Source organism: Perognathus longimembris, chromosome 16 (assembly GCF_023159225.1).
Source record: "Perognathus longimembris pacificus isolate PPM17 chromosome 16, ASM2315922v1, whole genome shotgun sequence".
Taxonomy (NCBI): Eukaryota; Metazoa; Chordata; class Mammalia; order Rodentia; family Heteromyidae; genus Perognathus; species Perognathus longimembris.
The window spans coordinates 23,874,161-24,018,339 of NC_063176.1; the positions used below are offsets into that span (position 1 = coordinate 23,874,161).

General features: G+C 38.4%; 2 protein-coding genes, 1 long non-coding RNA gene and 1 pseudogene across 6 annotated transcripts; 2 read left to right on the forward strand and 2 right to left on the reverse strand.

The window, feature by feature from the left end:
- Positions 1 to 3,830: 3,830 nt before the first annotated feature.
- Cnot6l (CCR4-NOT transcription complex subunit 6 like) lies at positions 3,831 to 89,781 on the forward strand. 4 transcript variants are annotated; one of them, XM_048364901.1, is made up of 12 exons: positions 3,831 to 4,402; positions 33,936 to 34,057; positions 36,189 to 36,375; positions 39,654 to 39,739; positions 60,535 to 60,624; positions 64,657 to 64,725; positions 67,530 to 67,687; positions 71,320 to 71,474; positions 74,632 to 74,783; positions 77,916 to 78,143; positions 79,491 to 79,693; positions 82,788 to 89,781. In XM_048364901.1, the coding sequence occupies exons 2-12, from the start codon at positions 33,946 to 33,948 to the stop codon at positions 82,998 to 83,000; spliced, it is 1,653 nt and encodes a 550-aa protein (XP_048220858.1). In that variant the 5' UTR covers positions 3,831 to 4,402; positions 33,936 to 33,945; the 3' UTR covers positions 83,001 to 89,781. The 4 variants fall into 4 exon arrangements, with proteins under 4 accessions (XP_048220858.1, XP_048220855.1, XP_048220856.1 ...); XM_048364898.1 differs by lacking the exon at positions 3,831 to 4,402 and adding an exon at positions 4,506 to 4,669; XM_048364899.1 differs by lacking the exon at positions 3,831 to 4,402 and adding an exon at positions 11,845 to 12,005 and having other exon boundaries at positions 33,935 to 34,057.
- Positions 5,543 to 22,918, reverse strand: LOC125365044. Its single transcript, XR_007213616.1, has 3 exons — positions 22,908 to 22,918; positions 16,032 to 16,035; positions 5,543 to 5,881 (listed from the first exon to the last, which is right to left on the reverse strand). It is a non-coding gene; the product is annotated as an uncharacterized LOC125365044 (long non-coding RNA).
- Positions 13,360 to 13,535, forward strand: LOC125365060 (annotated as a pseudogene).
- Positions 89,782 to 131,606: 41,825 nt separating the features above from the next.
- Positions 131,607 to 132,112, reverse strand: LOC125364787 (PCNA-associated factor-like). The gene has a single exon (XM_048364475.1). It carries the CDS (start codon positions 132,050 to 132,052, stop codon positions 131,717 to 131,719), a length of 336 nt encoding a protein of 111 aa, XP_048220432.1. The 5' UTR covers positions 132,053 to 132,112; the 3' UTR covers positions 131,607 to 131,716.
- Positions 132,113 to 144,179: the final 12,067 nt, after the last annotated feature.

Sequence of the window (144,179 nt, forward strand, 5' to 3'; positions counted from 1 at the left end):
ATAATAATTTTCCTAAAAAATGATCAAAACCTTCTGAGTATGTTGTTCTGTATAATTTGGGAAAAGAGACAAAGAATCAAAGACATTTATAAAGATCTTACTGGACCTGGTATATATGCTACCAAAACAACAGGGGGAGACTGATCAAATATCACAAATTAATTGCTAATTTGGAAAATTCATGGGTAGTCTCTAAAAACATCAAGTATTCTTTTAAAATTAAGAACCATTCTGCAAGTAAGATATACAAAAATGTTTCAGAACAAATTGTACCTACATGCTGTTGCTATTAAATCAAATTGGTCAAAGGGCCTTACTAAAGGCAGACACTTTCAATTGGATAAAACACTTTTAAAAAGAGATTTTTCTTCTTTTCTTTTTCCATCTCCTCTTTCCTTCTCCTCCTCTGCACTCTTTCTGTATCTCTCTCTCTCTTTTTCTTTCTGTCTGTCTCTATTGCAGGGGTTCTAATCCATGGCCTTGTGTTTACTAGGCAAGTACTTTTATTACTTGAGATATAGCTTTAGCTTAACTTTATTTTCCATTGACACGTAATTGTACATTCTTATGGAATATATTTTTGATTACATATTTTGGTATTTGTATATGTTGTGTAACATCCATAACTTTAAATGTTGTCAGCAGGGAGATGAAAATTAAAACCACATGAAATACTACCTCACTCCAGTCAGAATGTCTATTCTCAAAAAGACAAAAGATAACACGTATTAGTAAGGATGTGGAGAAAGGAGATTTTTATACATTGTCCTTGGGATTGTAAATTAGTATGGCCACTTATGGAAAACAGTAAGAAGGTTCTCAAAAGAAATAAAAAATAGAACTATATGATTTGGCAATTCTAACTGTAGAACCTATCCAAAGGAAATGAAATCCATATGCTTAAGAAAGAGTCTCATTCTCATGTTTATTACAGCACCATTCACAGCAGACAACATAAATATTTTCTATTGCTCTAATTTATAATTTAAAATAAATCATAATCTCTGACAAGTTTGAAAGATCCAGAGAAATATCAAAATCAGGTTCCTATTCTGATGCAAAATATTCTGTTATGAAAGGATTTTCAAAAATGGCCAGGAAGCTGGGTGTGGTGGTACATAGCTGTAATTCCAGCACTTGGAAGTTAGGAGGATAAAATATTTCCTGCCAGCCTATACTATATAGTGAGATCCTCTCACAAACAAGCAAACAAAACCTTCAAACCTAAAACCAAATCAAAACAAATGGCCAGGATTGGGGATGTAGCACAGTAGTAGAGTGCAAGTTGTGTGAAGCAGGGAGTTCAATCCCTTTCCACACAAGAGGCTGTGTTGTTGTGCTTTGGAATGTCTTTGCAATTGGAATCTTAGGAGGAAAATTGGTCTTTTAAAATGATCACTGATGGCTTAATTATTTTGCATTTATTCAGTGACAACTATCTGAAAATGATTATTTTCTAACATCAATCTGATTGCAAGTGAGAAAATGAACAATCTATTTTTTGCATGAAGCAGTTATATTAATTAAAACTTAAATATCCCAAATCTGGAGATGTAGCTTAGTAGGAAGAATGATGGTTTACCACTACTAAGGCCCTACATTAAAGCCACAGTGTGGGCCAAAAACAGAAAATATGGCTTTCTAGTGAGTCAATCCGTTTGATTATCTGATATAGTATAGAAAACACAAACATTTCTGGGTAGAGAGTGCTTAAATTTAACCTGAATTCAATTGGCCCCTTAAGTAATAAGACAGATTGTTTGAAATTCTAAATGCGATAATCACCCTTTCCTTCAATGAATTGTGGTATATTTACTGTTAGCAAAAATGATCATGCATTTCATATAAGCTAAGCTTCAGGGCCAGTGAACCCCACCATTCTTTAGTACTTCTTCATCATCTGCAAATGCCTCCCTCCCCTTCCTGACAGCAGATATCAGATGGTTAAAAAAAATGCTAATGTTATCAGTCTATCCTAACATCATTGTGATTATGTTGTGTCACTGTTCATACTATATATGCTTGATTGTGTATCAGCAGTACTAAGTAGAGCCTGGAACATGATATAATCTCCACATATTGTACATCAGTGAAAAACTAGAAATCTATCTGCAGCTGTTTGAAGAAACAGGATTTTGAAGGTGTCACATTATCAAACTTACATTTTTGAGGCATTTGTTTCCCTCTTTCTTTCAACATCTGGTAGAATTTCTCCTTTAGGGAAGTGTTGATGTCCAGGAGAAATGCTATGTTAAACAAGGTGTCATGGATGCACACTCACTTGTTGCTTTTAGAGCCAAAAGAGATATTCATTCTGTCAACAGAGACTCTAGTTGGGAATTAGACTTCTTCCAGAATTAAGGTCATGTGGGCACCTTTTACAAAAACAGTGGGGTGAGGGTGGTGTTGCTAGGCAGGGAAATGGAAACTACCCCAGGTGGGGAAACTGAGGAGACCCAGCTCTCTAGTTCTTAAGTGCTTCTTCCCTCCCTCTCTGCCTCCCATTTTCGGATGCCAACTGGAAAGTGGTACAGTGCTGCAAAGGTAGACTCTTAATGCTATTCAGTTCTGGCTAAATGGTGATTTGTATTTTTTTCTCACTGTTTTTCCTCAATCCATAAAGGCATTGTACATTTGATAGCAGGACCCAAGATGAATTAATTGCAATCAACACAACATGTTTTATGCGCTAAAACACGTGGAGGGAAGACTTAGTCAACAGTGTTAATATGCTAATTTGCCCACTGGTAAATACACAAGCCTGGGTCAGGCTATGAGAATAAATAAATAAGCCACAGTGAGCGTTGAGGAAAGGGGGGGGGGAACTGAACACATTCAATAACAGTATTCTTCCTCTAGAGCCTGGTTATTTGCGTTTAGGGCTGCAGGTGGTAAAAGCTGAAGCTGGCTCACAAAAACAAAGTGAAACCTCCAAGCTTAAATACTACTTCTCACTCTAAATAGAAATATTTCTAGTTCACACCGGAATGTTTTCCTTCTGCAGCTGGCACAAATAAGGTGTGAAATGTAATTTTATCACGAGAAGGAAGAATTAGAAAATAGGACAGCGTTATCGCAGGTTCTTTCATTTACCATGCAATTTATAGATTTTTAACCCTTCAAAACCCACGGAAGCGGTCTGAAAGCAATTCCTGCGGTCACTTCGCCTCACCTGGCGTCTCATTAATCACCCACACCCGTCTTGGGCTTCGAAGTCAATCAGATCGCCTGCGTGCGTGCAATAAACAGCAACCGGTCCCCGCAAGAACAAGCGCAAGGCGGTTCCATCAAGTCTTCCCCATAGGCCTTAAAAGACGTGGGTTTCTGATAACCTTACAGATCTTCGCTCTGCCATTCGCTGAAGCAAATACAGAGAATTAGAAAACATCAGGGGTGCGAGGCGTGGTGGTGCCCGGTAATCCAAACTCGTGTGTGTGTGTGTGTGTGTGTGGTGGAGGCAGAGAGAACACGAGTTTGACGCTACCCTGGGCTATTATTATTGCAAGACCCGGGGTAGGGGGTGAGGAGGAGGGGAAAACACTAGCTTGGGTAAAAGAGAAAATGAGTAAGAACACTCGGCTCCGGCCCGCGCAAGCGCACTTGGACGTAGCGTGGAGCTCGAGGGGCGGAGCCAAGACGCAGTGCTGAAGCTCCTCCCCTCCTCCGCCCCGCCTCCTCCGCGTCACCCCACCCTCCGCGCCTGGGAGTGACTGACTCCCGCCAGCCCCTCCACGTCAATCAACTCTCCTCCTTCTTGCACTCTGCACCTTGTTATTAATCTCAATACCGATCCCGCCCGGACTCCTCTCCCCGGACCCTCTGGGGTGTGAACGTGTGTGAGCGAGAACGAAGGCATCGAAAGCTGGCTTCTTGGCTCGGCTTCGGCCTCGGCTGCACTCGGCTTAGCAACAACCCCCGCAGCGGCGGCAGCCCCAGTGCCAGGAGGCCAAGGCCAAGGCCAGGCTCCCGGAGGCTCTCGGAGCAATAGCCGAGGTTCCCGGCGGCTGCGGGGGCGCCGCTTCCTCCGGCCGAGGTTTTTGCGACAGCGGCCGCGAGGCCTCTTCTGCGCTCCCCGGGTCACCGTCTCCGAAGTCCAGCGGCGCGGCCCTCGTCCCCCTCCCCGCCCCCCCTCCACTCCGTTCTCCTTCTCGCTCCTTCTTTCCAGCCGCCCTCCGCGCCGTCGCCGCCAGTGTCGTTCTCCAGGCGGCCCGGCCCGGCCCGCCCGCCCCGCGTCCCCTCCGGCCGGTGCCTCTTCCCCCCCGGCGGGCTGCCTGCATGTCTTTGCTGCCCTCAGCCCCGCCGCCACCGCCGCCGCCACCTCCCCCGCCGCCGCAGCCCCAGCAGCAGCCGCCCCGCCGCCGCCGCCGTCGCCGCCGCCCGGACCCTGGCGCGCTGAATGCAGGTGAGGCCGGGGGACCCGGGCCTTCGGGCGCCCCGGGCCCGGCGCGTCCGCCCGCGAGCCCCGGCCCGGGCCCTGTGTGCCGCGCGGCTGGCTTCCCTTCGGGGCGGGCGGGCGGGCGTGGGTGTTTGTGTTTGCGTCTGCGGCCGCGGCTCCGGAGGGGGCGCGGGGTGCGCGCGCGCGCGTGTGCGTGTGTGTGCGAGTGTGTGTTTCCCCTGCCGCGGGGAAATGGCTGCTGTTGCTCCTTGTGGGCCAGGGGAGGAGAATGAGGTAGAGTGTCTCAGTGCCTCCGGGTAGGAGCCAGTGTTGGGAAAGGGAGCGCGGCTTTTCTTTCCGTTTTTCTTTTTGACGGGAGAATGGAGGGAGAGGGCCCGACGTGTGGGTGGGTGAGCGAGTTGGGACTTTGGCGGGCGGGAGGCGGCCCGAGGACCCACGGCGAGTGGGTGTGTGTCGGGGAAGGGCGGCGGACCGACCCGCGGCTCTCCGGAGGGGGCGAGGGCGCCGGGGTGGTGCGTGTGTGTGTTTATGTGTGTGCGGGGAGCGGAGCCGCGGCTCCGGGGGTGGCTTGCGTGTGTCCGGGACCCCCGAGTGGCGCGTCCCTCCCCCTTTGTGGCCCGGGCTCCGGAGCGTCTCAGGTGAGAACGGCTCGCGAGGAGCCGGGCCGCCGCGGGTGAGTGAGTGCGGCATCCCCCAGCCGCTGGCCTTCGCGGGGCTACGAAAGCCGCGGGTCGGTGCCGCGCTGCGATTCCCCGGGGCCGCCGTTCCCGGGCCCCGGCGGCGGCAGGAAGCGCGCTCGGCCTGCTGCGCGGCCTAACCGCCTCGGCGCCCGCCGGCCCGCCCGCCGGCCTCCCCGGACGCGCCTGGGACGCCCAGCTCGCGCTGACCCGGGGCGCTGCCTCCGCCTTGGGCAGGTGAGGGTCGGGGGCGGGGACCCGTGGATCGCCGTCTCCCTGGCCGCCTCCGCGTCTTCAAAGGAGAGGCGATGGCTTGCTTATTTTGGCGTTCCAACAACAAGCCTCCTCCTACTGGCGTTGGGGACCCAAGGGAAAGTGAATCAAAGCAGTAAATCTCGGATTCGAGGTGCTTGGATCCCCTTCTTTTCATCCTTCCCTGCAGGCTCAATGTGGAGAGACTGAGTAAATATTTTCAGGTTTTGTTGCAAGTACTTTGTCGTTGCTAAGATTATACCCCCCAGCCCCCCCCCCCCCCAGGGAAAAAAATCTCCTTGGACGGGAGGTGGAAGAAAGGGAAACGGGCTTCTTTGGCCGATGGTGTTTGTGGGATTGGAAGGATTTTTGCGTTTGAAATGTTTTACCCGGCGGGCGGGCGCGCGCGGGGGGGGGGAGGGCGGGGGGAGGCGTGCACACGCTTGAGCGGGGGAGGTTGGTGAGGAAGAGGAAGTTACTGGAGCTGTCATCTTCCTTAACTTGGCCAGCTTATTTAGCTTTGGCTGTTTAGGAGGATTGTGCTGGGGCTGTTTAGCTGAGCTGTTTGTACACATGGGAAGCTCGTTACCACACTTTAAAGAGAGGCCACCTTATTACTTGTTATCTTAATTGTCAATCAAGGTAGTCAAATGCATCCAACGTGTTTTCCTCACAGCCTTCCATATTCTGGATAGAGCAGCTAGTACAGTCTACTCAGGGCATACTCCTGGAAAGCTATTTTGAGAATAGGCTAAGCAAAAAGCGGTTATGAAGATAAATTTGTAGGCAGTAAGCATACCATACGTTTCAGAACCACATGCAAGTGGTAATTGCTGAGTTATCTCCTAACTAGAACCCTTCTATGCATGAAGTAGTTGGGGAATACAGGTTTGATGTTTTTAGGCCATGATCTGTGCAATGCAGACTGATCTCTGAACCTGGTCTTACAAAGGAAAATGTGTGTTCACTGTGAAGTGGGGGTAAGCGAAGGAGGAGTGAAAAGCTGTTTTCTGTTACCACGATTTGAAAAACAAGTTAACACATGTAGGTTCGTGGGAAAAGGACTTTGCTGATCTCAGTTGGAACCCTAGCTATGTCATTTTCTTAGATGTTTGGCTTTAGACAAAGTAGTTTTTTTAAAAAATATAAATCCATTTCTAAAATCTGTAATACTTGATAGCTTTTTAGGAAGACCATGAGAATAGAAACATGTTTGGCTCATAGTAAAGGCTTAGTTAATTTTACCTCTGTCATCTGTAATCCTGACTATAAGTATGGAAAAGCATTTATAAGTGCAAATAGTAACTACTTACAGTAATGTTGTGTAAATGTGAGATAAGTCAGGATAATAGAGCTAGGGATGTAGCTCAGTGGTTTAGTACTTGCCTAATAGTGCCCTGCTAGGAGTTTGGTCTCAAGCACTGAGGGGTGTGTGTGTCTGTGTATTTTGAAGCTCTTCCATATATATACAGTATGTGAAAAACATCTTTTAATGTGTATGAGAAGACTTTTAAGAAATAAAATCAATATGGCTTTATAGAGAAGTTTTCTGTATTTTGAAATAACCTATTTGAATTTCATTGTTTCTCTTTGCTTTGTGGTCTTAGAATTTTTTCAGCTCTATATATGTTCCAATATATTCAAATATTAAAATCAAAGAACCATAGTGTATGTATGTATTCACTAAGAGTAGGATCTACAAAATGCTACATGATTGTTTTAGTTCATGTTGACAGATTTTTTTTTTAAAGCAAAACTTCTGGGAGTATTGAGTAGAAGCAAAATCGCCAACCTCGGATGAAAAATTAGTTTTGTGTGGAGTAGTAAATATCCATTAAATTTCAACTTGTATAATGGATAAAGATAATCATATGGAATATAAGGTAAAAGACAATGGAAAGGCTATTCAAAAGACCCCCTCCCCTTTTTTTTTGTGAAGGTATGGCAAAGAATATGGTAGGAGTTTTAATGGTTTGTTCATATCTGTTTAAAAATGCCAGTTTTCCTAATTAGGCTTTATACCATTGTTATTTGTCTTAATAAATGAAACTCACTAGATTTTTCTGAAATTAAAATTTTAGCACATCCAGTGTAACTTTTTTTTTTTTTTTTTTTGCCAGTCCTGGGGTTTGAACTCAGGACCTGAGCACTGTCCCCAAGCTGCTTTTTGCTCAAGGGTATCCCACTACCATTTGATCCACAGTGCTACTTAAGGCTTTTTCTGTTTATATGGTGTTAAGGAATCAAACCCAGCTTCATGAATGCTAGGCAAGTACTACATTTCCAGCCCCCCCCCCAACTTTTTATATACAACAACTTCTATGAAGAATAGTAGGGAGTTTATTAGAACACAAAATATGGGACTTTTAGTGAGTTGTGTGTAATATTTAAAGTGAACAGAATCATCTGCCATATGGTTATATGTAAAGGAAGAATTTTTACCTTAATGTGTACAACACATCATTACTATTATTATTATGCCAGTTCTGGGGCTTGAACTCAGGACCTGCACACTGTCCCTGAGCTTTACTTCTGGCTTTCTTTTTTTTTTGTGATTAATTGGAGATGAGAATCTCATGGACTTACTTGAACCTTGAACTTCAGTTCTCAGCCTTTTGCTTTGGTCAGAGCCTGGGCGCTGTCCCGGAGCTCATTTTTTCCCCTCAAGACTAGCACTACCACTTTGAGTCACAGCTCCATTTCTAGTTTTTGAGTGGTTAATTGGAGATAAGAATCTCCCAGGGACTTTTTTTGCCTGGGTTGGCTTTCAACTGTGATCCATCTCAGCCTCCTGAGTAGCTAGGATTACAGGCATGAGCCACCAGCACTCAGCCTAAATATTTTTAAAGAGAATTGTAATACTTAGAAATTTCTATATGCATTCCTTTTTGTAACTCTAGTTAGGGTAATAAGTACATCTGAAAATTTCAGTGACTTAACTGTTTTTTACTTGACAGTTCAGTGCAGGTACTTCTTGGTTAGTAGGCCTATGGCTTTTATTCTATATGATAATTTAGATAGAACCAAGCTCCTTACATTTTGTGACTCCAACATTTCTAGGGGCTTGGAATCCTGCCTGTGCACATGGACTATTGCTTAAGAAACTTGAGGACTGAAAGCGACATCTTCCTAAGTTTCATTGGCAAGAATTTGTCATTAGAACTTTATTTGAATACAACAAGGGTAATGGGAAATGTAGTTCCCAGATAGTGGGTAGGTTGGTGTTATGATTCTTCACATTTAAGCTTGTGAGGAGTTTCTAGACAAATTTTCAAAAAAGTTACACTATTTATACATTCCAACCAGCAGTGTAGGGTTTGAGGGCCCTAGTTTCTCTTCCCTCTAGCCACCACCTATTAATAATTTTTTTCCTTTTGGATGTAATCTCTCCTAGTGGAAGTGAAGTGATAAACTCTTTTTTTCTTTTTTGCCAGTCCTGGGCCTTGGACTCAGGGCCTGAGTACTGCTCCTGGCTTCTTTTTGCTCAAGGCTAGCACTCTGCCACTTGAGCCACAGCGCCACTTCTGGCCGTTTTCTATATATGTGGTGCTGGGGAATTGAACCCTGAGCTTCATGTATAGGAGGCAAGCACTCTTGCCACTAGGCCATATTCCCAGCCTAAAGTCTTGGTTTTGATTTGTATTTTCTTGATGACTTAATCAAAACAGAAGTGGAGCTGTGGTTCAAGTGGTACAGCACTATCCTTGAGCAAACCTTCAGCAAAAAAAGCTTATCTATAGTGCCCAGGCCCTGAATTTAAGCCCTAGACTACATCACCAAAAAAAAAAAAAAAGACTTGAATATTTTTTTGGCCAGTCCTGGGCCTTGAACTCAGGGCCTGAGCACTGTCGCACTGTCCCTGGCTTCTTTTTGCTCAAGGCTAGCTAGCACTCTGCCACTTGAGTCACAGCGCCACTTCTGGCCGTTTTCTGTATATGTGGTGCTGGGGAATCGAACCCAGGGTTTCATGTATACGAGGTAAGCACTCTTTGCCCCTAGGCCATATCTCCAGCCCCTTGAATACTATTTTTTTTCTTTTTTTCTTTTGCCAGTCCTGGGCCTTGGACTCAGAGCCTGAGCACTGTCCTTGGCTTCTTTTTGCTCAAGGCTAGCACTCTGCCACTTGAGCCGCAGCGCCACTTCTGGCCATTTTCTGTATATATGGTGCTGGGGAATCGAACCGAGGGCTTCATGTATAAGAGGCAAGCGCTCTTGCCACTAGGCCATATCCCCAGCCCCCTGAATACTATTTTTAACAAACTGATTGGTCATGAATGTGTTCTTTGGAGAGATACGTGTAAGGACTTGCAAAGTTGTTATTAATTTTTATGTATGTATGTATATATGTATATGTTGGTCCTGAGGCTTGCAGTCAGGGGCCTGGGCACTGTCCTAGAGCTTTTGTGCCCAGGTTAGTGCTCTACCACATAAGCTCAACTTCCAGTTTTTTGTGATTAATTGGAGGTAAAAATCTCAAGACATTTCTATTTCTGTCTGGACTGGCTTCAAACCTATCCTTATATCTCAGCTTCCTGAGTAGTGAGGGATTACAGTATGAGACTGGCATCTGGTGCCTTATTGTTGTTGTTCTTCCTCCTTTTCCTCCTCCTTCACCCCCTCCTCCTCCTGTTGTAAGAGTCCTTGGTATAGACACATGTACCTTTTCACATATGTAATTGCAAATGTCTTCCTATATTCTGAATTGTCTCTTTCCTGATGGTATCCTTTGAAGCACAAAAGTTTTTAACTTGACAAAGTCAATTTCTTTTTTATTTTTGTTGGTGGTGATGCTGGAGATTGAACACGGGGTTCCATGCTTGTATGCTCAGTTTTACCCTGAGTTGTACTCCTAGCTTTTATGAAGTTGAATTTATTTTGTTGTTGCTTGAGGTTTTAATGTAACAGCTAAAAAAATAATTGCATGGTCTTACGTTACAAAGACTCATTACCTCTATATTTTGTCCTAAGAGTTTTTTAAGGTCTTGATTTCTTGAGTTTGTGGGGTGATACAGGGATCTAATATTCTCTTTGCATGTGGATGTCTATTTCTTTCAGTATTATTTATTAAAAAGACTATTCTTTACTCAATCGAGTTCTCATGTGTATTTGAGAGTCTTGTTCCTTGTCAATTTCAGGGTTAGCTTGTCAAATTCTTCAAAGAAGTGAGCTAGAATTTTGATGGGGAGTGCTAACTCTTTAAGTCTGAGCATTCCCACCCCAGCTATGAACAGGGGATGTCTTCCCATTTTTTTCATATCTTTAATGGCTTTTAACAGTGTTTCATAGTTTTCTGATGTTTTATAATTCTTTCTTTTCATTTATTCCTAAATATCTTATTATGGAATTGTCTTTTTAAATTTCCATTTTTAGGTTGTCCATTGTGTATAGAAATACAATTTACTTTAATGTATTGATCTTGTATCTGTAAGTATTATGTAGAAATATTTTCTATAAACAAAGAACATTTCACCTACAACCATGTGGTTGCATTATATTTTATTTTCTTGCTTAATTGCCCTGACTGGAACCTCCAGTGCGCTAATAAAAGGTATCAAGGGAAGTAACTAGCTAATCCTTGTTTTTTCTTTTTTTTTTTTTTCCTGAGCTTAAGAGGGAAAGATTTTGTTTTCCATTATTAAATTTCACGTTAGCTGTGGATTTTTCAGAGATATTTTTGATAATTTTGAGGGATATCACTTTTAATTCCTTGGGTTTTTTTTATGTGTGAAAACTTAAGTTTGAGTTAATTTAAAAAATTTTTTATATTACCTTAATTATACAGGGGAGGAGGTAATTGTTACATTTCCACATACGTTTATAGTATATTTAAATCTAAAGTTGACTTACCAGGGGGCTGGGGATACGATGCCTAGTGGCAAGAGTGTTTACCTCGTATACATGAAGCCCTGGGTTCTATTCCCCAGCACCACATATACAGAAAATGGCCAGAAGTGGCGCTGTGGCTCAAGTGGCAGAGTGCTAGCCTTGAGCAAAAAGAAGCCAGGGACAGTGCTCAGGCCCTGAGTCCAAGCTCCAGGACTGCCAAAAAAAAAAAAGTTGACTTACCAGGTATATGTGAAATATGGATTAGGAAAATGAAGGTAGCTAGTTCTAGAAATTACTGGTTTTTACTTTTCTTTTTATAGAAGGACTAGATTTTTTTCCCCCTTTATTCTCTCTCTTTTTTTTTTTTTTCCTGCTGTTTTAATTAATGCACCATTCACCCAGTAACCTGCACTGGGGCTTGAACTCAAGACCTCACACTTTTGCCCAGACACCAGTATGAGAGAAAGATTTAGACATGATAAATCTTTCCAGATCTTGCCCCTAGTAATCTCCTACCTCCAACGATGCCCTGTCTTCTAATTTGTCAGCTCCCAATAATGGCATTAAATTACAAATCTGCCTATGCATTAATCCTTTGATGAGGCAAAACCCCTCATGATTTAATCACTTTCCAAAACGGTATTGGCTTGCAACCAAGCCTTTAAGTGTATTGGGAACATTTCAGGGTATATATTTCAGGATCTATCCATCAGTAACCTTGAATCAGTATACAAATTTGAATTGCTAAGATCTAGCTGAATGTGGTGGTGCACATCTGTGATCCCAGCATTTGAGGCTGAGTCAGGAGGATTTTGAAGGGTACATAGTGAATAGAAGATTAGCCTGTACTCCATGCTGAGACCCTGTCTCAAAAGAAAAGTATACAGCTGACTGGTATTTCTTCTACTGGCTATAATAAAGTCTTGTGTTCAGGGTTCTGGGGGGGAATAAGAAGAAATTTAGAGCGGCATGTGAGTGTCTCTCACCCTTAATACCTACTACCCAGGATCCTGAGAGTGGAAGTATGAAGGTCTATGCTAGCCCAGTCAAAAAAGTTTTTGAGAACCTGTCTTGAAAATAACCAGCAAAAAAATCAGAGGCTGCATACTGAAGTGGTAGAGCACCAGCCTAACAAGAAAAAGGTCCTAAGTTTAAACTCCAGTATCACAAAAAACAAAAATGAAAAATTAATAATAGAGAAAAGGAAAGAAGGAAAGTCTTTTGTGTGGTGGTGTGTGTATTGCTGAGGATCAAACCTAGGTCTTTGAGGAAATGAATTATATGTTAGACTAATGAATTAGTGTGGTCTCTGTTGGCATGATTTGTGTTGTTGCCTGAATTCAGGTCCTGCTTACGACATGAATAATTAATTTGAATATATTTATCTTTATGATTGGCTTCTCTTCTTGCCTCCAATCTGGGGGCTTGAGCTCAGGGCTTCAAGCTGTCATTGACTTTTTTTTTTCTCCACTCAAGGATAGGGCTCTTCCACCTTCATTTCTGGCTTTTTGGTGGTTAATTAGAGATAGGAGTTTCTTTAGTTTTTCTATGTAGTCTATCTTTGAATTAAATTCTCAGATCTCAACCTTCTGAGTAGCTAAGATTACAAGTGTGAGACATAGGCTCCTTTTGCTTTTTAAAAATGACTTTGTTCTTTGCCTTATAGGTAGATACTATATTTTAAATATTTAATCTGTCATTCTTTACTGCTTTTTTAAAACCTCGGTTCTGCTTCTGTGCCATAAGACTAAAAAATTACTTTTGTTCATTATCTAAGAATATCTGAAATTATACTTGGCATGGTTTAGAAGCTTATGTGTGGTAGTTTGGACAGGACCTGTCTCAGTTGTAAAAGTTTTTTTTTTTTTTTTTTGCCAGTCCTGGGGCTTGAACTCAGGGCCTAAGCACTGTCCCTGACTTCTTTTTGCTCAAGGCTAGCACTCTACCAATTGAGCCACAGCGCCATCTCTGGCCATTTTCTATATATGTGGTGCTGAGGAATCAAACCCAGGGCTTCATGCATACCAGGCGAGCACTCTACCACTAGGCCACATTCCCAGCCCCTTTGTTTTGTTTTTAAATCATTCACCTTTTCATTTTATGATGTTCAGGGGCTTGTAAATGCTAGGTAAACAAACACTCTGCCACTAAAATTCATACCCAGTTTTTAACCTGTGTTAAGATTTCAGTCAGATTGCTTTTTTGTTTTTTACTTTTGTTTTTGGTTAAGATCCAATGTAGTATCTATTCTAATCAGTTTAACATTGGGTAATTCTCTATCCAGGGACAATACATTACATAGAATTTTGGATCAGGAATATGGAATAAGCATTCCATTGACTCGTGAACAGCGGTGTACCTTCCCTTTCCTTTGGGAACCTTTGAAAACACAAATCTAGTCACTTACTATCTGAGTCTTGTATTTCACAACTTCTCTGTACTTCATCTTTCTTATCTGTAAAATGGCAATTAATATGTAGTTCATAATTTTAGTGAAATTGAACATAATTACATGGAGGCTATTTAGCACACTGTCTAAACACATGAGCACTCAGTGCAGGTTTTCTCTTTTTTTAGTGTGTGTGTGTGTGTGTGTGTGTGTGTGTGTGTGTGTGTGCGTGCTTGGGGCTTGAACTCAGGACCTGGGCATTGTTTATTTTTTCCTCAAGACTAGTGCTTTACCACTTGAGTCACAGCTGTTTTTCTGTCTTTTGGTGGTTAATTGGAGATAACTCTCATAGACTTTCTTGCCCAGGCTGGCTGTAAACAACAATCTTGAGAATTTTACCTTGTTAAGTAGGATTACAGGTGAGAGACACTGTTAGTGAGCTTCATTCTTTTTCCATTGTTAAAATGTAACTATGAGAACAAATAGCAAAATTAACACATGATACATTTATATTGTGTATATAAATTGTATGCAATTTCAGGCATTTTATTTATTTTGGTTGTGGGGCTTGAAATCTGGGCCTCGGTGCTATCCCTGAGCTCTTCAGCTCAAGGCTAGTGCTCTACCACTTTGAGCCACAGCAACACTTCTGGTTTTCGGGTGGTTTATTGGAGATAAGAGTCTCACAGACTCTTATCTGTGAGGCTTATCTGTGTGCCTGGGCTGGCTTTGAACCACAATCCTCATATCTTAGCCTCCTGAGTAGATAGGATTACAGGCATGAGTCATGGGTGCCCAACCAGGCAATTTTTATTAATAGTTACAAATTATAGTATTTGTAGCATACTTCTTAATCATCCTGGCTAAGAACTACAAATTGTTTTCACTGATCTTTTAGGGAATTTATATGCATTCTTTGTTTAATTTCACTGATTTGTCAAGTGTTATTTTTCTTTACGAAAAAGTAACTTTATTAAAAGTTGTACATTCATTATGTTTTTAGGTTATAAGGTTTTTCAGGTAGAAGTAGCAGTTTTTATAATAGGTTTTGAAGAACTGTTTTAGAATTTTTTTTTTTTTTTTGCCAATCCTGGGCCTTAACTCAGAGCCTGAGCACTGTCCTTGGCTTCTTTTTGCTCAAAGGCTAGCACTCTGCCACTTGAGCCACAGTGCCACTTCCTGGCCGTTTTCTATATATGTGGTGCTGAGGAATCGAACCCAGGGTTTCATGTATATGAGGCTAGCACTCTTGCCACTAGGCCATATTCCCAGCTGGGTAACTGTTTTAAACATCATTTTTCTCTCCTTTTCTTTTGCCTTGGTAAGATAACTTCAAAATAAAGTGTATTTTTAGCCTTTTCTCTATTGTAGTAATATGAGTTACATGTAATTAGGTCTCAAGAACTGATACCAAATTTTCTTTTTACTGTAACTGCCGATTTTTCCAATTATGGGCCTTTTGTTTTTGTTTTCTTTAAAAAACCATTCTCATTTTGTCAGTTTCAAAACATGAAGTAAGAAGGTCCACACTGGGTAACTTAGGAGTTTGAAGTAACAAAACTGGATCTTTGAGTTTCTGACAATGATATTTTGACTGTAGGACTGAAATTTGCAAGATTTACTTGACCTGACATACATATTTTTTGTTAAGTATTTGTACTTAGTGTGCTTCATTGTTGTTTCTTCTCTTTGGTTGGTTGTAGGCCTTGAACTCAGGGTCTGGGTGATGTCCCTGAGCTTTTTTACTTTCAAGGTTGATAATTCTATCACTTTGAGCCATAGTTCCACTTTTGGCTTTTTTTGTGCTTAATTGAAGATGAGTCGTGTACTTTCCTTCCTGGCTTTGAACTGTGATCCTTGTGTACTTTCCTTCCTGGCTTTGAACTGTGATCCTCAGATCTCAGCCTCCTGGGTAGCTAGGATTACAGGCATGAGCCACCAGTGCCTGGCTGCTTTGTTGTTTGTATAATATCAACCTGTCAAGAAAACTTTTTTCTTCCTATAACAAAATCTAGACATTTGTATTTTTCACATAGGGCCAAAATAACCTTTCTCTGGACCCAGGGTTGACTCAAAACCTTTTTTAAATTATCATATTCTTTATCGTTTTAAGTGGCTATTTTAGGCACTATTTTAAAGTTGACACTTCCTCCCTTCAATCCTTTTTCATTTTGTTACAAAGCAAGCATCACCTTTGGCAGTCATTTGTCCAGGTATAAGTGATACTTCTGTTAGGAATTTGTGCCAGAAATTAAGGGGTTAGCTCTTTGTTTAATGTTAATCTGTTTGGGATCAATGTGAGTCTGCACTGGACTTACCTTTCTTTTGAACTCCTTGCTATTAAAAGGATGTTGGCATTCTGGAACTCTTTCTTAGATGGTGTTTTTCTTGGTGCTTGTCAAGTTTTATCCAACTTTAGTTACTAAGATTTTTCTGTCTTGTTTTAAATGAAGAAGTACAGATTTAGACAAGGCTTTTTCGCATTCTAAACAAACCTTGGTTCTCAGAACCATTACTAGTTTTAATAAAATTTATTGTGCTCACCTGATTCTGGATCATTGTATATTTTGGTTCAGGTCAAAGTATGAGACTGCTATTATGATTATTATATAGAGTTAAAATATTTTGAACTAGTTGCTGGTGGTTCACTCCTGTAATCGTACTTACACAGGAGGCTGAGATCTGAAGCTAGTGATTTGAAGCTAGCCTGGGCATGGCATGAATGTCCATGAGACTTAATCTCTAATCACCAGAAAGCTGGAGTGGATCTGTGGCTCAAGTGGTGGAGCTCTAACTAGCCTTAAGCACAAGACTGTGTCTAGGCCCTGAGTTTAAGCCCTACAAGAAGCAAAAAAACAAAACAAAAACCATTTGGAATAAAACAAAAATAACAAAGCTCGTTTGTAATGATAACCTAAAATAATTTCTTAAGGAAATGATAGAATTCAAGAAGTTACTCATGAAAAAACATTTGTTAATTAAACCTTTAGTTGTTTACCATTTTTATTTTTATTTTTTTGCCACTTCTTGGGCTTGAACTCAGGCCTTGAGCACTATCCCTGGCTCTTTTCCCTTCTGGCTTTTTTCTCTTTATGTGGTGCTGAGGGATCGAACCCAGAGCTTCATACGTGCTAGGCAAACACTCTACCATTAAGTTACCACATTCCCAGCCCTTAACATTTAAAAAAAAGGTGGTTCTTTACTATAATTGCATTATTTAGCGTTAGCAGTTTTTTCTTCTTTTTAGTGGTATTGGGGTTTGAACATAGACCTTTTACACTTGGTATGCAAGTATTTTTTAACACTATCAAACTTAATTTCCTAGCAGTTGACATAAAAAATATCTTGAATTGCTTTTTAGTTTTTTGATACCGAACAGTATTTTTGGTTTATATAGTGATTATTTATGTACCTAAACATATTTGTAAAATATTGCTCAAATTTTTTTATGCATCACTAGAGAGAATTTTGAACTTGGCAGGTGAGAGAAGGAAAAAGGTGAAGGATTTTGTATGAAATATTATAATGTTGTCAGGTTGTCTTCTGCTGCTCCATGTTGGACTAATCGAGTTTTTCTAGTACATTTGTTACTTTGAGTGACAGAACCTCACATCATTCACTTAACCAGACTTGCCTATTCATAATGTGGATCATCTAAATGGTTCTTCCAGATGCTTTTTACAGGTGTCCTTGTCTTTATAGCAGCAAAAATGTTTTCTTTTGAGAAATCACTCTGTGCCTTGGGATTGTTACCCGTCTTTGAGATAGTACAGCCAGTTGATTTTGCAGAACACTTTTCTTTAGGAAGAACTTGTTATCAACTACAAGTTTTAGGAGAGAACTTTCAATAAGCTTTCTACTTTTCCTTTTATTATTACAAAGGTGATGTACAGAGAGGGGTTACAGTTACATAAGTCAGATAATGAGATTTCTTTTTTGACAGTGTCATCCTTTCCCTCACAGTCTCCCCGTTTTTCCATCTGTCCTTACCTAAAAGTTGGATAATTCATTTTCATAAACTTTCTATGTGTAAAGTACCTTGTGAACAGAGTACTCTTTTTCTTTTTGCCTCACTTAATTTTATTCTTAACTATAATGGAAAGGGAAATTAAAGAACTTGCAGTAGTCAGGACAGTTATCTTTGATAACCAGTACCAGGACAGTGCCGGAGAACAAATGGCTTTGTATGAAGTAAACATCCTTGGACATATGCCTTTTTTTTTTTTTTTTTGGCCAGTCCTGGGGCTTGGACTCAGGGTCTGAGCACTGCCCTGGCCTCCTTTTGCTCAAGGCTAGCCCTCTGCCGCTTGAGCCACAGCGCCACTTCTGGACATTTTCTGTATATGTGGTGCTGGGGAATTGAACCCAGGGCCTCATGTATACGAGGCAAGCACTCTTGCCACTAGGCCATATCCCCAGCCCCCCCTTTTTTTTTTTTTTAAGCTAGTCCTGGGCCTTCAACTCAGGGCCTGAGTACTGCTTATTTTTGCTCAAGGCTAGCACTCTGCCACTTGAGCCACAGTGCAACTTCTGGCCGTTTTCTATATATGTGGTGCTGGGGAATTGAACCCAGGGCTTCCTGTATACGAGGCAAGCACTCTTGCCACTAGGCCATATTTCCAGCCTGACATATGCCATTTTTATTGGATAAATAGGTTTTGACTGTACAGTAACATCTTGAGTATGTAATATGGAAGAAATTTTGTTCTTCTATGATATCCATTTTCCTTACCTGTATTAATCTTGATAAGTGTCCTTCTAGAAAGTATGTGAGCTCTATTAGGGTTTTGCTGGCAAAATTTGGAAGACAAGAGTACAAAAAAAAATTAAAAAAAATTAAAACTCTTCACTTTTGTTTTCAGTGTGCGTTAGTGACTGAAGAATTGAAAGTAATTCTGCTAGTCACAGAATTCAGTAGGTTAATAGGAGGAACAGTGTGTGTGCGCGCACGCACACGTGTGTGTGCTGTCATTGAGTTTGTTAAATAGTATACTGTACTGTAATGGGTATATGATGTTTGGTCATGTGTCAGAACAATGAACTCCTTTGGAATCACCGTGTTTTGTATTACTTGCATTCAGGGTATGGAGCGTATGATAAGAAAAGGTTTTGGTGTTGCTAGGTCTCTAGCCATGTTATCTAACCTGACAATTGGGCTCTGTCTCTGAGATTTCTGAACTGTAGATGTGAAGAAGTGTGAGAGCTGAATTTCTAATTTATAACTAGGACTTAGGCTGGCTGTTTTACAGTAAAGGTCTCTTTAGAATCTTCCTACTCTAGCTGTCCTGCTTTCTAGATCAGCTTTTTGAAAATTATTTTTTGGAAAATAAAAAAATGTCTCTTTCATGCAGCAAAATTGTTTTGAAATGTCTCTGTTGTAATGTAAATGAATAATACATTCATTTTTACTGGTGAATTCATTGTGTGGACTGACAATTTTTGTTGTTGTTGGTCATTGATTGGACTTGAACTTGGGGCCTGGGAGCTATTTCTGAATGGTTTTGCTCAAGGCTAACTTTCTACTACTTTCACAGCTCTACTTCAGTTTTTGGAGGCCAGTCTCATGGACTTCTCTGCCTGGGCTGGCTCTGAGCTGTGTCATCCTTAGGTCTCAGCCTCCTGAGTAGTTAGGATTACAAGTGTGAGCCACCATCTCTTGGCAACTTACCCTAATTTATGTACAAGTCTATTGGGCTGTTTCTTTTTTTTCTTTTTTTTTTGCCAGTCCTGGGCCTTGGACTCAAGGCAGAGCACTGTCCCTGGCTTCTTTTTGCTCAAGGCTAGCACTCTGCCACTTAAGCCACAGCGCCACTTGGCCGTTTTCTAGATATGTGGTGCTGGGGAATCCATCCCAGGGCTTCATGTATATGAGGCAAGCACTCTTGCCACTAGGCCTTAGTCCCAGCCCCTCTTGCTCTGATTATTACAAATAAAGCTGTGAAGAATATTTAAGTTCAATTGAATCTGTATAGGACTTTCTTTTTGTTTTCTTCTCTCTCTTCCCTTTTACTTTCTCCTTTCCCATCCCTCTTTCTTCTTTTGGGTAGTGGTGGTGGTAGTAGTGGTAACTATTTAGGAGTGTGATGTCTAGGTCATACAATAGGTATGTTTCTTTAAAAAAAGAAAACAGATTGTTTTCCAAAGTGGTACTCATATTTTCCTCTATGGTGTATGAGAGCTCTATTTGGTCCATGTTCTGATTTGATCAGGTTTAGGTATTTTACCCATTATAATAGGTATGTAGTTGTATTTCAACATGGTTTACTTTTTATTTACTTAATTACATTGAACATCTTACAAATTTCATTACATATCTTCTTTGGCAAGATAGGTACTATTTCATACATTAAATATTTCATATTTAAGCAAAATATTACATTTTGCTTAAAAATTCATTTGAACATATTCTTCATAATCTGTAAGGTTTCTTTTTTTTTTCAGTCTGTAGGTTTTTTTCAATAATGTCTCAAAGAGTCCAAGGTATAGATTTGCTTTATGGACTTTTTGTTTTATTGTTTTAATATCTTTGTTAGAAACTTATTGACTAAGTGGGACTGCTTTAAGACTGTCGTCTTGATCTGTTTATTTTCTTGGTCTGTTTCTCTTTTTTCCAATAATTCATTACCATGATTATTGTTATGGTAATAACCTGAGCTTTGGTAGTGTAAGTGTTCCAGGATTTTTTTTTTTCCGTTTTACAGTTTTAGAGTTAGCTCTTTTAGGTCATTTGTATTTCCATATAAACTTTAGAAAAACTTGGCATTTCATTGAAAAATTTAATCTATATATAGACCAGTTTAAGAAGAATGAACATCTTAACAATATTGAGTCTTTTGATCCATGAATATAAGTGGTCATTTATTTTTTTTAAGTAGTGTGAGGTAGTTTTCAATGTACTATCCTTACATATTTTTATTCTAGTTTGTAAGTATACTTTTCGATGCCATTTTTTTTTGCCAGTCCTGGACCTTGGACTCAGGGCCTGAGCACTGTCCCTGGCTTCCTTTTGCTCAAGGCTAGCACTCTGCCACTTGAGCCACAGTGCCACTTCTGGCCATTTTCTATATATGTGGTACTGGGGAATCGAACCCAGGGCTTCATGTATACGAGGCAAGCGCTCTTGCCACTAGGCCATATTCCCAGCCCCTCGATGCCATTTAAAAACAATTATTATTACTATTTTTTTTGCCAATTCTGGGGCTTGAACTCAGGGCCTGAGCGCTCCCCTGACTTCCTTTTGTTCAAGGCTGGCTCTCTGCCACTTGAGCCACAGCACCACTTCTGGCCTTTTCTGTTGATATGGTGCTGAGGAATCGAATCCAGGGCCTCATGTATACGAGGCAAGCACTCTTGCCACTAGGCCATATTCCCAGCCTATTTCTTATTTATATATAAAGAAAAACTCATTTGGAGAAGAGATGTATCATTACCTTGTGTCCTACAGCCTTGTTAAACTTATTTGTTTTGGAGGCTTTTGTTTTGTTTTGTTTTGTTTTTTGCCATCCCTGGAGCTTGCCTCAGGGCCTGAGCACTGTCCCTGGCTTCGTTTTACTCAAGGCTAGCACTCTGCCACTTGAGCCACAGCGCCACTTCTGGCCGTTTTCTATATATGTGGTGCTGAGGAATTGAACCTGGGTCTTCATGTATACAAGGCAAGCACTCTTGCCACTAGGCCATATTCCCAGCCCTGTTTTGGAGGCTTTTAAAAATAGATTTTGTAGTATTTTCTACATGTGTATATTACGGTGTTGGTTATTCTAGTCACAGTAGCTTTTATGTGTTTTCTTGTTTGTTAGTATGTATACAACTTCTACTGAAAGGTTGAATAGGAGATAGAGCAGACTTTTCCTCCTACCTTTCTGATCTGAAGAGGAAAGCACTGAAAATTGTGTCATTAAATATAGTTAGCTACAGGATTTTTATATTTCATGAAGGACACTGCATTTATTATGTGGGAATATTTGTACCATAGGAATTGGTAAATATCTTAAATAGGACTTAAGATAGTTATCTGGTCTTCAGAAAGGGATGAACAAAATGTTAAATTCTGGTATTCAGGGCCAAGGCATTCTCTTTTAGCTTTATTTAAGGCTGATGTTATATCACTTAAGCCACACTTCCAGTTCTGGCTTTTTTGGGGGGGAGGGGGGCAGGGGGGCTTTTCCACACAAGGCTAGTCACAGCTCCACTTCTGGATTTTTGGTGATTAATTGGAGGTAAGGTTCTCAGACTTTCCTGCTGGAGCTGCTTTTTTTTTGGTCCTGGGTCCCAGTTGAATTTAGGGCCTGGGCACTGTCCCTGAGTTTTTTTTTTTTTTTTTTTTAATGGCTAGAGCTTTACCACTTGAGCCACAGATCTCCACTTGAGGCTTTTTTGGTAATGGATTGGAAATGTGGTTCATGGACCTTCCTGCCCAGTCTGGCTTCGAACTCTGATCCTCAGATCTGAGACTCCTGAATAGCTAGGATTAGAGATGTTATAGTAATATTCCTCAGCTGAGACAGGGAGATGAGATAACAGTGATTATTTTGAATCAGCCTGGGATATATAGCAGGACCTTGTCTCAAACATCTGACAATATTGATTCCCCCCCCCCCCAAAAAAAAAACAAAACCCCACAACTGAGGGTGTGGCTCAAATGGTAGATATTTACCTAGAAAGCATGATGTCCTGAGTTCACACCCCAGTACCACCAAAAACAAAAGAGGCCAAAATACCAATAAAATATATTACTAGGCATTTCCTCCTAGTTTCTCACTCATTGGAATTGCCTTGATAATTTGAAATCTGCAATTTATTTTTATCAGTAATAGGGCTTGAACTCTGGGCCTGAGCACTGCCCCCGAGCCATTCAACTCAAGGCTAGTGCTCTACCATTTTGAGCCACAGCACCACTCTGAATTTTCTGGTGGTTAGTTGGAGATAAGTCTCCTAGACTTTCCTGCCCAGGCTGGCTTTGAACTTCGATCCTCAGATCTCAGCCTCCTGCGTAGCTAGGATTATAAGCTTGAGCCACCAGTGCCTGGCTTGTTTAGGAGATCTTGGAGTTTATTTTTGGCAGTGCTGGGATTGAATGCAGGGCCTAATTTTATTTATGAGCATGTGTGACATAACACTGAACTTCTAGGCTGTGTACTTTGTATAAACACAGATGCATATGAGAGTTTGCAGCATAGAAATAGGTAAATATTTCATATAGAATTTAATGTTATCCAGATTTTAGAAGGTGAAGAAGAAAATGTTAACATAGCAAGCAGCCATTTTCATGGACTTATTACACAGTTTTGACTAAGTATGGCCAAAATGAAATAATAGATTAAAAAATAAATTTCAAAAAAACCTACAAATTTCCATGAGCACGTGGTACAGCTCACCTAATACAAACAAGCTTTGTCATGTCATTGATAGTTCTGTGATCTTCTCTGTATTTCTCTGCCTTTAATTTTGTAGTGATCTTCCAATAAACAAATGGTACCCAATAAAAAAGTGGTACCCCAAAAGTTACGTTAACTCTCCCCTAATGAAAAAGGACATAAACTTGATTTAAGCAGTGAAGTGAATATATTTCTTGAAAGGCACATGCTTTTAAGATGAAATTGGATGACTATGGGAAAAAACATGAAGACCCATAGTTGTTGAGATAAATAGCATGAAAAAAGTCCTTGCTTTTGGTTATTTTCTCTTAAAATTTGTACCTTTGTTGAAAATCTGTTAGCTGCACATGTCATTGTGTTCATAGTGTCTAAGTTCTGTTTCATTGAACTGTTGGTTTCTGTTCTTTCAACAATGAATTGTATAATTACTGTAGTCTCTAGTTAATCTTGAAATAAAGAAAATATGCATATCTAATCTTATCCTTCTTACAAAAGCAAACTTTTTTTTTCTTTTTTGTCAGTGATGGCCTTGAACTCAGTACCTGGACACTGTCCCTGAGCTTTTTTTTTTGCTCAAGGCTAGCACTTCACCCCATAGCTTCACTCTGGGTTTTTGAGTGGCTAATTGGAGATAAGAGTCTCATGGGGGCTTTTCTGCCTGGGCTAGCTTTGACTATGATCCTCAGATCTCAGACTTCTAGTAACTAGGATTAGAGGTGCAAGCCACTGGCACTTGGCAAAAACAAACATTTTAAAAGGTTTTGATTGCTGGGAATATGGCCTAGTGGCAAGAGTGCTTCCCTCACATACATGAAGCCCTGGGTTCGATTCCCCAGCACCACATATATAGAAAACGGCCAGAAGTGGCGCTGTGGCTCAAGTGGCAGAGTGCTAGCCTTGAGCAAAAAGAAGCCAGGGACAGTGCTTAGGCAGGCCCTGAGTCCAAGCCCCAGGACTGGCCAAAAAAACAAAACAAAAAAACAAATAAAAGGTTTTGATTATTTTACATCCTTTTTCATTCCACATGAATTTTAGAAACAGCTAGTTGATTTCTGTGAAATCATACTGGAGAGATGAACAAATAATTTAAGCTAAGAGGGACAGGTGGAAGAAATGAGATTGTGTCAGTAGAAAACATGCACGAAACAAAAATGATAATGTATTAATTTTCTTGCCAGTATGACAAAGTACTTGATATAAATAGTTAAGAAGGAAAAATTTATTTTAGCTTCCAGTTTCAGAGAGTTCACTCATAGGCTTTGCCTGGCCCTATCTTGAGAAGATCCTAGTGGCAGAAGTGTGAGGTAGAGTAAGTTCTTCGGCTTATGGTGGAAAGGAAGAAGAGTGCAACAACAATAGGAAGGAAAGTGTCTACATAATTTATAACCTCTAAGGATAGGCCTCCACTGACCTACTTCCTCCAAACAGGCTCCATCTTTCACTATCTCCTAATAGCCTATTCAGATTTTGAATCCATCAGTGACTCAAATCATTAAACCAGAGCCCTTAGTTCAGAGCCCTTGTGAACTAATTATAATTATTTTTGGAAATATTCTTACAGACACAACCATAGTTGTGCTTTACTAATCTCTTAATCCAATCAAGATTGTTTAATCAAGATTAACCATCACAGGGAGATATCAGGATGAGAAATTATAGTTCTAGGAGAATTGGCGTTGAAAATTTTTTTACTTAACATTTTCTGTAAGAAAATTGGAAAGTGTAGAGAAAAATGTAGGAGGCATTAAAGCATAGTGATATAAGGAAACCAAGAATTTGGAGTGATAGGAGAAAAGTCATAAGCTTTGTCTAAAAGTTACTAAAATGAAACTTGTCTAATAGAATTTTTAAAAGAAATAATTTATTGATTGGTAGGATAATAGCCTCAGGTCTGGTGTCCAGTTATTTTTTTAAAAGAATTTTTAACTTTTAATACTTTATTAGATTGAATGAACAGTATGCCACACTTATTACTTGAAAAATTCATAACTGAAAAAATGCTTGATATTCCATAATTGTATGCGTTATTCTTCATTACATTCCTGCACTTCTTTAGTGTATGTTTCCCACTATAAGACACCTCCATTTGCCGTAGTAATGCATTTTTTCCAAACTGTCATGTTTTTTTCTTTTTCATAGATTGCACTGTTTTTTTTCACCCCAGTATACAACCATCAAAGTATATTAAAATACAAATGAGAAAATTCAGAGTTGCTGGTACAGAGTGTGATTTTCTAAAACTACATGAATGTACCAATATAGAATATTACATAATGAAATAACTCATTTGAGGAAATACAAGTTTTTCCTTTAAAAAAATCTACAGAATTATGAAAAGTATTCCATAAATCAGCATGAAAATGTATCTAAAATGATAGAGTATGCTAATAGAGAAGTAATTTATAAAATAACATCACTAATACAATATGCTAATAGAGAAATCACTCTTTGTAATAACCATCACGTGGATCCCTTCCCTGGCAATCAGTGGACTAAGATGTTCCTGGAGTTTAGGCCACCTCCCCTCAGCCTTTGCCCTATCCCTAACAAGGCCTGAGAATGCCACCCAATGTAATACAAGATAGAAGTCCACTTCTCTAGGCAGTGGCTGCTGGGTCTTTAGATCGTAATTAGCTGAAATGCATCATTTGTGTCGGTCTATAGAAGAAAGGGAAGGAGTGCTGTTGCCCAGGCTTGCAAGCTCTTGGTGGTGCTGGATACTGGGCAGCAGTGGCTCGATCTGTTCTGTGGTGGGGTTGTCCTCCAGGGAGCAAAGCACCCCAGCTTCTCCTTGTGCAAGCTGCACGCATAGTCTTCAATTTGCACCTCTTCCAAACCTTGTTGCTCATCCATAACTTCCATCTTCAGGAGGCCTGAAAGGTCTGAGGCGGCTTCAGCAGCCCCAGGGACCTGGGTGGCTGCCAGCATCTTGTCCTGGCTCTCTGTCCCCTCATCTGCAAGGTGCAATAGTAGCTCCTGAAGCTCCTTCTTCTCCCTCTTGTCTTGGGACAGACGGCTGATGTACTCATCTTTCTCCTGATACAGCTCATCCAGGACTTCCATTTGTTCTTTATAGAAAACTAAGGACTCTTTGATAGTGCTGATGTGTTCTGACAGCTGACTGCAGTGATGTTGCATGCCATCCATTTGATTCTGGTTGTCCACCTTGTCCCACAGGTCATATGTGAAGCAGAGTTTCAGCTTTTTGGGCACCGGTGTGTCCTTCCTCTCCCCAGACATGCCATGGTTCCATCTCTTGGGGTAGAGGGCCTGGCACTCCAGTTTTCTCTGGCATTGGGCTGCCAGGTTGGCCAAGCACCTACAGCGGGCCTGCTGCTCCTGTAGCTGCCGGCTAAGCTTCACTTTCTTTGATTCAGCCATTGACAGTGCTACAAGGTAAAAATCCCACATAGTTTGGGGGTTATCTACATCCTCAGGGACAGTCACATCAGTGGGAGTGGCCTCCTCACCCTTTTTTTTGTGCTCCTTCACCTTCCTTAGGGAAAGCCAGGAAGCTCAGCTGGGCCCACAGCTGCTCATTCTGCAGGTTCTGAGCCACCTGGCTCTTCATCTCAGCCACGTCTTTCCATTCTGCTAATGGTCCAGCTCCTCCCTCCCTCCCTCCCTCCCTCCCTCCCTCCCTCCCTCCCTCCCTCCCTCCCTCCCTCCCTCCTTCCCTCCCTCCCTCCCTTCCTTCCTTCTTCCCTTTTTTGTCAGTCCTGGTCCTTGGACTCAGGGCCAGAGCACTGTCCCTGGCTTCTTTTTGCTTAGCATTCTGCCACTTGAGCCACAGCACCACTTCTGGCTGTTTTCTATATATGTGGTGTTGGGGAATTGAACCCAGGGCTTCGTGTATATGAGGCAAGCTCTCTTGCCACTAGGCCCTATTCCCAGCCCTGCCGATGTTTCTTCTTCTGCTCCTAGTGCAGGATGCTGGCGAGCTCCTCCTTCTCAGCACTTAGCCTCTGCAAGGCATCCTGCAGCTGGGCCAGCTCATCTTTCAGCTCTTGGTTGCGCACCAGTGTGCGTCTCTTGGTCTCCTGTTCCTTCTCCATCGTCTTGAGGATCTTCAGCCAGCTGATCCTTGGCATGCTTATTCCATTTCTTGGCCTTTTTCTCCATGATCCACAGCCATTGCTGCTGCTCCAGGTTCTGGAGGCCAAGGCTCTGGGTTTCCTCTACTTCGATGTGAAGTTGCTCTTCCAGGTTCTTGAGCTCCTTCTGCAACTGGAGGGCCTGGGCCTGCAGCTGCTGCTCAGCCTGAGATCACCCTGCAGGGGGTTGCGGGGGCTGCAGCTCTGCCAGCTGCTTTCTCAGCTCTACCAGCTTGCTCTCTAGGTCCAACACCTGCCTCTCCCCCTGCTCTTTGTCCTCTCTTAGCTGGCTCACCTGCTGCACAACTGCTGGACCTTCTCTTACCATGTGGAGCTCTCCATTTGCAGGTCCTCTGCAAAGGTGTCTCTCTCCACCTTTAATTCTGTCACCAACTCTTTCATGTGGTTTAGTTGTCTTTCCAACTCTGCCCGCTCCACCAGTGCCTCTTGGAACTTGTGGATTTGGATCTTCCTGTCGGCTTTCTATATCAGGAGCACTCCCAGCCTCTCCTGCAGCTTGGTGTTCTGGTCCTCCAGGTCTTCATAGCTTCTTGCCTTTTCCTGGAGTGCAGCTTCAAACGATTCAGAGCTTTAATAATCAGCTCTATATTGTTCTTCTTGGTCTCATTCTGTGTGGTGGAGACTGCAGACAGTGTCATCTCTAGCTCTTCATCGTGCTGCTGTGAAGCCTGAAGGCAGCTGGTAAGACCCTCCTACTCCATTCCTCTTTCTTTGGCCAACGGCTGCATGTGGGCCAGGGCAGATTGTAAATCAGCTTTTTCTGAAATCAACATCTGTATTGATAGCTTGTGCTGCTCCAGCTCTGCTTTCAGTGCTTCGTTTTGTGCGCATGGGCCATCTTCTCATTTTCGTACCCCTGTTGATCCTGCAGGTTGTTGTTTTCCTGCTTCAGTTGTTGGATCTCACTGCAGAGCTTCTGGTTTTGTATTCTACTGGAATCTAGCCTTTCCTCGGTGTTATTGGGACCTGTGTGTGACACTCTTGACCCTGGCAGCCCTGACTGTTCCCAAAAGTGGGGAAGGCTTAGAGTCAGTGTGGTCTTTGGCTGAACACTCAGTTAAATTATGGTTCCCCAGTGGTGTTGTCTTGGGGTTACTTCCCTTTTTAATTTTCTTCTTGGATTCTGCAGGTCTGTCAGGACAGTTCCTCTGCTGGTATTCTTGCAGTATTTTCCTTCCTGCAGCTATTTTTTTTTTTTTTTTTGTCTTGTTTGTTCAGACATCCCAGCACTGGGATGGTGAAGGTGGTGGGGAGGGGGGACAATCCCAGGCTCTCTGAAGCTGCCTCTGTTCTCACAGTCATCAATAACTATGTGTACCTCGAACTATATCTCCAAAATCACCTTGATTATTATCTCACCACTTAGCACCCCTACCTCCCTCAATTGCTGGTAGTGGTATGAGCCAGCAGAGGGAATACCATTGCTACTAGGCAGCATGAAATATGGGCGTGGTTGCAATTCTTGAATCCCATTGGCCAGAGAGAAACATGAAAAAATAGGGGGTGTGGCCAGATTATTGTAATCCAGGCAGAATGGGAGGAGTCATGATGAGAGCTGCTCCTTCAGCCCCTCCCCCATACAGCCCTGTCCAGAATGGTTGGGGGCAGGACAGAACCTGCTCTTGCTGAATAGGTGCACCCTTTGCCAGTCAGCTTTCCTGGCCTTCCTCACACAGCTGTGGTCACCAGAGTTTTCACCAGGCTTCCAACTCCCCTTCAGGAAATGACGCGAAGAAACAACAGTTACCTGCCCATATCCATTGTCTTTAAGTCACTCCATGGGAAATTAGCTCTGTTGTTCTGACATATTTGCTGAGTCTTCTATTCTGGTCAGGAAGCGACTGAGGGTCACCATGGCCTTGATATACCCTGCTCTTCCAGTCGCTTGGGTAGGGGAGGGGTCAGGGACATCATGGATCCAGGGCTCCTCTCCATGAGCATTAGCCATGCTGCGCACCTCAGCCATGCATAACGCGGTTCATGTTGCACACACTTTGGCTGGTGATCTCAGAGTTGAGAAATACAATCATGAGAGGAATGAGAATGTCTAAGAATCCCATGCTGCTGCTGGCCAGGAGTATGTAGGTTATTATTGTTCTGTGCTTGTGTGGTGTCCAGCTTCTATTTTTTATTTTTGATGCCAGACCTGAAGCTTGAACTTCGAATCTGGGAGCTGTCTCTGAGCTTTTTTGCTCAAGGATACCACTTAAGCTCCAGCTCTACTTCTGACTTTTCTGATAGTTTACTGGAGATAAAGAGTTGTGGACTTTCCTGCCTGGGCTGATGTTGAACCTCAATAGTAGGATTTCAGGCATCAGCTAGTGGCACCAGTTTGGTGCCCATTTTTTCTTTCAATATTTACTTGTATATTTTGCTACTGTTGTTTTTTTCTTTCTTTTTTTTTTTTTCCTTTGGCCAGTCCTGGGGCTTGGACTCTGGGCCTGAGCACTGTCCCTGGCTTCTTTTTGCTCAAGGCTAGCACTCTGCCACTTGAGCCACAGTGCCACTTCTGGCCATTTTCTGTATATGTGGTGCTGGGGAATCGAACCCAGGGCCTCGTGTATATGAGGCAGGCACTCTTCCCACTAGGCCATATCCCCAGCCCCTGTTGTTTTTTTCTTGTATCCTAAAGATGGAAGAAAGTTTCTATTTAGCAAAAGAGATCCATTCTTACTTTCTCCTCTCCCACTTGTTAGTACTTTTACCTGTCAAGTAAAGTAAGCTGATAGCTTATTGCAGTTATCTCTGGATTGACATAATGTTTGGATTATTTTTGGAAAGCTGTAAAACAAACTAGTTTCATTTCTCATCTTTGTCTAGAGGCTTTATTGCCTTATAAGCTTATGCATTTTGTTGGGTAGATAACTAGTTTCACTGGGTATGAAGTAGATCTCCAAGAATAAACTGACAAGCAATGTCATATTGGGTTCAATTATTTTTAAACAGCCAAGAGTCCTTGTAATTGCTATAAGCCTTACATGGTTTGTGAGTCAGGATGGTAGAAAAGAATGGTCAGGTTAGGCATCCAATTTTTACCCCCATATGTTAAATATATTGAATGTTCTTCACTTGATGTTTTTAGTCCCATTTCCTACCATAGGCCACTTAAAAATTGCCATTGGTAGCCAGGAGCTAATGGCTTTTTGCTTATAACCCTGGTTACTTTGGAGGCTGAGAATGGGAAAATTATGATTTGAGGCCAACCCAGGCAGAAAAGTTCTCAAGACCTCTTTTTCAATTGATAGCTGGACATAGTGGTAGATGCTTGCCATTCTAAACTATGTGGAGACTTGAGATTAGGAGGATAACAGTTCCTTCCAGCTGTGCCAGGGCAAAAAGGTGAGACTCCATCTCAACAGTTGTTGAGATGCAGTTGTGCTCACCTGTCATCCATGCTATAATAAGTCTAAAACAGATGGATTTCCAGGCAGCAAGTTGAGACCCTATCTCATTGCCAGTGTCCAAAAGGCAAGTGTGACTCTGTGGTAAAGTGGCTGCCTGGCAAGCTAGAAGCTCTGAATTGTTAATCCACTTTGGGCCTTTTTTTGGGATGTGTGTGTGCATAATTGTAGACAAAAGTCTCTTGTGACTTTCCTGCCTGGGCTGGCTTCGAAGCGTGATCCTCAGATTGTAGCCTCCTGAGCAGCTAGGATTACTAGGCATGAGCTACTGGCACCTGGCCATAGGATTGCAGAGTTGGAGATGACGGGAAAGCTCGGAATAAATTGTTTTGGAATGGCTACAATATTTACCATGTATGGACTTGAGACCAAAGTCATCCAGAGCTCTTGCTAAGGAAATTGTTCTTTATCTCAGGGTGTTTGCTAAGTTATTAAGATTACTATAAGTGACAGGTGTTTCTGTAGCCTTAGAGAATAAATGCCAACATGAGATAGACTTACTTAAGAATGTATAAAATTTAACCATTAAGAATAAATAACTCTAAAATGTCAGTTGAAATATTTTATGTAGACTTATTTTTTGTTCTTCCACCCTACTAGCATCTGTATATCTAAGATTGATTTTGTAAACTGCTGTTGAGATGATCACTTAATATTTCTAGACATAAATGTGTGCTTAATGATTTGTGTTTTAGGATAATATTAAAAGTTTTCCTTATGAAGTATACAAGGTGGTTGTAGCATTCTCAATCTAAATCTTAAGTGATAACATGCTGAACTATAAGGTGAATTTAAACTTGGATAAGTCTGGTGAGACAGAAATTGTGGTTTAGTGTCCTAATGCTCATACCTTTACATGTGCTTCAGAACACACACACATATACATACATACATACATACGTGTGTGTGTGTGTGTATGTGTGTGTGTGTGTGTGTGTCTGTGTGGTGAGTCTCAGGACATTTACAATACATTGTCCAAAGGCTGCAAAGGTGGAACAGAGAATGATAGGCAAGTTAAAAGTAGTGTGTGTATAGTTTGTGTTTAGGAAGCCACATGGGTATTTTCCATAGTGTTGAAATGTTTTCAAGACGGGGAAGTTACAAGCTGTTGGGTTACTAAGGGATTTTTAGCTCACTTTGTTTATGTAATTGGGTTCTTTAGTATACATCAGTATTCTTTAGTATATTAGAGAATCTAACTAATTTAATGGAAAGTTCCTTTGGGAATTAATATGATATAGAAACTGGGCACTCATTTTAAATTTTAAATTTAAATTTAAATTTAAATTTTAATTTTAAATTTGCCACAAGCTCAGGGGATGTGGATGGGTGTGGTTGCACATGTTTATTCCAGAAGATGTTGGGCGGAGGCTAAGGTAGGAGAATCACAAATTCCTAGCAAGTCTGGGCTACATAGTAAGATCAAGTTTGTGCTGTATGGTGAGACCCTATAAAAATTGGACATACACAAAAAAGCCCTCAGGTAATTTTTGTGTGTTTTACTGTACAACAGTGATGTGTGTGTTTGTGTATATTTTGGCTATACTAGAGATTTGAACTCAAGAGTTGTATAGTTGCTGGCCAGGTAAAGTTACCATTGAGTCACACCTCCATCCTGAGCCCTTTATTTTATTTGTAGTGCTGGCCCTGGGGTTGAACTCATGCCTGGTGGGTGCTGTTCCTAAGCCTTTTTGTTCAGGGATAGCACTCTACCACTTGAGGCAAAGCTCCAGGTATGAGCAAACTAGCATGTGGTTCCTTTAATTTTTGTTTTAAAGAAGTATTTTATGTTAAATATAGAAGAAATCATGTTTTCTTCTCTCTCAACACTAATCACATTCTTAGTGTGATTAAATTTATACAACATTTACAGTAAGGAAAATATGGATTAGTATCACCTGCATTGTAAGTTGAAATTGAAGAGTTTAATCTAGAGGCTTGGGAACTAATTACTGTTAATCAACAAATATGAGAAACTTTTTTTGTTCCTTCAAGTAGGCAGAAAAGATTAGTATTTCCTTATAACTTGTGACTGTACTCTTAAACTAGCTTGAATTTCTTGATACATGATAGAACACTATTTTTCCTTATCCATTTAGCATATTTCAAACACCCAAACACTTATTTAGAATAGTATTACTTAGACATAGAACTGCTCAAATGCTGGGCACCAATAGTTCATGCCTATAATCCTAGCTACTCAAGAAGCTGAGATCTGAGGATCAAAGTTCAAAATGGTTTTGGTTTGATGCCTATGTGTGTCCACATTAATATTAGGGCTTGAACTCAAAGCCTGAGCATCATCCCTGAGCTTTTTCACTTAAGGTTTGTGCTGTTCTATTGAACTGGGTCCTGGCTGGTTAATTAAGAGTGAAGAATCTCATGGAACTTTCCCACCCACCCTAACATCAAACCATAATACCCTGTGAATCTGAACTATGTCTAAGTTGGTCACGATTGATAAAATTGTGTTCTGATTGTGAAGAAGACTATATGTACTAGTTTTGGTCACAGTGACCATGTAAATTATCCAGTAGGGCACTTTTGAGAGTATAAAGGAAAGTTAAAAATAATTTAACCAACAAAATGTGCAATGACCTAAGTAGGATGCATTTGATGAGAAATAGAGAACAAAAGTCAAGTTACCTTAATAAGGAAAACATATCTTGTTAGATTGTGCAACAGATGAGATTCAATGAAAACTTTTTTTTTCTTTTCTTTCTTTCTTTCTTTTTTTTTTTTTTTTTGCCAGTCCTGGGGCTTGGACTCAGAGCCTGAGCACTGTCCCTGGCTTCTTTTTGCACAAGGCTAACACTCTGCCACTTGAGCCACAGTGCCACTTCTGGCTTTTTCTGTGTATGTGGTGCTGAGGAGTTGAACCCAGGGCTTCATGTATACAAGGCAAGCACTCTTGCCTCTAGGCCACATTCCCAGCCCGCTTTCTCTCTTTTCTAGACTTGTCTTCTGTGGATGGCTTCCTTTGTAGTTGAATGGCAACTTGCTGTAGTTCTGGACTGTATTCTTTATTTATGATCAACAGGAGGGAGAACTCTGCTTTTCCCCGAAACATAGTATGAGTCCTGAGGTGTTGTGGTTATTAGATGCTGCTAATCTCTTTGTCAAGGGGGATGTTATGATCTGGTTGTTTTAGGATATCTTACTATCACCTCATTCTCCTAGTTGGAGTCCATTAAGGAAGCTGGTTGTAAGGTCAGTCTTTTCTAGGAAAGCAGTAGTCAAGTGAAGGGGATGGGCTTAAGAAGGAACCAGAGTGTTCACTGCAAAGTCTAGCATGCTAACTGCTTTGCCTTTTTCCGTAAGTGTCTGTTAATGAGTATCTGCAAGAGCCTTGCATACAGCAGATGTATTTTCCTTCAAGTGAGGATTTGTAGTGTAAAGTGATCTGCTAGTCTGCAATGAAAGAGGAAAAGAAAACATACTATCTTATTCTGTCTCTCTTTTTAATAAGATTGTAGTAATTGTGATCCTTTAATTTTTTTCACAGACTAATAGGGATGCCAAAGGAAAAATATGATCCTCCAGATCCTCGCAGAATTTATACCATCATGTCAGCAGAGGAGGTAGCCAATGGGAAAAAATCTCACTGGGCAGAATTAGAAATCTCGGGTGAGTAACAGCCTGAGGCATTTTATCCGGGACATAAAATAATGAACAAGAATATTGCTACATTTATTTCTTTGTTGTACTTTTCTGTGTGTTTGTGTTCATCCTCAGGTGCCGGCCTGGGACTTTACCACTTGAGCATAGCTCCACTTCTGGCCTTTTGGTGGTTAGAGTTAACAGTTTTGTCTCAGAGCTTTTCCTGCTTGGGCTGGTTTTGGTTGTGATCCTAGCTAGGATTACAGATGTAACCACTGCTCTGTTATTGTGCATTATTTTAGTTAGATGAGTTAATGGAAAATATACAAGATTACCAAGGTAATAGTGTTTGGTTTACATTCTCTTCTTTGAGATTGTCTTGAGCAAGAGTTAACATTTGAAGTAGAGGATATTATGTGTTCATTTTCTAAGTAAAACTAGGAAATAGGCTCTTGTGGTAGAGAATACATTTGCTTTTTCTTTGTGTGTGCCCGTGCTGGTCCTTGGGCTTGAACTCAGGGTCTGGGTACTGTCCACGAGTTTTGTTTGTTTGTTTTACTCAAAGTTAGTGTATTACTACATGAGCCACAATTCAATTTCCAGCTTTCTGTTGGTTAATTGGAGATAAGCATCTCATGGGCTTTCCTGACTGGGCTGGCTTTGAACCTTGATCCTCAGATCTCAGGCTCCAAAGTTGCTAGGATTATAGGCATGAGACAATGACAGCTAGCTACATTTGATTTTGACCATAAAGGAGAGTAATCTTTGTAAATTAAAATGTTTGTGAGCAAAAGTGTGAGCAAAGAAGAAAACGTAGAAGCTATTTGTTAAAAGAAACGTGTGGGTTGGGAACGTGGCCTAGTAATATAGTGCTTGCCTAGCATACATCAAGCTCTGGGTTCAATTCCTCAGTACCACATAAACAGAAAAAGCCAGAAGTGGTGCTGTGGCTCAGGTGGTAGAGTGCTAGCTAGCCTTGAGCAAAAGAAGCTCGGGGACAGTGCTCAGACCCTGAGTTCAAGCCTCAGGACACAACTGAAGGAAATTCAACAGAAGGTCCAACTAGTAACCCTCCAAATTATCAAGATCATGGAAAAACAAGGGAAGACAAAACATGCCACAGATCCATAGGAGTCTAAAGAGACATTGACTAATACCAAGAGCAGAATTGTTCTTGATGAAAGCCACTGTGTTAAAGGTTGAGTAAAACTGAAATTAGTTTCTTGCTGATTTAAAGCCTTTTTAGTTGAAAATTTTGTTTTCCTACTAATATTAAAAATTCTAGTTGACACTTGGTTATTGATGGTACAGAAGATGAAAGTTCAGGTCTTCTGTCCTCCTTTTCTGCTGTTACCTTATCAGCAAATGTTTTTGCTTTATTTTTGTAAAATGTGTAAAACAATTTTCATATGAATTGTTTTGTATAATTTATCCTTACTGAAGATAGGAAAGATAACATCCTGTTTTGTAGAAGCTGAGGTCTTTAAAAGCTGATAAATGGAACAAGTCTGAACTCTGGACCAGGTGTTCTATTATGGTGTGTGTTCTACAAGGCACTGACTGAGAGAGCTTGGTATATGACTGTTTCCTTGAATGTGTTCCATTTAATGATAAATCTTAAGCCAGAGTTGTTAATCTCTAATTTGAACATCAGAAATCTGGGGAAGGTATTTGCTTTTGGGGTGCTTTTGTGATGGCTAATAAAAGATTAATTCTAAATCATAGTAATTTATTTTTGCTTACTTAAAACTTTGCTGACAAATCCAGGCTTTGGATATAGGTGAGCTTTACAGTAATTTTTATGAAGTATGTGAGAAATAGTTGTGTATAGCTATTAATAAAAAAATTCACTTATCTATCAATGGAGCCTCATTCTTTATCCTTAAGATCTGACAGCAAGGGTCTCTACATTTTGCTTTATCTCATTTAATACAGGAAGGCCATGAAAGGGAGTGATTGTTAACCAAAAATAGTGGAAGTTGAAGGAAGGCCATATGTGTTTGGAGGCAATTATGTGGCTATAAATTGGATTAAAACATCAGTACATTTTTTGGGGTATAAAATATCGTGTGTATTTGCAATCTTTTTTTAAAAATCATTTTAGCCTTGCAGTTCAACTTTGATTGTAAGCTTTATGCTTTAATATTTTGCGTTTTAGGTAAAGTGCGGAGCTTAAGTACATCACTTTGGTCATTGACACACTTGACAGCGCTACACCTTAATGACAATAACCTTACTCGCATTCCACCTGATATTGCCAAGCTTCATAATCTGGTTTACCTGGATCTGTCATCCAATAAACTCAGAAGTTTACCAGCAGAACTAGGAAACATGGTGTCTCTCAGGTAAGAAAATATTTTTACCAGATAAAATGCTGAGATACTTTTTTTTTTTTCTTGTTACTGTTGTTCTGGTCCTAGGGCTTGAACTCATCTTGGGTGCTGTCCCTGAGTGTTTTAGCTTAACAGTTTATCATTTGAGCCATACCTTCACTTCTGGTTTCCTTGTGGTTAATTGGAGAAAAAAAATGAACTCTTTCTTCCTTGGGCCGGCTTTGAACCTTGGTCCTTAGATAGCCTTTTGAGTAGCTAGGATTACAGGCGTGAGCCATCAGCTATTACTATTATTGCTATTAAGTAGTTGTACAAAAAGGTCTCAGTTCATTAAGTCAGGTTTTGAGTATGATGCATCCTGATCAATGTTAGCCCTTCTAGCATTTTCTATTTCCCCTCTGCCATTCCTATCCTTAAACTATGTAGTTCAATTTTTATATAATGTACATTGAATATAGTGATATTTGTTTACCTTTCCTCTCTCCCTTTATGTGCCCCTAATTAGCCACTTTTGCATTGGAATTTCCATGTTTGTGAAGATCAAACTAAGCACAGTGCTTAATTTGACCTCCATTGAATATTTCTTTTTCTTTAGGTTTCTAGTGCCAGTTTCTTTTGACAGAATTGAGCTAAGGTTAAAAATCTCACTTTAGACTAAAGTCTGAGAATGTTCAGAAATCTTTGATAAAATAAGATTTACTTATAAGCAACCATTTTAGAAACATCTCAATTATGTAAGGCTTTGTAGACTTATATTTCATATCACAAGTCCTTAATGAAACCTAAAAAGATTCTTTTAAGAATTGTTTTTAGGGGTTAGGAATGTGGCTTCATGGTAGAGTGGCTTGCCCTAGCATGCATGAAGCCCTGGGTTCGATAACTCAGCACCACATAAACAGAAAAAGAATTGTTTTTAGCAATGGTAAATCATACAAGAGGTATTTCATTGTGACATTTCCACACATGTAAACCACATAACCCAGTTAATCTCACCGTCTCTATTACTCTTACCCTCTTCCCCTTTTCTAAAACAATTTCAACAGGTTTCATTGTTCTATTTTCAGTCATACAATTTACTTTGACATATTCATCTTCATTCACCCTCCTTGTTAACCCAACTCCCTTCATACTATCTATCCCTCACCAAAAGGGCCTGTTTGTCTTTTCCACTCCCCCAACTGCTGTTAAGCAGTTTTCATGGAGGTTCTTTATGCTGTTTCCATGTATAATTGAAATGCATTTCAAAATTTTAACCGTAAGATAATTTCTTTCTCTTTTTTTCTGGTCAGTCCTGGGGCTTGAATTCAGGGCCTGTGCACTGTCCCTGGCTTTTTTTGCTCAAGGCTAGCACTGTACCACTTGAGCCACAGAGCTACTTCTGGCTTTTTCTATATATGTGGTGCTGAGGATTCAAACCCAGGGCTTCATGTAAGTAAGGCAAGCACACTATCACTAGGCCATATTCCCAGCCCTCAGATATCTTGTAGGAGAAAAATTTGCAGAAATATTAAAAATCTTATAGAAATATTCCCAATGAGTTCCCTTTGTGCCTTATCTACTAAGCAAAGAAAAAATTTTTTTTATATTTTAAAATATTATATTTTTAAACATTAACTATTGCAGGGGTCCCTGCACCCCTGGTGCTCTCCCAACCAGCGGGAGAGGCAAGGAAGCGCACCCCGCCGAGGGTGAACCCAGAATAGGTAATGAGCCGTGATTGGCTTGCAGGCAGCCAAACCCAACCTTTCTGCCGTGGTTAAACAGTAAGTTGACTCAGGAGAAGTTCAAGACTGCTCTCCAATTAGTGGTGCGGACTGGATCTTAAGTGTGCGCAATGGCAGGAAGAGGCGGGTGTAACATACCTAGCCAGGGGCTATGATTGGCGGTCCGAGCTGTCAGTCAAGGGTGGAAGGCCATGGGACCTCCCTAAGGGGCGGCCTAAATCTACTTCATTACTAGCAGGACCGCCCCCAGGTTACTGCCGGCAGCCATCTTGCTGCACATGATCTTAAGGCTGGAGGCGTGGCCAACCTGAGCCGCCTTCCCAGTTCTGGACCCGGAAGGCAGGCGGGGCTAACCGGGATCCCTCTTCAGGTGGGGCTCTTCAGGGCCTCACTCCCGAGGCACAACAGCCACACACCTCCGGGGTGCGAACAGGCCGGGCGTGGGGCCAATCGGTGCACCCCACAAACTATTACTTAAACATAAGTAATATAAACATTTAAATATTGTATTATATAATATATAAAGCACAATTTAGATGTAAATTATAGATTTATATATTTTACATAAAATATAAATATATGTACATTATTTATATTTTAAAATATAATACACATGCACACATACATACACACATACACACACACACACATACATATACACATACACACACTGGTTCTGGGGCTTGAACTCAGGGCCTGGGTGCTGTCTTTGAGCTCTTTTGCTCCATACTCTACTAGTTGAACCACAGCTCCATTTCTGGCTTTATGATGGTTATTTAGAGATAAGAATCTTACAGACTTTACTGCCAAGGCTAGCTTTGAAACTTGATCTCAGATCCCTTAGTTGTTGTGGTTACAGGTGTGAGCCATCAGCCCTTGTCCTAAGTAATAATTAAAAAAAAAATGCTATCACATGTTTAAGGCTAAACTTAACCATTAGTCTTTACAATCTATCCCAGTGGTGGTATTTGAGTAATTTTTAGCTTTTGGTTATCTCCTACTGCAAACACTTTTTATTCTGTACCGCGCCCCAAATTTTGTAATCATAAACTTACCTGTCTTATCTGTGCTGTACTTTTCTCATGTTTATCCTCTGCTTTAATATTAAATTGTTAACGATTGTCAGAATACTTTTGTTCTTCTTGGATGTACTTTTTCTGTTTTTTGTTTTCTTAGTGTCTTAATACAACTAGATTTATATTGAGTAATAAAAGACGATTATAAAATTTGTATAAAATTTACATTTTTCTGTATTTTAAGCAAGGTTCAAGCTCATCTGTTGTTTAGGTACTAATGATATCTGCCACTTTGTTACACATCTAACAGCACTTTGGATGAGAGTAATATGAAATTATTAATACTTATGCTTTTATACATGCTAGAGAATGAGTAATCATAGAATCCCTGTGAATATTTGTGACATTTACCCATTTTATAGCACTTTAATATTGCATGGCATTTTTGGGTCAAGCATGGAAAAATACCTTGAATCATAGTTTTCCATTCATAACCTTCTTTGTAGCAGTAGATATTAATAATATATTAAACTCTTTTTTTTTTCAACAGGGAATTGCTTTTAAATCACAATCAGTTACGGGTTTTGCCTTATGAACTTGGTCGGCTCTTCCAGCTGCAAACTCTAGGTTTGACAGGTGAGTGACTTCTTAGAACTGATGTGTTAGCAGTCAGTATTGAATTATTATGATCCCTTTGACTATTTTGATAGTACAGGTCAAGTATTAGAATGATTTTGAGAGTGAGGATTAACCCAAAGTATTTGAAATGTGTTAATTGGGACATTTCACCTTAATGTGTGTGTGTGTGTGTGTGTGTGCGTGCGCGCACGCGTGCTGGTGTGCTTGCACATGCATGCGTGTGCACACACATTCATACGCATACAGCCTGATATGAAGGCTTAAACTCGGGGTTTTGTTTTCTCCCTTAGCTTTTCTTTCAAGGGTAGTACTCTACCACTTGGATCACACTTTTATTTCTGGCTTTTTGCTGGGTGATTGAACATAATTATCTCAGGCTCTTTCCTGTCTGGACTGGCTTTGAACTACAGTCCTTAGATCTCAACCTCTTGATTTGGATTACAGCTACTTGCAGCCATCTGATCTTACTTTCTGTATGCTGTATTGTAATTAGTTGAAATAGTCATCAAGAGATACAGTAGGAGCAAATTTTATCACTCTTGAACTAAAATTATGGAGTGATTCTTATTTTTTATGATCGTAGATTCAAAGAGTATGAAACTTTACACTTATACAAGAATCTATAATTCTTTATCATTTTTAAGAATAACATTTCTTTCAACATTAAACAGAATAACTATTTCTTCCTTCTGATATTGGTAGTATATTAGTAATGTATTCATAAATTAGAACCCTTTTGTTCCAGGCAACAGTCTTGAAAAAGCAGATGTTAATATTTCATCCTTTTTCATGATTTATTGTGTTATCTGACATAGAGACATGCTCCCAGAAAATTTATACTTATCAACAGAATGGATTCTGCATATCCATTCTGGATATTCATTTTATTTTATTAGTTAATATGTTATTGTTAAAATTATTATCTTTGGCATACCTTCCATTTTCTGTATTGATACACATTCATTAAAATCTCTTCTTAGATCTAGTCTGTCTATTCTGTCAGTTAGGTACCAGCTTTGCTTCAGTAGCTGTGACTGGATTTGGTTCATGCCTATAGATAAACTCATTATGTTTCAATTTGTTGCATGGTAAAATAGGTTGACTAGTACAGGTTTTCATATTTTCAAAAATTCAGTCCAGGGCTGGGAATATGGCCTAGTGGCAAGAGTGCTCAAATAGAATATAAAGAAAAATACAAACCAAAAAAAAAATACTGACCAAAGCAGAATGGTCTGCTCTGGGACATTGAATGGAGGAGCCACAAGTCCAAACTGCACACACTCTCCTAGCAGGAGAATGCAGGAAACCAAAACAAACCAAGCCAGCTGGGAATATGGCCTAGTGGTAAAGTGCTCGCCTTGTATACATGAAGCCCTGGGTTCGATTCCTCAGCACCACATATATAGAAAAAAGCCGGAAGTGACGCTGTGGCTCAAGAGGTAGAGAGCTAGCCTTGAGCAAAAAGAAGCCAGGGGCAGTGCTCAGGCCCTGAGTCCAAGGCCCAGGACTGGCAAAAAAAAAAAAAAAAAAGCTCAGAGACAGTGCTCAGGCCCTGAGTTCAAACTCCATGATTAGCCAAAAAATAAATAAATAAAATAAAATAAAAATAAAACAAAATTCAGTCAATTTTTCATATACATAATGAAGTTTCTTGGGGATAAAATCCAAATGTAAACATTTTCCCAAATGATCACAAACTAGGCTGCACTAAAGCCACCAACACAACCATGTTCATTGTAGCATTGTTTATGGAAGCAAAATTAATTGTATGTATGCCTTATACACATGGTCCAAAAGTATAATAGTATACTTCTGATTTTTTTTTAGTGCATCTGCATTTTGACTAGGATGTGTCTCATGAGGTCAAGTGCAGAAGTTTCCCCTTATGTATTGTGCCAGTGCTCAAAAAGTTTTGGATTTTGGATAATTTGATTTTTTTTTTTTTGCCCTGTAGAAAAAATGTCTCCATGTACTTAAAGCTGGCATCTAGAACTTGAGATCCCTGATCCTCAGCATCCTAATGTTATAATTACAGAGGAACACCATCATACCTAGATTCATTTCTGAATTTCAGATTAGGAATGCTGAATCTATGCTGAATTTCAGCTTTTTTTCTTCTTGTGGATCTCCTTAGTTTTCATGCAGAGCCATTTTCTAGTCAGGTAAGCCAGTATAGAAGAGCAAGAAAGGAAAGAAGAGAAAACCAGAACTTTTCCTGCCTTTAAAAAAAAAATTCAAGATGATAAAAACAGAAGAGGCTTTGTGCAGCAATTAAAGGAATAAAAAGCCCCTTATGAATTAAGTAGCTTTATATATTTTGGAATGTATAATTTGAAATAATTTCTCATTTTAATAGTCAAATGTGGTCCTTTATGTCACAGAAAAGAGAAAAAAGCATTTAAAATGGTAGTCTGCTATATTGTTAAAAAACACAGTGAGAATAGCTTCCTGTGAGATCCATTTCATGTTGAAACTGGATAAAGGGAGTTTTCATTTCCTTTCTTTCTTGGGATCATAGATACTGAAGTTTTAATAATTATCAGTGTCATCCTGATCCACAAACTATTTCTATAAATTCTCTCTTGAGGAGTGTTATGGAAGGTAGATTATTTGAGGAATTTGGGTGAGAATTGCAGAACTGTAGGCAGAATGAGTACAGTATTTTGAAAATGTTCTCTTTAAAGTGTCTTAAATAAAGTCCAAATGTATTGACTTTGTGGAAACAAAGGCATAAGTAAAAACAATTCTCATACAGCTGTTTTGAAGTAGTTTACATTTCATGCCCTTCGGTATAAGGCAGTATTTTATCTGCCATGTGGGCCAGTGAGATGGTCTCATGCAATAAAGACATTGATGTCTAAGTCATAAAAAAATCAAGGCCTTCAATAGTTCTAAGTATTTCTAGTTTATCTTCCTTAAAATTTGATCTTGAAGTACATCGTACTATGAGAGAATAACGGTATTCATATTAAAGAAAATAAATGAATAGTGCTACACTATTACCCAGTTGTCTCAATACCTTTTTACAAAAGGCACTTGAAAACTGTAATTATCTTTGATTTAGGAGGCAAAGTACTTACTTCTATGTTACATATGTGCTACCAGAATCAATAACAGAACAGTCTAGTAAAGAATGTATTACTAGTTTCTATTTAAGGATAAAAATAGCTCTAAAATATAGAATATTGATGATCCTTATGCATGAAATGGCAGATTTTTAATATATTCAGTTACTATTCTCTTAACAGAGATGAAGAATTGAAAAAAAATTAAGAAAATGGTTTTGTTGGTAAGGTTATAGGAAAATAGGAACACTGGTATATTGAAGATTCTCTATCCCTTTTTCTGATGTGCTTTTTCCTAGTGATGTCTTCCTGCGTTCAGAGATTACTATTGTCTTGAATTTAGACATTGTATATTACATGCGTATTTGTTAAATATATGTAAATGGAATCCTACTAAATATTTCCAAAGAACTTGTTTTTCATTCTGCATTGTTTATATGATTCAGTCCTGTTGAAGCATACATGTACATACCCTTGTTTCAGTGTTGTGTTACATTATGATGGATTGCTGTGGTTTACTCATTCTAAATGGATATATATTTTACATTTTCTCCCATTGGGTACCTAATGAGTACCGCCATGAACATTTTAGTGTATGTACTTTGATACAGTTCATAGGAATGGAATTGAGTTTGTTGGGTTGTAGAAGTCTGTGTCTTTTGCTTCATTAAGTAAATTCCATAATGGGTTTTGTGTGTGTGTTTGTGTATATGTGCAGGTGTGCTGACTGGGTCTTGAACTCAAAATCTCATATTTAGTTCTTTTGTCCAAGGCTGGCACCTTAACACTTGAACTACCTCTCTAGTTCTGCCATTTTGCTTGTTGTTATAGAGATAAGATTTTCTGGGATTTATCTGCCTGGGCTGGCTTTGAACTGTGATTCTTTAGTCTCAGCCTCCTGAGTAACTGGGATTACAGGTGCCAGGCTTCTAATGTTTTACAAACCAGTTGTATTAAATTACACTTCCAGAATTACATAGTTTTCATTTTTGTTTTTCTAGTAGGTTGTGTTGTCAAAGTTTTAAAAGTTCTGTCAACTATTGAATATGAAACAGATTTGAATTGTACTCTCAATTTTCATTTTCCTTTCGCTGATAAGATTGAACACCTTTTTTGTATTTATTGGCAATAGTAAAGTTCTTCGAAAGTACTGTTGATGCCTTTCCTATTTTGGATTGGGTCGTTTCTTACTGATTTGTAGGAGTTCTTTTGTCTATTTTATGTTATCTTTTTCTATAACATGGCTTTCTTTTTTCCTTTGTGTTATCTTTTAATAAACAGATATTTTGAATTAGTATTGAATTTAGATATTATTGTATTTTGTGTTTTGTTAAACTTTCTCCACTAGTGTTTTTTTCCTATAAAAGTTAAGTTTTGCCCTTCATAATTAATTCATTGGTCCACTTAGAAGTTGTTTTTAAAATACAGTGAGAGGCTTTAATTTGGGGAGGCCCTAATTATGTATATGTACAGTCCTCACTGTTACTTAGGACAGTGTTCCTTTTCCTATTATTCATCAAAGTTACCTTTCTCGTATATCTGCTATGGTAAGTCTGCTTTTGTGATAAATATTCATTCTGTCCTAGTTGTTAAATTTGTCTAAACTTGTGCCAACTATTGATTTTTTACTTTTTTTTAAAACAACACTGGGTTTCAAACTCATGTCTTTCTGCTTGCTGGATTGGTGCTCTACCACTTAAGTCATAGCTCCACTTCCAGCTTTTTCCTGGTTAATTGGAGATAAGAGTCCATGGACTTTGCTGCATAGGCTAGCTTTGAATCATGATGCTCAGATCTCAGCCTTCTGAGTAGCTAGGATCACAGGCCGACTTTTGTTTATTATTAATGTCAACCTTTTCGTTTTCTTTAGTGCATTAACTTGGATACTTACGTGTTCAATAGAATTACTAGCACTGGCTGTGCTTCTATTGTTACCAGTTTCAGAGGAGATACTTCTATTTTTTTTTAAATTAACAAAGATATTTTTGCTTGGCATGGTAGTATATGCAAGGTGCAGTGGTGCCTATCTGTAATTGCAACACCCAGGAGACAGGCGGATTGCAAGTTCTAGGACGTACTGAGACACGTAATAGTGGAATCCTTTTCAAAGAGCAGTAAGTAAAACAACACACTAAAAAACAAAATCTGACATTTATCTGTATCTTTGCTTAAAAATAGTTTACATTCTGGTAGTTTCTTCTTACTCCTAATTTATTAATCCTTATTGAGATGGTTTATCAAATGACTTTCTTAATCAATTGAGATTTTCATTTTTAAGAAATTTAAAAAGCCTAATGTGGTACATATATGTATACATAGCTATATATTAGAATGCTTGTTATGAGTATAGAAATATAGTGAATATATGTATGCTGTTCCTACTTAAATGATACAGTTGTTCCAGTGATAAACCCAGTTTTGTCATGTTAAATGCTTTCATACATTGCTACACTTACTGATAATATCTGTCAGTAACTGAAGACTCAGATTTTACCCAATTTTTAGCCTATTAGCTGCATTTCCATAGTGGCAAAGAAGACAGGAGACTCCTAAGTCAGTAACAAAGAACATTACTTAACCTATGAAATGGGCCCAGATGCATGTACAGAGTAAGTTTATGTTGCACTTCAGAATTTCAGGATCAGGTACCCACCACTTTTCAAGCAAATAGAAAATCTTGTAACAAGCAGCAAAAAGTGAGTCCTGTTTCCCCAAAGGAAAAATTACCTGGTAGTCATGCTGTGGTTGCCTTGACCTATTTAGTTGCCTATGTAAGTATCTACTGAAACTGCTCAATGTCAGGAGACAGATAAGCTTTGGAATCAAATGTACCAAGAATGCTGAAGGAAGCACAATTGTTGCATCTCACAACAGTTGGTAAGGATTTTTCCGTATATGTTTGCAAATGAAGTAGTTGTGTGCTCTTCATTCTTACTTAAATATACTAACTTTCAAAACGTTTTGGTGGTTAACTTTCCTGGCTTTTTGAACTGCACTGATTTCTTGATTCTTTATGGGGTTAATTTTATTGTTAGGCACAGGGCTATATATTGTCTACTAGATCAAATAGTAAATAGTATTGCTTATATTTTCCTATATTGTTAGAAAATTTTTCTTTTTTCTTTTTGGTGTTTCTCCCCGCCCCCCCACCCATTCCTGGGGCTTGAACTCAGGGCCTGAGCATTGTCCTTGGCTTCTTTTTGTTCAAGCCTAGAACTCTACCACTTGAGCCAAAGTGCCACTTCTGGCTTTTTCTATGTATGTGGTGCTGAGGAATCGAACCTAGGGCTTCATGTATACGAGGCAAGCACTCTACCACTAGGCCATAGTCCCAGCCTGAAAATTTTGCTTTTTCAATAATTAAGGTATTTATATTTACATTAAAAGGTAGATTTTAATGTAGTCAGTTTTTATTTATATATTTTGAGACTGTTATATAGTACTAGCTTAATATTGTTAGAGCTCCTGAATTGAACTTGATACTAGAAAGTGAGCCTCCCTCCTACCTTTCCTCCCTCCCTCCCTCCCTTCCTCCTTCCTATCCTATCTCTTTCTTTCTTTTTTTGCCAGTCCTGGGCCTTGGACTCAGGGCCTGAGCACTGTCCCTGGCTTCTTTATGCTCAAGGCTAGCACTCTGCCACTTGAGCCACAGCGCCACTTCTGGCCATTTTCTATATATGTGGTGCTGGGGAATTGAACCCAGGGCTTCATGTATATGAGGCAAGCACTCTTGCCACTAGGCCATATTCCCAGCCCTTCTTTCTTGATATGTTTAACAAACTTTAACTAGGTTTCTGTTTTGTTTTGTGTGTGTGTGTGTGTGTGTGTGTGTGTGTGTGTGTATGTGTGTATGTGTGTATGTATATGTGTATGTATATGTGCTGTTACTGGGGCTTGAGCTCAGGGCCTTGTGTTCTTGCTTGGCTTTTTCACTCAAGGCTAGCTTTCTCCAATGGCTTTTTGTTAGTTGGATATAAGAGTTTCAAAGACTTTTCTGCTTAGCCTGTCTTTGAGCTTGTGAACCTCAGATTTCATCCTCCTGAGTAGCAAGGATTATTGATATGAGCCACCAGTTCTTCAATTACTAGGGTTTTCTCTATTTTGTCTAGTACAACTATGCCAATTTTCTTCAGCTTTAAATCTTGATTGTGTCTTTTTTGTCTGTTCACTTTCAGTCTTCCTTCTCTCATGCTTAGGCTTATTTCCATAGCTTTTCTTATTTTTTAGTACAGCCTGATGTTGTTTTGTTCTTAATGTGGTTAGAGTACTTGTGCCTATATTGTAGTTACTGAGATTTTTGTGTTTTTGCTATTCTAACTTATGATTCCAGTCTTTTATGAGAGATTTTTCTTACCTTGTGACTTAATCTCATTATACTCTTGGGTATGTTTCTATAACTGAGTAATTCATAAAGTAAAGAAGTATACTAGGTTTGTGATTTTGGTTGCTATAGACTCTAACCAACATGTACTGATAAGAATCACAATAAACATGGCAGAGAAGCAGAAAGGGTAATGGCCTATGTGCTGGAGCCAAGCATATATAGGGTGGCCTTGTTTTATAAAAATCTGCTGTCAATGCCAACTAGTATAAATGGTCCTACAAGAGCTACATTAATTTCTTTTGAGTGTAGTGTCCTTATGGCATATACTTCTACTTGGCTTCATCTCTTCAAGGTTATTTTATTTTATTTTGGCCAGTTCTGGTGCTTCAACTCAGGGCCTGAGCACTGACCCTGGCTTTCTTTTGCTCAAGGCTAGCACTTTACCACTTGAGCCATGGCACCACTTCTCGCCCTTTCTGTCTATGTGGTACTGAGGAATTGAACCCAGGGTTTCATGCAGGCTAGGCAAACAATCTGCTGCTAAGCCACATTTAACCACCCCCCCCAGGTTCTTTTCCCTAAGTATTGCCATACTGAGACCAAGCTGGCAACAACTGTTTGCTGTGCCCCTCCCCACTGCCTTTCTGCTTACACTAGGACTGCCCCTGTCTTTGCAGTCTTTGCTCAGAGTAGCATCCTGATATTTTTACTTTGCATTTTCTAGTAATATTATAGTTTAGGCCTTATATTTAAGTCCTTTATTTTAGTTGATCTTTAACTGAAACAGTTTTCTGAAAAATTAAGGAAAAAGAGCTGGGGCCATGGCCCAAATGGTAAAGCTATTTGCTTAACAAGTGTGAAAGGGCAGGGCCTTTAGTTTAAACTCTAGACTACTCTCATTTGTAACAAAGTAAAAATTTGAACATGTATCATTTTTGAAGCATCACAGAGTTGAGAACTTGTAAGATGAACCACCCAACAGGGACCTTTTTTGTATCTTAAATGCTTGGCTTACAGTTTTTTGGTAACCACAACATTCCCATTAAAAAAATTGATTTATCTTCCCTCTGTATTCTTTTTGTCTTTTACATCTTTATTTGAACATTTTAAAGTAAATGATAACTCTGAAATTAGAATTTTACCTATCTTTTGATTGTTGTTGTAGCGTGTAGTTTTTGTACATAGCTTTAATTTTCCAAAATAATGTATATTCTTCTGTGTGGCCACTTTAGTTTCTATTCAGCACAGTGATGAGCTATGAGACAGATTTCCTTAGCCTGGAATCAATAAATTCCTATTCTTTGCCCAGGTGGCTCTGTGTTTGGGGCTTACTTTGAGTGCTAAGCCTGAAAGATATAACTGTCCCTTAATCCTTCATTTCCTCCTTGAGCACAGCCTAAAGGATATGTACAGATGAAAGCTTAGGATATTTTGTTTTTAGCTTTATCATTTTTAAAATTACCAATTAAACAGCAGAAGGGCTTTTATTGCACAGTTGATCAGTGTACATTAGTGTGTTGTACCATGATTAAATTCATCCTCTGTACAGAGGGGTAGAGGAATGAGGAAAGGAAGGTTAGGAGAGTGCAGCCATAATATTCAGTGTATATCCTATGAAACTAGAAAAATTGGACATAGAAATGGAGGAACAAGGGATGAACAAATGAAGCAGTGGTAAGCAGTAGACACTACATTGAAAATGAATTATATACCTTGTGGGTGGGGATAGGAGGAAAAACTGGGAGAAGGTAAAGGAAGAGGTGACATTGTTCAAAAAGAAATGTACTAATTACCTGACTTGAAATAACACCTCTGTAGATCACCTTTGTAATAATAAGAATGTAATAATAAAAGAAACTAGAAAAATAGAGAGGGGTGAGAGGGATGGGGGAGAATGATGAAAGGGCTGATATTGATCAAGCTGCACTGTACTGATAAACTGACACATGAATATTACTAGCCCCTTTGTACAATTACTTAAAGATAATTTTTAAAAGATTCGTCAGGCGCTGGTAGCTCACGCCTTTAATCCTAGCTTCTCAGGAGGCTAAGGATCATAATTAAAAATCAGCCCAATCAGGAAAGTCCATGAGTCTTGTCACCAAAAAGCCAGAAAGAAGAGCTGTTGCTCAAGTAGAAGAGCACTACTAGCCTTGAGTGGAAATGGTCAGCGACAGTGCGTCAGTCCTGTGTTCAAGTCCTAGGACCATCACACACACACACATACACCACACCAACAAAACCAGATTCATTCCCTGTACCCCCCCTTTTACAGTTTTCAGTAGGTTTTGTTGTCTTTTGGAATATAGTATAGATATGTGCCTTGATCATATTTACTCCCATCCTCTCCACAGTCCCGTGATTTCCATTTAAATAATCCTGCATTTAATTCGTGTGTGTGTGTGTGTGTGTGTGTGTGTGTGTGTGTGTGTGTCTAGATACTGCATTAAAATACATATATTTTTTTTGGTGCTGGTTCTGAGGCTTGAATGCAGGGCCCCTTGCTGTCACTTGACTTTCTGCGTCATGGCCACTGTTCTACCATTGAGCCACATCTCCAGTTTCGTATTTAGGTTATTCGTTTGAGATGACATCTCTTATACTTTTCTATCTGGGCTAGCTTTAAACTGCAGTCCTCCAGAGCTCAACCTTTTGAGTAGCTAGGATTATAGATTCGAGCCAGTGGTGCCCAGTTCACATGAAATAATGTTCTTTTTTTTTTGGTTGAACCTGATTTACTTCAGTTAATGTTTTGATGTCTATTTCTGCAAAATAATGTAACTTCATTCTTTATGCCTGAATAACATTCTATTATGTATACATATATTTTATGTTACATCGAACATGTAATATATAATATGTGTAATATATATGTAATATGTGCAATATATGTACATTGAATTTTCTTCATCTGTTGATGGGCATCTATGCTGATTGGGGTATTCAGGTGTCTTTATTGTTTCATGACTTAAAATGCTCAAGAGAGATATAGCAATATATTTTGGTAGTTTTTTTTTTTGTCTGATTGAGGAATATCTGTTATGAGTTCTATAGTGACTACACTAATGTACATTCCCATGAATAGTATGTTAGGGTTCTTTTTCCTACATCCTTGTCAGCAGTAAAAAAAAAAAAAGCCAGTCATTCTGACTGGAATGAGATAAAATCTGTGTCATTTTGATTTGCATTGCCCTGATATTTAAGAAGGTTGCACATTTCTTTATGTACTTCTGTTTAGTTTATTTGCCCACTTATTGTTGGTGGGATTATTACTTTTTTGGGGGTGCTTAATATTTGGACTTCATTGTATATACTGTATATTTATCCTGTTGGTCCAGTCAACATTAACAAAGATTTTCATCCTATCTGTAGATTGTATTTTCACCTTTAATCATGTCCTTTGATGTGCAGAAGTTAAAAAAAAAATTGATCAACCTATTTGTCAGCTTGGGTTTTCTGACCTTTTTAGATCTTACTCAGAAAGATGTTGCCTATGTCTTTATCATCAAGTTATTTCCCTGTGTTTTCATCCAGTAATTTCAAATAAAACATTACAATCTTTGATGCATTTTGAGTAGATTTTTGTACAAGGTGATAGGGATGTAGTTTCAGTGTTCTGCATGTGGATATCCAGTTTTCCTGTTGAAGAGGCTCTCTTTTTCCCAACCTTTTTGCTCAATCATTGTTGTCTTCCTCCCCTCCTCACACCTTTTTGAGAATCAGGTGGTTATAAAGCTTTTTTTTTTTTTTTTTGAAGTCATTTGTGGGGCTGGGAATATGGCCTAGTGGCAAGAGTGCTTGCCTCCTATACATGAAGCCCTGGGTTCGATTCCCCAGCACCACATACATAGAAAACAGCCAGAAGTGGTGCTGTGGCTCAAGTGGCAGAGTGCTAGCCTTGAGCAAAAGGAAGCAAGGGACAGTGCTCAGGCCCTGAGTCCAAGGCCCAGTACTGGCCAAAAAAAAAAAAAAAAAAAAAATCATTTGTTATATTGGTCTGTGTTTGTTTTGTTTTAGTGTCAGTACCATGCTATCCTTTTTTTCTGTCCAATATAACTTGGTAACAGGGATTGGAATACCTCCAGCATTGCTCTTGTATGCTCAAGATAGTGTTGGGTATTTGGGATCTCTCATGCATTTGTGCTTGTAAAAACTCATTCAAATTTTAATAGGGATTATGTGGATTTGGAGATTTTTGGGGCATAATGTAGCTATTTTTACAATATTAAGTTTGCCAGTCCATGAACATGAGAGAGGTCTTTACATATTGTAGCATATTTGTAATTTTTTTCTTTATTGTATTTTCAAGTTTTCATTGTAGAGATCTTTTACCTCCTTAGTTAGGTCTATTCCAAAGTGTTGTTTTTCCGGAGAGTAATATGAATGAGATTGTTTTCCTTATAGTATATTTATTTGATTTGTGTGTGTGTGTGTGTGTGTGCTTACTGATTTCTTTCTTTGATTTTATATTGTATGTGAGTTTTCTGGTGAAGTCTTTTGTGTGTTTTAAGTATAGAATCATACTGTTTGCAAATAGGGATAAAATTTCTGTTTGTATCCCATTTATTTCTTTCTCTTGCCTTAATGCTTAGGCTGTTAATTCAAGCACTATTTTGGATGAGTAAAGTATACACAATTGTCTCATTTCTGAATTTTAGAGGAAATGCTTCCAGTTTTTTCTTTATTAAAAGTACAGTGTTGGCTACTGGTTTGTCATAGTTTTTATTATGTTGATATATCTTTTATTCCTAGTTTCCTTAGGGTTCTTATCATGAAGTTATGCTGAATTTTATAAAAAATTCTTTTTGCATCTGTTACAATCCCATGATTTTTGTCCTGTACACTGTTTATGTGATATATTACATTCATTGATATGTAGTTATTGAATTACCCTTGCATCTGTGGGATGAAAGCCACTTTGGTGTTGGCATATGGTGTTTGGAGTATGTTGAATTTGGTTTGCAAGTATTTCAGTAAGAATGTTTAAATCTATATGTCTTTTTTTTTGGGTCTGTAATTTTTTTTTTTTTAATGTTTCACCCCTAGCTGGTTTGGGTTTCAAGGTAATAGAATAAATTTGATAGCATTCCTTTTGTTTCTGTTTTTACAAAATAGTGTGAGATACTCCTCAAAGTCTGCTGGAATTCAGCAGTGAAATTTTCTGGTCCTGAGTGTTGTGTTTTGGGAAATGCTTTAAAATTTTTGCTTAGTATAAATTTATTTAAGTTGTTCATGTCTTCTTGGTTCTATCTTATCTAGAAATACTGTCCAGGAATATTTCCATTTGTTCTAAATTTTCCAGTTTGTTGGATTAGTTCAAAATACTACATAATGATCCTTTGGGATTTAGTGGTATCTGTTGTAGTATCCTGTTTTTTGCCTGTTACGTCTGTCAGTAGTACTGGAGTTTTGATGTCAGTGTCTTGCTAGGCAACACCTCCAATTTCATTAGCTGGGATTTTTCATTCTTATGGCTAGTGTGACTAAGAGTTTGAAATCTTGTTTACATTTTTGAAAATCTTAAGTCTTTAATTTCTTAAATAATCCTTTTGTATTGCTCTTTGGTCTCTGTTTCACTAATATCCTTCCTGATCTTTATAATTTCTATTTGCTAATTTTAGGTTTGGCTTGTTCTTGTTTTTCTATGTCCCTGAGGTGTGTCATTACATTATTTATTTGAGATTGTTCTGATTTTTTAATTTAGGTCCTCATAGCTATAAACTTCCCTATTAGAACTGCCCTTCCTGTATTCCAGAGGTTCTGGTAAGTTGTGTTTTCATTTTCATTCAAATCTAGGAATTTCTAAGATTCTCTTCTGATTTCATTAGTGACCCACTGATGATTCAGAAGCATATTGTTCTACCTCTATTTGTATACTTTCTATAGATTGCCTTGTTATTGATTTCAAATTTTGTTTTATTATGATCTAATTAGATATAAGAGGTTATTTCAGTACTTTATATTTGATAGCGTTTAGTTTCTGGCTTAAAATCAGATCTACTTTGGAGAAAATTCATAGTCTCCTGAGAAGAACTTATATTCTGCCTCTCTTGAGTGAGATGACCTATGTATGTCAAGTCATTTTAATCAACACTACAGTCTTAATTCTGATGTCTCCTTGTTAAGTTTTTTTTTTTTTTTTTTTTGGCAAGTCCTGGGCCTTGGATTCAGGGCCTGAGCACTGTCCCTAGCTTCTTTTTGCTCAAGGCTAGCACTCTGCCACTTGAGCCACAGTGCCACTTCTGGCCGTTTCCTGTATACGTGGTGCTGGGGAATCGAACCTAGGGCCTTATGTATGAGAGGCAAGCTCTCTTGTCACTAGGCCATGTCCCCAGCCCCTCCTTTTTAAGTTTTTGTCTCGATGATCTATTGATGAGAGTTGGGTATGGAAACCACATGGTATCATGGTATTTGGTCCTATCTGTCCCTTTATGTCCAGTAGTGTTTTATGAAATTGAGTGCACCAACAGTTGGTGACTATTTATAATGTTGCTGGTTATTTTTCATATTAATGTTTGGATGGATATTTTCATTAATATTTTATAACTTTTATCACCTCATACTAATTTTTACTAGAAATATTTGTCAAGTATGCATTCAGGTATTTGCTTCTTGTCATACTCAGTTTTCTTGAAATGCTGTTTTCCATTCTTTTTCAATTCTTGTGTTTTGTCAGTGAGGCAAGTTTTTAGTAGAGAGCTGTGTGTTGTTTTTAATTCATTCGGTCAGTCTGTAGTTTTAAGTTAATACTTTGCATTTAAGAGTCATTTTTGAGTTATTTATTGATTACTCATTTCTGAATCTTAAAGGTTAGTTGACTGAGTTAATAATATTTGACTATTATTTGCTTATTCCTCTAGTGAGATTTATTGTTCCTCTTATTAGGTCTTATGTAAATCTTTTTTTCTTCATTTGTTTATAATATTCTTGTGAATATGTTCTTCTCATGGGCTTAGTGACCATAAATTGCTTTGTTTACACTCACCATGAAAAGTATTTCTCTTTCACTTTTTAAGGAAAACTATGCTGGGTATAGTTGTTTTGGTTGGTAGTTACTTTGAATACATTAGTCCATGCTGTCTTGGACTTTATGGTTTCTTCTGAGTGGTCTGTAATTCTGATAAGATTGCTTCTGTAAGTTACTTGGTGATTCTCTTTTTATTTTTTTTATTTATTTTTTGTTTGTTTTTTTGGCCAGTCCTAGGCTGTGAACTCAGGGCCTGAGCACTGTCCCTGGCTGCTTTTTGCTCAAGGCTAGCACTCAGCCACTTGAGCCACAGCGCCACTTCTGGCCATTTTCTGTATATGTGGTGCTGAGGAATTGAACCCAGGGCCTCATGTATACGAGGCAAGCACTCTTGCCACTAGGCCATACTCCCAGCCCCGTGATTCTCTTTTTAATATTTAATGTATTCTTTATTTTTTATGTTTGGTATTTTAACTATATAAGTCTCAGATGGGTTATTTTCTCTTTGTGCATATTGAGGTTTTTAATGCCTCATGTATTTGGATATCCATTTCTTTCACTGTATTTTGGAAAACATTTATTATTGTATTGACATTTTCTGTGCTTTTAGTTCTTAGATATACTTTTTGTATCACATATTCATGTTTGGTTTCTTAATTATAATCCAGAGTTCTTGGATGTTTATGATTTTTTTCCTGTTGTTATCTGAATGCAACAATTCAGTCTTGTCTCCAAAACCTACTATTTTCTTATAGTTGATCTAATCTAGTGATGCTTTCATTGAGATTTAAAAAAATTTCTACTGTTTCTTGGCTGAATATCTCATCTAAATTGGTGAATTTTCCATTAAAAAAAAAAAACTCTTTAACTGTTTTAATTGTCTTTGAGGACATGGATCATTTAGACTTTTTTTTTTCATTTCAATTGCATTAAATTCAGTTTTTAAAGGTTTTCTGGAGGAGTTATGTTGTCTACCTCTTTTTTTATATTTCTTGATGTTTCTGAAGTTGCCGTGTTGGGCTGGGAATATGGCCTAGTGGCAAGAGAGCTTGCCTCGTATACATGAAGCCCTGGGTTCGATTCTCCAGCACCACATATCTAGAAAACGGCCAGAAGTGGTGCTGTGGCTCAAGTGGAAGAGTGCTAGCCTTGAGCAAAAAGGAAGCCAGGGACAGTGCTCAGGACCTGAGTCCAAGCCCCCAGGACTGGCCAAAAAAAAAAAAAAAAAAAGTTGCCGTGTTTTCATCTGTTAGTATCAATATCCTTTCCATTTTTGTTCATGGGTCTTCTTAGTGAGCAGTATTTCTTGGACCACAGACAGAGGAGAAAACAAAACAAGATAGAGAAGCACAATGAAAAAAATTAAAGCCAACTATTATACCACAAATCTAGAAAAGAAAAATTGAAGTATGTAGACTAAACTATGGAGTTAAAAAAATAAGCTGGTCACCTGTAATCCTAGCGACTCAGGAGGCTGAGTTCTGAAGACCTTCTTCAAAGACAGCTGAGTAAAGTCCAGATTCTTATCTCTACTTAACCACCAAAAAAGCTGGATGTGGAGGTATAGTTCAAATAGTAGAGTGTCAGTTTTGAGCAAAATAGCTAAGCAAGAATGCTAGGCCTTATTTCAAGCCCTCATACTGGAACAGAAAAATTATGGTGGAAGTAATAATAAATTTATATTGTAGTGCTGGGGTTCAAGTCCAGGACCTGTGTCATCATTGTCATCATCATCATAAGTGACTGAAATAAAGGAGAGGAGACACGATGTAGGATTAAATAAAAGAAAAAGAAGTAAAGAACACGAGAGAGAAAGGAAAAAGCAAGAGAAAAAAACCTCTCAAAAATGGATAAGTAAAATTACCTAAAGGAAAAAATAAAATATTTTAAAAAATAAAATGAAATAAAAATAACAAAGTACAGTAAAAATGAAAGTAATAAAACCCCCCAAATGTGGGAACATGTTTTAAAAATATGTTGAAGAGCCTAGTACAATATCTCGTATCTGTAATCCCAAGTGATTTGGGAGGTGGAAATTGGGAAGTTGAAGTTGGAGGACAGCTTGGGCAAAAAGTGAGACCCCTCCCTTCTTCTACCGCAATAACAAAAAAGCTGGGCATGTGGTGTATGTCTGTCATTTCTAGCTTGGTGTAGTCAAGGCCAGCCCTGGCAAAACATAGTCACTATCCTATTTCTTGCCTAGCAAGTATAAGTCCTGAGTGCAAATCACAGTATCACCCTACCTACAAAAGAAGAAAACGTATTGTTTCTCAGAGTCTCAAATATTAGAATCTTCTAGGTGGTGTGGGGTAGTGAGTAATAACTAGAGTTGATTGTAGTAGCTACAGTCAACTGACTGCTGCTGTTTTCATACCAAGGGCCAGGTCAGTGAAGGGTCAGTTGTTAGCTTCAGGGCTACTTTTGATTTAGAATTTTTTCTTTGTGTACAGGTTGCTGCTTGCTGCTTGCTGCTGACTATAATAACCAAGCTATTGAGAAGCCCCACACTTTGTGTACCCACTGCTAATGTTCAAGCCTAGAAGTGTTTCCCCAGGGGTTTGGAGAGTAGGATGAAACAAATAGGCTGGAATGCACACTGGAGGTGAAAACAGAAGGAATCTTACTTGGCCTGTTGGTCTAAGAACTTTCACATCCTGCCTTGCAATAAACCAATGACTCCACAGGAAAAAGACTGAGAAAATAGAGCCACATATGGGAACTGGACTCAGAGCACTTAGTTCTGCCAGGCAACAAAGTACATGCAATTGGGAGGCAGCTTTGAAGGCTGAACATTCCTCTGGCCCAAGACTCTGGTCTGTAGCTCTTCTGTTTCTGAAGTAATCTTCAGGTAGTAGAGCTTACTCTTGGCCATGATGGCAGGGCTACTGACTTCTGCACCTCTCTGAGCCCAACCTCTGTGGATCTGTGTCCAGTACTCCCCTTTCTCTGACTGCATCTAGGGGCTGTCTTCCTCCGAAACATTTGAGTGGAGTCCCTTTTCTCCTTGGCTTTTGATTGATCTTTGTTTTGAGGTCCCAGATTAGCTTGCTCCCAGAGGCCTTTATCTTAAGAGGACACTTGGGTAAAGCATTCCAAGATGTAGGAAATGACTAAATGAATGATTTTTTTTCTTCTGTGATGGCTTGTCACACCAGCAGAGTCACTGTCTGACCAGATTCCCTACTGGATTTAAGGGGAGTTGTGAGAGCTGTGAGTTTGTCCTGTGGCTGTGACTGCCATTGTTCTATTGTTATGGAGCTGCCTGGCTTGCCTTCTAGTGTTGTGACCCCTGAGGAGTTGGGCTTGGAGCTATGGGCTGTATTGTATCCCACTTTCCTCTCTGTAGCCTTGGTCTTTTTCCTTTGTTATCCTGACTTTTTTCATTTATGTTATCTCAGAGGAAGCTTCTAATCTGCCATCTTATTCTGATACACAGCTTTTCTTATGGAGCTTTGGTAGTTTCATCTTTCAACAAAGTTGTCCATTTTTCTAAGTTGTTGAATTTATGGGCCTAAAGTTTTCTGAATACTTCATCTTTTAACATCTCTAGGTAGGCCTTTTTTCATTTTGTGTCGGTTTATATCAGTTATGGGGGGGGGCATTGTTACATCTTCGCACATTTACACTGTATCTAATTTTATCTTCCCTATCACACTCCCTGTCTATTCCCTTTGTCTCTCTCTTTTTAATTCTTTTTTGTCAGTTGTGGGCCTTAAACTCTGGGTCTGAGCACACTGTCCCTGGCTTCTTTTTGCTCAAGGCTAGCACTCTATCCCTACAGCCATAGTGCCACTTCCAGCTTTTCCTGTTTATGTGGTGCTGAGGAATTGAATCCAGGGCTTCATGCATGCTAGGCAAGCACTCTACCGCTAAACCATACTCCCAGCTGTTTTTTAAAATCTTTTTTTTTCTTTTGTGGCACTTGGGGGGATTATACATAGGGCCTTACATATGCTAGGTAAGTGCCCTACCTATTTGAGCTATATGCTCATTTGTCACCCTCTATCTTTGCCTGGGTTGGCATTGAACTTGAAATCCTCCTGCTCTCACCTACCAAGTAGTGCGGGATTACGGTATATGCCCCAACTCCAATGCTTTTGCTCTCTGTCTCATTGTCTTTTTCCTCAGTTCTCTGACTCAAGGATGTTTATTTTCTTTTTTTTTTTTTTTTTTTTTTTTGGTACTCAGGGCCTTTCCCTTTTGCTTGGCTTTTTTGCTCAAAGCTGTACACAAATACTTTAGCCACACTTTCACTTTTGGCTTTTTGCTGATTAATTAGGAATAAGAGCCTTTTGTGTTTGTCTGTTCAGGCTGGTTCTCAGGATTTAGTGCCTGGAGTAGCTAGGATTATAGATTTGAGGTGCCCAGGTTTTTTTTTTTTTTAATGTTCTTAATATGAAAGCTTTATCATTCATTTTAGATAAGTTTTGCTCTAATAGTTACATTTTATGGATAAATCAGCCCCTTTAAAAACACTACCATTTATACAGCTCTGTTCTATACATTTCATTTAAATGTAAACATTTAAAATTCTCCAGTGACTTCATTTTGTCCCATATATTTAGACCTGAGATTTTTGACTATTAGAGTTTTTTAAAATGATATTTGTTAGTTTCCAGTTTTATTTTGCCTAGAAAATGTGCTTTGTGTATTTTCATTTCCTATAAATCTGTTATTTTGTGCTCTTTTATAGAATATGGTCTTTCTTGGGGAGTATTCATGTGCACCTGAAAATAGCATGGCATTTTTCCTTTTTATTTATTTTGATGGTGCTGGACATGAAGTGGTCATACTTGTAATCATAGCTACTCAGGAGACTTCCGTTTGAGCCTCCAGTTTGACCCTAGCCCAGGCAGAAAAGTTCTCAAGTCTACTGTATTTGTATGAGAGGATAAAATTTTATTATCTGTCTTTGCTTTGCCTCCTCTGCTGTCTTTAGGTGTTCCTAGTGACTCTTTAAATAAACTGTGGGGTGTGCAGTTGTTTTATATATAAATAAATGTATTTGGATCATTATGTATATGTATATAGCAGTAGTATCTGTTACACAGGCACACTCTTAAAGGGGTGGACGGAGAGGAAGAGTTTTATGAATTAGATTTCAGGATTTTAGGGAGCCTGACTTGGACATTTTCTCATCAGTGTTGACAGGTAGAAGGTCTTGGGTGGAATGTTTTTCCTTCTCCAGATCTTAAGGGTTTTTAACACTGTGGCTCCAATGATAGTTTCCCTTGAGAGTAGGACTTCTTAAGGAGAATGTTACTTAATGTTTTAGGGTACTATTTGTTCCGTGACTAAAATTATGAGGTCAGAAGTCATAACTTTCAGGTTCTTTACAAATTGGAACAGAGAACAGAAGTTTTCTTTGTTTGCTCTTTTTTATTCTTGAACTCTAATTTCAGGAATATTTAGCTCTTATTTTAAATTCCATACCTTTTCTATTTAATGTTTTTGTCCTTTTGACTTAGTGAAACTTTTTGAATAATAATTTCCTTAATATATTTTTTTCTGTTATTTTCAGTTGTGTCTAACTACTGCCTATTATTCACGAAGATTTTTCCCTCCCTGGTACTTAAGTTATAGTTACATATTTCTTAAATGGCCAAGTATTTAAATATCAAACTTTACTTGACTAAACTTGTGAATCCCCGTTTCTTTTCCCATTTTCAAGTTAATTGGAAACTGCCAACTAGACTTATAGTCATTTTACTTTATATTTCACCAATAATCTTGGGAGAGAATCTTTCTAACATAGCTATTTTGGTGGATGTGTAAACCATTGAAGATTCAACAGTCGGAAACTTCATTTCTGGAAGTTCAGTGGTTGAATGTGAGACTAGTATGCTTGTTTTAGTTGAATATTTTCATTTCTTTCATATGGAATAGTCTGTTAATGGTGGCCTTTTTTTTTTTTTGGCTGTTTGACAGATTTGTTTTAATAATATCCTGACATTCTTGATTTCTGTCATAGCAGAATTCTTATTTCTACATTTTTATAATTGAACTTGATTACATTCTATTTTCACTTGAAATAGTTTCCTTTCTCCCATAAGTAATACGAATATTCTTAGAAAAATTCTTGTTTTTTATAAAGTCACTCATTCTTTCTCATATAGGGATGTTAGGCTCATTAAATAAAAATCTGTTTTCAAAGATTAATGGAGAATCTGTAGGGTTACTTCAGAATTGACCATAATTAATATGTATTTATATTATGTTTGTGTATGTGTGTGACCTATGTATATTACAGTTTCAGGTTTTAATATCATAACCTGGAAAGAACCCTTTTTAAAGTTATTTTTTATAAATGCCTTACAAGTATTTAATATCATTTAATTTCTTAAGTATCTAACAGATTAAAATATAGTAGGATTCAATTAAAAATTGAGTGTTTTATGTTACAGGGTCTTACATGTTTTATTGTCTTTATTTTTAGGCAATCCTTTATCACAGGATATTGCCAATTTATACCAGGACCCAGATGGAACCCGAAAGCTGCTGAACTTCATGCTTGACAATCTTGCAGGTAACTCTTAAATATCAAACATTGAACTTTGCAGATGTTAATTCAAGTTAATATATCACAGGTTTTTTTTTGGGGGGGGGGGTCTTTGAACTAAGGGCCTTGTGCTTCCTAAGCAGGTCCTCTACTGCTTACAGTATGTTCTACTACTTGAGTCAGGTCCCCTGGCCTTTTTTTTTTGAGTTGTTTTTCAGATTATTGTTCTCTTTGCCCATGGCCAGCTTTGTAGTGCAGTCCCGATTATAGCCTTCTATGTACTGGGAATATAGGTAGTCCTGAAAGATAATGCCCAGTATGTTTGATGATGAGACTTCCTCAAACTGCCTAAGCTGGCCTCAAACCGTGAGCCTCCATCTCCTGAGTAACTGCGATTATAAAGAGTATACCACCACACTTACCCACAGGTTAGAACTTGAAAAAAAAATTTAAACATTGTGTGCTTTCTATTTAACAAGCAGTATGTTAGGACCTTTAGTTCATTATCTTCTTTAATCTTTATAAGAACAGTAGGAAATTGTACTCATATTTTGCAGATGGGAATTTTGAAATTCACAGGATAATTACAGGTCTGTTGCCAAGACTGAATTACTCTTAATCTCAAAGATGCATAGTTGGTAATTATGTGTAGTTGGTGGAAATCAGGGTTAAGAAATTTAATCCTAAATTGGAACCTACATATTTAATTTTTTTTTTTTGCCAGTCCTGGGGCTTGGACTCAGGGCCTGAGCACTGTCCCTGGCTTCTTTTGGCTCAAGGCTAGCACTCTGCCACTTGAGCCGCAGCGCCACTTCTGGCCATCTTCTGTATATGTGGTGCTGGGGAATCGAACCGAGGGCTTCATGTATAGGAGGCAAGCTCTCTTGCCACTAGGCCATATCCCCAGCCCCCTTAATACATTTTTAATAAGTAAAATGAATGCCAATGGTCCCTAGACTCAGGATGATTTAACTTCAGATTTTTTGGCTTTAGGTATTAAACTATACCCATACAGCATTCTGTTTTTCATGTTTACAGTATTCTGTAAATTTTATGAGCTATTCCATCTTTTAGAGTGTTACATGATTTTGCCCAACTTTAGGCTAATTGTGATCTGAACATGTTTTTAGGTATGATGTCTGGTAGGCTAAATATGTTAAACACTCTTCTGCCTTAGGATATTTTCAACTTAAAGAATTTAATTGGGATGTAAACCTCATTGTAAATCAAAGAGCATCTGTAGTTTGAACCACTGTACATCTGTAGTAACTTTGCTAATACACTTTTAAGAACACTAGCGTAATGAGAGTTAAAATGGCTGCATTCAAACTGCAAGTTTTCTTATATAAGGAGGCTATTAAAATTTTTATTTGGAATTGATTTTGTCTCATGTGGCCTTTTAATTTTGGCTTAATCATTCAAAATATGAGTAAAAATGGATATACTAAACATTTTTCTGGGAATATTTCTAAATAGACAATTATGAAACAACGAGTTTCTCAATAGGAGCATTTATCACCATATTTTTATTATAACCTTCAAATTCTTTGTTAAAAATATTTTCCATATTCAGAAAGTAATTTATAACAAGGGAATATCAATTAATGTTACCTGAAATGTTTTTGAATAAGAATATTTAAATTTGATAAAAGAAATTAGCACCTACTGCAAGTTTTCTACTTTTTGTTTTTGTTATTTGGCTGGTTTCAGTGCTTGAGCTCAGGTCCTTGTTCTCATTTGGATCTGTTTGCTCACACCACTTGAGCTGTGCTTCTGGTATGTCCCGTCCCCCCCCCCCCCCCCCCCCCCCCCGGTTAATTGGAGATGGTGTTTTGTGAACTCTTCTGCCCAAGCTGGCATTGAATCTTAGTCCTTCAGGTTTCAGCCTCCTGAGTAGGTAGTATTATAGGAGAGAGCCACTGGTACCCAGTTCAGCGATCTTTTTATTAAGGAATTAAGACTGTGTGAAAGTTTAAACTGTATTCATGACACTTTCTATACTTTTTCTTTCTTTAAAGTTAAATATCTTTCGGTATACATGTAGCCAATTCAGTTATTTATGTAACTTACGGATTTTTTTTTTTTTGGTGTGTGTTTTAGATATGTTTGGTATGTATGTACATGTACACACAGGAAATACCTTTTCCTTTACTATTTTTCCTGTCTTTGGTAGACATACAATTTTAGTATACAATTTAACGCTATACATGTAGTGTGGGTGTGTCTATATGTATTTATATAATGTACATATAATGTACTCTAAAAGAACTTTTCCCAGTTGGACTTGGTGGTATGTTCCTGTAATTGTAACTACTCAGGAGGAAGAGTTGGGAGGATTGTGAGTTTGTGGTTGGTCCAAACTCAGAAGCAGAAAGACCCTTTTTCAAATATAAAAAATAAAGAGGAACATATTGTAGCTAAAATAGTAGATAGCTTGCTGCAATGAGGCATTGAATTCAATCTTAAGTTACCATAGAGACAGCTTTTTCCCTATCACTACACAAGAAACTTTATATTTTCACTATTTTTATTTGTGGTATCTAGAGCTATAACCATCCAAGGATCAGTGTTTTGGTAAAGTAGGAGTTCAGTTATGTATATATGTATATTGTATTGATTCCATCATTTGTTGGTAAGTCTGGTCTCTTTTTTTTTTTTTTTTTGCCAGTCCTGGGCTTGAACTCAGGGCCTGGGCACTGTCCCTGAGCTTTTGCCCAAGGCTAGCACTATACCACTTGAGTCATAGCGCTACTTCCACCAGCTTTTTTGGTTTATGTGGTGCTGAGAAATCGAACCCAGGGCTTCATGCATTCTAGGCAAGCAGTCTACCACCAAGCCACATGCCTGATTTATTAATATTTTTAGTGCTTGTATCAGATATGGAGAACCAATTTTTGACTTCATTAGTTCTCTTCTTACATGTTTTCAGTATTATTAATTTCTCTTTTTCTCCTTTCTGTGGGTTTCATGTGATGCTGTTCTGATTTACTGTGAAACCTAAATCATTAGCTTTTTCAGTATAGTCATTTATAAATCTCTTGAAATGTGGCTTCTTCTGTACCTCAGAGGCTTTTTTTTTTCTTTTTGTTTTGTTTTTTGTTGGTTGTGGGGCTTGAACTCTGGGCCTAGGCACTGTCCCAGAACTCTTCAGCTGAAGACTAGAGCCACAGTGCCACTTCTGTTTTTTTTTCTCATTGTTAAGAGTTTCATGGACTTTTCTTGCCGAAGGCTGACTTTGAACCACAATCCTCAGCAGGATTGCAGGCGTGAGCCGTTGGTGCCCAGTCACCTCATAGGTTTTTAATTTTTCTTTTCTGTCATTCAGTTCTGCATATTTTCTAACAGGCCTCATTAGTCACTTAGAAGTTTATTTTCAGGGAACTTTAGTTTTATCAACAATATTGATCTTACTTTATGATCATAGGACATACTCTTACTTGAATTTTAAAGATGTATTACTACCCAGCACATTTCCGTATAGTTGTTAATTGTGGGGGCTGGGAATATGGGCTAGTGGCAAGAGTGCTTGCCTCGTATACATGAAGCCATGGGTTCGATTCCTCAGCACCACATATATAGAGAAGGCCAGAGGTGGTGCTGTGGCTCAAGTTGTAGAGTGCTAGCCTTGAGCAAAAAGGAAGCCACGGACAGTGCTCAGGCCCTGAGTGCAAGCCCCAGGACTGGCCAAAGAAAAAAGGGAAAAAAAAACCAACTTAGATGTTAAATGTGCACTTGAAAAGAATATGGTTTTTGTAGTTGTTGATATAGAGTTTAATGATTTCCATTTAATGTTAATTATATTGACTGAATGTCACACATACATGATTGTTTTGGTTTTACTTATTATAATCAACATCTCCTATTTAGAGTGTAGATTTGTAGTTGTTCATTCAACTTTTTCTTCCTCCTGTACTGGAGTTTGAAATTAGGGCCTATGCAATCAATTTTTCATCAGTGTGTTGGCTACAACAGCTAGATAGAAAGGAGGTTGATTTGACATAATTGATACTGACTTTAGAAACACCTGAAATCATGCTATGTTTACAAATTCTTTTTTAGTTCATCCAGAGCAGCTTCCTCCGAGGCCATGGATTGCATTAAAAGAACGAGACCAAATTCTGCCATCAGGTACTTTTTCCTCAACCTTCTTTGACTTTTTTTCAGATATACTTGAACTATTGTATGGGATTTTAAATTTCTAACAGTGCTTCATTTTACCTTTCATGAGTAGATGTACTTCAAATCATTGCTTGATAGAATTAGATTGCACTAATAGGCTTGTGTACAAATAATGTGTATCTTTTATATTGACATCTCTGTTAAAATTATTCCTTGTAATATAGTTTCTCAAAAGTTCCATAGCTTAAGGAAAAATGAGTAATAACATTCCTTCTAAAATTTTTAAATTAGTGAAGTATTTATCTTTCTTGAAAGGTAGCTTGAGTAATAAGTTAACTTAATGAAATTGGCAACAGGGTTATAAATAGGTTATAAAAGGGAGTATTTGAGCAATCTATCTAAAGGGTAGCTCTCAGAATAGGTAAATCTCAATTTATTGTGTACATTTGAAACAATAAAAGGCTCTTCAAGTTTTAAGTTTTTGGTTTAACAAAAAAGTTGAGGATTCAGACCAAAATGTTTATTTTAGTATTAGGAAATTTAGTATGTATAACCAACCTATATAGTTATGTTTGTGTTTTAATTATGAAAGAAAATACTTGGTACACAAAATGTAGTTTTGTGTCTTCCAGGAGTATAAGTTTAAGACAGCTATATTGTAGAACTATAGTATCAGCCTTACAGGAGTCACTGTGCCACTGTTATCTCTAATAATATTTCTGTTATCAGGATAAGCATGATGGATGGACTCACTTTCCCAAGGTTTTCAGCAAAGGCTGGAATTCTGTGGATTTATTTTATACTTAGCCTTTTCTAGTAATTATTTCCTTTTTGACCTATAACTTCAAAGTAATCTTGTTTTGAATGTGAATGTGAATGTACATAATCTAGAAATACTTTGTTTTCATTGGTTGTTGAATTCTCACTATATTCAAGTTTTCTTTACTGAAAAACTAGTTGGTGTGGATTTTGTTAATATGCATGATACTTCTCTAAGTAGACTCTTGTGTATTAACCTATTAAAATGGCTTTTAGTTGTCGTGTGGCGTCCCCCCTCCCCCCAATGAGGCTTGAACTTGGGGCCTCTGTGCTGTCTGAGCTCTTTTGCTCAAGGCTGGCACTCTGCCACTTTGAACCACAGTGTTACTTCCACTTTTCTTGTGGTTAATTGGAGATAAGAATCTCTTGGGCTTTCCTGCTTGGGCTGGCTTCCAGCTGTGATCCTCAGATTTCAGCCCCCTGATTAGCTAGGATTACACACTTGAGCCAGTGGTGGCTGGCGACTTTTAATTCTGATGTGTAGAAGGATACATAGAACAACTAATGATGATTAACAATGACTTGCATTCAATTATCTATAATGGCGGATTATGTAAGATTCAATGATAGTGAAAAAGAAAGGTACCAGAGAGAGTATAAGAGAGTAGTAATAATAGTCACATAGCTAATTTCACTTCTGTTTAAAAATTATAGGCATTGCACTGATAGAATTTTGTTCATAGTATCAAGTAATCTCTGGCCTTTTCTACAAAATCTCACTTCACAAAGTATTTTTGTTTTTTTATCTCTTCCAAAGGATAGGTTAAATCCAAGGTGCTTATCCTTGTAGTAGCATGGAAGTGGTCTGGATCATTTCCAAAATAAACACAGAATACAAATCAAACTGAAATTTAGCCCCTCCTCCAAATTATAAAGTGGTTACTAGTCAGACTCACTATTGAAATGATTATTCTTATATCTTTACCATCATCTCAAATGGGACCAACTTTAATCAGATGTTATTTCATCATGAATTCTTACCTTGTGTTTAAATACATGATTCTCTATCACGTGTGTCTTTTATACTCAATTGGTATGTCTTTAAAGCTATAAATGCCCAGAATTCTGACAATATGTATTTATTTAGCTTTTGTATCTTTTTAAAGTAAAAGCGCCATATAATTTTAATAGGCATGCAAGATGGGGAATTACTGATAAAAATTAGGGCTTACTGGACTTTAACATAGACATCTAATTGAATCCCTGGAGGATTTTGTTAAATAGCAGTTCCTGCTCAGTAGGTGTAGATAAGGCTATTTGGCACTTCTAAATTTCTTTGTGATCACTCATGCTCCTGAGATTTATGAGTAGCAAGGATATAAACCATCTTCTCTTGACTGTGATAGTCCTTATAATTTCACAATGTTTAGTCCTTTTATAGTTCAGAGACTTTTAAAATGAGAATTTGATTTAAAAAATGAACATTTGGGAAAAAATCTCTTAAAATTAAATTTCATTAGTCCTGCCAGTAGTCTTCTGGCTCAAGAGTGGTTGGCAACTAAGTAAGACCTTAGCTCAAGAAGTATTAACTGCAAATATTTTAATAATACATAATGAAATCAGAGCCCTCTAATTTGAATGAAATTAAAATTTACTTTTGCTTCTTTTACAATTTCTCAGAAAATTACATGCAAACAATATTCTGAATTAAAATTAGAATTCTTTACTTATTAAAATAAGCATTACAAAAATCTCAACCCTAAAAATCTTATTCTAGACTTTTAAACATTGGTATGATGAATTCTAGTGATTGTGAGATAATACTATATAGAAATGAAATTGTCTTTATATTAAAGGTGAACCTAAGAAAATAATAAATTGTGGGAGAGATTGTGTTTTGCTTTAAACTTAAGTAAATCTTATTTCTCTCCTTGGCATTTTATAGTTACATTTGGGGTTAATGTGTGTGCCTATGCAGATATACATGATGCTGATTTTGAAAAAGTTGCCTAATTTTCTCCCCCTCTGTTTTTTTCCCCCCTCCCACTTCTTAGCATCATTCACGGTTATGTGTTACAATGTTTTATGTGATAAATACGCTACCCGGCAGCTATATGGCTATTGCCCATCCTGGGCATTAAACTGGGAATACAGGAAAAAGGGAATTATGGAAGAAATTGTTAACTGCGATGCAGATATCATTAGTCTTCAGGTAACACTATAGAAGTTAAATTGTCTTTAAGTTAAAGGTGAACTTGAAAATAATAAAGTCCTCCCTCTGGGTGAGATCCTGTGTTCAAAGAAAAGCTCAAAAGAAAGACTTTTTTTTCTCTCAAAGACAGTTTTAATAAACATGTGGGAAGATTTTCACAGTGCAAGTAATTTGCTTTTTGAGCACTTAAATTTATTTCCTGTTTTTCTAAAGTAAAATTTTATGCCTTACGCATGTTCATAATTCACCTTATGGATTCAACAGTGGTGTTGTTGAAAGAGAAAACTGCAGACAATTGCCAGTGTCTTGGGAATAAATTTAACTTACAATGGAGTCTTAGGAAAAATAGTGTATGACCACAGTTTCTTGAAGAAAAAGTTAAAATTTTACCATATAAGTACTTTGTTGCTTTTATAAATTTCTGAACCTTGCACCCTTTTTTTTTTCTGCTTTCTGTCATTCATACCCTTTTATTTTGGAAAAGCATAGCTGTTGGACTCTTTGAAATAATGAAAATAATTTAAAAATTGCTTTGTTTTCTTTAAAGACTCCTTAAAGAGCTATTAAGGCCTCCCAGTGGGTAAACCACTGAGGAAGGACACAGTAGTTTAAGTTACATGGCCTGGAAACGGAGGCCTTAGAGTCTTCTCTTTAATGGTATTTTATTAAAATGAATTTAACTGAAGTATTTGTTTCTATGAAATATATCATGTAACTTCTTTTCAACATTTAGCTAATGATTATCCAGAAACATTTGTGAGTAATTTTGTAAGTTTTTCTTTACAACTTTCAAAGCCTACTAAATATTTAAAGCTGGTTTTGAAATTTTTAGTTGACAAACAATTGTTCTGTATGTTTAAGTACTACATTATGTTGTTTAATGCATACCTTGTAGAATGGTCAAATCAAGCTCCTAAGCATAACATGTCAAATATTTGTCATTATATTCCCTAAAATTTAATCATTAAAAGCTGGCTTAAAATGTTTTATATGTTATTTTACACATTTTCTTTTTAATGTATCCTAAGAAACCTCAACAGGATATATGTATACAAACGTACACACTCTCACAGTACTGGGGTTTGAACTCAATACTTAACACTTGTTAGGCAAGTGTTCATCCTTGAGCTATGCCTTCAGCACCCCCCTCCTTTTTTTTTTGCCAGTCCTGGGCCTTGAACTCAGGATCTGATCACTGTTCATGGCTTCTTTTTTTCTTTTTTTTTTTTTTTTGGCCAGTCCTGGGGCTTGGACTCAGGGCCTGAGCACTGTCCCTGGCGTCTTTTTGCTCAAGGCTAGCACTCTGCCACTTGAGCCACAGCGCCACTTCTGGCCATTTTCTGTATATGTGGTGCTGGGGAATCGAACCCAGGGCCTCATGTATATGAGGCAGGCACTCTTGCCACTAGGCCATATCTCCAGCCCCTCATGGCTTCTTTTTGCTCAAGGCTAGCACTCTACCACTTGAGCCACAGTGCCACTTGTGGCGGTTTTCTATATATGTGGTGCTGGGGAATCGAACCCATGTATATGAGACAAGCACTCTTGTCACTGTTCCCAGCCTCTTCAGCCCTCTTTTTTAGGTAAGATTTTGCACTTTTCACCTGAGCTAATTTCAGACCAAGATCTTCCAAGCTACACCTCTTGCATAGCTGACGATATGGGGATGTACCACCAAGTCCAGCTAGTTTGTTGAGATGAGGGTTCTGCTGACTTCAAACTGTGATCCTCCTTAATCTCTACCTTCCCCCAAGATTGTATTGTGAGCTATTGTGCCTGGCCACTATGATTTTTTTAAAATAATTTATTTTTTTGTTGCCTATGACATAGCAAAATATAATATTCATAAATTAAAATTGTGTACACTGAGATTGATTTAAGATGAGTGGAAGAGATAGAAGTAAATTAGACTGTGGAAATAATTGTTTACTTTTTGGCTCAGTCTTTATGATAGCAACCTCACTCTTAGGTTTTAAGGTTAAATCATTAAAATCTCTTTATAAAGTGCAATATACTATAAAGTATCTGAGAAAAGTTGGAAATTTTGTAAAAACTTAAACAGGATAGAAGAAAATTATTCTTGGATCTCAGAGGTCCTGTGTTAAAACTTCTGAGATGTTTTCTTGAACAGATAAACTTTTTTTTTTCCTGGCAATAAGATTTGAACACAGCCTCTTGGACTTGCTAGACAACTTGGCTCTCTTAGATGGCATTCTTCCATTTGAGCCATACCTTCACCCAATTCTTTTGCTGGTTATTTTGGAGTCTTGGACTTTTCTGCCCAGGCTATCTTGGAACAGTGATCCCCTGCATCTCAGCTTCCTGAATAGCTAGGATCAGAGGCACAAGTCACTAATGCTTGCCTGGCCTCTTACACACTTTTTAAAAATTCACTTGTCAACTTATTTGCAAGTATATTTTCAAAATTAAGCTGAGATACTGTTGCACTTAATGTACTTTTCATGTTACTAGACTTCTTCAAAACCAGTTAATGAGGTTGGGAATACAGCCTAGTGGCAAGAGTGCTTGCCTGGTATACTTGAAGCCCTCGGTTTGATTCCCCAGTACCACATATATAGAAAAAGCCAGAAGTGGTGCTGTAGCTCAAGTTGGCAGAGTGCTACCCTTGAGCAGAAAGAAGCCAGGGACAGTGCTCAGGCCCTGCGTCCAAGGCCCAGGACTGGCAAACAACAACAACAACAAAACAACAAAACAAAAAAACAGTTAATGAGGAATATATGATAACTGGTTTAACTGTTTATAAGATTTTTGCTGTTATAAATGCTGTTGTAATCATCTCCATACAAATCATTATTTCCATATCTCATAGTTTAATTTGAAAGGTTAGAAATGATGAATGATAAAAGATTTAATTATTAACACAGATTGTTATGTGACTTGTATTTAGGTGCAAAAAATTCCTTTGTGGGGTGTTTTTTTGTTTTGTTATTTGATAGACATATGTTTCCCACTCTTGGGTATATTACTTTTACCACAGTGTAGATGGATAAGTAATTTAAGTATTTTCCTCTTACATGTAAAATGGACTATTCCCTGCCACCTAACCTATCATATTCTCTACTTACTTTGTTTTAATTACTAGTATTGAGGAAATGAAATATATTGGAATGAACTCTGGGAGTCAAGAGATCTGGGATTTAATCCCACTCCTGTCATTAACTAGTTGTGTGAGCATGAGAAAGTCATGTCACCTTTGATTGTTTCATGTTTAAAATGCTGCCATTTAAAATAACTCCCATTGTCGATTGCAGCTGATAAGAATAAGTAAGGTGGGCTGGGGATATGGCCTAGTGGCAAGAGAGCTTGCCTCGTATACATGAGGCCCTGGGTTCAATTCCCCAGCACCACATATACAGAAAACGGTCAGAAGTGGCGCTGTGGCTCAAGTGGCAGAGTGCTAGCCTTGAGCAAAAAGGCAGCCAGGGACAGTGCTCAGGCCCTGAGTTCAAGGCCCAGGACTGGCAAAAAAAAAATAAAAAGAATAAGTAAGGTAAGAAAGATAATGTTTCATCATTATCTGAATGAACTTAATCATCCCATACCCATAAGTGCTGAATGTTTTATGTCTTAATCAGTGCTACCTTCTCCATGTATATGTTTTTTCATCTTAGGAAGTGGAAACAGAGCAATACTTCACACTCTTTCTGCCAGCGTTGAAGGAGCGTGGATATGATGGATTTTTTTCTCCAAAGTCACGTGCCAAAATCATGTCTGAGCAGGAGAGAAAGCATGTGGACGGCTGTGCAATATTCTTCAAAACAGAAAAGTGAGTTTAAGGAAACAAAGCACAATTATGTGAACACTTCTTTTAGTTATTGCACATAATAAAAAAGAGCTAGGAACCAAGTGTTAGAGATAAAATTGTTATTAATGGTTTCTTAGGCTGTGTATTGGAAATAACAGTACTTATGTGTTTATTGCCAAATTGTACTAAAAATTTTTTTTTTACACCAGTCCTGGAGCTTGAACTCAGGGCCTGAGCACTGTCCCTGGCTTCTTTTTGCTCAAGGCTAGCACTCTGCCTCTTGAGCCACAGCGCCACTTCTGGCTTTTTCTGTTTATGTGGTGCTGAGGAATCGAACCCAGGGCTTGGTGCATGCTAGGCAAGCACTCTTCTGCTAAAGCATCCTTCCCAGTCCTGTACTAAATTTTTTAAAGAGGTACAGGTTTGGGTTTTTAATTTTCTAAAAGGAAGTAAAATATTTATGCAAAATGAAAGTGATACCTTTTCAAATGAACAGTCTGGTTTGATTTTCTGTGATTTCTTTGTGTGACTTCTTCCTCTTCTTCATTCTTTCCTCCCTCATTCCATTCTTTACTGTTTTTTTCTCTCTCTTTTTTTTTTTTTTGCTTCCTGTCTCCTTTATTCTCCCGCTTTTTCAATTGTCTATTTTGAGAATCATTAACCTTTATCAATACTTTCATGGTTTTTTCAGTTAACATTTCATAAATTTATTTAGTCACTTATTCACTAAATACCTGGTCTGTGATAATCTTGTGCTAGACAGGGTAGCTAAGGCCTATTTCCAATCTCCTTGAAATCTTGTCTATCAGGAAAAGATAGGCTTATAGGATAAGCATAAATACCACCTTACACATTTCTCTTTTATATGTAACAGGACTGAAGAGAGAAAGTGAGGAGTTAAAAGATTGAGATTGGGAAATAGAAAACAACATGTATGATCTGATGGAGGTTGAAGCCCATGGTTAATATTTTGTACTTGATATATCAGACAGAGAATTACTTATAGAATAAGATATATACCCTAGGGCTGTTTTTCATTATTTCTGAATCCCTGTGATGATAAAACCAGTGAATGTTTTTCTGATATGGTATTTACTATGTTAGAAAATTGGTACTGTAACATGAAATGCATCTTTTTTGTGGCACTGGGGTTTTGAACTCAGTGCCTTGAGTTTTCTGAGCAGGCACTTGGTCTTTGGCCCCGATATTTGCTTGTCATTTTTAGTTAGGGTCTCACATCCATCTTGCACACCTGTGTTAGGCTTCCAGGAAGTTGGATAACAGGCTTGAACTATCATACCTTGCTCTTCATTGAGGAATCCAACTTTTTTGCCCAGGCTTGTCTTGAACCACAATTCCAACTAGCAGACTCAGCCTTCCAAGTTGCAGGGATTGCAGGTGTGAGCCACCTGTGTTTGGCTCACTATTTTAAGTAAACAAATTAAGTGAATTTGACAGTGTTTGGCCCCACTTTTTTTTTTTTTTTTTTTTTTTTTTTTGCCAGTCTGGGGTTTGAACTTGGGGCCTGAACACTATGCCTGGCCTCCTTTTGCTCAAGGCTAGTGCTCTACCACTTGAGCCACTGTGCCATTTCTGGCCTTTTCTGTTTATGTGGTGCTGAGAAATCGAACCCAGGGCTTCATGCATGCTAGGCAAGCAGTCTACTGCTAAGCCGCATTCCAAGTCCCCTTACCCCCACTCTTAATGTCTGTTTTCTGTGATTATTTTTTTGTAGTAGAGATAATCTCATTATAATTAATATTTTGTGCCAGAGCCCTATGGTATTTGAGGTCAGAATATATTCAATTGTGTACTTCTTCATCTTCTTCTCCCCTGCCTTTTTTTTAAAAAACAAATTTGAGACCAAGAATCACTCTTATTTCTGAAGAGGCTAATATACGTCCGGTCTTTTCTAGTTAATTGTATGAGTTGTCTCAGTTTTAAAAGCATCACTCAGGTTTGGATGCAACCATTCCTCATTCTTTTTCATAGATGATGAAGCCAAGCGCAGACAGACTCCATAACTTTCCCAAAGTCACACAAAGGTCTGAGTACATAGTCTATGTTCTTAACTATATAGTAGTTGAAATACTTGGGCATTTTTGTGTGAACTTCTAATTTTCCTTGTATTTCTTAGTAAGAATGTTATTTGAGCTGGAAAAGGATGAATTTGACATTTGTTTATACAATAAATTCTTTTGAAACACCATAACTTTGAAAAATACAGTGATGAATAACTTCTCTTTCAGTTGTTTTTCCTTTTCTTTTTTTTTTGGTCCTGAGACAGTATGTTGTGGTGTAGATTAAGTTGGCCTTTGTAATCCTAGTGGATTACAGATGTTCACAACGATGTCCAGAATACTAGCCATTTTCTTTCACAAGAATATGGAAGACTTTTTTTATTCCCTTCTTACAAACTTGAAAACACTTAAAATTCTTAACACTTAACAACACTTAAAATTTAATGAGGGGATCAATACTTTGCTGCTCTTAAGGTTTGAAGCTCTGATTGTAAATAGTAATATTGTTAAAGGTAGTATGGGTAGAATATGTATTATGACAAAGTAAGCTAATTAGAAATGTATAAATACAGAAACTAGATAAATTGTATTAGATTACAGCTTCGAACATACATGCTGGAACTCATTTTTGTAAAAACCAGTGTACCTGTGGAGTACCAGTGGTTTATGCCCTATAATCCTCAAGAGGCTGAGGGTCACAGTTTGAAGCCAGCCTCCAATAAATTACCAAAAAAGCTAGAAGTGGATTTGTGGTTCAAGAGGTAGAGCACTACTCTTGAACACAAGAAGCTCAAGGACAGCTGCTCAGGCCCAGAGTTCAAGCCCTGGGACCTGATTGGGGTGGGGGTGGGGGGGTAGAGAAGAGTAATTGAGAAATTCTTAAAATTCAGGAAGCAAAACTATGTTCTTACCTTAATTCTCATGAGAAAAAAGTTTATTTTGGCTTTTTACCTGTTTGATAGAGCTGTGGCTAATGCCTATAAATCATAGCTGCTCAGGAGGTTGAGAGGCTTATGGTTGGAAGCCAGCCTGGGCAGGAAAGTTGGTGAGACTTTGTGACCAATCTGTGTCTTTATTTCATATCCCCTTCAGTTTTAACGCCGTTGATCATACAAGTCCAAATACCTAAATCATAAATAGCCTATTGTTTCTTTTAGATTTACATTGGTGCAGAAGCATACAGTGGAATTTAACCAAGTGGCAATGGCTAATTCAGATGGATCTGAAGCTATGTTGAACCGAGTGATGACAAAAGATAACATTGGTGTCGCTGTGGTGTTAGAGGTCCACAAAGAACTATTTGGAGCAGGTGAGTGCAATTAAAATATTCTTACTAAACATCATTCTCCATTTTTGTATCACAGAACAACTGAAATAAAACTTGCTTTTACTTACTGCAGAGTTACTTTTCTTTTGGAGAATGTTAAGGTAGATGAACAGGAAAGGAGTACTAGTTATGTAAATCATTCCTGTTTTTCTAGCTACATAAGAAGTGCAGGTCTGGAGGATCGTGGATCATGCCAGCATGTGCATAAAGACCCCAGCTAACCTAACCAGCTGGAAGTAGCAACTTGTATCTATGATGTCATCTAAGTGGGAAGTATAGTTAGAAGGATGATGGTCCTAGTCCAGTCTAAGCACCAATGCTAGGTTTTATCTGAAAAATTACCTAAAAACCAAACTGGGGATGTGGCTCAAGTGGTAGAGTGCCTTTCTTCAGTTACTAGATAATTTCCAGGAAGTCTTTTTAACATGCCATAATTCCAAAATATTTTTTCAAACAGAGAATGTGTAGGCAGAATTTAGAAATTGTAATAAATTGTCCCTATTTTAACCTGTATTCTTGGATTCTTGAGTGTAAACCCTTGTCTTTGAAGTTTTATACTTACCATGTTTTCTTTAATTTCCTTGTTATATTTCACTATAATCATAAGATCTTTTATCTATGTGATAACTTGTTTTCAGTGTTTTAGGTTATTTATAGCTTCCTTCAGAACTAAAATTTATTATGTAACTTGCTTTATCATGACCTTTTGTTACTCTTTCTATTACCTGCTCTTGCACATTTCATAGTTTACTAGTCTATTTTAAGCAAGTGTAAGGAGGTGAGGCTGAATTGGAGCTTTTCCCACCACTTGTACTTTTTGCAGAAGAAAATACTATTGCCTCAAAAATTGATTTCAGTTATTCAGGCCAAGCATATTTTCAGATTCCCTCTTCTCACTATTCTTTAATTTTTCTGTCACTAAAGACAGTCTTTGATGTGAGTTTTTAAGTGTTCTCTGTTTTAGCCTCTTTTATTTTTTGTGCTGGTCCTGGGGTTTGAATTTAGGGCTTGGATGCTGTCTCTGAGCTTTTGTGTTCAAGGCGCTAGCCCTCTACCACTTGAGCCACAGCTCCACTTGCAGCTTTTTGGAGATTAATTTGAGATAAGAGTTTCAGGACCTTTCCTGACAGGGCTGGCTTTGAGCCTCCTGGTAGGATTACAGGTATAATCTGGCTTTCACTTTCAGTTTTGTCTTATCCAATTCTATTCTTCTTTTAGTATTTTTTTGCCCTGGTATTAAAGCAAGTGCTACCTTGATAGGGGTACATTTTTAGAATTTTATATAGTGAATATTTTGATCTGTCAGAAATGACATAATTAAACTTGTAGGAAAAGAAGACACCTTAGAAGTTTTTTTTTTTTTTTTTTTTTTTTTGGTCAGTCCTGGGCCTTGGACTCAGGGCCTGAGCACTGTCCCTGGCTTCTTCCCGCTCAAGGCTAGCACTCTGCCACTTGAGCCACAGCGCCGCTTCTGGCCGTTTTCTGTATATGTGGTGCTGGGGAATCGAACCTAGGGCCTCGTGTATCCGAGGCAGGCACTCTTGCCACTAGGCTATATCCCCAGCCCACCTTAGAAGTTTTGATTGAAAATATTTATCTTGTGATCAGGTACCTTAAAATGACTTGTCACATAATAAGATGATGTGAGTTACTTGTTTCTCACATTGAAGTTAATTATAGCTTGGTAAAATTAGAGGGAAACTTAACTTTACCAAAATAGCAGGTGTCAAAAAATAGGTCTGTTTTCCTCTAGAGTTTATATTTTAGTAGAAAAATTTAAGAGTCACTTCAATAGATACTTCAAAAGAAAAATTGAGGGCTGGGGATATAGCCTAGTGGCAAGAGTGTCTGCCTCGGATACACGAGGCCCTAGGTTCGATTCCCCAGCACCACATATACAGAAAACGGCCAGAAGCAGCGCTGTGGTTCAAGTGGCAGAGTGCTAGCCTTGAGCGGGAAGAAGCCAGGGACAGTGCTCAGGCCCTGAGTCCAAGGCCCAGGACTGGCCAAAAAAAAAAAAAAAAAGAAAAATTGAAATTATACACTGATATTCTAACAGTCTAAAAGTATAAAACTTAAAAAAGTGACTCAGCTGGGTGATGATGGCAGATGCCTATAATCCTGAGCTACTCGGGAGGCTGAGAACTGAGGATTCTGGCTCGAAGCCAGCCTGAGCAGGAAACTTCATTGACACTCTTTATCTCCAATAACAACTCAAAAAAGCCGAAAGTGATGCTGTGGCTCAAGTGGGAGAGCACTGGCTTTGAGCAAAGGAGCTCAGGGACAGTGCTCAGGCCCAGCGTTAAAACCCTGGGATGGACAAAAATAAGTGAGATTCTCGTTTTAGTCATGCTTTCTAGGAATAATTCCTGTTCATTTCTCTCTACTACAAATCCTAGTATGCAGATTATGTGCCTATAGTTTTCTTGAAATGGTTTTGAATAAAGCAAAAAAGGGTTGAGCTTTGAATATTTTAGAGAGAATTAAGAGATTTATAACTCCACTAAATGGGGACAATTTAAGATTTATAACTGCTAAATTAAGTATTAAGATTTAGTTAAGCCAAGTTTTAGCTTAAGGCAGAATTTAATTAAATTAAGATTTAGACAACTAAAAACCTGTTTCATTAGTTTATTGTACTCCTTAAATGGCAGAAGTATTACCAGTGCTTTCTTAAACTAAGAACTCAGCAGATTGAATGTATTATAATCAAACATTGATGATCATGACATGATTCCTAATTTGCACTTCTAAAGGTCAGCAAAGTCTTTCTGTAAATGGCTATATAGTAAATGTTTTAGTTTGTGGGTCACTTCCAGTCCTAGTCATTACCCGCCTCCCACCACACACTTTTAAGGATCCTTTAAAAATCTAAAACCACAGGCTATATAGAAACCTCAGGTTTAGCCCTAGGGTACCATTTGTCAATCTGATAATAGAAAAGTAATTTTCATATTAGCATTATCAGAATCCCAACCTTTTGATTTCTAAGACTAGTTTGAGATAAAAAGAAAGATATAAATTTATAGAAGTAAATAAATGGTTATGGATTTTTTGGAGAAAATATCTTACACCTTTAAAACATTTTTAATGTTTTCTAATGTTTAAATTTAGGTATGAAGCCTATTCATGCTGCAGACAAACAGCTGCTTATAGTGGCAAATGCCCACATGCATTGGGACCCAGAGTATTCTGATGTGAAACTTATCCAGACCATGATGTTTGTCTCAGAGGTCAAAAACATTCTGGAAAAAGCCTCAAGTAGACCTGGCAGCCCAACTGCAGATCCTAATTCCATCCCGCTGGTGCTATGTGCAGATCTTAACTCATTGCCAGATTCAGGTATTTATAACATTATTTCCTTCTTAATTTCAGTCTTGTTTTCAAGCCTTAATTGAAAGGCCAGCAATTTCCTAACTTTTTAATAGAGAATTTTGCTCCTAAATCAGGGAACATACATAATGAGAATTCCAGGGATGGGAAAGTAGGTAACAGGGGAAAACTTAAACTATTTCCAAAAGTAAGCAAAGCAGTACTGAAGTGCTAGGGGAGTTTGGGCTTTTACTACCTACTCCTAAAGAGAGTCCTGGGGCTTGAACTCAAGGCCTGAGCACTGTCCCTGGCTTCTTTTTGCTCATGGCTAGCACTCAACCACTTGAGCCACAGCGCCACTTCCTGCTGGTGCTGAGGAATCGAACCCAGGGCTTCATATATACGAGGCGAGCACTTCACTACTAGGCCATATTCCCAGCTCCTATTTATAACATCGTATTGTCCAGCAAGGACCCAACTTCTTGACTTTCACTAAACAACATTTATGTTCAAACTTTGGTTTTAGATCTTTGTAAAACACAATGATCATTTAGATAACAAAATTTCAAATGTAAAAAGTAAAATATTACTCTTCATTGTAATAAAAACATTCTAAACTTTGCATATTATCATTATTGTGCTGGTTGTCCTTTTTTCATATTCTGGGGATTGAATCCAGGCCTTATTGACAATAGAACTTTTACAACCTCATTGAATTTTTTGTGAGGCTTAAATATTGTGAAGTTCTTAGAATAGTGTCTGGTTTATAGTAAATTAACTCAATTGTTTGCAATATTCACAGCACTCATACTGTATTCATTACTTTCATTATATCTTACTATCATTCCTAACTACAAACAAATAGAGGCTACTCTAATACTAATTTTAACTATCTTGAAGTTTACGATAATTTTTCCATGTTTCCTAATGCAATGAAAATGAAAATACAAAATATATTTCTTTTGCAAATGATTTTTATTATATATATATTATATTTATATATTCTCTTAATTGACTTGTGAAATGCAAGTACTGCAAATACTGTGTTTTAGAATAATATTCCAAGAACACTTAAGGTCAAGGCTGTCAAGGCTTTGTAGGAATGCCACCCGGAGGTCCTAGAGGTGAATCCTGAATCTGAAAAGCCACTGATGATATTCCCGGGCAATCCTGATGCTTCCTTCTGCAGCAGGCAAATACCCTTCAGTTTTGTTGAGTCTTGTAATATTGTTAATGCATTTTTTAAAACAACAAAAAAGACAGTTTCATATGACTCATTAATCTACTCTGAACTTAGCGAGTCTATGGCAGTAGATCTTCGCTATCCAGTGTTGTGTGAAGACTGTTACATGGTATTATTCCTTTCTATTCTGCTAGGTGTTGTGGAATATTTAAGCAATGGAGGAGTAGCTGACAACCATAAAGACTTCAAGGAACTAAGGTATAATGAGTGTCTTATGAACTTCAGCTGCAATGGAAAGAATGGAAGCTCAGAAGGGAGAATCACACATGGCTTCCAACTTAAGAGCGCCTATGAAAATAACTTGATGCCTTACACCAATTACACCTTTGATTTCAAAGTGAGTAAATAGTTTCTTGGATAATACAGAAATTATTTCAAATATAAGCATATGACAAAAGTATCAACCTATCAATTATGTAATCTTTAAGAAGCTTTAGATTCTCAGTATCTAGTCTTAAGTATACACCAGTAATTGTTAGAATTGTTGAACCATCATTTGTTCAAATTTCACATAATATTGATAATAGCACCTCTTTTAAAATGCATATTGTGTGTCAAGTACTGGAGGTAGTCCTATTCATAACATTTTTTTTGTTTTTTTGTTTTTTTGCCAGTCCTGGGGCTTGAACTCAAGGCCTGAGCACTGTCCCTGGCTTCTTTTTGCTCATGGCTAGCACTCAACCACTTGAGCCACAGCGCCACTTCCTGCTGGTGCTGAGGAATCGAACCCAGGGCTTCATATATACGAGGCGAGCACTTCACTACTAGGCCATATTCCCAGCTCCTATTTATAACATCGTATTGCCCAGCAAGGACCCAAGTAAATAAATACCGAATATAAAGTTACTTTGAATGAATTTATATAGTATTCTTTCCAGATTTTCTTAGTGCTATTGGTATTTCATTTATCTTAAAATTTTCAGTGTTTCTCTTAGGGATGGGGCTTTAAGTAATTTTTTGTTGTTGTCAGTGCTAAGGTTTGAATTCAGGGCCTTGCACTCACTTGATGCTCTAGAACATGAACCAAGTCTCCAACCCATCTTTTTGTTGGTTATTTTGAAGATGGAGTCTCAGACTTTTCTTTCTGGGCTGGCTTTGAACCTCTGTTCTCTGCATCAGCTTCTTAACTAGTTAGGATTATAGACATTAGCCCAGTGTACCTGGAAAGTCTGTCTTGAACTCACATAATTATACTGATATATTCCCATGCAGTTGAATAACTTTAAAAAGGAAAAGTCTTCCCCTCCCTTCACCCCCAAATCTGGAGGAGTAGGCATTGCATAGGACCAGCTGTTCTTTAGAAAGATTATAGTGACTTTCTGTAGTTAATTCCTACAGATTAACTAAAACTGTATTGCCTATTTTCTAATTGTTTTGTTTATGCATGGCTCCTTTATTTCTGTTTGACTTCAGATAACAATATTCTGAAAAATACTATTGTTAGAAAGTTGCTTGCCATATGAAGCCTATAAATGACTTAGTAGCAAATAAATTTTTGCATCTCCAATAACCCTTTTCTGTTTTTAGTGTTCTAAGAAACATAATAGGAGGAAGGGAGATACAAGTATTGATGCAGTTCAGCAGCTTTTGTAAAAGGAAGTAGAAGCAAAATTGCTTAGAAGTAGAATTAGTATTTTGCTAAATATTCATTTTGTTCCAATCACTTCCATGCAATGATGTCCTGGAACATAGTTTTTGTTTTTGTTTTTTTCTTCAAGAAAAGAAATAGTTTGAATCAAGAATGGTTAAGAATAATGAACCCATAACCTGCTTAGTGAATATGATAGTGAGGAATCTTCCCCACAGGTGGCATATATAAGCACAAATAGTTGAGCCAATTCAGATATGATTTTGCCAAGAATTTGGATAAAAGCTTATATTCTGGATGCTTCAAACCAAGAAAATAGTTGTTAACCAGTGGTGCCTTCAGTTAAATACATCTTTCTAGGCTTATAATATTTAGCATCTTTCTCAAGACCTACATTTGTAAAGAATTCTCTTACCTGAGGCTGGTATTCATGATGGCATTCAAAGTGAAATAGAAATTTTATTTAATATGTGTCTTATTTACCTTGGGAGTGGCAGGAATAGATTGAGCTTGGGTCCTCACATGTGGTAGATAAGTATCTACCATATAGGCTCTATTCCTAGCTATTGGGGTTTTTTTTTTGGTATGTTTCTTTTCTTCCTTTCTTTGCTTCCATCCTTTCTTTCATACTGGGGTTTCAGTTCTAGGGCTGTGCTTACTAAGTAAGCTCTACCACCTGAGCCTTTCTGCTAAACAGAAATATGGCTTCTAAAATTTCACACTACAAAAGCACTGACAGGTGTCTCACAACTCTCACCCTAGTGACTCAGGAGCCTGAGAACCAGAGGATTGCCAAAGCCTGTCCAGGCGGAGAAGTCTGTGAGATTTCTTCTCCAAAATAGCTAGCAAAAAATAGAGTTGGAGTGGCTTAAACAATAGAGCATAAGCTGAGCAAACAAGGACTCTAGACCCTGAGTTCAAGCGCCCAACACTGCTCAGAATTTTTTTTTTAGTAGCCCATTTCATTCTGATACCATTAAAATGTTAATTGAATTTACTTTTAGTAAATGCATGTAAATAGGTGTTTCCAGCTAGACATGATGGCACAGAGCCGTAACTTAACAACACTTAGAAGGCTGAGGCAGAAGGATACAAATTCAAGGCCAGCCTGTACCATATAGCAAAAAAAAAAAAAGTACTGTCAGATGTAGAAATAGTTCTAACTTGGTTTTAAATAGGAACTACAGACGAAATATTTTTCTATCTTGCATATACACAATCTAAGACAAACTAGGCACTCTGGTTTTGAAATTTACCAATCATATAAACTGTTCAGTTGTAAGAGATAACTGATTTTATATGGCTCACTGCTAAATGATTTATGCTTTGAGTGCTTTCATGGGGACGGAAATCTAGGATTTGTGAAAATGAATATTTTAAACTAAAGAACAGGTTACAACAGTTAAGTATATGCAGTAGTTTATATGTAACAAATCTGAGAAAGTGGAAATACGATTAAAAAATCCAAAGACATGTTTTATGATGGATTTGTTCAGATGTATTTGAATATCTTGATGTGCAAATATTATCCCAGTTCTCTTTATTTTCTACATACTGTAATTTTTAGACCTAAGAAGCAGGCCAGTTCTAAAGATGCTCAGTCGCAATACATAAATTTTAGACAGTGATTCAGTGGGTTATTGAGACACTTTTATTTCATGTAATATCCATTGAAGATTTGAGCCTTATTGAAAGATTTTAACCTGAATTCAGATAGAAGATTTTTAACTCAAGTATCAAAACACAAGTTACTTTTTATTATTAGGTTATTCTTTCTATAATATTTTTCTCTTTTTGTAAGCATATTTATTTTTTTTCTCCCCAATCCCAAATCTCTTTCCAGGGAGTGATTGACTACATTTTCTATTCCAAGACTCATATGAACGTGCTTGGTGTCCTGGGGCCTTTAGATCCTCAGTGGCTGGTTGAGAACAACATCACTGGGTGTCCACACCCTCACATCCCTTCAGACCACTTCTCACTGTTAACACAACTTGAACTCCACCCTGCCCTCCTGCCTCTTGTCAATGGTGTTCACTTGCCTAATCGGAGGTAGTGGAGTACTGCCCTGCAAAGGCGGGGATCTGTTGCTATGGACCTGTACAGTTGTAAATCAAAGTATGTAGGAGTGAAGTATGGCCATCCTTAAGCTGCTTCTTCAGGTTCCTTTCATTCTGTGTTTGCTGTAAGACGTGTACATTTTTGTGCATATTGATAATCATTTGGCACTAGGGCTGGAACCAAAGTATTACTATCTATCCAAAATTTTAATTTAATATGTTTTTAAATCGAACTTTCTTCATATTATATTAAGAGACAATATTCATAATTGGTAAATCAGTAATTTGAGGCCTAGCAGCAATGTATTTGTTTCTATAAGACAAATACATCTTTTGAATGGTTTCAAATAAGCCTACTGTTTTTTGTAAAAAGCAATTTTAAAAAAGTATACATACAAGATTTTAAATTGAATGATGATGGCATGCCTTGCAGGGAAAACTTTCCAGAATTTGTTTTCCTTTATAAACAACTTACTTTTGGCACCCGAGTTATTTGCACATTAATAGAGCACTTAAATTTGCTTGGTCTGTACAAAAAATATATAGTCATTAGCCATAATAAGACAATTTGAGAATTAAAGATCATTGCATAACATGCTTTCAAAATTAATCATTTAACAGCACATGATAGTTCATTGGCTAAATACAGGTTTTGTTTGAGGAATCACTTTTTTTGTCCCCTATATTCCTTTTAGACGTATTCTAAGCCCAGCTCTCCATTTTATAGAGATAAATAACAGGTACATACTGCCATATAGCTTGGAAATGGAATTTGTATGTTTAGGATGCCCACAAAATTAGTGTCTGGTATTTTTCATTATTCCCGTCCACCCTTTTCTGTCTGATTGTACTGGAAAAAGAGACATGCTGTGTATCATTTTTACCATGCTAGTCAGATGTTTGAAAACCTGTTGAATGTAAAGGTCTTGATGAAATTTTCAGAAAGAAAGCCATACAAGTATTTCAGATGTTTCCCAAACTAGGTTTAATGGCTGTTAGTTCTGGTTTTCTGAGGTAACAAGGGAAAAGTTGAGGGGGGGAGGACAGTTTTGATGTAGTAGTTCAAAACCTTGGACCGTTTTTCCTGACTCTAGCTGCCAAATGGCCATCATATGCTTTTTAATCTTTGTTTCCATTATCTGTCAGGGTTGAATTTAGAAGCTACTGGTTTTATTCCCAACTGTTGATGCCTTTAGATATGTTGGAAAGCTTTTCCTTTTTTTGCCCAGGAGGAGCCATTTGAAAATCTGTGACTCAAGATGCAGTGAGTGTAATACCATTTTGTGGGAGGGGGGGTAATTGATTGGTTGGCTACTTGATGCTAATTATGGCACAGTAACAGGAAAAGGTTGTGTCTGTGTTTTTAAGTTTTTCTTTATTCTGCTTTTTTGCTGCTATATGAGAGTTTTCTGAAATTTATATTTTAAACTTTTCATGCACTTTACTGTTTCTAGTTTCAAAATGTGATATTTTTAATAAACAAGAAATTTTCCATTATGTGAATGAAATTTTAAAAGAAAATAGCCTATATTTGTGTCTCACTAAAATATAAAGTACAAGTCAAATTTAATTATTTAAATATCAGTAATTTGTCTCCTCTTTCAAACCTGACATCTTAGGCTGTTTTATTAGTGTTAAATGATACATTTCATTTGGTCATTTTATACTAATTTCTTCCATAGTAAATGAATCAGGCTATATAAAATATTTCCCCTAAAGGGTGATTTTAGTGGGATGAGGGTGGTGGGATGATGTCTTATCGTACAGGATTGCATCAGAAGGGTTCTGTAAAGCCTAAATTCCTTATTAAAAGTGCCTAGTGATAGAGGCATGGCATTGTAGTTCAGTGAAGTTTGATGTTAATAAGACATTCTTACACAAATGTTAAAGTACCAGAACAAACAAAACAACCCTTAAGATGACAGATTTTCCTCAACATACAGGTATCCCTTCTTATATACCTCAAGCATCCAACATCTAGCCATGCAAATCGATTACCTGAAGCATAGTACTGGAAAGTAGAATAGCATGAAAAACTTAATTTTGTGGACATTGCCTTTTTTTGTAATCAGCTACTGTATGTTTTATTTTGGATCTTTGGTTTGGGTGGGTTTTCTGCTCTGGAGGTATATGCACTAACAAAACATTTTCCTCCTTTCATATACGCATGTTAATTAGCAATGTGAGCAATATTTCCTACCATACTTCACTCCCAATATTTTTTGAGATGTTTGTATAAAATGGAATTTAAAGTTCACTTATGATTGTATATGAACCACAGAGGAGCCCATTTATTAATAAAATACCTTTTTAATAGTTAAATGTAGAGGGAAAAATAAAAAAAATTGGGAAACATTGTAAACAGCTTAAGTTTATTTTGTGTATGATCGAGGCACTCTGTTGCAGGAAGGTGTGTAATTGGGTTCTCTCTGCTTCCAAATGCACTCTTTCAAACCATTCATTAATTATCCTGTGTATTTTTAATGTGGCTTGAGTAAATGTTGGTAGTAGTTCTGTTGAAGTAACTGTTGTTTTAGGTGGCACACACACTTGGGGTATGGTCACCCAGACTCATGTGCACGGTTTCCCTTACTTAGGCCACTGCCCAAGTTTCACATACCTTTGTAAACCCTTTGTAAAAGGAGTGGTATCTGTTTTGAGCTGCCAGTTCAGATGATCAGAAATGCTGCTCTCCTCAGCATTGTCATGCCATTTGGAACTTTGGCAGAGAGAAGCCAAAAGGAAGAGGTGAATGACATATGATATGTATTCAATGAAAGTAAAATATTTATGCTTAGATACATTCTCAGAATAAGTTAATAAGCTTTATGCTATTGGGCTGCTGCGTATTTTATCTGGAGATAAGAAAAAATTTGGGCATTTTTAGGTTGTAATGTTTTTTAGCTGTTCAATATGATTTCTGATATTTAAGAACTGGAGTGTTCTTTAAATTGATTGAAACAGTGTTGTTTGAGGAAGGGTAACCACACTGTTTGCCATTCTAGCAGTCATACAAGTGCATGTCATGTCACCCACTCTCAGGCATCAGTATCGTCCTCATAGCTTTACACGTTTTACAGGGGACATTGCAGCATCCTCAGGACTGACATCTGGAAAAGGCTCACATCCACTTACTGCTCCTTGCTTGTTGACTTTGTTTTAAAATATTGTGCCTGGTGTCAACTTCTAAGCAACAGCACTGCCTAAAAGCAAGCAGAGAACAGAATCCCAGCACCATTCTATAGGCAACTTTTTAGAATTCAGATATAGTAAATCTGTTCAAGATTTATGGTGTTTTATGTAAAAAAAACTTTTGTACAACATAGCTGAATATTTTTGTTTCATTTCTTTCATGTAAAGCGTGTGAACGTTTGTTTGACTACCATATGTTAAAGTCAGGTATGGCATAATGGGTTCTGAGACCAGCTTTTTTCCCTTCCCATTTGCCTTTTCCAAGCTTTTTTTTTTTTCCTTTTTCTGATAATCATAGGCAGATATTTAATTTTACTAATGAGCTTCCTGTGTGAATGTATTTTTAAAAAGCCACTAGCTACTATGTTTTAGTGTTGTAGTTTGCAGAAATAGAAAGTTCCATTTTGTTTGCCCCAAACCCCACCCCATTAAATAAAGTTATATATTCCAGAGAAGCAAAATAAAAAAGTTGAAAAATATCCAAGACTCAGATTATGTTAGAATTGAGGTTGTGGCATATTAAAAACTGGAACATGGGTCAACATGCGTTCCATTTACAATTTTTGTCTCAAATTTATAGATTGAACAGGTGAAAATTTAAGTCTGTATTGCATTTTCAAGAATTTACAAAATACAAATGCCATCTGTAATTTTGATATCAAAGAGCAAAGAGTAGAGAAAGCACAAGGAACAAATAGGTTGAATATGTCCTTTGAAGGAATCAGAAGCATTTGGTTGTCATTCATAATACAAGGCTAGATTTTCTAGTGTTAAAAATGGACTGTCCCAGTATTTATTTGATTCTAATCTTTTATATTCAATGAATTTATGAGATATTTTAATAGCTTTACAAACCGATGACTGATTAGTAGCTCAGTAACAGAAATCATGATCAGTTTTATAGCAAGCAAAGGCTTTAAGGCACGATTTCAAAATACCATATTTATGTTTTGACAGAAATGTGAATTCTTACATTTGTAAGTTTTTTTCTTCCTCCTTTTCCCCACAACAAATCACCTTTTTAATGTATTGAAAATTGTTTACTCCCTTCCCTTTTGAATTGTATTATCTTTGTAGAACTCTGAATTAGTGTTAAGCAAATGAACTGGAGAAGTTGGAATTATTTTTTTTAAGCCAGAAACTTCAACTAAATTTTGAATTTACAGAGAGACGGAAACTTTGATGCTTATGGTTGCTGTGGGTTAGTTTTACTTTGTAAGAGCATCATGATCTTCAGATTCAAATATTAGTAAACTAGTACATCTTTAACCTGGCTTATTTATTAAAGCTGAAACATGTTTAGGAGCAGGAAGCAAAAGGACCTGTCATAATTATCACCAAAAAGCTGAAAGGTAAATGGAAAAACAGCATCCTCATATGTATACTGCAGATGTTCTGAACATGACCCACAGAAAAAGAAATGGGAAATAACCTCTCCTTTCTTTATGGTGGTAAAAGGAGAGCATGCATTTTTCATTTTAATCAAACCTTTATGTAAATTTCTCTGTAAAAGTCATGCAGGAAGAAATAGATACCAAGAAAAGCAAGCCAAATTAACCTAATCAATTTTTTTTGGCACAAGTTTGGTTAGTCTTGTGTTATTCGTGTTATTCTTCAAACCAAGGGAAAACAAGCATGGTGAGGTATTCCTTCAGCAAGCCTGGGAGTACTCTCCATTGAAGGGAGTACTCTCCATTGAAGGGAGTACTTACAAAACATGAATCAAGGATATGTCTATTAAATGTTAAAACTTTCTATGGCACATCCTACAAATTGAACTGAAATTTGAAGTATGCTTCGGAAATAAAACACAAGGGTATTTAGATGCAAGGGTCATACAACTTTGGTCATAATAGCATGGCACATTCAGCTTTCAGAATCTTTCAGAAAGCATCATTTGGCGCTACTAGTTGTTTTTATTATAACAGCTTCCCCAAATTTATATAATTTGCATGTATGTCATTTAACTGTAAAGCATGGGAATCATGGTAACACAAGAACAGTCCTTTCTCATTTCCATTTTTTCAGATTATTGATGTATTTTCTTAGCTTTGACAGTGTTTTTTCTTTCATTAAACAAATGTACCACATGTGCTTAATTTGCCTGTAGTTAACAAAATTGGCTAAGCATTAATGTATCAAACAATAGCTTTGCTTCTCACTGAACAGATTGCAGTATATTGCTACATGTTTCAATCTTGATAGAGTAATTGATGCAGTATCTGGGTTTATATTTGTTCAGAAACTACTGCCCTTTCTCTGTGCTTAATGTGCTAAAAATATATTCCCTTACCTGCAAAATTCCTGAGCGGTGCTTTGCCAACTTTTGAGGGAGGGGCTTGGATGGCTGTGTTACTGCACACTGGAGTGGGATGTGTTCAGTGTTGTGGCAAATTTCTTAAACACCAGCAGCACTGAGAAGTGCACTATGGGCATTCACACAGTTTTCTAAATGCAAATAGTCTAGAAGCTGAAGTATAGAGAGTTCAGTGGGCATACTGGGAGTGTTTTAAGAAAGATGTGTTTCAGCTTGGTTTTCTGAAGTGGGACAGCATATTGCCTTCTCTTTTTGTAAAAGAGAAAGAATGTCTATGTACCTCTTTAAAAGGGCCAAGATGTTTGGTCAAATTCATCATGGTTTGCTTTCGATTGTGATTTCTGTTGATCATATAATAAGTGCCAACTAGTTGTCCTTGGGACTGTCTACTCTTCCACTCAATGTGCCATTTGAGGAGGAAAGGACTCACTTGTTTTCTTTCATTACTTGCATTAAGTTGAGTAATTATTTTGGGTACATCTGAGTGATTCTGTCATCCACAAAGTGTATTTACAACTAATCCTAACGATCAAAAGCAAAGCACATGATTTTAAAACTGAGCAAGAGATTTGGTAAGTTTCTCCCTGAATATTTGGTAATTTCTATGAATACTATTCCAAAGCAAATTTTACTGTTTTCAGTTTTGTATTTACTTTGCTTTTTGTCCCAAGAAAAAGCGAAGCATTAAATCAACTTGCTATTATGTTCCAATAAGTTTGAAAATTTTCTTTCATTTTTATTAGAAGATATAATGAAGTGCCATGTAACTGTAGCTTGCTAGTGTTTAATGTTTAATAGACTGATTCTGTGATGTTCTAAACACTTAACACGCTGTCATCCCTGGAGAAAGTGGTTCTACTCTTATTGATCACATTCTCTCTGACAAAACCACCAGCTGCTTTACTTTTCTATTTATTAAACAGTTGATATCTGAAGCTTGACCAAACTGCTCACTATAGACACTGTACAAAATGTGCGTGCAAAAGGACAGTTGGGTGGTAGTATTTTTTCATTAATGTGAACATTGACTACACAAAGCAGCCCTGCCTTTTAAATCTTGTGGCAGCTCAGAAGGGAGGTGCTTAAGAACCTTAATTACTATGTCAGATGACAAAATACTTTTTTCCATTTTGGAGATTGGGTACTGCTCACACATGATGTATAGGGCTAAATATATATGCTTGTTTCCTTGCACCTGTGTACTTCTCTCCCTTTTCCCCCTCCCTTCCCTTCCCCTGTAGGCAATAAATGGCCATTTTGCAACTGCATATTTTTGTCTTGGTTTTTGATTATTTGTAAAATGTGTCTGCATTTAGGTAGGTATTTCTCTTAGAAAGTGAACTGGGAAGCCAAGATGATTACAAATATAGCAATTTTTTGTGTGAAAATTGTATTTCTTGAACAAGTACTTTCTTTAGATTTTGAAGTTGTGACTTGCTTTGCCAGTAGAAAGCTGCACAAAGGAGCCTGTGCCACTTGTGGGTGGAATTTTAAAGAGATGGTATATAATTTGCAATATTTCGAACTTCTCATTCTAGACCCTTAAAGTGATTTTGGTGAATGCAAGTTTCCTCTGGCTTTTAGGCATGTAGTAAGAAATACCTTAAATCTTAATGTTTTTAATATGAAGATTTTTTTGTAAGGATATAAAGTTGGCATATCCAAGTGATAGCCATCAAACAGACCCAGCTGAGTTACTAACATTCAGATATGTTCTATGAACACGATGCTCTAGGTGATGTCAAGATAAAAAAGAAGGCTCCCTGTCTGTCTCCAAAAACAGTTCACATTTTTTTTTTTTTTTCCAGTCCTGGGGCTTGGACTCAGGGCCTGAGCACTGTCCCTGGCTTCCTTTTGCTCCAGGCTAGCACTCTAACACTTGAGCCACAGCGCCACTTCTGGCCGTTATCTATATACGTGGTGCTGGGGAATTGAACCCAGGGCTTCATGCATATGAGGCAAGCACTCTTGCCACTAGGCCATATTCCCAGCCCCTCATTTTGGTTAATCTTCAATATTACAATCTTGGAAAGAAAGTGGAGGGGAGAATGATGTACTATTCAGAACATTATTCTCACAGTGAGTGACACAAACTGAGTGGACCAGCCTAATAAATATTTGGGAAGACATGGCAGATTATTTTGGAATATGAATGACAATTGGCAACATTGTCAGGATTTCTAAACTGAAGTGCACTGCTCACTTGGCTCTTTAAGGAAGGATTCAATATCAGCTGGAAAGCCCTGTCTTCACCTAAGCTTTATTTGTTTTTTCCAGTCCTGGGTCTTGAACTCAGCGCCTATTCACTGTCCCTGGCTTCTTTTTGCTCAAGGCTAGCACTCTACCACTTGAGCTACAGCACCACTTCTGGCTTTTTTATATATATGTGGTGCTGAGGAATTGAACCTAGGGCTTCATGTATATGAGGCAAGCACTCTACCCACGAGGCCATATTCCCAGCCCATTCACCTAAGCTTTTATGTTGGCAAGCCTTAAGTTCTTAAAGAACAGAATCACTCACATGTGAAGTATATTTCAAAGTCTAGGTTTCAAAATGGCTGAGAACATGCTCCTTAGGGCTTTGAAGACATTGGCTGTGTGTTCCTGCATTCTACGATGTGACCCTGAGCAAAACATAAGGCTCATTGGTAAAGTGGAGATAATAATCTCATGGAATAGTTTTCTTAAAAAGCAAAGCCTAAAAAGCTTGCATGGAGGTAGCTTATTTTGGTAATCACCAAAAAAAGTGGACGACTGGGAAGAAGGAAAAGCAAAGCCAATGGTACATTATTGTGGGGGCATAAACCTTCTGAGGAATGGAATGCTCCTTAGCATTGCCTTCATGTAAACTATGAAAGCAGGGAATTGTGGGCTACCAACTCCAATGTAATGAATGATACTCCCATTCAATTCTTTTTCTCATCTTTGTGTCAAATTCATGTGGCACAATACTGAACAAATAGGGTTGGAGGTGCCAAAAGCAAGAAAAGTGTGATATGGCTAGTGCCAAGTACACAAAAGTACCTGTGTGAGTCTAGTTACTGAGGCAGAGGTGAAAACGAAGGGGGCTGAGGGTGTGACACGGAGCACAAGATAGTATGGTAATGCACCCTTTGTACTACTGAGATCATTTTGGCCTTACTGTTGACTATTTCATCACAGCCTCATTGGCTGTGACAGACTGTAACCTCAAAAAAGCAAAAATAAAACCAAGAACCAACCAACCCTCAATAGTAGAGCCAAACTAACAAACCATTCCAATTAGTTCTAAGGCTGTTACCAATGTGTCATCTTCCCTCTTCCCATCCAAGCTAGAGTTTCATGCACAGCCTTGAAGACCATGCCTGTATTTTCTGTGGCTCTGGTTCTCATATGTGGATCCCGAGACTGATCTTTTTAATTTGTTTGCCCTTTAGTAATACCTAATGATTGAGTATTATTACTGTACTGTATCACCAGTGAAAGCATACTGATGCATCAACAAGCAATGTGATTAGACTAAGAATGACCCAGATCCAAAATGCTTCCTTGGCCTGTTTCTGCCAGAAACAAGAGTAAGCCAAATTTCTACCAAAGAAAGAGCCTGAAAAATCTGCGAAGGTAATGAATTTAAGATTATGATCTTAAACAACAGGACTGTGAAGAGTCAAAAGGGAATTTAGTGGGGAGTTACTGAGCTAACCACTGAGGCTTGATCTTATCCGGGACTTTCCAAGGACTCATGTAAAATGCATGTCCATCTAAGGAACAAGAGGCTGGGCTCTAATGGTTCCTCTACCCCATGAGTCAAAGGTCATTTATCTGAGTGTTAACTCCCTCACAGATCTTTTAGTTTTTTCTTTTTTTTCAGATTTGACATGCAGAGGGATTTTGAATTTCTGTGGAAGCAAATACGGGAAATATGCTCAGTTACAATAGCAAATGGTAAATTCTTACTGAAATAAAGATAATCATATTCTGAGTTTTTCTAAGCACATATACTTCTCATTTGTAGATCATGGCAAATGCAAGTCGAACTTATGTTTAGAGTGCTGGGAAAGTTGAGGTGGATGGTGGAGAATAATACAAGGGGTAACATCAATCAAGATCCATTGTACTTATGAACTTATTCCCTGAATGGTAATCCTGTGCAACTACTTAAATAAAGACAATTTAAAAAGTGCAGATGTACCACGTTTTGTGTGCTTCTTACACATTAACTTTTCACAACTCAGTAAAATACATTCTGCAATTCTCTTTATTTTCTAGATGCAACTGTGGCCCACAAAGATTGACAGTTCGTTAGCCATGTGGGTCTTGGATGCAAGTTGTGAGAAAGGGCTGTGAAATAGTCTAGGCTATAAGTGCAAAAGGCCTTTCCCCTTGGGCTGTGAGATCTTGCACACCTGTGATGTTAGCACTTCACCTGCTATTATTATTATGCAGTGCTTCAGTACAATGGGTGTTGTTTTGGCATCCAAGGATACACAAAGTCAAGTGGCTGCATAGCCTGAGGTGTTGCTGTGTTATAGCCTCTTGATTTCCCTCTTTAGGACTCATTTTCTCATCTGCTGGGATGGAGGAAGCCAGGACTCTTAGAATTCTCTGAAAAGGAAGATAATTCCCCATTTGAGAGATACCTGTAGCTGATAACTGGTCAAGAGGAATTAAGGCCCAGCTCCTTATATACATGTGTGAGCAATTATAAAAGGACTTGCCAGCTCCAAATCTCCCTGTGAAAATTGCTAAGGCCTTTGTTATGACTACACTGCCTCCTTCCTTCAGAAGTCTAATCCTGAGCACACATAAAAACTTCCCGAATGCCAATCTCCATCGGTTTCCCAAGGCATCAGAATCCTATGACAAGAGGAAAGTTTTCATGTGGCAGATAATAGTAGCATTTCTGGATTACTATAGAAAACAGTAATACTTGACATAAGTACTGTGTGCATGTGTGTATAATTATTTTGTAAATGTATACTGAAGACTTATTGTAGACCAGTTTATAAGATTTTGTCATCTCTTCCTGTGAATTAGTGTAGAAATGCCCATTAGCCATGGTTCATAGGAAAAACAGAAGCTACTCTATTTCAGTCAAGGCAAGTGTAACGAGAGTTAAGTGGTGAGAGAAAGATGAAGTCAACTAGTAAGTGATGAGGCAAACCAGCAATTAATGACACCCAAAAGCCATCACCACCATTTTAAGACAGTAAACAGGACAGAGTTGGAGTTTACTAGCAGGGCTGCAAGAAGTCCTGCAAGAGTTTCTCATAGCTGGTGCTATCAAGGAATGGAGTGGGGGCATTTTGAGGGGCCATGGTCACACAGAAGATAGAGTCCTGGAAATCATACCTGAATTGCTAAGGAGAATTTTCTAGTTTTCCCTCCTTCCTGTTTTCTTCCATGCCTCCCAGTAGCTAAACCAAACCTGAAGTGATTGAAAAAGAAACCTGGAAATGTATTGTACCAGAGGTTCATTCCTATAACCCCTAGCTATTTTGGAGATCAAGAGCACTATGGTCCAAGGCCAGCCAAGGCAGAAAGACTCCCAATCTAAATCAGCTGGGCACAGTACATGCCTATTATTCCAGCTCATGGGAGGCTGAGCCAGGAGGATCATGGTTTCAGGCTAGCAAGCAAAAAGTTTGCAAGACCTCATCTCAGCAGAAAAACTGGGTGTGGTGGTGTGTGCCTGTCAATCCAGCCATGACAGGAAGTGTAAATGGGAGGCTTGTGGCCATGGCTGGCCTGGGCAAAAAGTGAAGCCCTACCTCAGAACTAATCAGAGCATATTAGTGGCATGGCTCAAGTACTAGAATGTCTGCATAGCAAGTGTGAAGTCTCACATTCAAACCCTAGTTCTACCCTTCACACATACACAGAAAAGGATCTGAAAAATATTGCTTCCTTGATCCATTCAAAATAGAGAAGCGGTGGGGATTGCATGTGAGAGCAAGGAAGCAATGGTTAGTACCCAGTACTGTTCTTATTACTCAATATCCATCCTTACACCTCCAGATCTTTTAGCTTCCAACAGAAGCTGCTTCATAACAGGATCCAACCTTAAGTGAATATACTACACTTAAGCATCTCTTAATGTAGTCAAGCTTTACCTTACAATGGAGGTATGTTCTGACATAGCATGAGATGAATTTGTCATTTATGTGCGACTAGCAGAGAATGTACAAACTAACATGGCTGTCAGGTCACTGGTATGAGACAAGAAATGGCCCTGCTGGAGCTGTCTCCCAAAGAAATACCATGTCCTTTTCTCTCATCCCTGAGAGGATTCCTGCCTGCCAAAAACACAGAAGACACTGTGAAGCCTGTTTGGGGGAATATAGACCCTAAGATAAAGGCTGAAGCAGAGGAGGATGGGAATGATCCTGCACAGGAAGTGCACTCAAGTCTTGGAAGTATGTGTGAACTAGATGCTGTGGATAGATTCGTAGAGATAATGGTAGATCTGCTTCAGGGAAGCTTGGAAATATGACATATACAGTTATAAAATGCAGGTATGTCATCCTTAATAATGCTGAATTCTAGTTCCTGTGTAACCTACCATCATTTCTGATATGCCAAAGAGAAAAGGATTATAGAAAGGTATATGCACACATAGAAATTATTATAGATAACATCTTAAAAGAGGCATGAGTTTATAATAGCAAACTTAACTTCTACTTAAGTATTCCTCTCAGAAATGCAAGGAATATCCTACATGCTTGCTACTGTAAACTTAGTTTTCTTTAGCAATGTACTATTATAGAGCAAATATATGTTTGTTTAGTAAACCACAGACAGTGTGTATGTTTGGGTGTGTGAGAGAGATGGGGGTTGGGGGAGAGAGGAACAGGGAGAGGGAGAGGAGAAGGAGAGGGAGAGGGAGAGGGAGAGGGAGAGGGAGGAAGACAGAGAGAGATGTTTACATGGGAAAGAAATAGCATGGTGAGGGGCTGGGAATGTGGCCTAGTGGTAGAGTGCTTGCCAAGCATGTACTTGCCAAGCCCTGGGTTCGATTCCTCAGCACCAAATAAACAGAAAAAACCAGAAGTGGCGCTGTGGCTCAAGAGGTAGAGTGCTAGCCTTGAGCAAAAAGAAGCCAGGGACAGTGCTCAGGCCCTGAGTTCAAGCCCCAGGACTGGCAAAAATAAAATAATTTTTTAAAAAAAGAAATAGCTTTGAGATATTTTAAAATACAATCTTTCTTTAAAGGATTTTTACATAATTTTTCTCCCCCACATTCCTGAAGGGGAATTTAGACTTGCTAAATTTTTGCTACTGTCCTTAGTAGTTTGTGATTTATCTGTGATAGCTCAGATAAATCAGAAAGTTCTGAGTTTAGATACTCTCCAAGCTTTAAAAGGGGGAAAAAGGAATGTATGTTCTGCAGATGTGACTTCCCCATCCTTGGTGAAGAAGTTAGGTTGACCCGGATGTGCCACTTCTCTTAGCCCTGCAGACTGGGTTTCTCCACAGCACAACTGGGTAAGCAGTGGTTCTTCAAGAGTCTTGAATTTTATCCAGGACCAAGTTTCTTCATAAACATTGGCTCACTGCTTACAAATTATGTGAACTTTAATGCTAGATTCAATTCCTAGTATAGGCTGGTCATTGGCAGTTTTGTTGTTGTTTTTTTTTTAAGGAGTGAGCAGGGAGTCATAAATTCATTGTGAAATGTTAAAGAAGCTTACAGAGGTGAATGAACATCCAAGTCTAGACACTTTTTGTAACCTCCCCTTTTTTTGGAGAGTGAGGTCACTTTTTCTCTGATCTTTGCATAATGTTCTCAATAAATTATCAAATGTATTTTTTAGGGAAGATCTAGAAAGATGACATCCCTTCAGATATTTGAAAGTTGTCACATTGAAAAGGAATTAATTCTCTATAACAACCAATTTCATGCCCTTCTTCCCCTTAGGATAACACAGAAGAAGCAGGAGAGACTTTAAGAGTAGAATTTTTAAGAAGTGGAATCACACGAAGGCTCTTTGCAAACAGTGCTAGGTGCACTACTGGAGGAAATGTGGTTTTGTGAATGATAGGCCCAATTACCACTAACTGGCCTCCCAACGTTGCCACTTGGGATTATAGAATCTTTAGTTCTCATTTTTACAGTTTTCAAAAAATGGAAATATAAGTAAGGGATTTTGGAACAGACCTATCCCTAGGGCTTTTTTAGTAGTTTGGATAACTTAGGCAGACATAATGAGTTTATGGATACTGAAAAACAATGCCATATTGTGATTAGCAAAAAGCTTATCTAAATACGTATGCAAACATATATATTATAATTATATGTATACATTTATAAGTTGAGACTGGAGGAAATGTAGTGACTAATTTGGCATGCAAACAACTTTTACTTTTATTATAAAGGTAATGTGAGTGCATCTCTTTTTTGGACAGTGTCACCCCTTTTTCTCTCCTAGCTTTTCCTCTCACACCTACCCACATGTTGTATAGTTTACTTTCAACATAGTGTCTAGTGAGTACTACTGCTGCATTTGTTCACCCTTTGTTCCTACATTTCTGTGCCCTCTTAACCCTCCCAAAGACAGATAAAGAAGCAAAAGAAAACAAAAACAACCAAGAAAAATCCTTGTATCCATTTGTTGGAGTTCATTTCAATAAATATTTTATGTGATCAGAGGCCTGAAGACATTGTGCCTTCGTGTTTTTCCCCTAAGAGTATACTCCTTTGGTTCAAACTCAACTTTTAATGTAATTAAGCCTCTTCCATTCGGTAGAAATTTCATTTGATTTCATTCCCCTTGTTTTTGAAAGAGGATGAGAAAGAAAAGCGTGAGAGTGATGGAAAGGAGGCTGCTTCTCCTCCTGTTTTTGTTGTTTCCTTTATAGGATCCCTGGGATCTGGAAGAAAGCATGTTAGTGGAATAATGAGTCAAGAAACCAAAGTGGCACTAAACATCAACTCAGTGATCATGGTCATCCCTTTCCTCCACTTTTCTGTACTACTCAACCATGATAACATCCATTTTTTTTTGTAAACTTTCCATTCTCTTGGCTTCTGTTACCCTTCAGAAGAGTTAAAAATGATCTACCCCCCCAAAAAAAACCCATGACATCTTTGTTAATCTTGTTCCATTTCTTTCTCCACTTCTTTCTCTTTATCCTTGCAATTTTTCCAGGCATCTGCCCTTCATGCTTCCTTTCCTTATAATTATTCTACCAGTCATTTTGGTTTAGATAACTTTAATGTACTTCTCCACCCCTGATCTCTTTGTTTGGCTTTAACGTTCTATTTCTAACTGCCTCATTGGAAATTATTTCTGAGTTAACTTAATTAAAGTGAAATGAAACTTTCCATCAATGGTTCTGTTCTTCCTCTAGCTGGGATGAATAAAAGATTCCTGTTAGGACTGTTCTAAAATTTGGAGAGCCATGGAAAGAAGACAATTACATCTATTAAGATGAGTAATGAGCAGGACTTAATAAGATATAGGGGGAGAAAGAAGCTATCAAGTAGACACGATTAGTAATAAAAAGTTATTAATAGTCTATTTACTATACTGTTGTTTTATTTGTAAGAAATGTCTATCAGTTCTATGCTAAATCAGTCTCAACTCTGTTTATACTTTATTTTAGGAAATGTCTATTCATAGGCCATTACTCTATCTTATGGATATTTGGGAACTTAATCCACAATTGGGAGATGTGTATTTGCTGCAATAGAATAAGGGAGATGATAATATAATCATAGAATATATAGATGTATAATATACAATATAATCATATATATTGGCAATATACAGTCAAGTATGGGAACTCGTAAAATCAAAAATCTTGATCAGTTACCTAGAATCTACACATCTCTGTATAGATTCTCCTCAGATTCCAAGGCACAGTGTACGGGCTTGGGATGGATCATGATGCACCTCCCGCTTTCTTTAACTATCTAGGGTTATTTCTGATCTGATTACATCCAGAATCCTAATGAAATGACTAGAAATGACTAGTTTGGCAGGACTGATCTATGTGCGGAACACCTGTTGTCCAAGTGCACATGAAAGCTCTTCCAAGTAGATGCCATTGACTATCTGTGGGAATGCTCAGCTGTCTGCAGGGACAAATGTTATGTCATGTGGGCTCACAGTGACTTGCCACATCCTGAAAACAAATGCCAGGGAGAGGAATAAGAAAACCTTCCAGCACATGTGCCAAAGGACAGAGTACCTTACATGATGGCTTTTAAAAGCAAATGGGTTGCCCGTATCACACAGTGATGGAACCATCATCTTCCAATGGAAATGTCTATTCACAGGCCATTGCTTTTTCTGTAGTGACAGTTGACCTGTCTCATGGATATGAGGAAGAGTCTTGGTGAAGACAGTCAATGGAGAAATGTTTGCTCTGTTCAGCTTTTCCATTCTCCTTATCAGCTCAGAGGTGCACCAAAGAGAGGTTCCGGGAAGACTTAGAGAAGAGGTAGACGGTGGAAAAGAGAAATGAAAATGTTGATTTTCCGTGTGTGTGTGTGTGTGTGTGTGTGTGTGTGTGTGTGTGTGTGTGTGTGCATGCCTGTACTGGGGCCTAAAATGCAGGCCTAAATGGCAGTCAAGACTGCCATGCTACCGTTTGAACCACAGTTCTACTTCCAACTTTAATTGGAGAAGTCTCATGGATTTTCCAGCCTGGGTTGACTTTGAACCATGGTCTTCAAATCTCAGCATCACAAGTAGCTAAGGCTCATAAGTGTGAGTCACCAGCACTCAGTTTTAAAGATTGGTTTTTTAAAATAAAATAAAAGAGAGTGGTGCTTTTTAAAGAATTGGTTAAAATAAGCTCCAGAACTAGTGGAAATAATGAAATGGTTTATCTTTCTTGTCACTTGTGTGTGTTAACATGCTGTACCTACAGCAGAGCTATTATTGTGGCATTGCTTTGTTATTATTTGTTACTACATGCTTGCAAAACCAGTGCTCATTCTTTTTCATGTTTTAAAAAATATGTGTAGAAAAAATTCAATGAAAATTCATAAAAATGATTACTTTTATTTTGGCCCACCCTGGGGCTTGAACTCAGGACCTGGGCACTGTTCCCAAGCCTCTATGATGATTCCATTTAAAGTGCTTTGGCTGAGATTATCACTTGGCTGACATATGTATTTATTAAATTTTAAAATTGCTTCTAATATTTTTTTTTCTATTGTAGGCTGAAACTAACATAAGTATGTTGGGATTTTTGTCTGTAGCATATACAAAACTACATGTAAAAACTTGTGTTTCTAACCTGCTTCTACCAATAAGGTCCGGGGAGTCAGGAGTTAAACTCCTAGCAGATGGTGAGGCTGCTAAGGATACTGCTGACTGAGCATGCCAGGAATTTAAAGAGTTGCTTAAACAGGGTTAATATATGGCCTGTGGGAAGACAGCTGGGCTGGAGCAGACTTAGAGGTGAGGAGGTTAGCCACATTTCCCTGAAAACAGAGGACATGCCAGAGTCAGGATCAGTGAAAGCCATTTAGGGAAAGGAAAAAGCATAAAGGTTCTATTTAAGGGAACAGCTGGATGAAAGGATAGATGGTGCTAAAGTAGAACCGAATAACTACCAAATACGGAGAAGGGGTAATGGGGTGGGGATATGAGACAGAAATAAGCATGGCAGAATACTACCCCTACTCTAGAGAGACTACCTGTAGCTCACTTCCCAGTTTCTGGGTTGGGTGTCTCATGCTTTGAATGGTATCTGGATGTGACTTAGGAGCTTTGATCCTGCCAGGCTGTCAGGCTTCACATGGCTAGTTTACCCAGTAAAAGGACAGACAGATATTGTGAAATTTTTACCACATTGGAAGGTGGTAACTTCTTGAAATGTAAATCTCATCTGAGACAGTGGCTGACATCCACTGTAGTCCAAATCCTGCAGATACCTTAATTGTCTATTCTTAGTGGCATACTGTTATAGAGGTTTACATTTTTTTTAAAGTACAACAAGGGCTGGGGATGGATAGATAGATAGATAGATAGATAGATAGATAAAAAGACAGATAGATAGTTTGTGAGTAAAGAAGTTGCCTTACAAGCACTAGACCTTAGGTCCTAGTTCTGAGGGAAAAAACCAACAAATAATAAAAATTAAGACAATTAGCAATTAAGCAATTAGCAATTAGACAATTAAGACAATTAGCACACACAAGTATGGTAGACACAGGAATCCAGACAGATAAACCCATGGTTGTACAATGATGCAATGTGAATAAGAAAGCTGGTGCTAGGAAAGTGCAAGGATGCTCAAAAGCAAGAAAGGCAAGAATCTATGAAGACCGAGAAGGAAATTTTATAAAGGATGTAGAAAAATATTACCAAAGATGAAGGAGTCATTATTAGTGAATGAAATACAGAAGCACAGGCCAAACATGTCTCTCCCCCGTCTTCTCTTCCACACAAGAACTCTGAAGTGTCCTCATGTTCTCATATATCCATCCTCATGTTCACTACTTGAGCCACCGCTTCATGTTCAGCTTGTTTGCAGATAAGATCCTCATTAACTTTCTTGCCTGGGCTGGCTTTGAATCGTGATGCTCAGATCTTAGCCTCTTGAATAGCTAGGGTTACAAGTTTGAACCATTAGTACTGGGTTTAAAGGTCTCATTTTGATGAGGGCTACAGGATGATGCAAAGAATGCAAGATAGTTTGGGGTTTAAATTTCTACTTATTTCCTTGCTGTGCAATTTTTAATAAGGTTTTCAATATCTATTTTTCTTATCTATGAAAATGAGGAATATAAGAATGGAACTTTCAAAAATTCTGTAAGGATTAAGAAATTAAGGATTATGTGTTAAATACACTTGCTTAGGAAGATTGTGTCTGCTTTTCCTTGTCTTTCCATGACTCCTTCCCTATTCCTTACAACTGTTTATGTAGCTGCTCACTACCTCCTTTGTAACACCAGGTGGCAACATTGTCCCATTATAGTGGAGGCCAGTCATTGACTTCCCTTCATTGTTTCCCTGCTTCACTCCTCAACCCTCCACCCCCCAACCTGTTCTTGTTTTGTTTTTTTTTTTTTTTTGTGGCAAGTTCTTAGGCTTGAACTCAGGGCCTGGGTGCTGTCCCTGAGCTTCTTTTGCTCAAGGCTAGCACTCTATCACTTGAGCCACAGCTCTATGTACAGCTTTTTGGTGGTTAACTGGAGATAAGGGTCTCATGGACTTTACTGCCTGGGCTGGCTTCAAACTGTGATCCTCAGATCTCAGCTTCCTGAGTAGCTAGGATTACAGGCATGAGTCATTGGTGCCCGGCTTTTTCCTCTCTTTCTTTTCCCTCTTTTCCTCTTTCTCTTTTTACCTTCTCCTCCCCTTCTCTTTTCCTTCCTTCCTTCCTTCCTTCCTTCCTTCCTTCCTTCCTTCCTTCCTTCCTTCCTTCCTTCCTTCCTTCCTTCCTTCCTTCCTTCCTTCCTCCCTCCCTCCCTCCCTCCCTCCCTCCCTCCCTCCCTCCTTTCCTCTTTCCATTTCCTCCATCTCTTTTTAAAATAGAAACTTTGTTCCAGATGGTCCGAATAGGGCAATAAGGAAAGAGTTTGATGTAGCTGCCGTGTTTCTATATGGTCAGCAGCTGTGCACAAAAATGCCATCAAAACCTGCCCCCCCCCCAAATCTATGCCAACTGAGAAGACTTCTGGTGTGAACATAACCTTAGATCAGTTGGCTAAATGAATGTACTTGTTTAGTACTAAATACTTCCCTCCTACCATATGCTGAAAAGGCCGCTGGAATTTGTTTGCTGCCAGCTCAGAACTGTTGTGACCATATGATGGCCTGAGACATCCCTGGTTTGTGCCTGTCGTCCTTTTTAATTGTCAAGTTGTGTTGGCTGCAGGATTAAATTGTATGGCTGCCCTTTTCACACAATTAGGATGGATAGTCATTCTGAGGGAGTGACCAGTCCAAGGACCCCTCAGGGCTCACACCACCCAGCTGCCAGGCTTTCCTCCCCTTCTTCTTAGATTTGATTACTGCTGGGCTCAGAAGGTTGTTTTTTTGTGTGTGTGTCTTTTTAAATTTTATTTATGTATGTATGTATGTATGTATGTATGTATGTATGTATTATATTTATTTGTATTTATTGCCAAAGTGATGTACAGAGAGGTTACAGTTTCATACATTAGGCCTTGGGTACATTTCTTGTAATGTTTGTTACCTCCTCCTTCATTCCCCCCTCCCCTCTCCCCCTTTCCCTCTCCCCCCATGAGTTGTTCAGTTGGTTTACACCAAATGGTTTTGCAAGTATTGCTTTTGTAGGCGTTTGTCTTTTTATCCTTTGTTTCTCAATTTTGATATTCCCTTTCACTTCCCTAGTTCTAATACCAGTATATACAGTATCCAGTGTACTCAGATGAGATACAGTGATAGCACGAGGACAACCACAGGAAGGCGATACAAAAGGATCATCAACAAAAGAAGCTACAGTTTCACATGGCATGTTGAAACATGCCATGAAACAGTGATATAACACTCGTTTTCATAACATGGAGTTCATTTCACTTAGCATCATCTTATGTGTTCATAGGGGCATAGCTATTGGGCTCTTGTGATTCTCTGCTGTGTCTAGCCTAAACCTGTGCTAATTATTCCCTATGAGGGAAACCATAGAGTTTATGTGTCTTTGGGTCTGGCTCACTTCACTTAGTATAATTTTTTCTAAGTCCTTCCATTTCCTTACGAATGGGGCAATGTCATTCTTTCTGATAGAGGCATAAAATTCCATTGTGTATATGTGCCACATTTTCCTGATCCATTCATCTACTGAGGGGCATCTGTGTTGGTTCCATATTTTAGCTATGACAAATTGTGCTGCAATTGTTGTGCTGGTAGCTTTGGTGTGTTCTTGTTTGTGGTCTTTTGGGTAGATGCCAAAAAGTGGGGCTGCTGAGTCATAGGGGAACTCATAAGGTTGCTTCTTTAAGGGGACCGGGAGCCTGGCAACCTGGGAAAGAGGGGGCCAAGACTTACACCTTTCTTTCTGTGGACAAGGGGGTGCTGCTGACCATTCCAAGTTGCCAGCAGCTAGGGTATAAGCAATAGGAGGCACTCTAGGGGAATAGGGACAGAGCTGCATGGAATTAGTTGGGACTCTTTCTAGTGGTGAGGATGTTCCTTACTGCTGGGCTACTACTATGTTGTTGATAACAAAATAAAGCAATATACAGTAGATTAGAAAAGAGAGATCAAGTAAAAGGTTTTGAGTGCAGTTAAGACCATGCATGAAGTAGGGTTCCCTTTTGGCCACCTCCCCTCCAACATTTGTTATTGTTAGTTTTCTTGATAAAGGACATTCTTACTGGAGTGACATGGAATCTCAATGTTGTTTTGATTTGCATTTCTTTTATGGCCAGTGATGTAGAGCACTTTTTCATATGTCTCTTGGCTATTCTCATTTCCTCATCAGAGAAGAAGTCTTTTTTTAAGTCTTTAGCCCACTTGTTGAGGGGGCTGTTGGTTCTTTGCGGTTTTGTTTTGGAGGAATGTAATTTTTCTAGTTCTGCATATATTTTAGATATGAGGCCTTTTTCCATTGTATGGCCGGTAAAGATCTTTTCCTAATCTGTGGGCTTTCTGTCTTGTGACTATGTCCTTTGCCCTGCAGAAGCTCTGCAGTTTGATGCAGTCCCATTTGTCCAACCTTTGATTTGTAGCATTTCTGGGCCTTTATTAAGGAAGTTTCATCCTGTGCCAAAGAGCCCAAGTGTTTCTCCTACTCCTTCTTGTAGTGTTTTCAGGGTATCTGTTTTAATTTCGAAGTCTTTGATCCATTTGGAATTGATTTTGGAGCAGGGTGATATATAAGGATCTAGTTTTAGTTTGTTGCATGTGTTGAACCAGTTTTACCAGCACCATTTGTTAAAGAGACTATCTTTCTTCCATCCAATATTTTTGGCTCCTTTATCAAAGATTAAGTAGGCATAGTTCTGCGGGTTCATTTCTGTGTCTTCAGTTTTGTTCTATTAGTCTTCAGGCTTGTTCCTGTTTTTATTACTATAGCTTTATAATATAGCTTGAAGTTAGATATTGTAATTCCTCCAGCACTGTTCTTTCTGCTTAGGATTGTTTTTGCTATTCGGGGTCTTTTATTGTTCCATATGAATTTCTGGATTGCTTCTCTATTTCATTAAAAAATGGTGTTGGGATATTAATGGGAATTGCACTGAATTTGTAGCTAGCCTTTGGCAATATTGCCATTTTGATTATATTAATCCTCCCACTCCAGGAGCAAGGGAGGTTTTTCCATTTCCTTAGTTCTGCCTTAATTTTGTTTTTCATGTTTTTAAAGTTCTCATCAGAGAGTTCTTTCACTTCTTTGGTTAAGGTTATTCCTAGGTATTTTGTTTTTTGAGGCTATTGCAAAAGGAGTTGCTTTCCTGATTTCAGCCTTGGTCTTTGGGTCATTAGCATATAGAAAGGCCGTTGATTTTTTTTTCAAATTTTTATTATCAAACTGATGTACAGAGAGGTTACAGTTTCATATGTTAGGCATTGGTACATTTCTTGTACTGTTTGTTACCTTGTCCCTCATACCCCCCTCCTCCCTCCCCCTTACCCTTTCCCCCCCTGAGGTGTTCAGTTCACTTACACAAACAGTTTTGCAAGTATTTCTTTTGTAGTTGTTTGTCTTTTTTTTACCCTGTGTCTCTCAATTTTGGTATTCCCTTTCAATTTCTTAGTTCCAATACCAGTATACACGGTTTCCAATATACTCAGATAAGATTACAGAGATAGTGTAGGTACAACCTCAGGAAGATGATACAAGATCATCAATAATAGAAGCTACAGATACACATGGGACGTTGAAAGTAGTTACAACTGTGATATAACAATTGTCTCCATAACATGGAGTTCATTTCACTTAGCATTATCTTAGGTGTTCATAAGGGTATAGCTATTGAAGGCTGTTGATTTTTGAGGGTTTATTTTATATCCTGCTGCTTTGCCAAAGTTTTGGATCAAGTCTAGTAGATTGGGAGTAGAGTCTATGGGGTTCTTTAGGTATAGGATCATGTCATCTGTGAAGAGAGAAAGTTTAAACTTCATCTTTTCCTATTTGGATTCCCTTTATGTTTTCTTCTTGCCTGATTGCTCTGGCTAGGAATTCTAGTACTATGTTGAGGAGGAGAGGAGAGAGCGGACATCCTGTCTTGCTCTTGATTTTTAAAGAGAATGGCTTTAGCTTTTCACTTACATTTGTTTTAACCAATGTTACACCATCCTTCATTTTCTCCAGCTTGCCCCTTCCTTCTTCTCTTCCCACCAAGTTATAAGGTTGATATCCAACCTAGTATCAAGTGAGTGTTGTTGTTGCATTAGTTTGTCCTTTGTCCTGCTATTTCTGTGATTCTCTTTCCCTTCCCCTGCTTGTCTATTACCTATCTACCAGTGTTCATCAGAGGTGGTAACAAGAGTAAAGGAATTATCAGTATTGCCTCGGCTGTGCCATAACCAGACTTCTGAGTTTTCTTGTTTTGGGTTGAGCTTAGAAGGGATAAATCTGTAGGAAAGGAGGCATCCTGTGAAATACCCAGAGACACTCCATTCATACTTCCTAGCTCCCAGGGGAGCTGTAGGAAAGGTAAGCCTTTATCATATGAGTGGTTGAAAGTTTTAAAATAAGCAGAACGGGATATTAAACAAAAACACTTTGAATAACTGAGATGGACAGCAAATTATGGCCTAAGATTCAGCTCGTATCAATGGCAATAAAGGATAATAGTGGAGACAGTGGGGTGACAGACACCTGTAATCTCAGCACATAGTAGGTTGAGGCATATGGATTCCCAAGTTCAAGGCTGGCCTGGGCTACATATCATACAGGGGGGATGAAAAGAGCAGAGTTAAAAACATTTACTGGAAAAATAAAATGGTTCTATGTTTATAATCAAGTTGTTGAGACTGCTCAGTCAACTTGGTTACATAATCTGACACAAATGCACTTGATTAATATCACCAAGAAGACTGAGCCCATGTCTATTGTGTTTTCCTTTCCCCATCCCCCCAACGTGTTTCCAGGGTTCAGCATAGGCCCTGCCCTGTGACACTGCTGATGCTGGCTTAATGTCTATTATGTGAGTAGTGTGAATGATCTGTTTTTCTTGTTACTACTTTTTTTTGTTTCTAGCTAAAAAATTGCACGCACTCCTCATGATAATTAGAAAATTTGAAGGCAGCCATCTGTAAAAGCATAATGTCCCATTATTCAATTTATAACATTTAAAGACCATTTAGTTTTCCATTTTAGAATCAAAGGACTTGAAGCAGAAGTTTGTACTTTCCCATTAGAAGCTGGTATTAGTCAATTTATAACTAAGTTATTATCTAAATTGAGGGGAAAGTACACAGAAAAAAAGGTGAGAAACATATTAAGCAAACATTTCTTTTGTATTCACATGCTTCTTTCCAAATTGGTTTACTTTGTAACTAGGAACAGATTAGGTGATTAAGACTTGACTACTGCTACCCAGGGTTTGAAGACTTGTGGCATTTCTATTATATGGAGGTTTCCTCCCCTTCACCAGGCAAAAATGCAAGAATTAATGCTAATAAATAATAGTGGGGATTGAAGTGGTAACACATACTTGTAGTTTCATCTTTCGGGAGGCTGAGGCAGCTAGATTCCCAAGTTCAAGTCCAGCCTGCAGTACATATCAAGACCCCATCTAAACAAACAAATGCACACAGACTTCGTTTAGGCCAGGTCTGAAATGGGCAAAAGCGCTAGGATGAAGATACTATCAGTTCAAGTTCAATGTGACTCAGTCAGTGCTTTTGGGAGTTAAGGAAGGATACTCCGTGGGACATTTAGTTATTAAAATGTCAAAAGACTTTTATCCTAAAACGTTCTTACTTAGAAGGCAATATTGGGCAATAAATTCAAGAATATTATAATAAGATTTATAATAAGTCATTTATGTTCATTTTCCTTAATAATATATTAAGGAGCTGTGCTAGAGCATACAATCTATAAATAAACTTTTAATTTTAGAACAAATTTAGGCCAGTATAAGAATAGATATATTAGATATCTTTTTTTTTTTTTTTTTTTGGCCAGTCCTGGGCCTTGGACTCAGGGCCCAAGCACCGTCCCTGGCTTCTTCCCGCTCAAGGCTAGCACTCTGCCACTTGAGCCACAGTGCCGCTTCTGGCCGTTTTCTGTATATGTGGTGCTGGGGAATCGAACCTAGGGCCTCATGTATCCGAGGCAGGCACTCTTGCCACTAGGCTATATCCCCAGCCCCTAGATATCTTATACTGTATTAATTAATTAGCTTCTGTATTCTTACATTAGTATATATATTTAAGTTTATATATTTAAGTTAAATTTATTTAAGTTATATATATTTATATATATAAATACATATATATTTTAAATCCCAAACAATGTATTAGCTTAAGTCCATAATTTAGATTTCATTAATGTTCTTTTTCCATTCCAGGATTCAAGGTACTATATTTTCATTTAGTTGTTATAGCATGTAAGAGTTTTCAAGTTTTTCTCATATTTGGTTTCCCTGATGGTTTTGAGGACTACTGGTTTTGTAGGATATCTCTCATTAAATTTTTTTTTACATTTTTTTTTTTTTTGGCCAGTCCTGGGCCTTGGACTCAGGGCCTGAGCACTGTCCCTGGCTTCTTTTTGCTCAAGGCTAGCGCTCTGCTACTTGAGCCACAGTGCCACTTTTGGCCATTTTCTATATATGTGGTGCTGGGGAATCAAACATGGGGCTTCCTGTATACGAGGCAAGCACTCTTGCCACTAAGCCATATTCCTAGCCCCCTCTCATTAAAATTTTTATTCTTTCTTTCTTTTTTTTTTTTTTTTTGCAGTAATGAGGTTTGAACTTAGAGCCTTATGCTTGCTAGGTAAGTACGCTATTACTTGAACCGTGCCCCCAGCCTTTTTTTGCTTTTGTTATTTTTTTTCACGTTTTGCGTTTTACCTATTCTAGCCTATATCACAATCCTATTTATGCTTCTTATGTATCTGGGATGACAAGCTTATGTCACCATGCCCAGCTTTTTTATTGGTTAAGACGGGTTCTTTTTTTTTTTTTTTTTTGGGCCAGTCCTGGGCCTTGAACTCAGGGCCTGAGCACTGTCCCTGGCTTCCTTTTGTTCAAGGCTAGCACTCTGCCACTTGAGCCACAGCGCCACTTCTGGCCGTTTTCTGTATATGTGGTGCTGGGAAATTGAACCCAGGGCCTCATGTATACGAGGCAGGCACTCTTGCCACTAGGCCATATCCCCAGCCCTAAGACGGGTTCTTATAAACTTTTTTTTCCCCTGAAACCTAGGCTTGTCTTGATTTTCAGTCCTTTTGATTTCAGCCTCCTAATTTGCTAGGATTTCAGAAATGAACTGCTGAATCCAGCATCATCTGGATTTTTCTCATGCTTAGATTATACTTACAGATTTAGGGGAGGGACAACAGAAGGAAAGGGCCAAATACTTATAAACATGAATCACACTGTTTAGGTTGATCATAACTATCTGCCCAAGAGCTTCTCTGGTTTCCCCATTATAAAGTAACTCTTTTCTCTCTTCCCATTATACTTATTGAGAGTTAAATCGCTCCTAAATTCCAATTTCCTTTTAAATTTGTTGCAGCATTACTTTCTCTATTAGTGTTAGACAGAGGCATTCAAACCTGGGTCCCTCACTCTTATTCTCTCTTGAAGAATAAAGGGACCTAGTTACCAAGATCCCAGCATGGGCCTCCACTATAGGATTTGTTTTTCTCCTAGAAATACCAGGGATTTGAGCTGATGGCCTCTATTTCTATAGAAGTGGAAGGTGGATGTAGCATTCAATGTATAAGAGGAAGGGACAATTTCCTTTCACTCTTTTTTTTTTTTTTTTTTTTTTTTTTGGCCAGTCCTGGGCCTTGGACTCAGGGCCTGAGCACTGTCCCTGGCTTCTTCCCGCTCAAGGCTAGAACTCTGCCACTTGAGCCACAGCGCCGCTTCTGGCCGTTTTCTATATATGTGGTGCTGGGGAATCGAACCTAGGGCCTCGTGTATCCGAGGCAGGCACTCTTGCCACTAGGCTATATCCCCAGCCCTCCTTTCACTCTTAACTATTCAAAGAGGACACATTTATCATGTCTTTTTTTGTATTCTCAGCAATTATGCAGAATTTTAAATTAAAAATTAAAATGAATAAAAATTTAAATTAAAAATTAAAATGTAAAAATATTAAATTTTAAATAATACATGACATTGCAGGACCACTCCCTCTTGAAACACTAGGAATTATTTGTCTTCACAGTATAGTTTGATTCCCCAGAGCCCAATTTCACCCATTATCTTAAGTCTGTTTGCAGGAATCTGAGCAGCATTAAACTTTAAGATCAAGCTTCTTCTTTAATTTTTTAGGTAATTGTACAAATGAGTTGCCATTCAACAGAGCCATTTATGAATATACATGGTTGTTACTTAGCTATTTCTTAGTGCAACAGTGCTGATGCACAATAAAGAAGAATTGAGGGAGACAAAGAAGCACTGCCCAGGAGAAATATATGCCCAATATACAATTAGAAATTTCCTGGAGCTACATTCAAAAGAAAAACATATGCAGCTAATTTTTAATGCTATACCTAGGCTAATATTTCAAGTTAATCAATGTAAAATATACTAATAAAATGTTTTGCTTGCTTTTTCCAATGCCTTTGAGATTTAGCATATATTTTATTCTTATAGCATATTTCAATTTAAGTGCTAATCTTCTTTATTTTCTTTTCAGTGTTTTTTTAGGAGGTACTAAGGTTTGAACTCAGGGCATCATGTTTACTAGGCGGTGCTCCACCACTTGAGTCATACTCCCAGCCTAGATGCTAAAATTAAAGCAATCAAACTAAAACAAAAATGTTTAGCAGAAAGTACTTAAACTATTTCAGGTCTTGTACTTAAGTAAAATAAATTCAGTCTTAGAATTGGGATCCTTGTCAATACTAGACATCTGAGGTTCTGAAGATGCGTGTGTCGCTTGTGGTTACCATATTGGATAGTGCTACCTGTATCAAATCTAAAAAGAGATTACAATATAGTGCAATTTTAAATTGGAGAGTTCAAAAAGGAGGTCCATGTCATCTCTACAAAACAGGCCAACAGTGTTGATGAGAGTTAGAAAAAATAAATTTGAAGCTTGTGAATAGGCAAGAAGGCTTCAGCTGAGGAAGGTGGACTGAGACGGCAACACGGGCAGTTGGCAGGCCCTGAGGAAGCCAGATGGTTCCTTGTGTGTGAAACAACTTATCCCATCCTGTGATGGAGCCACTGCCTGGCACCTCTTGCAAATCTAACGGCCTGAAAGATTCTACACCATTCAATTTTCTGAGTGTTGGGAACCTGGAGAAGGTTAGAAAATCCAAAATGATGTTGGCAAGGCTGAGATTATGGTCCAGAGTGAGCAGATGTGACTAAAATACCGCTTAAAAATTAATTTTATTGTCAAGGTGATGTACAGAGGGGTTACAGTTACATATATAAGATAGTGAGTACATTTCTTGTCAAACTTGGTGCTGTAGCTCAAAGTGGTGGAGCACTAGCCTTGAGCTGCAGAGCTCAGGGACAGCGCCCAGGCCCCAGAGTTTAAGCCACACACTGACAAAAAAATAGTTAAAAGAATACAGTTTTCTAACCAATCAGCAAAACAGGTAGGGGTAAAGAGATAGGAGGTATAATGAAGCCATAGAACCTGCTTAGGGCTCATGAAAACCTTGGGAGTGCTGGAGAGAAGAGGTATCTGGAAAGGATTTTTATCATTTAACATTGTATCAGGACATTAAAATGTGCTCTTCCAGTTAAAGCAAAAGATAATGAGTATCTCTTTTTATCATCTAAATTCCAAGTGACTGTAAAGCACACTAAAGAGCAGGTGAACTCCAGTTGCCATTTTTTTTGTAACTAAGGTTTTTATTGGAACACAGTCATGTATATTCATTTATGTTTTAGGTAACACTACATTCACTCTGTAGTGGCAGAGCAGTGACCACAAGGCTGAACACTTTACCACCTTCCTCTATACACAAAGTGTTTGTTGACTGTGGGTTGACCGAACACTGTGCTGTCTGAAAGACTTTGAATCCAACTTTTCTACCATGATCCCCACAGCAGCTTTTACATGGAAGACTATGAATCCATGGTTTCTCAGACACAGTAAGGATTTCCTTGGAGAAGTGTATTTTATCTCCATGGGCAAGAGCTACGAGGATTGCCCCCATCCTGAGTCCTGAACCAAGGCCAAGAGGAGACTGAAATAACTGTTGAAGAGGTTCACATAGGCTCCCTGGGATCTGGGTGACAAAGGTCTGGTATCTCCTTGTTTCTGAAGGAATAAAGTCTTATGAGAGAATGTTGGCTTAACGCAAGGAGAAAGGTATACAGTGGTAGTGATATGGACTCAACAGAACAACTCTTCTCCCCGTTAGCCATTCTTCTCAGTTTTATCAATATATAACACACAGAAAATTCATTCTTTGAAAGTATACAATTCAGTGGAATTTCATATACTTACAGGGTTGTGCAATTGTCACATTTTCTAGTTATACAACATTTTCATCCACCCCTAAGTAATGTACCCATTTCTATCCCCCTATTTTTCTTACCCCTACCTAAATGACCAGTCAATTTTCAGTCCCTAAGCACTTGCTTCTTATATACATTTTACATAAATGGCATTATATAATGTATTTCTTTTTTTCTTTTTGGTTTGGCATCTTTTACTCAGCATAATGATGTAGTGTTTTTGTTTGCTTTTGTTTTTGTCCTCTGTACTAGAGATTGAACTCAGGTCCTTGCTCATGCACTCCACTATTTGAGTTATGCTCTGCCTCATAGCAACAACTCTCTTTTTGAGAGAAAGGGTTCTTCTACCATTGCCCAGGCTGGCCATGAGCTTGTGTTTCTTCTGCCTCTGAGACCCAAGTAGCTGGGATTATAGCTGTGCATCACCATATTCAACTAGCCTAATAATTTTAAAGTTCCTCATGCTATAGTATGAATTAGTGCTTCATTACTTTCTATGGCTAAATAACACTCAATTACATTGGCTGTGCCACATAATACATTTTGTTTACCCAAATGTTTTCCCCACATTTTATTCCTACTGTTTTGGCCATTTTACGTTCTGCTGCTGTAAATATTTATTAAGCTTTAGTTTGAACATCTATTTTCAATTATCTTCCTGGAAGTTGACTTACTGGGATGCAAAGTAACAGTCATATGTAATTTATGTGCATCATTTGTAGTCAATGTCCAGAACATTTCCAAAGTTGCTGTACCATTATATATCCTCACCAACACAAGAGTGTAGCATTGAGGGTTCCAGTTCCTCTGAATCTTTGTCAACACTTGTTACTGGCTGCATTAAAAAATTATACAAGAAAGTGTATAAAATAGTGCCTACTTGTATTTTTGATATTCATTCCCCTTATGATATTGATGCAGAACATCTTTTAATATATTTATGTTAATATATTAATATATTTATTACCACTTTTTGGACATCTGTTGTATTTCCTTATCATGGGAGTTGGGTTTGCATTTTTGTGTTACATTAACTGTTCTGGAGTCTTTGCCGTAAGGACCTGCTGAGAAAAGTGAGAGGCCAGCAGAAGCCCAGGAATGACAGCTATGTCATGGGAGGTCATCAGGAGGCAATATTGTGTTACAGGAATGCAGGTAAGTCTAAAAACCTACATGATTACTTAAAAGATTAAGAGCCAGAATCTGGGTAGAAAAGACAGAGATTGGATCATGTCACAAGAATTTACTTTTCCTTGAATTTCCCCCTTTTACCACATATACCTTCCTGCGGAGCCAGGATGAGTGGCTGGTTAAACAGGCATAGAGCTGTGTGTCAGAGGCTCAAGTCCTAGCTAATCAGGAGGCTGAGATTTGAGGATTGAAGTCAGAAGCCAACCCTGTTTTTCTTTATGAGAATTTTAATTAATCACTAAAAAGGCATAAGTGGTAGAGTGGCAACCTTGAGGGGAAAGGTGAAGGGACAGTACCCAGGTTCTGAGTTCAGGCCCCAATACTGACACCAAAAACAAACAAAAAACAATAACAAGAAGAAGCTGTAGAGGGGAGTAGCCCAAAGTGTAGGGAAGAGAAAAGTTGAATGGATAAAGTGAAGTTTTTATTTAGATTCAGCTGAACTGTTTGACCTATCAAAGATGAAGCTATTTGTAAACATCTGTCAGTAGCTAGAAAAGCCATGAGACTGACTTAAAATTTTATCCTGGGATGGGAAAGGTTAAAGTTGTTTGATGGAGCCAAAGCCAGTGTGTGAAAATAAACTTTAAGTTGGTTGGTAGGGTCTTTGATTGTCCATTATAAGATCCTACACTAGTCAACACACAATATAGAGTTCAAGGACATGTGGGTGCTGGGGACAAGAAGGTGCTCCGGGGAAGATGATTATGAAATCACAAAAGAGGAAAGGTCCGAGAAGCTGGGAAGCCAGGATGCTGGCTTTGTAGCCCAATGTGATACTGTGGTTCAAATGAATAAGAGGGTAAGGAATGTGATAGGAATGCAAACAATGCACTTGGTATCTGGGAGGATGTGAGGTGCTCCTGGAGGCTGGTGAACAAAGACAGAAATGTTGAGACAATCTGTGCGAGGAGAGGACGTGGGGTTATTGATATACTTTGCAATTGTGGCCTGGAGGCTTCCTTGAGAAACATGCCAACCACATCCCTTGCCTTGGTTTTGAATCGGGGTGGGAGAAGGGAAGTCCAGAAATCCAGAGACCTGAGAAGAAAGAGGAAGTATATGAACAGTTAATGGAGTCTGAAGAAACAAGAGCACAGAAGTCAGCAAAGAGTATCCATAAGAAGCAGCAAGGAGAATCTTCAAGTTCAGGGACATGGATAATGTTGAGGTGATAGCAAGGGCAGAGGGACCAATGTTTTTAGAGATGAATATGTTGGGGAAGGAGCAGACAGACAAGGAAGTGGGGAATAACACAATTGTTGACAAATCTGCTTTTTCCTACAAGTGGCCACTGTAAATTTGATATATGGGGATCACTAACCTGGTTCTACTAATAATAACCCCATTATTAAGTTGCAAACCCCAAATATCATGCTAAGAAGAACTTTAGATTTCTAGATCACTAAGTTTTTTTTTTCCTTTGAGAAATTCAACAATTGGTAAGAGGGACTTTCCAGTGGAAATAATGGGTTGTAAATTGTTTACTTGGCAAAATCCCATCAGCCTAAGCTAAGGATCTTCGTATTCAAGGATGTGGTAATGAACTTTACCTTTTAAGTTCTCTTAGAATGAGAGGAAAATTTTCTGACTTGTAAGTGCAAGGAAGCCTGAAAGATACAGTATTTTACATTTAAGGAACATGAAAAAGCAGGAGCAAAATTCTTGATCAATTAAAGAATAAACTAAGCAGGAATCAAACAAAAGACTAAGTTGTTAAGACTAGTTTTAAGTTTCCTAGCTTGTGATACATTCCTTACATTGCCACAAATATAAAAAAGACTTCAGAGCTGTTTTATTAGACTTATCCTATTTTCACATAGAAACAAGACAAAAAGATGTGCATGTTTAGGGGCAGAAAAATAAGTATACTAGAAACATACTAAAGCTTCAGATACATTCAAACAAAAGGAAGTTTGTAAAAATCTGCTTCTGCTGCATTTTCCAATAAGGTGGACTTATTGAATATTGATTTTGTATCTAATGTTATGCCATGTGTGTACTATTCATGATTCAGTTAAAGGTATAGGTGTGGCTTTACAATCACATGAAATTTATGAACATGAAGAGAGAATCCAAGAGGCTCTAGAATAAATTAACTTCTTTGAGCATGGCTATACATATTGACAGATATGACAGGTAACACGTACCTGGTAAATCAATTGTTTCTAGATTGTACAAGGAGGAAGAGTGTATCTTTCAAGGTACTATCTGATAACTTCAATAAACTGCCTTTGGTCATATTTGTTACATCTCCATTGTAACTCAAACAATCAAAGTGAGGCAATTTAGCAGACTATCCTGAGATACCCTCAATCACATTGAGTAATGTACATGCCTTATCTCCTCCTTGGAGACTCATAGTACACATATTCATGTTTCAGAGTCTGATGGACCTGTACCCTGATGCAAAAGATTCATGTCAAAACTATATAATCTTGCACACATCAAAATTATTATTTTTTATAAAGAGAAAAGGTTTATTTTGGTTCAATATTTGGGTGGTTTCAGTGCATAGTGAGGTAACAAGACATAGAGGGAAGGTAGCAGAATGAAAATCTTATCAAATTGTATAAAAAGAATCAGGAGAGTGTGGGTTTTTCCTTTTCCAGGACACATACCCAATGACTAAAAAACCCTCCCACTAGGCCCCACCTCTTAAAGATTCTACCACATTCCAGTAGGACCAAGCTGAGGAGCAAGAGCTTAACACATGTGCCATTAGGAAAACATTCCCAGATCCAAACTATAGCTTTGACCTTTTCACAGGTAGCACTGGTGGGAGAAGACTATGGAAATATTAAGAGAAGAATTGCTATAGACAAGTTATCCTATTATGTATCAATATATGTATCAATTATGTATCAATATATCCAATAATATGTATTTATGGAAAATTAAATCTTTGAAATGTAAACTTTTATTTATTTCATTTTTATTTGTATTTATTTATTTATTGGTCAATTGTGGGGCTTAAACTTTGGGCCTGGGCACTGTCCCTGAGCTCTTCAGCTCAAGGCTAGTGTTCTTCCACTTTGAGACACAGTGCCACTGTGGGTTTCTGGTGGTTAATTTGAGATAAGAGTCTCATGGACTTTCCTACCAGGCCTGGCTTTGAACTGTGATCCTCAGATCTCAGCCTCCTGAGTAAGTAGCATTACAGGTGTGGCCCACCAGCATCCACATCAGAATTATTTAATTCCTGAAACTGCTTTAACAAATGCTGTGTTTAAAGGCACTCATGAGCTGGGCTCCAGTGTCTCACGCCTATAATCCTAGCTACTCAGGAGGCTGAGATCTGAGGATCACAGTTCAAAGCCAGCCTAGGCAGGAAAGTTTGTGGACTCTTATCTCCAATTAACCACAAGAAAATTGGAAGGGACACTGTGGCTCAAAGTTGTAGAGCACAAGGTTTGAGCAAAATTGCTCAGGAACAGCACTCAGACCCTGAATTCAAGAACCACGACTGACACTGCCCCCCCCCCCCCAAAAAAAAGGCACTCATGATATACTCAGTGGTTGATGAGTTAGAAAAACAAATAGAAAATTAAATAAATGAGCACCTGGAAAAAGTATTTAGTTGCCAATATTCCGAATAGAAGCCAAGGCCATGGTGGCTAAGCATCTGCATGGTCACAAGAAATATAACATAAATACAATTCCAGGTGCCTTGAAAAAGAACACAAACCTTTATTGCAATGTTTTACATATGTAGCACACTATACAGAAGATTTTCTCTGAAGATTCCTTCTATTCCCATCTAGGCCTACTCCACTGAGTAGGCTTCCAAGAAGTACTTCAGGCCCTTCACCACTTCTGGGGATGCTAAAGCCAGAGGTTTTTGCTAATATCAGAGTTAGCTCCACAGCTCCAGAGGAGGACCCTACTGCCTGATATGGTCCACCACTCCATAGGGATTGTCTGCTTCATGTAGGGTTGTCCATTTACTAATAACCCCACACCTACTACTGTCTGTACTACATCTGTCTGAAGTGCTGTTTGCTGATTCCTCCAAAAAAAAAAACAAACCCCAAAACCTAATGCATCTCTAGAAACAGATCTCAAAGAAATTAATATAATACATAATCAAGAATTTAAAAGAATTATTTTTAGAAAACAAACTTGAGAGAATACAGATAAACAGTGAAATTACAAAAAATAATGTAAGATATAAATGATAAACATATTTTGGAAAACAACAGAAGAGAAATATTGAAAATGAAGAGCTCAAAAAGTCAAATTAAAATTGTAAATAAAAGGTTCAATATCAGACTAGATGTATCTGAACTTGAAGAAAGGGCTTTTGAAATATCCTAATCAGGCAAAATACCTATAGTTTTGGCATTTTTAAAGACAAGAAGAAAAAAAGTAATGGCATAGAAATTCTATTATCCAATGAAGTAATAGCAAAAAGCATCCTAATCTTGGGGGAAGATATGGCCATCCCTGTACAGGAGGCTTACAGGACCCTAAGTAGATATGATAGTCGTGGTAGTATCTGTAACACAATACTCCAAAGTATACAACAAAGAAAACTTCTACAACATTCAAGAAAACATCTCCAAGTCATGGTTAAGGGCATCAGCAACAGATTTCTCATCAAAACCTGATAAGCCTGAATAGAATGGAATCTTGTATCCCAGGTTCCAAAATAACTGTCACATACCCAGCCAGGATTAGAAATAAGAGAAATAAAGAGAATTTGTGACCACTGAGCTAGCCTAACAAAAGATGCTGAAGGCAGTCCTACACGCAGAAATGAGAGAAAATGATTTATCTTGACTATGTGAAGACGTAAATCCCACTAAATCACAGAAAAAAATCCATCAAAAGTATCAATTAAATAAACCATCAACCTACAAAGATACACAAAAGAAGAACAAAATGTTCAATAGAAGAGAAATAAAAAAAATCACAGAATTAACTCCTTATCAATAACAATCACAGACAACTTTCCTGCCTGAATACCGCATGGTCTTCTCCTTTACCGGCTACCTACTTTAAAAACCTAACATATATGGTGCCGTGACTCGGATAGGGCTTAAGAGTCAGGACAGGCGGAATTCCCATCTATTTTTCTTCTTTTTCTGGGAGTATCCCCAGTCCTGACAGCCGTTTTTCTGCGAACCGAACTGCTGCGAGTCGCCATGCAGCACTTTTCACTAATACCATTGCTGGCCTCCACATCCACCTCCACCTCCACACCACTTGTCTACCCTGGTGAGTGAAACTGCTGCTTCTCCGGTTCTCTGCCGCTCCGTCCGCCGCTTCTGCTGCTTCTGCCCGGCAAGCTCATCCACTCACCAGGCGCCTCCCTCCCGTGCTTTTTGGGTTTTGTATCACAGTCACACCTGAGCCGGGAAACTGCTAGCACGCCTCTTGACAGTGCAATGAGGCCTGCTTGAAATACTCACACAGATACAGTTTTTGCCACTGCAATGGTAAATGGTCAGAAGTCACTTATATTCAGGCTCTTTCTCTCTCTTTCTCTTTTCCTCTCTTTCTCTTCCTTTTTCTCCCTCTCTCTCTCATTTTCCTGCTTACTTGCTTACTGTATAAAATTCCCAAGTCGTACCATCCTTGTGTGCCTTGCTCACAAAGCTGCCTCTTTTCACAGACCTCCGATACTGAGGCTTGACCACCAATGTGCTTTGTCAGCAAAGATATCTGAAAGTTCTTTTCTCTAGCATTGACCACGTGGTGGATATTGGGTTTAACAGGCACCAGCTCAGGTGCCATTATGCCATGCCACGTGTTCTCTATTAGTGTGTTTGTGTCCTCCTGCCACCCCCCTCAACATGGCATCCCACTGGAGTTTATCAAAATATGATTTCTCCATTTTATAATCTGAAAATTGTTGCTAGCAAAATTGTTTTTCTAACTGACCACGTGGTTCTAAAGTACTGGACCAAAAATGTCATTTACTGTTGGAATTCCGAAAGAGTCTACTGCTGAAATTCATTTTTGCATGCTGTAAAACCTATGTGTACAGTGTGTATGTGTGTTCCATGTGTGTATATATGTGTAAACGTCATTTGTTAGTATGTCCATCTAGCTATATATCTGTGCTAAAACTCATCACATCTACTGAGTTTTGTCATTGCAGAATTCTGGCAAGTATTTGGTCAGTTCTTGACAAGGTACAGGTAAGCTCTAGTCCCCTTGGTCTCCTTGTTGTTTTAATTGGAAATCAAAAAGGGCTTTTGTGGCAAAGACTCCTTGGATTGCAGTTCGAAGCCAGCCAGGGCTGAAAATCTCTCTCAAACTCCATCTCCCAATTAATCACCGAAGAGCCAGGCTGGAAGCATGGCTGAAGAGACTTATCTCTTACCAGACAAATGCTGGAAGTGGAGCTCAAGTGGTAGAGTACTAGCCTCGAGCAGAAGTGCTCAGAGACAGTGCCCAGGCCCTGAGTTCAAACCCCGTGAATGCCAATGGGGGCAAGCCATCCCAGCAACAAGCACCTAGACTCCTGGGACTCAGCCAGTTCAGGGAACAAGGATCATGGAGAGGAGTAAGAGGAGAATTATGTCACATCCTAAATGGAGACACTTTGTCTCGCCCTTTCAAAATTAATCAGAACCGGGGGATCAAGAGATAGTAGCTTGTCCATGCCTGAGTATAAGAACTGTCCAAGTCATCCAATTTTTAATTTTGTGCCCTAAGCCCTTCCTTTTGCCTTAATATATTTTTTTGTCCAGCCCCTGCCTCATGAGACTTCTTCCAGGCTTCATTCAAGGACTGGCATCTACCACCAAGGGACCCTGCTGCCCTCCTCCAGGAGGGGCCGCATTTCTGCCTTTTACCCCTAATGCCAATGCCCCTTGCCAGCAGGAAGCAGCCAGAGAGAGTCTTCGCCCTTTTTCATAACTATTAAAAGGCTGGAATGTAAGGTCCTCTCCCGGAGGGCCCCATGTAGATGCCCCCACCTCATTAAGTCCAGTTACCTGGCTAACCTGCAGACCTGGAGGCAGATGCCTCCACATCATTAAGTCTCCACCCAGTTACCTGGGTAACCTGCAGACCTGGAGGCAGTTACCTCCCCTTTCCCTGAGGTCACATCCTAATCCACCTGGCCACACCCCTTGCCCCTGCCCTAGATATAAGGCAGGGCTGGGTGGGGGTCGCGCTCTCTCTCTCTCTCCCTTCTCTCTGGCCATGGATCATCTTGGCCACAGGCCAGCAGTTCAGTAATAAACTTTCTTTCCTGCCTGAAAAAACAACAACAACAACAAAAAATCACAGACAAAATAAGAGTACTTCAAATAAAAGACTCCAAATTGATTGGGTTAAAAAACATAGCCCTATGAAAAAGTCCCCCATACCAGTAAAGACATACATAGACTGAATAGGAAAGGAAGGAAACTGTATTCCAATCAAATGGAAATCTGGAATGAACAGAAATAGCTGTACTTATATCTGACAAAATAGACTTTAAGGATAAATAGTAAGAGAAAAAGAAGTTCACTATACAGTCAATTCCACAAGAAGATACAATAATTATCAGTCTATATGCACTTAATGTCAGAGCACTCAACTTTGTAAAACAAACACCATTTGAGTTAAAGGGTGGAATATAATAATATTGTGAAATTCCAACACATCATTTTCATCTATTAACAAGTACATATAGGAACTACTAAAATTGAATCATAAAGACATTAAAAACCTGAAAAGACCAACAAAAAAGAATGAGACTGAATCAGTATTAAAACATTTCCCAACAAAAAATTCTCAGGGCCATATATAGTTTTACTGTTACTGCAACTACTAGAATCAAACATAGAAGAAACATTTCAAGCAATTGATATCCTGGATAGGATCCCCAAAGTAGAAGAAACAAAGATAAAAATAGACAAATAGAATTATAACAGAGCAAAGAAACAGCCTACAGAAAGGGAGAACATATTTGCCAACCCTGTGTCTTAAAGAGTTTCAGAACATACAGAACTCACAGTAACATCCACAGAGTAATCCATTTAAAAATATATAATTATTCTGAGGATATACTTCTCAAAAGAAGAAATGTAAATGAGCAGTAAATGAAGGAAATGTACATTATGGTTAGCCATCAGGGAAATGTAAATCAAATTTATGTTTACGGAAGGGCTGAAGATGTGGTTCAAGTTGTAGAGTACTTGCCTGCAAACCTAAGGGCCAGAGTTCAAATTTCAGTACTAACAACAACAATAAACTTTACAACGAAATGCCATCTCATTCCAGTTGGAATAGCTATTATAAAATTAAAAAAAAAAAAAGATTGTAGTGATGATGTGGAGAAAACAGGACTATTACATACCCAGTTGGTGGGAATGTAAATCATTTAGCTACTGAAAATATGGTGCTTCCTCCAAAAACTAAAAGTCTAACATACCTAACAATTATGTAATTTCTGGTATAGACCCAAAGGAAATGAAATCAAAATACCAAAGAGAAAATGGCACACCCACATTCACTGTGGAATTATTTACAATAGCTACACATATGGAATTAAATTAGATACCTATTAACAGATGAATAAAAAATTTGACTATACACACATAGTAAAGTAACATTCCACCACAAAAAGCAAAATCTTATCATTTATAAGAAATAAAGTAAACCAGAGGACATTATGTTAAATAAAATAATGCAGAGACATGTTTTTTTCTCATATGTAGAAGCTTAAAAAAAACACCTGAAAATAAAATAGCAACCTGACATTGGAAAGTAGGCATGGGGCGGACAAAGGAAGGCTGGATTTGATCAACACACACCACATACATATTTGGAAATAGCATGTATGGAAAGAACCAAAGTAAAAGTCAAATATTTCAAGTTGTTACTTTAAAGTGGAATCTAAAACAACAGGAATCATAGAAGCAAAGAGTAGAACAGAGATTACGAAGGGTGGGGAGAATGAACAGATGATGCTCAAAGTTACAAAATCACAAGTAGGAATATTTTGAGATTGCACAGGATGCTATGTATAGAATAATAATGTCTCACACATTTAAGAAATGTTCAGAGTAAATTTCACCACACATGATAACTTTTTAGATAAATGTCAATTAGCTTTAATAATTCCAGATTAATAAACTATATATGTATATATGTATGCAGGTATGTATAGGACAATTTTTAAAAGGGGAGTCATGTCTGAATAAACTGGAATATGGGTTTGAACTCATCTGGAGGAACTCATTCCCTATCTCCACCCTATTGAATAAATACAAAAATTCTGATACCTTGGTACTTGAAGGCATTTTAAGGAAATTTCTGTATACAGTTCCATCTATCATGTTGTTTTTCTGGGAAGATCTACCATTAGTGAACAGTCACTTTTCTTTCCTTTTTTTTCCCCTTTATTGTCCAAGTGAAGTACAGAGGGGCTACAGTTTCATATGTAAGGCAGTGAGTACATTACTTGTTCAACTTGTTACCTCCTCCTTCATTTTTTCCCCCGCCTCCCCCCTCCTCTTTTTCCTCTCCCCCCATGAGTTGTACAGTTGTTTACACCAAATGGTTTTGTAAGTATTGCTTTGGAATGGTTCGTCTTTTTACCACTCACTTTTCTAATCACATTTTTTTGGGGCTTTTTTTCAGCTCTGTGATAGTTATTCTTATGTAGTTGCATTTCAATAGCTGTATAATTCTTCATCAAATAATTCTAACATACTACATGCACAATTTCCCTATTAACAGACATTTATATTACCCTGTGCTTCATCTGATTAAATAAATAGCCTCTTTCTTCACAAGATTTAACTGGTACTTTTTTCTCAAAAATTTCATTTACTAGGTCAAAGCAGGATAAAAATTATACAAAAACACAAAATAAGCATTGAAAATCAAAGAACAAACATAATTTTTTTTCCAAGAAGGAAAGCCTGTGGACTGGTTGGCTTGAAGTTGAATTGTTATGCAATTTTTCCCCCTGAATTAAAGCTTAAAAAGATTGGAAATTAACTGCATTTTCACAAACAATCAATCAAATGAGACAACATTTATAACAAGAAAAAAGCAACAAAATCTATCTCTTAGGGCATGTCACTCAAATCTTAAGAGTTATAACTTTTCCCAGGAGGATGTTTACAAAAATTTTAAATTAGTAGAGAAGTATTTATCATTCTGACTTTTTTACAACATTACCACGAAAAGTTTAGCAAGTGACAGTTACTTTAAAGCTTTTTTCCATAACAAGAACCTCATGATATCCAGATCCAACTACAAATCTGTTTTTCCCTATTGTCCCATCTGTTTTATAAGAAAGGATATACTGTCGTGGTCAAGAGTTCAGGCCCTCTGGCCAGAGATGCCTGGGTTTAAATACTCATTGAACTCTTCACTTGTGGCAAGTTTTCTGAAAATTAAACTTCTAACTTTAAATTGTTGAAGCTTAAATTCTGAGATAATTCATATGTAAAATAGCAGTAATAATAGACATTTCCACTAGGGCTGTTAAGAAAAATCAAATGAATTAATGTATGCAAAGCATTTAGAATAGTGAGTGGCACATTAATAAGCTTTGGAAAATATTAACTTGAAAATAATAAGTGCATGCTCATGCATTTTTATGAGGTTCAAGTCACTACCTGCATGGTATGCGGATTTTTAAATGCCTCTTTGTATTCATACCCTTGTGTAATTCCAGGATCTTTAGTGTGAATTGGACCAAGAGTCTTACTTATAATTAGTAGCTTATAAAAAAGATAATAGGATGTCACTTTTGAGTTTAGGTTATGAAAGATGTGACTTCTGTCTTGTTTGACATTTGACTCTTTGTACCTTTTCACTTTGATAAAGCAAGTTTCCATATTGTTGAGATGCTCTATTAAGAGGGAAAGTACAGAACAATTGTAGTTGTTGTCTGACCCACAGTCGATAAGGAACCAAGACCCGGAATGGCCAACAGCCTGCCAAGAACACAGTTCTTCCAACAACCAGGTAAGTGAGTTAGGTCAGAGGACTCTTTCCCATTCATGCTGGAGATGCGTACTGCTGCTTCTGCTGCCTCCTCTGGAGTCTGTGAGTCAGAGGCCACAGCTGTGTTGTCCTGGATGCTGGATCCACAGAAACCATGATAACATGTTTCTTACTTTAACCCAGTATGTTTTGAGTAAGTGTTATAGTAATATATAATGTGTACACATTTGGTACAGGATGTGGGATGTTGTTACAGGAAATATCTAAAATTTTAGGAGCTTCTTTGGGATAAGGATAGAAAAAATATTGAGAACTGATAAAGCCTAAATTTCCTTAAACATATTATTCATAAAAATCTAGACTTTGAGGATAGTGCCTATCAGAATCAAAAGTGAGACTGGATATTCACCCCAGAAGAATTCAATGCAGAAGAAATGAAAGCAGGGTCATACAGAGGGATTTGTACATCCATGCTTATGATGGCACTACCCACTATAGCTAAATATGGAAGCAATACACATGCCCATCAATAGATGAATGCATAAGTAAAATGTAGGATATTCATAAATGGAATATCAGCCTTAAAAGAAAAGGAAAGTCTGATATATACTAAAGCATGAACAAAAATATAAAACCTTATGTCAAGTAAGAAAAGTAGCCAGTCATAAAAGGAAAAATCCTGTACTTCTTTGAGGTACTAAAATTAGTCAGAATCATAAAGATTGCCAGTGAAATGATGGGTGCATGGGTTGCATGAAAGATTGACCGGGGAGCTACTGTTTAATGGGTACCAAGTTTCAATTTTAAAAGATGAAAAGAGTTATGAAGATGCATGAATGCATAATATTATCCATGTATTTTGTATCACTAAAGTTACTGCATACTCAAAAGTAGTTAAGATAGTACATTTTATGTCATGTGTATTTTACTATGTTTTCAAAAACCCATGTAATTAGAAGCAGGAGGAGGGAAAATCTTTGGTATATATTGGCAGAAAATTGTCTTCTAAATTTATAAGAAAAGCAGAAATTTTGCCTAATGACCTTAGTAATCTAGCTGAGATTTCTGAGAAGAATTTTGAAGGTGCCTGGTTTCTTCTGGCTGCCTAAAATACTTGCTAAAGAAAGATCAACTGAAAAGAGCCATAATTTGATGGTTTAAAAAATTCTCATTTCCACATAAGAAAACTTACTGTAATGAACATAATTGTGCTGATAGCTTATAGTATGGAAACAAGGCCACACTAAAGCTACCAGCACAACTATGTTCATTGCAGCATTATTTACCATAAGTAAGATAGGGAATCCACTCAAATGCCCCTCGCAGATGAATGGATCAAGGAGATGTGGTATATATACACAATGGGATTCAATGTTTCCATCACAAAGAATGACATCGCTCCATTCATAAGGAAATGGAAAGACTTGGAAAAATCTTATTAAGTGAAGTAAACCAGACCCACGGTTTCCCTCATTTGTAATAGTATATGTCTAGGATAGTCCTAGCAGGGGATCACAATAGCTCAATAGCTATGTACATATGACCACATAAAATAATGCTAATTGAAATGATTTCAACAATATGGAAACAAAAGGTTTTGTGTGTGTGCGATTGTTTTGTTTTTCTGTCTTTTTCCTTGTTTACTGTACTGTTTTCAGTTATTTCTTTTTTCTTTCATTTTTTTTCTCCTCTGGTTTTTTCCCCATGGTCACTGTTTCTGATTTTGGTACCCTTTGTCTTGTGTATAAGTTTATCTGATTTGTGGAAGGGAAGGGGAATCACAGAAACCTTGGGACAAAGGTGAACCAATGCAGCAGTGATATTCACTAGGCGCTATGTTGGAAATGAATTTTATAACTTGGGAGAGGGAAGGGGTAGGGAAAGCAGGAGAAAACAAGGGAGGGGGGTAATACAGCTCAAAAAGAAATGTACTCATTACCTTACTTATGTAACTGTAACCACTCTGTATATCACATTTACAATAAAATTTAAATTAAAAAAACAAAAAAATTAAAAAGGAGGAAACTTCATGTAGAAGAGGCTACAAGTATATAATTTATCTAATGGAATTTATACCAGAAGTTTCCATTTTTTTCCCCTCGAGTTTGAACACAGGGTCCCATGCTCGCTAGGCTTGCATGATACCACTGACATGCCTTCAGTCTTGTTTTGTTTGGTTGATTTATTTTTTTGGATAGAGTCTCACTTGCCACATTTGAGCCACAATTGGCTTCCTTTAGCTTTGCCCTCATTGCTGGAATCAGAGGCCCACATCATCTCAGCAGCTTCTCCCATACAGAATCTTTCAGCTTTTCTTCTGTCTGAGCTGGCTTGGAATCATTATCCACCTGCCATATAGCTTGGGATGAGGTACATGTTGTGCTCAGCTATGAACTGAGAAGGGTCTCAATATTTTTTCTGCTCAGGTTGGCCTTGACTCATGGTCCTCCCAATTGCAGCTTCCCAAGTAGCTAGCATTAAAGGCATGAGCTACCCATGGCTGGCATCATAAAACTTTTGAGAGAATGCTCTCAACAAATACTACTGCCTTTGATAGAAGGGACAGAGTCAGAACAACAACAAAAAAGTTAGATCTGCCAAAATTGTACTGGAAGGGAAAATGCTGAGAACATTATTCAACTATAAAAAGGAAATGAAGGCTCAGTGGAAGCAAAAGGCTAGATTGTAGAGATGGGCACCATAGTGAATTATTCCTAGGTCTTGAAATTTAATCAAGGAATGTCCAATATTCCAACAAATCTCTTTGTTACTAACTTTGTGGGCTAAAAAACATGGAATCCTCTTTGAACATGAAAGAAGCCCTTGAAGAGTCATAATATACTCCTGACAACCTTATACAATAGATGCAGAAATGACCTCCATTAAGACAAGAATCATGGAAAAATCCCAAGTCAAAGACATGTGTACACCTTTCAAAAAAATGTATTGTCTACAAATTATTGGTAATTAGAGTCAGATCAAATATTCTCATACCAACACTGGAAGAAAGGAAGAATGATATATCAAAAGAGAAAATTCCAACTCATAATTTGATAGCAAACCAATCAACCAAACATGAAAGTATAATTAATCCACTTTCAAATAACAATATCTAACAAAATTTCCCTTCACTTTGAGGTAGCTATTGGGAGTTATGCTCCAACCAAAGGAGGGAGAAGCCCAGGGGTTTAGCACTACAAGGAGTGAAGGATTGGCCTTCACCAACAGTGTGAAGAATCCATCTGGATGCACATGATGATGCAGAGATCTGAAGGGATATAGGCACGGAAAACAGTAAAGCTTATTCTCTTTTGTGTTTGAAATCATTGAATTGCATTTTGTTGTTGTTGTTAGTCATAGGGCTTGAATTGAGCTGAGCACCTGTAATCCTAGCTACTCACAAGGCTGACGATCCTGATTGAAAGACAGCCTGGGCACAAAAGTCCATGAGACTCTTATCTCTAATTAACCACGAAAAAGCCAAAAGTAGAGCTGTGGTTCAATGGTAGAGTGCCAGGAACTGTGCTCAGGCCTTGCGGTCAAGCCCCAGTATCTGCACAAAGAAGAAAGGAAGGGGGCTGGGAATATGGCCTAGTGGCAAGAGTGCTTGCCTCATATACATGAAGCCCTGAGTTCGATTCCTCAGCACCACATACATAGAAAAGGCCAGAAGTGGCACTGTGGCTCAAGTGGCAAAGTGCTAGCCTTGAGCAAAAAGAGGCCAGGGACTCAAGCCCTGAGTCCAAGTGCCAGGACTGGCCAAAAAAAAAAGAAAGGAAGGAAGGAAAGAAAGGAAATAATTATATCAAGAATCAAGAATTATGCCAATACATCACTGTCACCATCACTAGGTGCCTCAGTTGCTCTGAATAAAGTCTAAGCATTCCTTCTTTTTTTTTTTTTTTTTGGTCTCTACACAGATCCCCAGTGCTGGACAGGTGTGCTCAATTGTGGAATCCTGGATCATGTGCCATCACCCAAAGTTGCTGGGATGGGAACTAGCAGGATTTCCTGCTTCATATTCCATAGTTGAAGGAAGAACTGTCACTAGAATATGACACTGAAGTAAGTCCAGAGTATTTGTGGGTTTTTATGTGGTTTGGCCAAGCATGTTAAAGAATAGACATTTCAAAAATAAAAATTTCAAATTCCTGCACATGCATTAGTACACAGTTGATGAAGAAAAGCTCCCAGTCCCACATGATAAAGTGGGATCTACTTGCGTCCTTTTGTGACAATAATGACTTAATTTCCCTGCTCTTACTTTTGTGACAATATGACTACCAAAAAGAAAATAATGTCTTCAAATCCAGGTAATACTTAAGATAACCCTCCCAAGCCCAAAAGCCATGCAATGTAATAAAGCAAGAGTTTTAAGTTGTTGAAAGGTGACATGTGTTTAGTGGAATCTGGATAGCAGCATGGGGAAAAAAAGGAATGGAGTATCTGCAATATGTAAGAGCATGTAATAAGATCTGGGTTTTAGTTGGTCATTGGTGGCTCATGTCTTTAATCCTAGCTGAGATCTGAGGACTATGGTTTGAAGCCAGCCTGGACAGGAAAGTCCATGAGATTCTTATCTCCAATTAACCACCAAAAGCCCTAGGACCTAAGTTCAGAATACCTTGCAAGTTAGACACACACACACACACACACACACAATCTAGTTCTTGGTAGGCAATATTAATACAACAGTAATTTTTGTGACAGACTAGACTGTGGCATTTTAAATTATAGATGGTTAGACTTACTGAATGTGTGATATAGGCAATTTCGAGTAGTTTTATTAGAGTACTGAACTCTCTATTCTGAGGATTCACAGCTTTTCCTCAGTGGTAGTCGCCTTGAAATCACATACCCACTGATAGCAAGGATCTACTGCAGTCAATCAAATGTTGTAACCAACTAGAAGCACAGTTGGGGGTCTTCTAGGAATGGTGCTCTTCAATCAAGAAAAATATGACAGATATCTAGAGCTTGAGCAAAAGCCAAGAAACTGGTACTAAAGTTAAAAGTTGTTTTGGTATCTAGCTGGCACATTCTTATGCCTATTAACCACAGTCTTTGACTCAACAGTAACTCAGCCCTTTTGTCTGATTTTGAGTTCCTCAGCCTGGCCTCAGCTTTTGCTATTAACTTGCCTCCTTCTCTGAGGTTTCCTCTCAGATTATAGCTTCTCTTTGTCCTGACTAAAGGCCTCTATCCACATTCTTTTGAGATTTCCTAGGCTACTTGCTGCTCAAATCTGGGAGGATCACACTCTCTTCGGTGTAGGATCATCTTGCCTCATTTAGCATTTTAGGAAATTTTCCTAGGAGACAATGTATTTGCTCATTTTCTTTTTAAAAAGTGGGCATCTTCAGGTCTTGTGTACTGATAGTCAATGTAGACATAGGCAAAGGGCATAGGACTATTATCTTTAAATAGTTGTTCAATGTATCTATTTATGAGTACATGCATCCGATTCAGTGTTGCTCCTCCCATCAGGTGATGTGATTGTGATAGATAGTTGGTCAGGTCAGTTTAAGCAGCCTTAGCTATTCTCTTCATACTACTAACCCTCAGCACCACTGCTTTTTCTGAGATGTGAAGGCATTATGACACAGAGACAGAATGGAGCAAGGCTCGAGTATGTTGCTCAAGGTTTGATTACGATGCAGGCCTCACTGTGTACTCTTTAAAGTTTATAGAGTATCTGGCAAGGCAAATTTAACATGGGTCTCCTACTCTGAACTTGAAGTAAATAAGTGTTCCCAAATATAATTTTTATGACCATTTTCATGTGCTGTTGTCAAATGATTAGATGTGTGGATGTTTTACTCTATGTTTATGTGTGATTGTGGCTGAACTGTATGTGAAAACTCTGAAAAAAACCTTATTTCTAGGCCAACAATCTTTGGAGGCAAGATCAGATATGGAATTCCATTTTGGTGAGGAAACCGAAATGTTTGAAATATTTGGAAACGAGTTGGAAATGAGAAGAGTGAGACAGCCCAAGGTTAGTCAAGTAGAGTTCTGGGATGATTATAGTCAATGAATACAACCAGCTGCTTGTGATACAGGGGAGCCCAGTGCTCGCAATGCGTGTCCACAGCGGAGGAAGAGCAGACACACAGTGTTTGTACAGCTCTCTTTCTGGGAACCACCTGGATCACTTGTCTGTGAAGTACCACTTCAGATACTCTTAACCTCATGCACCTCTGCTTCTGCTTGATTTCCATTGGTTTCTATTTGACAGTGTCTTGTTTCTACTTGCAACAAGAATCTCTTGTCGTCCTCCCTTCAGTTCTACAACTGTAACAAATCCCTTTTTAACTGAGATAAAGACAGCATTCCTGATACCTGGGAGTGCTGACTAGCACAAAGGAGACAAAGAACATCAAGTCTACTAAAATATTTAGTTCTTACCAACTCCTAGAAATGAGAATTGTTCATTTCCTTTTTCTATATAAAGAAACTTGAGAATCTCTCAAGTGTACTTTGCTCACCTGGCTCTTAAATGACAGAACTAGAATATTTATTTATTTATTTATTTATTTTAGTATACAAGTGTACACTATATTGTGAAGTAGTCATTTATTTCAAACAAATTTCACAAAACCTTTCTTGCTAAAACATGGATAGTTGTGAAAACTGACAGTCTATCAGTAAACAAAAAGTATGATGAGGAAGCAAGAATTTGTTAGCAATATTATACCCACTTCTCTTCAGTTATATCCTCAGTACCACATAAACAAATTTTTTTAAATAAAAAAATCTACTCTTAATGTAGTCTATGTAATCTCTTTTGTGGACTCTATGCTAGTTTTTTAAAAATCTTTTCACTGACATTTTAGAAGTGTTCATTATCATTCATTTAAATTTAAGACCAAAATGTCTTGAACATTTATTAAAGAGATACCCATCATTTTTTCAACACTATGTCTTTAGCCTCTTTCTTTTTCTTTTTTTTTTTTTTTTGGCCAGTCCTGGGCCTTGGACTCAGGGCCTGAGCACTGTCCCTGGCTTCTTTTTTGCTCAAGGCTAGCACTCTGCCACTTGAGTCACAGCGCCACTTCTGGCCATTTTCTGTGTATGTGGTGCTGGGGAATCGAACCCAGGGCTTCATGTATACGAGGCAAGCGCTCTTGCCACTAGGCTATATCCCCAGCCCCATCTATAGCCTCTTTCTGAAAAATGATTTCATCTAAATTTAAATAGTACTGAATTCTTTGATGTGTAAAAGTCTGTTTTCTTTTAAAGCAAATACAATGAATAGAAATATGGCCCAAGTTCAATAACTAATTGTTCACAAAAATGGCATCAGTACAAAGATTTAAACCTCAAAATAGCAAATTAGTAATTAGATGATAAAATCTGATTTTTGATGAAAACAAGCTTAATACTAGTCAAAGAAACAACATAGTGCATTAAATTGAATACTGAGCTGAATTTTACAAATTCTTCAATTCACAAATACTTACTTTTGAACAATTGTTAGCCTCACTTTTTAAATTAAATGCCTATATAAGAAAGCCATTTGGACAAACATCTTCACAAACTTCTAGGATACCAGATTAAACACCAGACATTATTCAAAGATGAATAATACAGTTCTATTCTTTTTCATCATCTGAGTGATTAGGTTGCAAAGGACACGTCCTTTTCTTTGTTTTTCCTAAGCCACTGGGTCCTGCCTCTTCAGGAATCTGATTTTCTTTTTCAGAACCTTTAGGAGATAGCCTGAAGAACTCTCCAATTCCTTTTTGCCACTTGGGAGTTGGGCGTACACAAACTGGATTTCCTCCTGCATACTTGTTTTCAGCTTTCCTGGATGAAGGAGATGGAGTGTTGATGGCAGAGGTGGAGGAACCAAGCACCTTCCTGGGGGCGCGGGAAGTCACCACTTTTCTATAGGTGCTTGGGGCACTGTCTGCTTTAGTCCGCACCATGTCCTAACAAAAGGAGACAAAGCCCTAGTTCCGGGTGATTGAGTGGCCACGGATCCCCAGAACTAGAATTTGAACAGTAATAACTATTAGCTTGTTGGTGCTGGAGATGGAACTAGGATTCTGCTTCTGGTTCTCATGCTCACTCAACTTGCTTGCTTGGCTTGTAATCTACCTCTCATGCGACAGCTCTAAGACAACATTTTGCTGATTATTTTTTTAAATTTAATTTATTTATTAATTGAACAAATTTTTTTGACAAGGTGTTGTGCAAAAAGGGTACAGTTACACAGTAGGGCAGTGTGTACATTTCTTGTGATATCTTACGCCCTGTTTTGCTTTCCCTTCTCTAGGTCAGGTAGACATATATACAATATACAATGTATCAAGAACATATACAGTAGCCACGTGGCCAAGCCCAAGAAAATTCGCCTAGGGCTTTAAATGTAATGTCGATATTAGACAATATGTCGACAGTAGTCTTATATGAACGTACATACATAGCTTTTGAGCTATTGTATTCCACTGAGAGGTCGATTTTTGACCTTTATATGTTGAGTAGTTGTTTCATTTTAGTTACATACTGTTGGGTCGCTGCCCCAATCCTGTGGGAAATACCATTTGACAAGCAGTTTTTGGTTTCACAGACCTGGTCTCTACAGTCTCTCCGTCTCCCTTTCTTAACAGTCATATATCAGGGAGATCATGCCCCTTTATTTTCTGTGTTCTAGGCTTGCCTTGCTCAACATTATTTGTTCGAGTTCTGACCATTTCCCTGCGAATAACAATATTTCACCATTCCTAATCGCTATGTAGTATTCCATTGTGTATAGGTACCATATTTTTTGGATCCATTCATCAGTGGAGGGGCATCTAGGTTGTTTCCATATTTTGGCTATTGTGAATTATGCCATGATAAACATGGAAGTACAAATGTCTTTTTGATATCTTGGGACTTGCTGTTTAGGATAGATGCCTAGGAGTGGTATGGCTGGGTCATAGGGAAGGTCTATATTGAGCTTTTTGAGAAACCTCCATACTGTTCTCCAAAGTGGTTGTACTAATTTGCACTCCCACCAACAATGTAGAAGGGTTCCTCTTTCCCCGCACCCCCTCCAGCATTTGTTGTTGCCTGAGTTCAGAGTATAGGCCATTCTAACTGGGGTGAGGTGGTATCTCAGGGTTGTTTTTATTTGCATTTCCTTTACTACCAGGGATGTTGAACATTTCCTCATATGTTTCTTTGCCATTTTTATTTCATCTCTTGTGAAGTCTCTCTTTAGCTCCTTTGCCCATTTCCTAATTGGTTTATTGGGCTTGGAGGGGCTTAGTTTTTTGAGTTCTCTGTAGATGACAGATATTAGGCCTTTGTTGCTGTGCTGGTAAAGAGCCTTTCCCATATGGTTGGCTGTTTTTCTGTTTTGGTGGCTATGTCCTTAGCTGTGCAGAAACTTTTTAATTTGTAGTAGTCCCATTTGTCGAGTCTTTCCCCTATTTGTTGTGCCCCTGGGACTCTATTCAGGAAGTTCCTTCCTGTGCCTATAAGTTCTAGTGTCTTTCCTACTCTGTCCTTCAGTAGTTTCAAGGATTCAGGTCTGATATTGAGGTCCTTGATCCATTTTGAGTTGATCTTGGTGAATGGTGATAGGCTTGGGTCTACTTTGAGTTTTCTGCATATGGCTGCCCAGTTCTCCCAGCACCAGTAGTTGAAGAGGCTATGTTTATTCCATTAGCTCCTTTGTCGAATATCAGCTGACTGTAAGAGTGCGGTTTTATTTCTGGATCTTCAATTCGAATCCATTGGTCTTCCGATCTGTTTTATACCAATACCAGGCTGTTTTTGTTATGATGGCCCTGTAGTAGAGCTTAAAGTCTGGTATTGTGATACCTTTTTTGCCTAGAATTGCTTTGGCTATTCTAGGTCTTTTGCTGTTCCATATAAATTTATGAATTGCTTTCTCTATTTCAGTGAAGAATGTGACTGGGATTTTGATAGGGATTGCATTGAATTTGTATAACAATTTGGGCAATATGGCCATTTTCACTATATTGATTCTGCCTACCCATGAGCATGGAAGGTCTTTCCATCTCCTTGTGTCTTCTTTGATTTCCCTTATTAGATTTTTATAGTTTTCATTAAATAGGTCCATCACGTCCTTGGTTAAGTTGATCCCTAGGTACTTTATTCTTTTTTTGGCTACTGTAAATGGAATTGTTTCCATAATTTCCTTTTCTGTTTGTCTATTGCTGGTGTACAGAAAAGCTGCTTACTTTTGTGGATTGATTTTGTATCCTGCTACTTTGCCAAAATGGTTTATTAGGTGTAGGAATTTGGGGACTGAGTTTTTTGGGTCCTTCAGCTACAAGATCATGTCGTCTGCGAATAGGGATAACTTGATTTCTTCCTTCCCGATGTGGATCCCTTTGATGTCCTCCTCTTGCCTTATTGCTATGGCTAGGGATTCCAGCACTATGTTGAAAAGAAGTGGGGAGAGTGGGCATCCTTGTCTTGTTCCTGAGTTTAGGGGGAATGATTTAAGTCTCTCTCCATTTAATATGATGTTAGCAGTTGGTCTGTTGTATATGGCTTTTATTGTTTTGAGGAATGTTCCATCTATTCCTGTTCTCTCCAAAGCTTTTAATAAGTATGGATGTTGTATTTTGTCAAAGGCTTTTTGGGCATCGACTGAGATGACAATGTGATTCTTGATTTTAGTTCTGTTTATGTGATGAATTACGTTGACTGATTTACGGCTGTTGAACCATCCTTGTGACTGTGGGATGAAGCCTACTTGGTCATGATGTATAATTTTCTTGATCAGTTTCTGGATCCTGTTAGCTAATATTTTATTGAGGAGCTTTGCGTCTGTGTTCATTAGTGATATTGGTCTGTAGGTCTCTTTTTTTGTTGTGTCTTTGCCTGGTTTGGGAATGAGTATGATATTAGCTTCATAGAATGAGTCTGGGATATCTCCCTCTGTTTCTATTTCACGGAAGAGTTTGAGGAGTATTGGTATTAGCTCCTCACTAAAGTTTTTGTAGAATTCGTTGGTGAATCCATCTGGGTCTGGGCTTTTCTTTGTTGGGAGGTTCTTGATTATCTCCTGTATCTCACTGTAAGTTATTGGTTTATTTAGTTGATTTATTTCTTCTTGGTTCAGTTTGGGCAGTTTATACTTCTCTAAGAATTGATCCATTTCTGTAAAATTATTGTTTTTTACTGAATAGAGGTTCTGGAAATAGCTCCTTATGATTGTTTGAATATCGTGTGTACTTGTAATTTTTCTGGTGGAGTCCCTGATTTTACCTATATGAGTCTCTTCTCTTCTTTTTTTTTTTTTTTGTAAGTCTTGTGAGGGGTCTGTCAATTTTTCTGTTTTCAATCAGATTTATCTCTTCTTTAATCTTTGTGGTCTCTCTCCTCCTAGTCATTTTAGATTCGGTCATTTCTTGTTTCTCCAGTTGTTTTAGTTTCATCGTGAGGTTATTCACCTGCTCTGCTTCCATTCTTTTAATGTGAGTGCTGAGGGCAATGATCTTGCCCCTCACTACTGCCTTAGCTGTGTCCCATAGGTTTCTTTGTGATGTATTTTTATTGTCATTGTGGCTTATGAATTCATTGATTTCATCTTTAATTTGGTCTGTGGCCCATGTGTTGGATAACAGTGTGGAGTTTAGCCTCCAAGAATGTGTATAGCCTCTGTGGTAACCGTTGTTATTGAGGGTTACCTTTAATCCACTGTGATCAGATATAATACATGGGATGACGTCAATACTTTTGTACTTGCTGAGGTTCTTTGTGTGGGCTATGACATGGTCTATTTTGGAGTATGATCCATGGGCTGCTGAGAAGAAGGTGTATTGGGTCTCTGTAGGGTGGAAGATTCTGTATAGATCTGTCAGATCCATTTGGGATATGGTGTTACTTAGGTCCTCAGCTCCCTTGCTGATCCTCTTGGTGTTGGATCTGTCTCTTGGAGAGAGTGGGGTATTAAAGTCTCCCACTATGATTGTGTTTGTGTCTATCTTGTTCTGTAATTCTGTGAGAATTTGCTTGACATATGTGGGGCCTCTTTTGTTCAGTGAGTATACATTTATCACCGTCATGTCTTGAATCTGGATTTTTCCTTGTATTAAAATGTAGTGTCCTTCTTTGCCTTTTTGAGTTGATTTTAATGAAAAGTCCAGCTTGTCTGAGATCAGGATGGCTACACCTGCTGTTTTGGTAGATGCATTTGCTTGGAAGATCTTGCTCAATCCTTTCATTTGGAGCCTATTTTTGTCCCTTGCTGTAAGGTGGGTCTCTTGTAGACAACAGATGGCAACTTTTTGTTTGCGGATCCATTCTGCCAGTCTGCTCCTCTTTATCAGAGTTTATACCATTTATATTCAGAGATCAAGGATAAGAGTGTTTTTTTTCTCCTTCCATTTTCTTGTTGGGCTGTTTTTTCCTCTTTTTTTTTTTTTTCTTGTCTTTAGTGAGCTGCTCTTTCTGTTTCTGTTTCTGTCTGTGTGTCCTGTACAATCTCTGTTAGGTGGGATTCCCCTCTTAGAATTTGCTGTAGGGCTGGTTTTTAATTCACATATTCCTTTAGATCCTCTTTGCTATGGAAAGATCTGGTTTTCCCTTCGAATGTGAACTCCAATTTCGCTGGATATTTAATCCTAGGTTGCATATTGTTGGCCTGTAGAACTTGGATGGTGTTCTTCCACTCAGTTCACGCTTGGTCGGTTTGTGTGGAGAGGTCTGCTGTTATTCGGATCCTCTTCCCATTGTGGAAAATTTCTTTCTTTATTTTGGCTGCATTCAGAATTTGTTCTTTATTCTTGAGATCTGAAGTCTTGAATATTATGTGCCTTGGGGTGGCTTTTCTGGGGTCTGGCCTGCCAGGTGTCCTATACGCTTTGGTTACCTGGATGGGGTCCCCTGTGAGATTGGGGAAGTTTTCTGCAATAACTTTATTGAAAATATGATGAAGCCCTCTGCTCTGTTACTTGGCTCCTTCTTCTATACCAATTATGAGCAGATGATATCTCTTGTCTTTGTCCATTAGTTCCTGGATTAGTCTGCCCTGAAGCTTCACCGTTTCTTGGAGTGTGGTAATTTTCTGGTTGTTGTCGGCTGCTTCATCATCCAAGAGAGAGATTCTGGATTCCATATGGTCAATTCTTTGTCCTGTGGATTCAGTTGCGGAGTTTGTGGATGTCAGAGAGCTATTTATGGTTGTCAGATCAGCTCTGATCATGGACATTTCTTCCTTTAAATAGTTGTATTTTAAATCTATTTTTCCATGCATTTCACTTCTCAGTATGTTAAGGTCTTCTTTAACGGAGCTTTGCATTGTATCCATTTTTGCTTCCAATTCTTTCTTGGCTTCCTGGATGTCCTTGAAGATTTCCACTCTAAACTCCTGGAATTGTTTTCTGATTTCATTTCTGATGCTTTCCATCATTTCTGTTAACATGGCCTCATTTGCTTTTTTATTCTCCATCTCCTCTTCAGTCGTGCTGCTTTTTGGAGCTGGCGAGTTGGCTTGCCCTTTGATGAACTGTGTTATATTTCTTTGTGATTTGCGCATCTGGAGATCTGTGGGTAGCTTCCCTGGTTTGGTTTTGTGCTGGTTCCCACTGGTCCATCAGTGGGAGCCTTGTCCCCTGGTGTCCTGGCTCTGGGTTTGGGTTTGGCTGTTGGACCTTGCTTCCCACTGGGTGAGCGTGACCTTCTCGGTTGTTGCTGAGGTGGTCACTCTCCCTGCACTTGGGGGCCGGTAGGTTCTGTGTCTTTCTCTGTGGGACAGTGTCCTGCTGCTGTGTTGTGCTGACCCTAGCGTGCCCCTGTTGGGGATTTGCTGGTCGCTGATTCAGCGTGGCGTGGAGGCTTATCTCGTCTTTGGTTCTTTTTTCCACTCTGTATCTTGGTCAGAGGAGCTCACCTCTCAGGCAGTTCGTTTTCCTGTGTGGACTGCTCCGGGGCTGGTGTTGTTGAAGTGCGGCCCACCCACTTGTGTGGAATACACCAAACTGAGTGGGCACGGGCCGATGGAGAGCTCTGTCCTCCTGTGTAGGTGCGCCTACCAGAGCGGGCGCTGCCGCTGTGGCCCTGTCCACCTGAGCGGGGTACGTCTACCAGAGCGAGCCCCGGGTTGTTGGGTTGTGCTTGCGCCCTCTGGCGAGTCCGCTGTGGGGGGCGGTATGTGTGGGGCCCAGTGGGATCAGCTATCCAGGCGGGGGTTAGCGCCCTCAGACTGCACCTCCGCTGCGAGGGGTGGGGGGGGGGGGGGTTGTGATCAGGCCCAGGTGTCCCTGCTGTGCTGGTATTGCTGATTATTTTTGGAGATGGAGTCTTGCAGACTTTTTGTGCTTAGGCTGGCTTTGAACCTCAGTCCTCTGGAGCTCAGCTTTCTGAGAAGCTAGATTTCAGGCAACTGCCACTGATACCCAACAGAGGAAAAATTCTTAATGTACTATCGCTTCCCCATAGACTGATGCTTCTCAAATATTGACAAGATGGCCAAAAATGAATTGTGTTTTCTCGGGTTTGCACAGAGTGATTATCCAACTTAATAAAGTTCAATTTAAGGAAGAGCAAAGAGTAATCAATAGAAATAAACAAAATAACAAAGAAACATTGTATAAGACAGTTTCCAGTGGCTTATGCCTACAATCGTAACTACGCAGGAGGCTGAGATGTGAGGATCGTGGTTTGAAGCCAGTCAAAGCAGAAAGTTCATGAGACTCTTATCTCCAATTAACTACCACAAAGCCCAAAGCAATAGAGCACTAGCCTTGAAGGAGGGGGGGGGGGGAAGCTCAGGGACAGCACCCAGGCCCTAAAGAAAGAAACAAAGCTGAAAGACATGCCAGAGTGAGCAGATAATCCGTTGGCCATGTTCCCATAAGGTGGCTAGGCAGATTTGAGGAGAAAATGGTGACAGTGCAAGGAAGAGATTAGTGTAGGAGGAAAGGGAAACCTCACATAGCAGGAGGAAGAAAGGGAAAAAAGATTCAGAGTTGGTGGTAGTATAGTTTTTTTATTGTTCCTATTTTTTTTTCTTCTGTGAAGTAGAGACTCATCTAATCCCATCCATGGCTGAATATAAGTAGAAACTGGAGTGCTCAGTAGTTTGGAGACAATGGAGACTCTCTGAATGAGCCCCTACTGCAATAGGCCAAAAGGAACTTGAGATGGTTTTAGTTCAGCAAACTCCTTTCTCTGGGACTGTAGCCAAGTCCTGGATTTCTGCTTCCTCAATATCTTCTGGAAAAGGGAAAGAATCATAAGTGGGTTTTAAAGTCTTTTCAGAACCATAAGGCTTATCTGCAGATTGATCCAAACCCTTGAAAAGGCTTTCAAAGAATTTCTTCCCAGAATTCTTGAAGATCTGCTTCAAGTCAAGGTCAGCCACTATAATTTGATTCTGTTTCGTGGAAGGCTTGGCTAGTTGAGTATTTTCAGCATATTTTTCCTTCTAGTGAGTTGTGACAGAGACTATTTGTTCTGTAAATGCATTTTGCCAGCATTAATGCCATTGTGTATGGCAGCCTTGAGCTCAAAATCTTAAGTGTTTTATGCCATGCCAAAAGACCAAAAATTATCAAATATCATCAGTGGGAAGGATTTTAGCAATTATTTCAGTCAAATTTTCACCCACAACTGGAGATCAGATTAAGAATTACATTGATCATTTTTTCCATCTTTTGATTTTTAAGTCACAGTATTATTTTCTTGTTCTACACCAAAACAGACTATCCCTGTCATTGTCAGAGTGACAGCATACAGATTATCTACTTGATAGATGCTACTCCAGAGCCAGACTTAATCCTCATGAACTTCCTTTAGCAGCTGAGACAGTAGGGGAAAACTGCTTTCTTGGGTTAGCTGACATTTGGCCTCCAGGAGGTTTCTTAGGAAAGGCCTTTGGCAACTTATTAAAGCTATTAATTATAATCCTATCTAATATCCTTTTACCTTTAATCTTAAATGACATTTGGGCAGATAATCCCCAGCACAAATGGCAAGTTATAGTTTCTCTACTATTTTCTTACTATGTCCTTTCTCAGTGAAGAAAAGTGGCCTAGCCAATGCTTTCTTGAATATAGTTAGCAATACCACTTGAAGGACTATGACATTTCTCAATTAACATCAATACCATTATACTTTACACCATTTTATTCATGATGTAGAGGAAAGTGATGTCTGTTCTGAGAACTAATTAAAACAGGAACAGGGCTGGGAATATGATCTAGTGGCAAGAGTGCTTGCCTCGTATTCATGAAGCCCTGGGTTTGATTCCCCAGCACCACATATATAGAAAATGGCCAGAAGTGGTGCTGTGGCTCAAGTGGCAGAGTGCTAGCCTTGAGTATAAAGAAGCCAGGGACAGTGCTCAGGCCCTGAGTCCACGGCCCAGGACTGGCAAAAAACAACAACAATAAAAAACAAGAACAAAATGATCTTGGATGAGACTTGACTGGAAATTTTATTTTTCACTCATTTGTTTATGGTTTCAGGAACAAAACTCAAATAAACTACCCTGTAAATGTCAAACTTGACTACTGCATATTTTGTTAATGTTCAGGACTAATTATTAAAATTCTACCCTAATTGTCAATGAATATTATTTCTAGTTCATTCTGGACAATAGAAGGAATCTTAAAAGTTCTCTCCTGGCCATGGGAGGACTTTGTATGACAATACAGTATTTTTTTTTCTATTTAAATTTTATTGTAAGGGTGATATATAGAGAGGTTACTGTGACATAAGTCAAGAAATGAGTACATTTCTTTTTGAACCTTGTTAACCCCTCCCTCATTTTGTTCCACTTTTCCCCCTCCCTACGCCTGGACTCCCCAGGTTGTAAAGTTCATTTCCAATATAGTTTCCAGCAAGTATTACTGCTGAATTGGTTCACCCTTTGTCCTACTGTTTCTGTGATTCCCCTTCCCCTCTCCAAAGCAGATAAACTTACATACAAGACAAAAGGTTATTGTTTTCTATTGTTGAATCTGTAGTAATATGGCTCTGTAAGAAACTAGTTGGGACTTTTTCCTCTTAAGTTTCAACAGGAGCTAAGTGAGCCAACAGCTCACTCAGAGCCAACTAAGAATCTCTTTTATGAGAACCCTGTATAAACAAAGTCAACATAGTCCATGTGTTCACAAATGTGTGCCTTCAAACAAGTTTATTGTTATAGGTCTTGGGCTCACCCTATCCTGAAAAAAATGTTTCCTTCCTCTTATTCAACTTTTCTCTATCTTAAGCAATGGGAAGAAAACAAACAAGATCATGAACTCTTAAAGGTTGAACACACAGCAGAAGTTTTCTAACCAAATTCTTTAGCTTCCCAGATGAAGAAAGACAGATCCAACCTGTACACGTAAGAGGAAAAACCAGGACCCAAAATGGCTCATACGTCCTCATTCAATATGCTTTTTATTATTTTCTAGGCTCTGATCTTAATCTTTTCATTAGTTATAAAATTTTAATCGATTATATTTTCTATAATACTTTAAAAATAGTTATTTTTTATTAAGTGGTTGTACCAAGGAGTTTCAATTTCAGAAGTCAGGTTATGAATACAGTGCATCTTAATCAATATCACTGTAAGCCTGAGAGCCTCCTCTCCTGTAGCTTAGCATGCTCCTTCCCTAGGGCAGTAAATAATTAGCCTCCTCCCCCTCTTCCTTGAGATGGCTCTCCTTTGTACATTTATGACCATGTAAGACAACAAGATCCCCTTACAAATGACCTCCAGGGTCAAGGCAGCTGCAAACCCCCCTTGACAGCAGCTATCAACTATAGCCCACCATGGTGAAGCCCCTAGTCTGCATGTCCACACTGAGGTCCTTGCCTCCAAGACCTCCTAGGTTATATATGTCACCCCAGACAATAGACCACATTTCTTCTCACTTCTCCTGGTGAGAAGGGGTCTTGCTGGCCCCCTTTGCTGGCAATAAACTTTTCCTTTGTTCTTCTATCCCTGGATGTCTGCCTGGTTTCTGGAAATGTCTAATATAGTCTATCAGTCACCCCTTCCATTCTTCTCCCTCATCATTCCTCATCCCTGTCTACCCTTAAGTCACACAGTTCAATTTTTATATAATGTGCATTTAATATAATGATTGCATTTGCTCATGTTTCCCCCTTCCTTTTGTGTGTCTCCTTATCATTGCTCCATCTCCCTTTCTTCCTCCTCTCCCCCCACCACTGACAATATATATGTCAGCTTCCTGGTTTTTAGTTTGTTAAATGGTTTGTTAGTTGTTCAGAGAAGTTACACCATTGGGCTTCTCTGCTAAGTATACTGTTCGTTAGTCAATTTTTTGTGTATATGATACCATATGTTTGTGTATATATGACACTGTATTTTGTCATGTATTTTTGTTTTAAATTTAACTTCCATATATGAGATAATACAAGCACTGTTTCTTTCTGAGCCTGACCTACTTCACTTAACATAATTTTTCTAGGGAGATCAGTTTCCTTGCAAATTATATAATATTCTTTTTTTTTGTCAGTAACTGCTTTATTCCTTCTTAAAAAACACTAGAAATACTATTCCCCTTGGCCTGTAGAATTCCTTTGTCCTTCGTTATATTTTTTCAGTCTTTCTTTGCCTTTGGGTATTTATTCTGCAAGAGTTTTTGGATATTCTGATAGACCTCTCCTTTCCTTTCCTCTCCTCTCCTCTCTGTATTCTTCTCTGTTTCTTCCCCTTCTTCTCCTTCCTTCCTTCCTTTTTTTTTTTTTCAAATTTTTATTATCGAACTGATGTACAGAGAGGTTACAGGTTCATACGTTAGGCATTGGATACATTTCTTGTACTATTTGTTACCTTGTCCCTCCTCCCCTCCCTCCCTCCTCCCCCTTTCCCTTTCCCCCCATGAGGTGTTCAGTTCACTTACACCAAACAGTTTTGCAAGTATTGCTTTTGTAGTTGTTTGTCTTTTTTTACCCTGTGTCTCTCAATTTTGGTATTCCCTTTCAATTTCGTAGTTCTAATACCAGTGTACATGGTTTCCAATATACTCAGATAAGATTACAGAGATACTGTAGGTACAACCACAGGAAGGTGATACAAGAACATCATCAATAATAGAAGCTACAGATACACATGGAACGTTGAAAGTAGTTACAACTGTGATATAACAATCGTTTCCATAACATGGAGTTCATTTCACTTAGCATCATCTTATGTGTTCATAAGGGTATAGCTATTGGGCTCTTGTGATCCTCTGCTGTGATTTGCCTAAACCTGTACTAATTATTCCCAATAAGGGAGACCATAGAGTCCGTGTTTCTTTGGATCTGGCTCACTTATAATATTCTTTCGGGTATGTGAGTAAAATTCCATTGTGTAAATATATTGCATTCATTTATTCCACTCATCTATTGTAGGTCACCTGGGCTGTGTCCATAATTTGCCTATCACGAATAATGCAGCAATGTACATGGATGTGCAAGTGTCTTTATGGTATCCTGACTTGTAATGTCCTGGATGCCCAAGAATGATATCTTTGGATCATATGCTAATTCTTTAACTTTTGAGGAATCTTGAAATAGCCTTGGCAGAGTGGTTGCACTAGTTACATTCCCACCAACAGTGTAATAAAGTTCCTTTCTCCTGCATCCCTGCCAGCATTGGTTATTGTTCATATTTGTGATGATGGCCAATCTTACTGGGGTGAGGTGGAATCTCAATGTTGTTAAGATTTGCATTTTCTTTATGGTCAAGTATGTTGAGCATTTCCTTGTATGTTTAGAAGCTCTTCTTCTTCCTCTTTGTCCTCCTTTTTTCTCTTCCTCTTTTTCCTCTTCTCCCTCTCCCTCCTTCTCTTCCTTGTCCTTTTTCTTAATCTTTATTTAGTTCCTTTGTGCTCATTTATTAAAGGAAGCATTGAATTTTAGGGTTACTAATTTCTTGAGCTCCTTGTCTATTGTGGATATTAGATCATGTTGGATGGTGATAAAGGCCTTCTCTCATTCTACAGGCTGTCTTTTTAGCTTAGTAATGATGTCCCTAGCTCTGCAGAAACTTTTTTTGTTTAGTGTAATTCTATTGGTCAATTCTCCAAGTTTTGGAAACCCTCAAGCTCAATTCAGAAAGTATTTACCTATATCTGTCAGTTC

Excerpts from the sequence above, each read along its gene's own strand:
- LOC125364787 (XM_048364475.1), bottom strand. The coding sequence starts at position 132,052 with ATGGTGCGGACTAAAGCAGACAGTGCCCCAAGCACCTATAGAAAAGTG.
- Cnot6l (XM_048364898.1), top strand. Across the intron at positions 74,784-77,915 it reads CAAAGAACTATTTGGAGCAG|GTATGAAGCCTATTCATGCT; the intron begins GTGAGTGCAATT and ends GTTTAAATTTAG. Across the intron at positions 78,144-79,490 it reads TAACTCATTGCCAGATTCAG|GTGTTGTGGAATATTTAAGC; the intron begins GTATTTATAACA and ends CTATTCTGCTAG.